The 143,283-nt window shown below is 43.3% G+C and overlaps 9 protein-coding genes and 1 pseudogene across 14 annotated transcripts; 5 read left to right on the top strand and 5 right to left on the bottom strand.

The window, feature by feature from the left end:
• Positions 1-11,841: 11,841 nt before the first annotated feature.
• LOC133915766 (myosin-binding protein 7-like) lies at positions 11,842-15,225 on the top strand. Its single transcript, XM_062359060.1, has 3 exons — positions 11,842-13,403; positions 14,670-14,716; positions 14,794-15,225. The coding sequence occupies exons 1-3, from the start codon at positions 12,072-12,074 to the stop codon at positions 14,885-14,887; spliced, it is 1,473 nt and encodes a 490-aa protein (XP_062215044.1). The 5' UTR covers positions 11,842-12,071; the 3' UTR covers positions 14,888-15,225.
• Positions 15,226-18,084: 2,859 nt separating this feature from the next.
• LOC133914222 (probable E3 ubiquitin-protein ligase BAH1-like 1) lies at positions 18,085-29,107 on the bottom strand. 2 transcript variants are annotated; one of them, XM_062357355.1, is made up of 7 exons: positions 28,968-29,107; positions 28,068-28,283; positions 27,216-27,460; positions 26,878-27,141; positions 18,815-18,952; positions 18,505-18,563; positions 18,085-18,409 (listed from the first exon to the last, which is right to left on the bottom strand). In XM_062357355.1, the coding sequence occupies exons 2-7, from the start codon at positions 28,276-28,278 to the stop codon at positions 18,304-18,306; spliced, it is 1,023 nt and encodes a 340-aa protein (XP_062213339.1). In that variant the 5' UTR covers positions 28,279-28,283; positions 28,968-29,107; the 3' UTR covers positions 18,085-18,303. The 2 variants fall into 2 exon arrangements, with proteins under 2 accessions (XP_062213339.1, XP_062213340.1); XM_062357356.1 differs by having other exon boundaries at positions 28,113-28,283.
• Positions 29,108-58,609: 29,502 nt separating this feature from the next.
• Positions 58,610-62,458, top strand: LOC133915764 (uncharacterized). Its single transcript, XM_062359059.1, has 7 exons — positions 58,610-59,034; positions 59,132-59,208; positions 59,376-59,510; positions 60,731-60,785; positions 60,963-61,050; positions 61,608-61,706; positions 61,868-62,458. The coding sequence occupies exons 1-7, from the start codon at positions 58,772-58,774 to the stop codon at positions 61,994-61,996; spliced, it is 846 nt and encodes a 281-aa protein (XP_062215043.1). The 5' UTR covers positions 58,610-58,771; the 3' UTR covers positions 61,997-62,458.
• Positions 62,459-64,496: 2,038 nt separating this feature from the next.
• LOC133915762 (TATA-box-binding protein 2) lies at positions 64,497-69,109 on the top strand. Of its 2 annotated transcripts, none has more exons than XM_062359056.1 (9): positions 64,497-64,812; positions 65,496-65,583; positions 66,185-66,256; positions 67,087-67,137; positions 67,225-67,269; positions 67,358-67,450; positions 67,552-67,653; positions 67,739-67,812; positions 68,396-69,109. In XM_062359056.1, coding segments are annotated over exons 1-9 (603 nt in total). In that variant the 5' UTR covers positions 64,497-64,735; the 3' UTR covers positions 68,397-69,109. The 2 variants fall into 2 exon arrangements, with proteins under 2 accessions (XP_062215040.1, XP_062215041.1); XM_062359057.1 differs by having other exon boundaries at positions 66,151-66,256.
• A 379-nt stretch (positions 69,110-69,488) lies between these two features.
• On the bottom strand, positions 69,489-71,505 carry LOC133915763 (WRKY transcription factor 71-like). Its single transcript, XM_062359058.1, has 3 exons — positions 71,379-71,505; positions 70,712-70,840; positions 69,489-69,995 (listed from the first exon to the last, which is right to left on the bottom strand). Exons 1-3 carry the CDS (start codon positions 71,405-71,407, stop codon positions 69,785-69,787), a joined length of 369 nt encoding a protein of 122 aa, XP_062215042.1. The 5' UTR covers positions 71,408-71,505; the 3' UTR covers positions 69,489-69,784.
• Positions 71,506-76,799: 5,294 nt separating this feature from the next.
• Positions 76,800-78,773, bottom strand: LOC133914615 (cytochrome P450 87A3-like; annotated as a pseudogene).
• Positions 78,774-84,114: 5,341 nt separating this feature from the next.
• LOC133914614 (ferredoxin C 1, chloroplastic-like) lies at positions 84,115-89,280 on the top strand. The gene is made up of 2 exons (XM_062357687.1): positions 84,115-84,252; positions 88,840-89,280. The coding sequence occupies exons 1-2, from the start codon at positions 84,115-84,117 to the stop codon at positions 89,278-89,280; spliced, it is 579 nt and encodes a 192-aa protein (XP_062213671.1).
• Positions 89,281-90,207: 927 nt separating this feature from the next.
• Positions 90,208-92,813, bottom strand: LOC133915761 (uncharacterized). 4 transcript variants are annotated; one of them, XM_062359054.1, is made up of 3 exons: positions 92,332-92,809; positions 90,605-90,691; positions 90,208-90,493 (listed from the first exon to the last, which is right to left on the bottom strand). In XM_062359054.1, the coding sequence occupies exons 1-2, from the start codon at positions 92,711-92,713 to the stop codon at positions 90,648-90,650; spliced, it is 426 nt and encodes a 141-aa protein (XP_062215038.1). In that variant the 5' UTR covers positions 92,714-92,809; the 3' UTR covers positions 90,208-90,493; positions 90,605-90,647. The 4 variants fall into 4 exon arrangements, with proteins under 4 accessions (XP_062215038.1, XP_062215039.1, XP_062215037.1 ...); XM_062359055.1 differs by lacking the exon at positions 90,605-90,691 and having other exon boundaries at positions 92,332-92,812; XM_062359053.1 differs by having other exon boundaries at positions 90,208-90,691; positions 92,332-92,808.
• A 238-nt stretch (positions 92,814-93,051) lies between these two features.
• LOC133915760 (E3 ubiquitin ligase PQT3-like) lies at positions 93,052-98,352 on the bottom strand. Its single transcript, XM_062359050.1, has 7 exons — positions 97,732-98,352; positions 96,546-96,639; positions 95,967-96,107; positions 95,817-95,878; positions 94,952-95,341; positions 93,928-94,756; positions 93,052-93,721 (listed from the first exon to the last, which is right to left on the bottom strand). Exons 1-7 carry the CDS (start codon positions 97,916-97,918, stop codon positions 93,325-93,327), a joined length of 2,100 nt encoding a protein of 699 aa, XP_062215034.1. The 5' UTR covers positions 97,919-98,352; the 3' UTR covers positions 93,052-93,324.
• Positions 98,353-108,062: 9,710 nt separating this feature from the next.
• LOC133915759 (pre-rRNA-processing protein TSR2-like) lies at positions 108,063-112,442 on the top strand. The gene is made up of 4 exons (XM_062359049.1): positions 108,063-108,365; positions 110,241-110,332; positions 110,939-111,052; positions 112,036-112,442. Exons 1-4 carry the CDS (start codon positions 108,167-108,169, stop codon positions 112,216-112,218), a joined length of 588 nt encoding a protein of 195 aa, XP_062215033.1. The 5' UTR covers positions 108,063-108,166; the 3' UTR covers positions 112,219-112,442.
• Positions 112,443-143,283: the final 30,841 nt, after the last annotated feature.

Genomic DNA, 143,283 nt, shown 5'->3' with positions numbered 1-143,283 from the left:
GCATCTCCCTGCTTCATAATAGCTAAGTACTTAGTTTGAGCTCCCAATCTATGGAGAAGTTCCCCTTTTAATGTTAAATGTGCACTCGATGCTCATTTATCTCAGTATTCAATAAACTGCACATATATATTGCTGTACATCTCTATTGGCATCTCATGGTTTTTACTAGCACATCGGATTTTTTTTTTTAAAAAGGATAAAAGCAACTGGCTTTTTTGCATCATGAGATGCATACAGCTAACAATTAATTATTACAATATTCTAGCTATGTAGCTAACACCACACGGGAAGAAAACATGATAAAATAGAATAAAAATATCACAAAGCTTGTAATCTATAACTATATAGTCACTCGTGTTTGACGAAGACCTCCATTACCACCATCTCTAATGTATGATATGCTTTTAGAAAGTCTTTCATTTGGTCTTCACTGTGTAGTAGTTTACAGAATCTTAACCAGTAAGTACATCTGAAAAGTGCATGCGTGAATAATATATTTGTTTTTTTTATGAAACACAATAAATTACATCGGAAGTCATAATCAGTGAAGTCTTATATATTGATTTTCTGGAAGATAATTCAGTTGCATATATCATATGTGATCTTTATCTGTTCTAGTAGGCTATAATGATCTTAGTACTTTATAATTTGGCATTTCAGGACATTATGTGAAAGCAGCAATGGTTGTTTTCCTCTCCTGCTTGTTGATGATTGAGATCTTTTTGCAACGTTCGAAAATTCATTTGGGACCCAAAAACCGCCCCTAGCGATTTTCCGATATTCGTAAAAATCAGAAAATTCGGTCAAAATTCGGCGAGAATTCGAACAAATTCACTGGGTCAAATTTATAAATCAGAAGCAAAATTTGAGCGAACCAACCATTTGATAACCGCTCAAATTCCATCAAAACCCATTCAAATTCCATCAAAAACCGTTCGGTTTTGCCAAATTTCAGTAAAATTAAAAAAACCAAAAAATAGCTTAACTTTGTAAAATCGATAACTATTTCATTTGAGCTTCAAATCGAGTGAAACAAATTTCGTTAGTTTCCTTGTAATATGATCTACATGATAAAGTATTTATAATCATGACAAAGTTGTACAATTTCTTGACAAAATATATTTGCTAAACCTATTTAAATGCATAGTTAATTCTTTGCTAATCCAAAAATCATAAAATCAATTTTTAGTCTTCTTACATGATCTTATATCTTTTAAAAATACATGAACTTATGAAATAGTTATTATAACATGCAGGATTATGTAAATATCTTGCAACTATATTAATTCATAACTAATTCATTGCACCTCCAAAATTAGTGAAACTACTTTTATTAGTTTACTTATACTATGATTTATGTAGAAAATATAATGGTAGATATGAAAAAGTTAATTATAGTGCTATTACTTAACATGTTCACTTTATACTTGTGAACTTTGTATAAATTATGGAGAAATTAATAAAACTCTAAATGAAGTGTAACAAATTTTAAAGATTCTCTTAAGATATGCCCTACACAAAAGGTATGTGTTTGCATGTTAAGCTTTTTCTTAACGTGATGGGCCAAATCATCATATCTATATGGCCTATTTTAGTATTTTTCTTTTTTTAAACTTCCTCCATATAAAATATGTTGCAAACGATATTATCTTTTATTTTTTCACAGAAAGTGTTAGAATTGTCTCTAGTAGTTTTAGATTTTTTTTTGTGATTTTGTTAAATTTTTATTATTTTTTGAATTTAAATTTGAAAATCGGTCGAATTTAGAATTCGGTGTGGACCGACTTGACCAGTTTCGCGAATATCAATTGGTTTTTGATGATTTTTCAAACCCTGCCGAGGTGATCTTGAATACACAATAAAGAAAGGACTAAACGATCCGCTGAGGATAGATGATGGATGGCGAATGTATTCGACCTTTGAAGCTTCTGATTATAGCAATGTTACGTTTTCTGGTTATGTCCAGGCATTAAAAGCCAAATTTGTCATGAACTTGGAAGCTGAAACTGTACTGCTGGATTCGTAGGATGGTCAAAATTTGTCATGAACTTGGAGGCCGAAGCTGAAACTCGTGGACGATCGGGCAGAGGCTCCGGTGCCAAGGACGTGCCACTAATTTCAGCTTTACATCTGTAAATAACTGGGACATTTCTTACCTGTTGTCAAGGGCTTCGTTTCTAAGTCATGCCGAGGCGCCGCATGTGAGGCCAAAAGAAAAGAGAAGGGAAAAAAAGACCTGGAACATGGATGGAACGCAATGGCCGGAACGACGGCAATACGGGGGCAGGAATGCAAACCCAACAAAAAGGAACCAAAATAAGCAGTGAGGTTTTGAACCCAGCATGGCAGGGAATGAGATCTCCTAATTTTAAATTAATGTGAATCATTGGATTTGAGATAGTCGTATCAGATTTGAGATACACGGATGCTACAGTATTTCGAACTACAGTATCATATTACATTATATTTTACTATAATTTATCTTTTCATATTTCACTATTTATCTATAATTTCACCATACTAAAATCAGAGGATTTCGATCCGTATGGCAGTAGGGTCAGGAATGAATACGCCCAACAGTTTTGAATCCAATTGCTTTCGACGCACGCAGTGGTGCGTTTGGTTGATCTGGCGCCTTCTCACTCCAGCTGCAGCATCTTTTTCTTATTCAGGCTGCACGTGACACGTTGGATCGCAGACCAACAATGGAACGTGCAGTCTTTGCCATCATCCTTTTCTGTCCCAATACCGAAAGAGTTTGGTACCGATCTGTACCTTAAAAAGAAAAAAAAGAAAAAAAGTTTTCAATGTGGATATTGCTGGATTGATAGCTACTCCACTCCTTTTCTTTATCCTTGGCTACGATCTCCTACTTTATTTAGTTAAATTTCTAGGTCCGTGTCTCTGTCGATTTTAATAGTTTTTGGTTGGAGAACGAAATGTGATGTAATGATTCTATTTATATATTTGAGAATATGATAATTCTATTTATATATAGATGATTGTTTGGTGTGTGGGATGAAACGAATCTATTTTATTATCTCGGATCCACCTCAATGTCACGTTTGAAGTGGAACGGCTGCATTCTACCTTTTTCAAATGGCTCTATCTCAAATCTTTGAAGAATATTTTCCGATTTTAAGTAATTTCATACCGCTGCTCTCCATCTAAACAGCTCAAAAACAGAATGAATCTGCTCCATCTAATCTCATCTCATGAACCAAACACTATCTTAGAAAAACGATAATCATCACTAGTCAAGGCGCCCAGACCCGGAGATAGGTGTGGTTGGCTAGATGGTAGGTGGATGAGATATGACATACATACATACATACATACATACATACATATACATACATACATACATACATACATACATACATACATATTAAGGTGTTTGGTTGAGAGATAGTTGGACAAAGTCCTTGCTTTCAAAAATATTCCTCACATAAGTTAGATGAGTGAGCCATTTATTTTGCTGGAGAAAACCATCCACCTTATCTAATCTTGATATTAGTAAAATAATTAGTGATAAATTAGCATATTGTATAACTAATTAGTATTTATTAATATGACATTATGATTGATAAGTGTTAGTGTGTTGATTAGTATATAATTGATGTGTCTATTAGAGTACAATAGTGATAAATAGCATAGTTTGTTGTTAATTAGTAATTACATCGACAAGATTAGCATCGATAAATGTAATTGTGCGTCGATTAGTGCATAATTAACTATTATTATTTAAAATTAGGAGATATAATTTAGTTAATTATTCTCATCTCATCCATCCATATCCCTTCAATCAAATACAAAATACTCATCACATCTACCTAACCAAACATACAACTTGAATAGTCTTATCCTTAAAAACATGTATGTTCATAACCCATCTAATCTTATCCCAACCACCAAATGCACCCTAAAATCGGAAACGGAGCATCATCAACTAGGACCCCAAAGGAGAAATGTTATGCGGTCTGACGTACGCACGGCCTTGAAAAGAATTAGACTTCAACACAGACGTACAAAGCTATCATCAGCCAGCAGTGTTTTCGTTTTTAATTGTAGCAAGCAGCCAAGCACGCATCACCTTGTCACCATGTACTGAAAGATCCATGCATGGCTGAGAGTTGTTGCAACGAATGCGCGTTGGTGCTTCACGAAAGGAAGCAACCGTTTCTGAGCGACTGAGCCGCCTGCGTTGCTAGTTTTAGTTTGACTGAGAAGATAAACCTCTCAGATATTGAATCAAAAACATATGGTGTGGATCAAGATCTCGTATAGTTTTTTTTACTAGGATCTATAGAATTTATTTCCCATGTGATTAGTATGTAGCCCTCAGCGATAGGAGAAGTCCACGATGGGATTGGCGAGCATGCTGCATTTGAAGACGCCACAACCGGTCTGAGACTTCTTTATTCAGAGTATCGTCACGACCCCGAATACCATCAAACTTTTGAAACTAGGAAGCGAACCGCGTGTAGTTGTGGATGTGACAAGGATTTTCTCATGTTACTGCATATCGTACTCCAAAATTATTTGAGTACTTTTATATCTACGCGGTTGATATTTGTTTTTCAACTAGTAGGTAATAACTCTCTAGTGGTTAAACTAATTAAGTGTATTGTAGCATAGTGTCATTGTTCGGCCAGAGGATATGACTCAATGCTAAGTGTGGCATCAGATCAGAAATCCTTCCCACTTGATTGACAGTTAATAATCAAGACTAGCATGTCTTATATCGGATGACCGGTGATTTGATAATTAATAATTAAAGATATGCTTGAAATACGGTATATCTTAAAGGACGGGATATATATTGTACATATATCCTTAATTAGATATGGTAGGTTTCATTATGATCATAAGATAAATAAGACATACGTAAATATTACAGACAATTCATCATGTTCTACATGGAAACTATGCCCGGGATAAGGAAGGAGTCTTCCAAATATTTTGAGGATATGCAATCTGGAAAGGTTATGCTCAAAGACTCAAGTATGATATTTCTTTCTGACTCGACTATATAAGGAGGGGAGATGATACATCGAGGAGGAGGCGAGGCAAGACAAGCAAAACTGAGCCGGACAAGTCGAATAGGAGCAGAAATTGAAAGAGTGAGAGAGAGAGAGAGAGGGAGAGGAGAGGAGAGGAGAAGGGCAATGCCACATATAGGGATGGCAATTATACTCAATTACCCGTTTACCCATGGGTAAATACCCTAATAGGGTCGGATATGTTCCATATTTGGTACCCGCGGGTACGTTTGCAGGCAAAAACACCATCCGATGGGTATACGGGCATGGGTATGGGTAAGACCTACCCGTGCCCATGGCACCTGTTTACTCGTCTAATACTCCCTGATAGGTGGGTCCTCCAAAGATCCAAGACTCCAAGTCCCAGTCCCTGTCATCACTCCGTCGCCCTCACCCCTAGCCCTCCTCCAGTCCTCTCGATCCCCTTCTTCCCGCGCCCCCTCCTGATCCCCTAGCCCCAACTTAGCTCCTCATCGCCTTGCTCCCTACCACCCGCCCCCAACCTTGACTCACTATCGTCGCCCCCCCAACCCTAGCTAACGACGTGCACGACAACAGAGCTACGGTGGAGGGAGGCGGCCTTGGTTGCGTAGCTAGCGATGGCATGGCATGGCTGGTGGAGGCGCCAGCAGAACAGGAGCTAGCACGGGGAGGATCTATGGCGAGCAGTGCCAGGCACCGACTTGGGGAGGAGGTGCATGACCAAATCCATAAGATCTGCACCTCCATGAAGGATGTGAGCAGGATCACGACCCTCTATCGCTGTTGTCACCATCAATTACCCCTCTTCATTGATCAAATGTTGATAATTACTGAGTGATCGTGATACCTTGCAAGTAGTAAGATGAAATCTGTTTGTTCAGATATAACTGAATTAGTGTGTTTTGTATGTTTGTTCAGAAGAACTAGTATTTTTGTATGTTTTTGCTGAATTAATGTGTGTGTTAACAATAGATCTACTTCTTAGTAAGATGGAATTTGTTTGTTCAGAGATAATTGAATTATTGTGTCATACAATTATGGTTGTAGGCACTGTTATAAATTATTGTTGTTTATTTTTTGGGATTATCATATGAAATCAGTGAAGAATGGATTCCACCTATCCAGCCTTGTCAAATGAAGTGGATAAATGATCTAGTTAGTAATCAATCTTGATCTGCTCGCATGAAGTGGATAAATGATCCTAAAATGCATGCCATGCATGTTCAATCCCATGCAATTTGCTTGTTGTGTTTGTTTGATTATTTAGATTGTTCATGCATATGGTCGGCGGAAAAGCGGGTATACCCATGGGCGACGGGTATGGTACCTGCTCTTCACCCACGGGCGTTCGTGGGTATATCTATAGGCGGTTAAAAATTGATAGGTACTGATATGGGTGAGCACTAATCGTGCCTGTCATATCCAATTGCCATCCCTAGTCGCACACAACAAAAGTCTACAGGGTTGTATATATTTATACTCATAAAAGAGGGATTACAGGGGCTATAATGATCCATTAAGGATCACAATTATAGATGTACAAATCTACAATGAATACAATAAATGGTTGTATAAATCTTCAATGAAAGCAGTAAATAGAGAATAATAATTCTGCAACAAGTGCGAACTAATATAATAGATTGAAATCTTTAATACCCCTAGCAGTCGTAGCGGGAGGTTCTCGGATGCTAAGGATGGATCAAAAATCAAGGAAGAGCTTGATCGACAACCCATTTATCATGATGTCGGTGAACTGCATGCTGGATGGGACATGAAGGATACGGACGTGGCCGAGAGAGACCTTTTCCCTAATGAAATGGATGTCAATCTCAATGTGCTTCGTTCATCGATGTCGAATAGGGTTGGCTGCCATGTAGATTGCACTAACATTGTTGCAGTATACAACTGTGGCAGATCTGCAATGGAAAGAGAAGTTCTTGAAGAAGTTGATGTATCCAGCAACACTCGGTAATGACATGAGCAAAAACTCGATACTCAACCTTAGCGCTGGAGCGGGAGACAGTCAGTTGTTGCTTGGAGGACCAAGGGAGCACCGGGTGTTAGGGTAGCCAGCCCAATCCACATCAGAGTAAGTGGTGAGGGCCGTGGTGTAGGAAGCATGGAGGTGCAAACCATTGTCTAGTGTGCCCTTGACGTACCTCAAGATATGTTTGATGAGCGCTAGATGAGGCTACGAGGATCATGCATATGAAGACAAGCCTACTGAACGACGTATGATATATCTGGCTTTATGAGATCAGGTATTGTAGGACACCTACGATACTCATGTACTCAGTGGCATCTATAATTGGGGTGCCAACAGAGGAAGAAAACTTGGACTGAGTGTCAATAGGGGTAGTTGTAGAATGGTAGAATGGTAATCACTCATGTCAGCCTATTGGAGAAGACTAGCCGCATATTGTCTTTGAGACAGAAAAATCCCGGAAGAAAATCATGCCATGGAGATGCCAAGTAGTGTATGTCTCCAAGATCCATCATGGCGAACTCCTTATGCAGGCAATTGGTGAGCCGGCTTAGGAGCTCAGTAGCAGTTGTCATGATGATGATGTCGTCAACATATAGTAACAGAAATGCTGCATCCTTCTCAGCATGAAGAACAAACAGAGATGTGTCAGAGACGGAAGCGATGAATCCCAATGATGTAATGTGAGAGACAAAGCGCTGGTACCAGGCGTGAGGTACTTGTTTGAGACCATAAAGGGATTTGAGGAGGCGACAGACATGGTGTGGATGTCCTAGATCCACAAATCTTGATGTGAAGGGCAAGATCCAAGGATGCCGGGGCCACCGTAAGGACGAGGAGGATCGCCTTGAGGGGCCCCACAGTAGGGCAGTAGCCACTTGCCCTGGCCAAGGTTGACGCAAAACCAGGAGCTAGTTGGCGGGGAAAAGCGAGGGGCTGAGCCACTGCCTTGGCAACCATCGTAGCCCCCTCCGCCTTCTTCTTGCCCTTGTGCTTCTTGTTGGAGGAGCCACCACTGGAAGAAGCATCGTTGTAGGCGCCACCATTGCAAGTTGACTTGCTGGCAGTGGAGAGGCGGGCTGATGCGGCCTCAACTTTGGTGGTGTTGGCAAGGCGCATCTCCTCCATGAGAAACTTGTTGCAGACGGTGGGGAAGTTGGGGAGAGGCGAGGACTTGGCGATCATTGTGATGGCACCAAACATGGCTTTATTGAGGTCGTGGAGGACGTTGAGGACGAGGGTGTGATTGGTGACAGGAGAATCAGTGTCGTGGAGAGCATCGATGAGACGCTTTCGCTCCTTGCAATAGGTGGTGATTGAAAAGTTGCCTTGTTGGAGACCGTTGAACTCATTCATCATAACGATGGCATAGCTCTCCTTATTGTCACAGAAGAGAGCCTCGCCGTGACTTAGAGATCACACGTGGTTTGGTCCTACCTGAGGATGATGTCAAGGACGTCGCCAGCGATGGACCAGTACATGACGGATTGCACGGAGTAGTCATTCTACAACCATGTGGCATCGTCGGGCTTTGCTGGAGAGGAGCTATTGACGTGGTGGAGCAGATCATGGCATTTGAGTAGAGCTTGGAAGAAAATGCTCCACCTGGAGAAGTTTGCGATGTCAAGTTCCAGTATTACAGGAACTTGCGCATGCGATGAACCAACCAAGGAGGTGGCAGCATGCAGGCTGGAGGTGTTAGGGGGAGGTATGGGTGGCATCTTGACATCGAGAGATGTTCTGTGGGTGGAGTTTTCAGTGGACATGGCAATGAAAGCAGCTCGGGATCGAGAGATCAAACTAATACCATGAGAGAGAGAGAGAGAGAGAGAGAGAGAGAGAGAGAGAGAGAGAGAGAGAGAGAGAGAGAGAGAGAGAGAGGACAAAGGCAATGCTACACATAGCAAAAGGTTGTAGGGATGCAAATATTTCTACTCATAAAAGAGGGATTACAGGGGCAATGCTACTCGAAGAAATCACAATTATAGCTGTACAAATCTACAATGAATGCAGTAAATGGATGTACAAATATGCAATGAAAGTAGTAAATAGAGAATAATAATTCTACAATAAGTGCGGAGTAATATCAGATATTGAAATATCTAATAGAAATAACCTATTGAGATCTATAACATATTCAAGACACGATTAGATTTATCTAACAAGAGTTTCAAGATGTAGAACACGAGAATTCATCGAGATTAGACACACCTCTATTGTAATTATCTTATTCTGAGATTAATCATATGACGTATGACTATTATCCAAATGGAGGCCTGAACCCATATAAAATCTCGTGCCCTTCTCTTCGATATGCGTAGTTGGTGATCAGATACCCTTACTTCAAATAATGCATGATCGACTTTAACAATCGTCAACAGCTGACATTTTAAACAATATTGATCCAAAGATACTAATTTGCCAATAGTCTAACTTATTGAAATGCTTCATTTGCACTCGATATGTTTGAAGCTATAAAGACTTGCAGTATAAAAATTACATCACTAGAGTCTTCTTTAGAAACACTTTCATAATAAATATATTTTTAGTCATATATATAGTGATGTAAAAACTATAATAAGTACCGATAAAAAGTTACATCATAAAAACCGTAAAAAGCCAACAATGTTAAGTAACAAAGAATAGAGGATCAATGCATATATCTAAATACTTTAAAAAGATTGAAGAACACCTAAAATATGATATTGTGATCATTTTACCACAGAAGTACTCTTGGAATTTTGCAAGGACCAAATGGTAAGAATGTTCTCGAGTGGGACTTGAGTGCCAACAGAAGTACAGAACATGTTTGTTTGCGTGATTGGGATTAAATCAGCCAAGCTAGTGTTGAAGGCAGTAAGGGCAACTCCAAAGTATAGAATTCATCTTGGTTCTAAGGTGAGGGTTTATTTTTCTTGTATAGAACCTACTTTGATTCTAAATTGGATCTCGCATCTCGATTAAAAGATAAAAACATATCTCTATTGTTGCCGTATTGTGAGAGGGGAAGAGAGAGAAGAGAGAGTATGCTATTTTTTATTCCCTGGAACCGAGTCTTGTGTATAGGTGTTGGTTCTATATGAAATTAACTTCCGCAGTGCATAGGATCTGATCCTAAAGCTAAATTAAATACTTAGAACAGGTTTTTCTGTACAATGGAATGCCCTTTAACCGTCCTGACTCCAGAGGATGTCGTCCAGGATTAGATTAAAGACGAGGATGATCCATGTGATTCCCCGTTCCGTGGACCTAAACAGAGTACGTACTGTACTGCACTATACTGATCCACAAAGTTTGGAACTTGGGAGAAGATGAGCATAAAAAAAGGGAGATGAAAGGACACGGTCCATGCGGTGATCTCCTATCCCATCACCATAATAGTAACTAGACAGATTGGTATGTCTACGTTGCACCTATTTTTTTTACATAGCATAATAAAATAAGACTAAAATAATTAGATTCACTATCTTTAGATATCTTAATATTTATTTGTGAATTTATCAATATTTAACATATTTATTTAATTATAAAAAATAGTGATACTTTCATGTATGTACGTAATTTTAACATGTAGATGATAATAATACAAATCTAAAGAAATTTGTTTCATATTTTTTTTGGGTTTCAGATATTTTTCTATACATTTTAGATTATTTTAACTTATTTATTAATATAACTATTATTCCTTTCGCTATATTTCTAAAATTTGGAAATAAAATTATATGTATATATAAAGATATAAATGCACATATATATATATACATACATATATATCTATACATATATAGACATAATGGAACCAACATCGACCATAGCTACCATAACTTAACCTTTAGAGTTACTCTAATTCTGGACCCTATAATATATATCTAATAGACTAGGCAACGTGCAAGACTCAACGGTTTGAGAAAAAAATATAGAAGCTGACAGCTTTTTCCAAGAGGAGATTCGGTCGAACAATTTTTTATCACTACAGTTAAGTAGCCATTTGATTCGGGATTGATGTTGAAACGGTAATCTTTATGTGAGCGACTATTTCGCAAAGAGAATAACATGTGTATTTTGATCCGTGTGAAGCACGGAAATTTTGCAGAGACTGCTGAGTAGCTCCATCGCAATTGGTACAAACAAAATCACGAGTTGTTAGTTAGAGATAAAAACGAAAAGAATCACTCCTAGTTGCTGAAACCATCTGTGTTTGTTTCCTTTAAACCTGTTGCTGAAACTCTTCCCGATCGTTTCTATCTCTTTGCGAGGAACAATCAAATCCTTTGTCCACAGTTGGCACGGCCGTTTTCCTGACTCGTTCCGACTGCCGAGAACAAGTCCACGTCTTGCGAGTTGCGACGATCCAAAATATCTCAAGAACATCACGATATGTACAGGGAATCTACCCCGTCCAAATACCATCCACTCGATTCACCGTACCGTGGAAAGTACTCCCCTCATAAATATACGTTATTTTGAAAAATATTCGGTCAAATTTTTTAAAATTTAATTAGAAATAAATTTAAAATATTTAGTTTGTAATTTTAAAAATAGTATGTGTAAATTTATCTTGAACATAATTTAATAATATTGTAAATTCAATGATTTTTTATAAACATATTTGAATAGAAAATAGTGGTTAAAATAATGTATTAGAGACCGTATTATATCTAAAACAATATATATTTATGATGGGATGTAGTAATAGTAGAGTGTATTGTTTCACATGAATTATTTAGAATTTAATTAACCGAACGCAGTTTAAGATTGGGTGAAAAGAAATTAGTAGAAATGAAAAAAAGCAAGCGGGCGCAATTTGTAATCCAACTAATTTCGCATCCGGCGGGGCAGCCTCCCCGACCGACCCCACCTCGAGCTCGATCGAGCTCGAGTCTCGAGAAGGGAAAAAAGAGAGGACGAAGCGCCCAACACATCATCACCAAACTCAATCGTCGCACCACGCGCCGAGTCCAATTCCCCCCAAATCCAAACGAAGCTCTGCGCCGCGCTGCCCTGCCCTGCGCTTTGATTGCCCCAAAGCCAAACCCTCGCTTCCCGCCGCCGCCGTCCCGGTCATGGAAGAAAACCACGACCAGGACACCGACCCCCCGCCGGCCGCCGGGGGGTGGTGCCGGTGCTGCTCCGCGCCGTCTGGGGCGGCGGTGTGGCGGCGGTCCGTGAAGCGGAAGCTGGACGCGGAGAAGGGGGTAGAGGGAGAGGAGGGGGCAGCGGGGGGTCTGGCGCGGGTGGAGGCGGAGGAGGAGTGCGCGGCGCTGCGCGAGGCGGTGGCGGCGGCACAGGACGTGGCGGCGTTGCTGCGGGCTGACGTGGAAGAGGAGCGCCTCGCCGCGGCCAGCGCCGCCAGCGAGGCCATGGCCATGATGCTCCGCCTGCAGCGCGAGAAGGCCGAGGTCCAGATGGAGCTCCGCCAGTTCCGCCGCTTCGCCGACGAGAAGATGGCGCTCGATGCCGGCGAGATCGAGCACCTCCGCGCGCTCCTCGCCGGGCGCGCGCGGTGCCTCGTGCGGCTCCGCGCCAGGCTCCGCGAGTACCGGCTCCAGTGCCTCCACCTCGGCATCCCGCTCCCCGAGGGCGAAGACCTCGTCGCTCAAAACGGCGAGGAGGAAGAGGACTTATTCCTGCTCGAGGGCGAGGACGGCAACGAGGGCTACTACCCCGAGCTCCGCTGCCACGATGGGGAGTACTACTACGAGGATGTGCAGGAGGAGGATGCAGTGGTCGTCGATCTGGAGCGCCGGATCTGCCACCTCGAACACGATCAGGAAACGCACCTGCTTGAGCAGCCTCTGGAAGAGGAGGATGTCGCCCACCTTTACACAGATGAGGTGTTGCCAGAGTCATCCGGGCCGGGACGGGGCGGCCATTATGCCAACGGGATGTTACCCAAGGTGGCTATGGAAGAAAGGAGCAACCTCTATGATGATGATGAGGAGCTGCCAGAGTCTCCGGCTGCTGGATGTGTTGGTGAGGAGGAAGCAAGTGAGACTGATGGTGTTGGCAGTGCAAGTGGCAGCGGGAGCGATAGGGTATACATGATTGACAAGGTGCATCAAGGTGTGTCTGCACCTATAGCCAGGGTCCCAGAGAAGTACCAGGATGAGGCGGTGGAGCCAGACATTAAGAAGCTTTACATGAGGCTGGAGGCACTGGAGGCTGACCGGGAGTCGATGCGGCAGGCCCTTGTGGCAATGCGCACTGAGAAGGTGCAGCTTGGGCTTCTTCGCGAGATTGCACAACAGCTTGCCAAGGATGCGGCTCCATCTGGGGTGGTGCCAGGACTACACCATTCACCTGGAAAACACATTGTGGGGGTTGTAGAAAGGAGGTTCACCGAGGACAAGAAGGTGGCACTCATCAAGACATTCTCCATGGTTGCATTGTTCAAGGTATGATGCTTATTTTTGTTGATAGGATACTGATTGGTTGGTGGTAAATTGCATGTGTCAATTGATATCTTACATGCTGGACCTTGCCCTCATCTAGTAGATTATATGTAGTTATAGTTTACTAAGACTTAAGTTATGGTGGTTTTGTGCTGATTTGATATGTAAATCATTTGTAGATTCATTCATTTGATCCAGTAGGTTGCAGCTATGTAATATCTATGAACATTTTCGTGCTGAGGTTCCAAGCATATTTGTTGTAGAGTGTTTCTGCTGCAGTACATAGTGATTCCTTTTAGTGGTCTGGCCAAGTCTTAGTTCTAAATGATTTTCCTAGTCAGTTCCTAAAGATAGTAATGTTTCTGTTTTGGTAACCAATTAACCATGTTTAATATGATTATCTATGTACAACTATATTCCATGTTTTGAGTTATTAGGAGCCAAAATAGGATAGAACTGTTATTCACTGTGCTTAATTTTCATCAATTAGATTTGAATTGTAGGAAACTTACAAAATTGAAGTTTTGGTGGTTTTGTGCTATATTTAACGTAGAACATCTGTGCAGATTCAATCATTAGTAGATCAAGCAAGTGGCAAATTCGGAATATCCATCTACATTTTTCCTGCTGACTGGCTGGCTTGATTGAAAGTGTTGTTGATTGCAGCAACATAATTTATTTCTAGATATGTTTGTTAAATAAGCCCAATGAATATCACATCCAGAGTTTGGCCTTAATTAATCGATTCAATTCTGCTTGCTTTTGAACATCTGTTAGAAAAGTATTCAACACTTCAAGTTTTGGGAGGCCAAAACACAAGAGAAACTTTGTGTGCACGCCTGTAGGGTTCCTTGGTGTTCTTGATATATATGGTTGGGGCACTAGGTGGCAGTGGCTAGCTGCCTAGCTACCTGTGTACTTTCCCCTGTTCTGATTGCTTTCAACTTTAACTAAGGGGCTGTCTATTTATAGGACAACTTAATTCTTTTTTGTTAAGCATAAGTCACACTTCTTAACCATATGAAAATAACACATCAATCTCTTTACAAATCCAATGGCCATAAAAGTTAAACATTTTAAAAAGATCTGGCTACTTGTAAGTAGCAATGTAGCAAAAGCACTTAATTAAACTGCTATTTTGCACCTCATGAATGTTTTTGTGATCCTTGTGACATTCCCTTGTGCCTAGTGCCTACACTGCTTTTACTGCTCATAGAACAACAAAGTAGTTTGTTCCCAAACTTAAGTATTTGTTGTCATCATTTGCAGTGGTTCCTGACTTTATTTGGCAAGAAAAAGAAGCCATTGCAAAGCAGGTAGGAGAAACATGCTATATACTTCCTTTTATCTGTAAAGCATGGTGATATTGATTGCTTTCCTACTTGATTGATAGGTATACATTTGGCTTATCAAGTAACAATGTTGGTTTGCTCTTACTCTTGGATAAGTGCCCACGAATTCAGAAAACTCTCAGAAGAACAACGTAAAACCTGCTGGAAGAAGCAGCTGCTGTTCGATGTAAATAAATAGCTGCCAGTTGGGAAGTTGGCATCGCGTCACATTCTTTAGTGAAGGTTGGGTGGATCCGATGTTGCTTTGATTCTTTAGTGGTTGATTTTGCTTTTTTCCCCACAGGTGATGAGGATGGTTATCCGTTGATCTTGCAATTGTTCATGTCATGGAAACGTTTTTGCTTATTTCTCACCAGCAAAAGCTATATGCATGTATAGTGGGCTTGTAATACACGATGGTGGTTGGTTATTTCACTTGCTTGCAGATTGATGAGTGAATATTGACCGTTTAGCTTATGAACTTTTACTCGAAATGCTGCTCCTGCTCATACCAAGTCTGTACATGCTTATATGCTTGTATATACAGATTTGCTGCTATTGTCATGGACTGACAAATTTGATTTTTACAAAATTCCTGATCCAAACGGATGCCCTTTTTTTGGTGGAACATGGAGCCCTACTAAAAAGAGTGGCATACGAAAATCTACTGAAATGCTACGTGGAAATTAATACAGGTAAGGAGCTACCGTAGTACTCATGTTCACACTTCTGACGGGAACCCTAAATTCTAGGATAGCTGAAAGAGAAAAGGCTGTTAACGTGAAATGTTTTGTACTTGCCGGTGTTTTTAGGATTCAGAAAAATAGTTAAAAACAGGTAAAATGGATTTCGCTCTACATATTAAAATGCATCACATTCCAACACTTGACTTTAACTTTTACAAACAAGGAACACATCAATAAAATCAATAGCTAGGTAAATACAACGGCTTACATCATTCCAAACTACAATGGAAGGAACGAAGGAATTGGTTAAGGGTATGTTTGGCTCATAGTTATCTTTACTACTTAAAAAACACATAGTATTTTCTTCTCGTGATCTGTCTCTTCACTTCCTGCTCACATGCTGACAGGTGGCCCTCCCAATCTCCTACCCCACGATCCTGCTCCCGAGACCCCCTCGGGTTTCGATCTGCCCTCGTATTGCGCCGTCGCCTCCTCCTCCCCTCTCAACCCAGCGTCGCCTCTTCCTCCCCTCCCCTCCCAACGCCGCCGCCTCCTCTCCTCCGTACCATTGCGTCGTCGCCTCCTCCTCCCCTCCCAACCCAGCGCTGTCGCCTCCTCCTCCTCCCCTCCCATCCTAGCGCAGCCGCCTCCTCACCTCACCTCTTGGTGCCGCCTCGTGCCCTGTTCTCCCCCCTCCCCTCCCCTCCCTAGTGAAGCCATCGCTCTCGCGTGCGCCTCTCCTCCTCGCAGGCGGCGCCGGTGTCGCCTCTGCTCGCGTCCAGCTCTGACCCTGATGGCGGCTACTACTTCGCCACGCAGGTGAGATTTCTCTCGCGAATTCACCGCTCCGAGGAAGTAGATCGCGATCAGTGATGGAGAGCCCCACGAAGGAGGAGGCTGGCGGGGAGCTGGTGATGGAGATCGAGTCATCGGTCACGGCAGAGGACTAGCGCCGCGCGCTCTCCTATGTCGTGCCTTCTGTCGTCGTCGTCGTCCGCACCACCGCGTTGCGCGCCTTCAATACCGAGGTCGCAGGCGCCAGCTACGCCACGGGATTCATCATCGATAAGTCTTGCATCATCATCCTCACCAACAGCCACATCGACAAGCCTGGTAGGAGCAGCCTCCTTCCCACTTACCTCGACGTCCCCTCGTCATGTATTCGTATGATTTGTGAATGATTCATGTGCTGTTGTCGCTGTGGTGGTCGCGGAAGAGATCCCTGTGTATCCTTTGTACAGAGATCCTGTGAGTGTATATTCTACTTGATTCCATTTTATTCTATTTGATTTTGTTTTTCCCACGCTAATGGCACAATGTTAACCCAAAATTTCCCCCTCTTCTCTCAAAACAGGTACACGATTTTGGTTTTTTTAGCTATGATCCAGGTGCCATCAAGTTCCTCGAGTACGATGAGATTCCGCTAGCACCTGAAGCAGCATCTGTCGGGTTAGAAATCCGGTCATCGGCAATGACAGCGGCGAAAAGGTATCCCTGAATGCTAGCTTACTCTCTTTCTGTTGTGAACTCTCCCGTGTAAGTATAATGCATTGCAAGGCTCATGTTAGCCACGACAGCCCACAACAATTCTGTATTGGTTTAAGGGAACAAGGCATTTTAAATTGCTCTCGACCAAGACTTACTGCTTTAGCCTTTCTTTTTTTTGTGCCCTGTGAAACAAATCTTTTGGGCTTGCAAAATTTAAACCTTATGTTTTATGAAGCAAAGATCCAATGTATCCTACAGTCCATGAAAACCTCTTTGGTCAAATCTTAAATTCTTGATTGCTACATTTTGACATCTGAAAGAATGATCCCATCTTTAAGATAAAGAGAAACCTTTGGCAAACATTGTGACTGATGAGCTTGCGAGAGTTCGGCATTTGAGGAAAAGGACAGTGCATGCACCAACCTCTTACATGCTGTGAGCACAGTACATTCACACATTTTCTCTGCCTAGAATGACATGTGAATATTTAGACGTCAGTTAGATGAACGGTATGTGAAAGTATAATTGCTTTGATTTCAATCTTTTTTCATCCTGAGACCAGGCCTTTCCATCACAAAGAAGTAGTTTTACTTGTTAGCATTTGGTTGGTCCAGAAGAAGCCTATTTAACAAGCTGGCATGTAAACAGAATATAGGTGCGAGCCAAATAACTATTCATATCAAAACATTTGGCATGCCAAGCTAAAAGAAGTAACTTGGAACAAGTTTTATTTCATACTAAATTGTCAATTATTGAGCTGTGAGGTTGATTTCTATTCAAGGTTGATTCATAATTGTTTATGAATATTCTACATCTAAATTTCCAATCGTTGCTGTGCTAATTAAGCTGATGGCGACACATGTTGCAGTGTTAAAATATTGAGTTCTCGTTGCAACGCATGGACACAATACTAGTAGATGGCTACATTTTGTCACATCTAAAGTTAGTCAAGTTTAACCATCTTAGACAACAGTTTGGTTTGCAGCTACAGTTGTGGCATAGATTTTTTTCCTGTTGCTGAGGCCCCACATGTGAGAGACTCAGAAAAGTGTGTCAAGATTTTGTTAGACAGCTTAAGGCGTGATGATGATTTTTTTTTTTTTTTTTTTTGCCACAAGTGTGGTAGCTTAGACAAAAATATTTAGCAAGCTTAGATATTCTCAGACTATGAAACAAACATGCTCTAAATCTAGTCGTTCTTCCAAATCTGAACCAGGTCGAGAACAACAGAATGCAATGGATTTGGCTTGCTTCTTCCAGGGCTCAAATAAAGTGACCTCGGCTATGTCAATCTGTAATCAGCTAGAGAAGTATCCATGCTTGAGCTTTGACGGCCATCTGCATCTTGATGATTATTGACAAATTTAGCGTTATAAATGAATTGGTATGATTGTAACTTCAGATCCCCATTGATAGCATCGCCTGTGAGTCCCAGTATTCTTTGGATTGCTTCACCATCTCGGTTCGTTCTTCGCGCAGTCTCTGCCTCCAGCTATCTTTGTCCCTGGTTAAACAAGATATGCAAAATTAGATCTAGAAAATATATGCGATCTTTCCATAATTCCTGTTAAACAAGAAAAGTAGGTTAAATCCCAGTACCTTGTTTTGAGGAGCAATTCAAGTTCAGTCATATGCACGGCATGGCCAAACACACCAACCTGAAGGCCATCAAAGCCAAATCATTACCATGGAAGTTGAAGCAGCGTACGGAATACAGCTTTCATTATTTAGCACTAGCAGTAGTTCTAGTATGAAAAACAAGTTGGTTAGCATGAAAGGTAAGATAACTTATAGGTGATGTAGCAAAGGCGATCCAAAAGAAAACATATCAGAAATGGAAGATAAGTTCCACTGGAACAAGGAGATTGATCAACAATAATGTTGACGGCAAGCAGGATTGCTCACATACCGCTCGGCAAACAGGGCACTTGGCCTCCGGGGGTGCAGACTTAACACCTTGGAAGATGTAGACCGAAGCAGCACGACATGCACAAGCTTTGCAGAAGAGATGCCCACAGCCAAGAGCATACGGGTTGAACAAAGTGTCCTGTACAAATGGTATATTGTAAGTCAAAAATCAGCATAGATGTATGGTGTATTCTACTACATCTATTCTCTTTTAAATGTCATTTTAATCTTTGACACACAGAACAAAATTGCACTAAATTCTTTCATATATGATATGTTTAGCCCTCTTGATTTCTTCAACATTCAATTAATAACACATAAACCATCAATCCACTACACTTATTGAATTAAAACTCAACTTTTCGATAGTCTTTAATATGAGCTCTCCAGTAAAATATCACCTTAAAAAACTAAAATGACATCTATTTAAGAATAAAATTAAATTATTAAAACAACATCTATTTGAGAACAGAGGTAGTAACAAAATTAAGAAAAATTGCCATACAATGACAACATCTAAAGTTTCCCATTAGAGGGTTACTTTTCATCCTCTGCAAGCTTTCCTACCAAAAATTTCTTTTTTCTCGAACGCGCAAGAGAGTTGTATGTCATTATATTAAAATTTGAGAAACTTCAAGAATAGTGCCGTACCAATGGCCGGGTTAGGTTTTACAAGAGCCTTCGCGCTACAAACTATTTGTACAACCCCGGCCTAACAACTCAACCCAACAAAGTACGCAACTATAGCTCCTCCGAGGCACCAAAGCCGCCCTTCCTCGATGATCTCCCGAAGCAGACTGCTGACAGAGGGGCGAGCGCCATCAAAGACGCATCGGTTGCGCAGCTTCCAAATCGACCAAGCCACAAGGATCACCTAGGAGTTCAGGCCCTTTCGGATTTCCTTTGAAGCCATGTGCTGCGCACGGCTCCACCACCATTGAAAGGCGCCGTCATCAGCTCCCAGGGTCAACTCTTGCAAACCAATCCGCTGAAGTGCATGGAACCAAACCTCTCTAGAGAACACATAATTTGTAAGGAGATGCGGCACTGTTTCTGCTGTTTGATCACATAGAGGGCAACTCTGCGGGTGTTGCAAGCCTCGACGCCCGAGACGGTCCACTGTCCAACATCTATTCAACGTGGCTAGCCAAATGAAGAACTTGGCCCTTAGCGGTGCCCATGTCTTGTAAGGCTCAAAACTGATAGCACCTGTGAAGAACTGGCGATATGCCGAGCGTGTCGAGAACATTCTTGAGGTCGATGGTGACCACAAATGTTGATCAGGGCACCCGAGTTGCAGGATAGTCCCCTTCACCACATCCCACACTTGGAGATACTCGAACAACGCCGGTGTGGTCAAGCTACCACTGATATCTCAAATCCAAGCCCGGTTCTGTGAGGCATCGAACACCGTACGCTTAACAATGGCCCACTTCGCTACAAAAGGAAGCAAGGATGGCACCATATCCTTCAAGGAGCGACCAAGGAGCCATCTATCCGACCAAAGCAAAGTCGACCGACCATCTCCCACCGTGGACAACAAAGATAGCGCAAACATCGCCTGGGCATTTGCATGAATAGCAGTTCCAAAGGATGCCCATGGGCGATCTGGCTGTGTTTTCAGTAGCCATAGGCATCGCATTCGAAGGGACCAACTTAGGAGCTCAAGGTTATGTATGCCAAGGCTTCCGAGGTCCAAAGGCCGACACACTTGACTCCAGGCAACAACAAAAGTCCATCGTGAACTTGCTTTCTACCTTTCCAGAGGAAAGCCCTCTATCTCTTATCAAGGGCCTTGAGCACCCACCTCGGCACCTCCAGGGCAAGGAGCGTATAGATGGGGATTGCCATGAGGACGACACGAACCAAGATAGATCTCCCAGCGGTATTGAGCAAGCCCGCTTTCCATCCCAGTAGCAAGTCATCAAACTTGTCGATGAGCGGCTGCAAATCAGCTCTGCACAGCTTGCAAGTCGACAAAGGTAAGCCCAAATATTTGCAAGGAAAACTGGCAACCGTGCATGGCATTTTCGCTCTGACGAGCTCAAGATTAGAATCTCGGCATTGAATTGGAATGATGGAGGTCTTGAGCATGTTGGTTTGCAATCTAGACGCCTCGCTGATGGAGCAAAGATGGCTTTGGTCAATTAGATGTCGTTGGTCGTCGGATGAATAAATAACACGATGTCATCCGCATACATAGAGAGCAGGTGGCCAATGTTCCTCTTGGCCAATGGGTGCAGCAGACCCTCCATCGACGCCTTGAAGAATAAAGAGTTCAACACATCCATTACTAGGATGAAAAGCATCGGTGACAGCGGATCACCTTGACGGAGGCCACGACGGTGTTCAATAAACTCCCCCGAGCAACCATTGAGCAGAACACGCGTTGAGGAGGATGCCAACAATACACACATCATGTTCCTCCAACGATGACCGAACCCCAGGTGGTCCAGCACTTCCAATAGAAACGGCCAGGAGAACGAGTCGATGACCTTTGTAATGCCGAGTTTGAGAAGTATCCGAGGCAACCTTTGGTTGTGAAGAAACTTTGCCATTTGCTGGAGTAGAAGAAAGTTGTCATGAATACAATGCCCTTTGATGAATGCACTTTGATTGACTGAAACCATTGATGGGTGCTTCGGCGCAAGACGGTTCACGAGAATCTTAGCGACCAACTTCGCAAAGCTATGAACCAAGGCGACCGGTTTGAAGTCTCGCACATGTTCAGCGTCCGACACTTTGGGGATGAGAACCAGGAAGGCCGAGTTCACAAGGTGTCGCTTTCTGGCATCACCGTCGTGCAAAGCATGCAGTGCCTCAAGGACATCTTCTTTGATTATGAGCCAACATTCTTTGCAGAAACAACCCGTGAATCCGTCCAGACCTGGTGCCTTGTCCGATGGCAATTACTTTATAGTTTCCCACGCTTTAGAATCTTCAAATGGCTAGGGCAACTAGATCATAACCTGCCTAGTGAAACACTTGAAGGCGAAGAATAGAGTGTCTTTGGTGCGGGGTGCCAAATAAATCGTTGTAGTAATCCCACACGGCCTGTGCATTATCATTATGGGAGGTCAACACTTGCTCATCAACCTTGAGCCTAGCCATGAAATTCTTTCGTTTTCGATAGTGGGCATGTAGATGAAAGAAGTGTTGGTGTCCCCATCTTGTAGCCAAGAAATCCGTGACCGGGAGTGCGCTATTTTGCGCTTGAGGTAGGCCAGAGCCAAGCAGTGCTTCTTGAGATGACAGGCAGCCAAATCTCCAGGCTGGACAAGGGGCGCCTGTCCTATGCAATGTCTAGCCAAGTGGAGTTGGGAGTTCACGTTACCGAGCTTCTGCTGGCTCCAAGCCTGAAAGTCCTGGGCAAGGCCACCAAGTTTCAGGGCTAATCGATGAACTGGGCAAATGGTCTCCACCGGAGATGACCAGGCACGCAGCACCACGTCATGGAACCCCTCGAGAGCGGGCCAGAAGCTCTCAAAAAGGAAGCGTGCTTTTCCCTTGATATTGTCTCTCGGTCCGAAGATGAGAGGGTAGTGATCAGGGACACCACCCGTGGAGCTCTGCAAGAGGCAATCCAGAAAGAGGTCCTCCCACTCGACAGTGCAGAACACGCGGTCCAGGTGCACCAGGGTCCGTGAGGAACGCTCGTTCGGCCAAGTGTACCTTCTACCCAGGAGCTCGAGCTCAAGGTCATCCAAGAGGTGGCGAAAATGTCCCATCATAGCACGATTGACATTGTTGTTGTTCTTGTCCGCCGACCTATATATTAGATTGAAATCACCGGCCACAACCCACGATCTCGGGCAGACCGAGCGGGCATCACGAAGCTCCTGATGGAATTGTATCTTCTCTGCATCTAGCTGTGAACTATACACACATGTGAACCACCAAAGGCGATTGTCCACATTCATGAACTGAACCAATATGGAGAAGGAATCAACCTAGGAGGAGATGGCGGTGCACACACTTCCTCGCCAAGCCATCAAGATACCTCTGGGCGACCCATTAGTCGGCAACACCACATGGTGTTCTAATTCAGAGCCAAGGGTGGAGAGTAGGATTGAAGTAGACATGGCTGCTATCTTCGTCTCTTGGAAACAAACGATGTTCGGCCTTGTAGCTCCTACAACCTCACACACCAAGTCACGGAGCGATAGCTTGTTTAGGCCACAAACGTTCCAAACCATGATACTTGCGACATCCATTAGGAAAACAATAGAAAACGCAACCAGTCTCACAATACAAACAACCAGAACAATCAGCACATAACCTCAAGAAAGTCAGTGGAGTGGACTTCCTTGATATTCGGCATGACCTAACCAAACAGCGTGGCTAGAGCAACCAAGTGAGCGCAGGAGAGAGGTCTGTCGAAAAGGCTCGCATACTTGTCATGTGCCTCCTGTTTGATGGACTCCCACTCAGCGATGATCCCTAGTTTCTTCATGAGGACAAACTGCACTTGACAGACCGCATTGTCCTTAGGTGCACAACCATAGCCCGCCAACTAAGAACTTTTCCTGGAGAGGACCGTAACTGTTGCCGACGTCTTTGCTCGGCGTTTGGGCATGTGCTGCGTATGGAGCACCGCGGTTGTTGGTGAGGACAATCAAGTACACTCAAAGTACGGGTTGCACTCGCTTTTCGATCAACCAACAGCGGAAGTAGTGTGCAGTCATTTTGACCGGAAGACATCGACTCGGATTTCTGTCTGATCATTGAATTATCCGAGCAAGTAAATCACCCTTCGCTTCATTTGAAGGCGAGAAAGGCGAGGGCGGTAGAGACACCACCAACAACGTTGGTAAGATAGTCGGCGCTGGCCCCGGCAGTGCAGGCACAGAAGTCGTGCATGATCGGCGCCTTCGATACACCAGATGACAGGACCTAGAAGGGTAAACACAGAGAGAGTGGGCCAAAGGCAGGATCGGCTCATGATCATCGACATTGATGCAATGGCTAGAGGCCATGACCTCGGATGCTAGAAGGGCCGTTGGAGGCGTGTCCAAGGCCAACTCGACCATGAGGGTAAAAGGCCCAGACAAGCCCACGCCAGGGGATAGGGCAAGGGGGGTTTCAACGAAGACCACGATCCTGCCAAGACCGCCTGACGCTATCCGCGCAGGCTTGCCACCCGAGTTCACCAGAGGTAGTGGAAGGGGGTTGCATGTGATTCCCTAAGGATTTGAACTCAGGCCGAAACCGAAGTCAGTCACCAGCAGACCTCCCATAGCGGCGTTTCTAGGGGTGGCAGTGCAGTGGCTTTGCAAGATTCCTGTTGGCCCTGGCGCATGAACCGGCAAAGACCTCTCCTCCACCATTGGATCCCAGGCCAACAACTGAGGGGCGACGCAATGGATGACCAAAGGCTCTGGCTCCAGCGAGGCCATGTGACGCCAAGGCCTAGTACTGAGTGAGCTTCTGCGACCATAGGATCAAGGAAAATCGAGGGCAGCAACTAATGCATCACGAAGTCAAGGTCTTGCAGAAGCTTTTCAGGTGCCCTGCTGCGCCCATGAATCGTTGCACGCGACCCAATGATTGAACGTCTAAAATGGAGTGGCCCTACTGGGACCAGGTTCGCTCCAGCATGCAAGAGCGGCCAGGATGATCCATCCGTGTCAACGGCGAGGAAGGGGTACATATTGCGCGCCAGTGGTGGAGGACAACGATGCCCCACCCATAGCACCTGGGCAATCGGCACTCGCACTTGCGGTGTCACCTCTCGCTGGTGGGTCTTCAAATCTTGTGCGTTTCGACCATGGATTGGACCGGCCGCGCTGCTTGAAACAGGGGTAGTCGTCGCCGTCGCTATCCCAATTGTCTGGTGGAGTACCACCATTAGAGGAATCCGATGGCGAGCACCAATCTTGGATCTCTCTAATGTGGATCACCACCCTATAGCGGAGAAAGGGCTTCTTGGAGTGGATTATGTCCTCTGTGCGTAGAAAAAGACCTCGCTCCACGTATTCTTCCATCGGCTCAAGCACGACCAGGGTGACCTCTGCTGGAATGAGATTCAGATCAATACACCATGCAACCACACAAAAGGTACCCATGTCTTCCATGGCAACGGTGGCTGGAGTCGGCTGAAGGACGATGCAGGAGGAGCTTAAAATGTTCTCAACCATGGAGAGACGCCAAGCATGAGGTGGTATCCCACGGAGCTAGACTAGAACATGGAACCGCATCATCCCCACGATCACCGCGGACTGATGCATCCATGGCCTGAAACGCAGTTGGAACGGCGATCCAGCATGCATGGAGGAGAGGAGGACGAGATTGCGGGTCCTCCTATCACAGAAGAGGATGAGAATGTCTTTAAGGTGACCACGCCGGACCGAGAACTCACCAACCTCAATAGAGAAGGAGGACATGAGGAGCGACGTAACCTAGTTTGAAGTCGCCAGCGGCCTAGTGCCCACCACCAACGCCCACCAGCGCAAGGGAAAGCTCAGCCTCATCTTGAACAAGGTCCGCGGAGCGGGGGACGAGGCAACACTAATTGCGTGGCCGTTGCTCGGGGGGTCGAAGAACTGACCCGGTAGGTGATGGAGTAGAGCCAACGAATGGCGGTGTCGAGGACGGGGACACGACCACACATATAGGAGGAGGAGAAAAAATGCGACTTGTAGACTGGGAAGCGGTCGACGGCGTGAGAGATGCCTCCAACGATGGCCTCTGGGATACTAGAGCAGACGTCCCAGCCACAGATGGGGGCACCGGAAGTGGAGGGGGAGTGCGACGAGGCACCCAGGATCGCCGTCCAGGTGCGGTAGGTGGGGGGATGAGCGACCTTGAGACAGATCTAGGAACGACACGAGGACGCCTACAAGAATGCGCCTGGGGTCCTTCCTGCCTGCATCGCATGTAGCGCGATGTGTTCCGGCAAGCAGTCGCCACATGGTCCGTGGCGAGGCAGTTGAATCATCTTCCCACCAGGTCTGCGGGCACCAGACATGAAATCGATGATGGCTGAGTGTGCGGGGCCCGATTCCCGCGCCTCCGCCTCTTTACAACCTGCTACCAACCATCTTCAACATCCACCATGCGATGCGAGGGCTGGCAAGACGAAGGAGGTTGGGAGCTCGACAGGGGAGGGGGCACCTGAGGCAGAGGACGCAGGTTCTCTGCCCATTGGGCTACATCAAGGAACCCCATGAAAGGAGACAGCTGACCTTGATGAACCGTCGGTAGGGTGGAAACACATGTCGCGACCAGGTTAGACGAAGGCCTACTTGACGACGGCCCGCCGGAGAAAGTAGTTAAGGCGGACAAAGGCTGAACAACATCCATTTTGGCAAGTCACCCCCAGGGAGCGAGGGCTCGGCCATCGAAGAAAACGGAGTAGCAAGGGGATTGAGAGAGGGCGGCGAGGACCCACGTGGGGAGGGTGGAGATGGAAGGGCTGGGATCGCCGGGCGAGAAGGGCTCTCTCTCACTCACTCTCTCATCTCACATGTAATACCAAAAATTTCTTGAGAGACCATCTTCTTCTTTCATTTGGGTGCAGTTTGTTTACTAAGCTAACCTCACTTTGGATTTACTAAAACAATAATGCATCAAAAGGTTGAAGACACTTTATTAAGAAGATGGAAAACAACGTGCTATACATATGCACAGAGCAGAAAATGTATACTTATGCAACAACATTGCTTGCTTATGTCAACTCACTATCAGTGTTACCTGGACACTTGTGTCCAAATTTTTTGCCAAATCAGACACCCTGAATCTGAGTTGGATTCCAACACTTGTGTTGAATTCTGAGTTGTATTTCGCGGGTCTAAATTTTCTTTGCCGAATCAGACACCCAAATCCAAGTCGGATTCCAACACCCGTGCCCGTGTCCAAGCAACACTGCTTGCTATATAGTAACATGAGGTTGCTAGTGCATTTTAGAATGCAGTGGTAAAAGGCACACATGACAGAAATTGCGCGACTGCAAAAATAAAATGGTTAAATCTAGCTACTTGTATACTTAGGTACAACCAGGCCACTCTTTTAGCTCTAAGATATTTATGATGCAACGAAAATGGAGGTTAAAGAAAAATATCTCACCAAGCAAACCGGACAAGTTAGGGTGTACTCATACTTCAGAGTTTCAGATATAGCCATTGTCAGTAGTGGCTGTGCTCCTGTCGGGTCACAGGAAAAATTATTGAAGAATCCACTCTTGAAGAACCCTCCAGGTTCATCAGCATCTGAATCATCACAGTTGAGTTGGAAAGCACCCAGCTCTATCAGCCAAGGTGACTGCAACAGTTCGATATGCTCAGTTTGCATCTTGCTCTTGAAATCTCTACCACTCACAGAGCCATGTATCTGCAAGATTAACCATATAAATAAGCTCAAAGACCTTGAACATGTATTATGACGATCAGGAGATCAACACATACCTTGTCATATTTCTTGAGAATTTTGCGAATAGCAATAGCATTCATTGTCACATAATTGAGAAGCATTCTGCCTTCTTGAACCATGATTTGTTGATCATCTGTAAAACACTGCCTAACACGCCATACGTAGCGTTGTAATCCTGAATGGAGATGAAGATGGAGGAGGCGTTTTACTCTAGAGCTGAAACAGCCTGCTATTTCAGATGCCTCCTTGATGAGTTCTGTAAAGAACATCTGATCGCACACTGAACAAGAAAGATATTAAAAGTCAGAATCACAGTAGCGCAGGTTGTAAGACAAGTTGAACAAAATCAAGAGAATTAGCAAAGTCTAATGTTAATGACCTCAAGGAAAGTAAATTATTCTAGTAACACTATGTAGTTCCAGGCTTCCAGCTATGAAATTAAATCATCGGGAGTATATGCTTCACAGTTACGTCAAAAAGACAACTAAAATTGCCTCCCGTATAAAATTATTAATCTTTTAGAAGCAGAGAACCCAGCTGTACAAAAAGAAATATGACTATCTTATTCTTTCACTGAAGGAAATATTGACTATTGGCATCTTTTGTGGTTCTTATAATTTGCATGTCATAACTAGTAAGCTAACATATTCATACATACAGAGTGCAGTGACCCTAAATCTCGTTATATCTAGTCGGTGTCAAAATCGATTCGTTTTTTCTTGTAAAAACACGATTATTTGGTTAGATTTTTTTAGTTGTAAATAAAATCACATGTTGGATCGGAGTATCAACTAATATGCAAATGCAAAAGGGATGATTGTCAACTATGAAAGAAAGATGAAGGAATTATGCATTGTCTGCCTTGTTGGACTAAAGGTTGGGCATACATCCGCATGAGTTGCATTCGCAGACATCTGAAGATTCATCGTTACCCTCCTGCTGCTCATCACCATTTGTGCCATCTGCTTGCAGTGAGCGACCAACTCGACATCTCTTCAAGACCTTCTTGAGGCGTTTGTATTCTACATGGGAACATTTCCCTAGGTACTTGTCCTGCTCCGCCCGGAGATACTCCTCAAATGTCGCACCAAATTTCATCTTGTCTGCAGAAAAATCCTGATCATTTAGCTATAGCCATGCAATCTTGAGGAGATTAGGCACTCCATTATGAGATGCTAACAACAAAATAAATACAGCAGAGTAATTAACCGCATTATGCCATATAATGAACATGAAAAAAAATGTTTCAGTTGTATTTAATACCAATGCAATAACCATTCGATTTATTTCAACTCCAAAATAAGAATAATTTTTAACAAGGAAAATGCATTCTCTTCCAGAATACTTAAATGTGATCAAAATAAGCCTTGCATGCGTGATTTAACTGATACAGATAATTGTGATATACAAAAGAATACATTTTATAGAATCCAAATTGCAATGGATTAAAACAAGAAAAAATGGTAACGCGTAGATCATAAAAGTGTAAAAATTCCGGTACTAGAAAATGTAACAGAAAATTCCGCAAGAATCGAATCGACGAGGTAGAAGAGAATGCGTGGTTTCAAATTTTTCATTGCCGGCTTTTCACGTGGGGATTTGGATTCGGGAAGGGAAGGCCTGGAGCTAGGGCGAACGACTTTGGAATCTTTGATCGCTCACGCGGCGCGCTAGCGCAACAGCAACATCCTAAACCGGGACCAGATCCCGGCGACCGCGACGACCAGAATAGACGCCATTACTTTCCCCACGGAACGATCGAGTTGAGCGGCGGCGCGTGGGATTACCTGCATGGATCAGAAGAGCGCGCAGGGCAGGAATCAGGAGTCAAGACTGCCGCAGTGCAGAGGCGGCGCGCGGCGGCCGCAGCGTCGCGTCGGCGGGTGGAGGCGCTCGTGCGCCGCTCTTGCTTGCGCTCGAATCAAACCCCCCCCCCCCCCCCTTCTCTCTCTCTCCAGCTGCCAGGCCAGGCCAGGCCACCTCCGGCTCCGCGGAGAGCGCCCGGGCTCTGGGGCTTTTCCCACCTAGAGGAGACAGAAGGTCGGCGGCAGGGCCCACCTACCCGGGAGGCGGCCTTTTCCTCCCCTTCCTTAGTGCGTAGGTTGAATCATTTGCTTCCCAATTCGGACGGCTGCTATGTGAATCGAATGGAATGGTATGGAACGCGTAGGCGTTGGTGACGCTTTTAGGCATAGTACGAAAAGTCAAGTGTCGGACCGTGAACAGTGGTTGAACCGGGGTCTAATAATATTAACATTTCTAGGGAAAATAATAAGAAATCTAGTATTTATATGTAATTTATAAGTAATCACTAGGCGATTGCTCTCACTTGTTACATCACCTTTATTGTTATGGGAGAGTTGGGACGGCAACACCCAAGTTTTTACCCTCATGGCCTCGTAAAAAGGACCAACACGGCATGTTTGTCTTTCGTCTTCTTGAGCACATCATCGTCGATGGGCTCACACTGTTAAGTCGATGTGTCATTGTGTGTGCGTGCGCCCAGTGAAGTCTTGGTGCGTGTCTACGACTCTACGCACTACGCGGTGAGGCTGCCCAATGGAGTAGCAGAAGCGAGCACACTACAGCAAAAGGGAGAGGCATTTCGGTCGATTGGTAAGCCCGTGACATCACCAAGTCGTGTTGGCTCCGTCAGTTTTGCATCCAGGGTGCAACCCCGCAACAAGTGCTCCATGGACCAATGCATCTTTTTTTGGTTTCTCCTGTACCATCACCATTACAGCAGAACACCTCATCAGTGCCGGTTCTAAAATCTCATCAGTGCCGATTTTGGAATCGGCACTCCACAAGTGGTACTGATAGTCGGAGACTATCAGTGCCTGTTATGCACCCGGCACTGATTTCTAGAGAATAAAAAAAAGAGAATTGGTGGCGGCGGGAGCGGCATCCGAGTCGGCTCCCGTCGCCGCTGCCTGATTCAACATCACACAATGAATCGATTCAATCACACAAACCGACTCAACATCACAAAAAATGATCCAACATCACACAAACTGATTCAACATCAGCCCAATGAATTGATTCAATCACACAACTCCGCCCTGGATCCCTCCGCCATCCTTGTTGACGCAGTTGAACATGACCGCCGCCAGTGATGCGAAGATCCCTGCAAAACCCCACGCCCAACGAAATCACACCCATCAACTCCGGAGAGAGAGGCGCTCGAGAGCACAGGTTGCGCATGGAGGAGAGCCGGAACTTGAGCAGATCGAGATGATCAACTAACCTGGGAAATAATCTGGTCGATTGTGTTGGCAAGGGGCCAGATCGAGAGCATCTGCGCTCGAGGCCGCCCAACAAGGTGCACTGCGAGGGGACGAAGCCGATGAGTGGGATGCCGATGACGGTGACGCGGCACGCACTGGCGTGGATGAGGCCCTGGATCTAGATCCCGTCGGACGCGGCACCAGGAGGCGGGCGTAGGAGGTGTGGCCCAAGGACTAGATCTCTGAGGCCCAGCTCTAGATCCCACCGGACTCGGGGGATTTGGATCGGGAGGGTGGTCGGAGAGAAGAGGGAGAGATGGGGTAGAGACTAAGTGCTTGAGGGGAGAAACTGAATGCGTGCGCTTGAGGATAAGGTCGAGACCGAGCAGAGCGGACGCGAGAGGGGTGAGCCAAAATCGTATTCCATTGAAATTTCAGGTCCAAGCTGGGCATCAGTGCCAGTTTGTATTAAAAACCAGCACTGATAGTCCGTATCAGCGGTTCTAAGCAATTTTATCATGATTCGAGTGCGGGAGATTAAGAACCGACAGTGCTGACACGCTACTTATAGCTGGTTCTGTAGTAGTGCACCCCTATCTCTTCTCGCTCAAATTAAAGTGTAGTGTAGCCTTGCTTTCGATTGCTAGCCTCGTCGTCCTATACTATCACTCAAAGATTATTAGAATTGTAAAAATAATAATTCATTCGCCATAATTATTTAGCATGCATCATGACAGCACCACACACTTACTTGAGTTTTGGTATGCAACTCTATTATGTCCTATGCTATTAAAAATATTGGTGTCTCACATACACCTGATACACAATCTCTCTGAGTTTTAATATGCATGCATGTAACTTAGATGTTGTTCCATCAGCAACTCAGAGCAAACTCACTTGAGTTATACTATGCATGGTTACATAAATAATCAAAAGTTGCTTCCCAAAAATAAGTGATGTTAGTGGGTCTATGTGGGATTATAATGGTAGTAGTTCTTGCTTAGGTATGTCCTAAGCCAAAGCACACAATGTTCATCAATCACCTGCACAAAGCAAAGTCCCTCAGCCTTATTCTTGAGAAGATAACCGAGTGCAACCATGAGAGCCTCCTCAGTGAAACCGGGAGTAAACATAACATAACCATAAAGGTCAAGGTAGACTTCATCATTGCAAAGTACCATTAAATCTCAGCATTACATACACTCCCAAATCATTGTGCAAACTTAGCAGTACAACACCATTAGGTTAAGCTAAATGACTTAGATGAGTGAGATACACGACTCAAGTAGTTCAAATTACACACGAGTTATGCCACATTTGGTCAGGTGTCCCTTTGTTGTGCCCAAGTATTATTGTCTTGAACTACATCATTTGTGGCTACCTCATCACTCTGGTTTGGTGACCAATTCTCCTCAGGAGGAAAATGTGCATCTTGTCCAAGTCTCAGTATCCAATTGTGAATGATACAACATTCTAACACTAGCTTCACTTGAGGATGAAATGGATTGTTGTATAGGATCTTGAACCTATTCTTCAGTGCACCAAATGCTCTCTAAACTACCACCCTAAGAGAAGAGCGCCTAAGGTTAAAGAGCTCCCTTTGGTCCTTTGGGTGTTTCCCTCCATAACACTCTCGTAAGTTGTATCTTGTTACATGGTATGGTTCAAAGAATCCTGGTCAGATAGCATATCTAGCATCCACAAGGAAGAATTATATTAAATTCATCAAATAACCCCAAAGTCTAAATTAGTGCACATCAAGGTCAATGTGTTGGTGATATGCCTTAGAGGCAATCATATAGATAATTGTATCACGTCTATGTTTATATACTTTTGAATAATATATTAGTTGGTTCCTTGGATAATTACCATTTATATTGATTAGCAAGTATATGACTTATTTTTGAAGTTCTTTGTTTTATTGTGATGTTATTCTAAATAATCTCTAGTGTTATATCGTTATGTGGGACAATAATGATATACATACAAGCATATGTATTGATTGATGATCATGGTTTATAGATCATAGATATAGAGATATCAAATCAATAATATGGATACATGTTAGAGAATATGGTGTTGGATAGACCCACCTTGATACTGCTGTGATGGTTACATGATGTGCCATCAGCTGTAATCTCAAATGGTGTACCTACATGATCCTTAGACATAAGATCGGCATTGATTCTCAAAATATTTAGCACTTTAGAGTGCCAAACGCTACTCCGTAACTGGATAGTCATAAAGGTGCATATTTGCTACAATATATGCCATAGGGTGTGAGCGACTAAGATAGAATTTGCCCCTCCTATATAACAGGAGAGATATCTCTGGGCCCCTCAATGTGGTTGGATTAAAAAGTACATGATCATGCCAATGTGATTAAAGAATTAATCATGAGTTGAATAATCCACTACAAGATTGAGTGAATGGTCGAGCTATCACAAGGATGAAATGTGTCTCATCTTGAGCTTGACTAGTATCATGAGGCAAAGGGATTTCTGCATGCGTATATCAAGGTCCAGCCGATATAATCTTTATGTATACTCAGGAATCAAAATACCCTATTAGGGACCGCTGTTGATTTCGGTTCAGAAAGCGATTTTCGAGTCATAGCTATTTGTACATAAACCTAATGGGTCACACACCTCAGGACACAAGGATTTGATTCGTAAAAGGGTTTGATTGGATTGTGATTTGTGAGCGACTAAAGTCTTGATGGGATACCAACGCGGGAGCTCATAGTAGGATCTATATAAGGGGAGGCATGGGGATGGGCACTTAAGGTTGAGCCACTCCGAAACCCTAGCCACGCTCTCTCCACCTGACCTCTCAAAACCCTAATCATACGTGCGGTGCTAGCACCGTTCGACATTCCACCTCATGACGTGTGGATACCAGAGATGCGTTGGGGCTATTGTGACGTTGATCGGCTGGATGGCAAGAACTCAAAGCTGCTGCTGATTTGAATCCTATTCGATTTCGGTTCGAAGATTGGAATGATCTAGATTAGGAAGTCGCTCCCAACACGGCGATCCTGACTAGATAGTTGGAACGACCCCGATGAGGAAGTCAAACCTAGAAGTCGATCATCTATGACAACCCTGCTAAGTTTGACTTCTTTTCTATGTATTGACATGAACGACATTAAACCGGTCTGCTCCAACTCTTTTTCCACTTTACTACTCGTCAAATGGTAATGATCCATGATCCACTACTCGTATGGTTTCTTGGTCGAACGTGTGGTAGAAATTTTTGTTTTGTGCTTGTGTAGCCTACCCATTCCCCAACATAATGATGAAGCAAATATAGGGCTCGAAATATAGCTCGAGGCTCATGAGCCAGCTTGGGCTTGAAGCGGCTCGGCTTGGCTCAGTGGCCAAACGAGTCGAGCCTGAGCCGCCTCCCCAGCTCAGCCTCAAATCGAGCCAAGCATGAGCTAGCTCGCGAGCAACTCGGTGGATGCTTGCCCCAACCAACCAGCCGCCTAGTAGCCCACACTGTCAAGTTTAGGGTTCCACTTCCACCACTTGAGTCATCAGTCATCCACTCCACTAGAGGCCAGCCGCCAGCCTCCACTCGCCCACTCCATCATGTCTATTACTGTGTCTCCTGATTCAGTGATTCCCGCCGCGTCACAGTGATTCCCGTTGTGTCGTTGGCACTTGCCCACTCTGCATGACCTGGTGACCACGTCTGTGACTCTTCATCTCCCGATTTAGCGATTTCCATCATGTCACCGCTAGCCCGCCACTCCATGGCTCCACTAGAGATGCACCGCTGCCGCCACTCACCCACTTTGATTCGGCGATTCCCGTCGTGCCACCGCCACTCCACCATAGATGCGCCGTCGGCCCGTCACCCACCTAGCTGGCTCTAGCCTCGGCGTCTCTTCGCAACTCTGCATCGCACGCCGCCTCTCCACAGCTTGCACTTGCACGCTGCCTCTTCGTCTTTGACTGTGCCTCCACAGTCCATTAACAAAGCAACATTGTTAGCGCAACCCATGGGGGGGGGTAGAGGAGAAGATATATCCATGCTCGGGCTCTGTTGCCGCCACCCATGGCATGGATTGGGGAGTGGGCTGGCCCTGCTACCATTGCCACTTGAGTGTGCCACTGCTACCATGTCATGGCCCCTGACCCTGCGTCGGTGCATTTGTTGTTGTCGCCATCTTGTACGAGGTATGTTACTCTCCGCGCTCTTTGATTTGTGCCCGATCTTCACCGTCGTGCTACCATGTGAATGCTATCCCCAGCCATTGCTAATTTCTCTGTGTTGGTCTCCGACCAGCGTGCCGTTGAAGTGTTGGGCTCCAGCTTTCGTGCCGTCGAAGTGTTGGGCTCCAGCTTTCGTGCCGTCGAAGCAATGTGCCCCGACCATGTTGACTGTGGAAGCGTGTGTCTCTGGTGTTTCTATTGTCGAGCCATGTGCTTGTCTCCTGCTGCATGTGTTGTGTGTGTACCATGTACCGTCGAGTTGTTCCACCGAGTGTGTACATGGTTTTTTGTCGTGCCGCCGTTTGATTCTACATGTCTTTTCCCCTTTGTCGTGTCGGCGTTTAGCCTAACTCTGTATGTGTCTCCGACTGTGTTGATGAGTCTGCCATCATGCTAGCATGGTCATGCTGCTGTGTGGGCTGGCATGGCCATGCTACTATGTGTGTGTGTGCCCTGCTTGTCTCCGGCTGTGCCATTGAGCCTGACTTCATGTGTGTATCTAGCCGTGTTAAGGAGTTCACCGATGATGTTGCTTTGTTAACTTAGACATTTTTAAACTCCTCGCCCGCAAGCCAATCAAGTTGGCTCATGGCTCAATCGGGCCCAAGCCAAGTCGGATATTCAGCTCAGGAAACTGAGTGAGCCAAGCCTACCTCATCTCGCTCACAGCCGAGCTTGTTTGAGCCGAGTCGAGTTAGGCTTGGCTCGGCTCATTTCCAGCCCTAAGCAACTGGTGTGTGTTTTAGTGCATCTACTTGGTGGCACCCTTATGCCACCATCTATTTCAAGAGCATCAGCAAAATTAGTGTATCATGGGCTGATCACTCCCAACCAGCAAAGACATATATAGATCAGAGATCAAAGTCCACAACAGCTAGTACATTTTGTGTGGTAGCGTGCTTTCTACCCATAAAGGCAACCTGCATCTTGCTAGGTACTCTATCAATGACATGTGTTCCATCAATAGCCCTTATGCAATCCTAACTTAGAAGCGCCAACTTATCAAGATAAGAAATACTAAGACAACTATAACATTTATCACAATAGGTATCCTAACCATGAAGTGTGGGTACCATCTCCGGCTATTGAGGATTTTAGGATGGAAGGAGGTGGCAAAGGGAAATATCATTTCATTGCACAGCTCACCAACCACATACAAGACTTATTGGAAATATCAACTTAATGACCCTAAACCTTTAGTTGTATCCAACCACATGCAAAAAAATTGCAGCATGCTCCTCTATAGAATTGTGAATGTTATCCCTAAGCAATACTCTAGACCAAAACAAGTCATATAGTTGAAAGTGAAGTCGTTCTCATCCTAAGTAGCTCCACACATTGGATATCATCCAGTTCAGATGAATCAGAGATTAGCCTGTCTATCAATGTCTCTCTGAAGCATAGGACCATAGGTAACCTTAGGGGAGCAAGAAGTTGACACCTAAACTAGGAAAACACATAATAATCAATAGCAACTACGAGTGTTGTAGCCCTCATTCTGGACCGGTGACACCTAGCATCAACATGTCTATAGGCACATAAATTAATTCAAGTTAATTGATGGTTATTGTACTGCATTGTATGCAATTTTATATATTTTGCATCAACCTAAACAAGCCATGACTGCCACATCCATAGGATGCTCCTCTAGTGGATTGACAGCATCATTGATCATGGTACAATGCTAAAAAAAATAAACATACCAATAGGTGCATAGTACATGAGTACATTGCAACATCACCAAAAACAAAACATAGAGCAGAAAAATAGCACATAATCGAACCACATGTATCAAAATCACAATCACAAAATAGATCCATATGGAGGAGAAAAACACACAAAATATAGCAGCAAAATAGATTTGGGGAAGAAGTGAGAGGGCAAGAAGGAAGGGGGTGCCCAGTTCTACCTTCGCAGGTGAAGTCGATGGCATAGTCAATGCCTGCGTCAGCGAGAAACCACTAGCTCACCATCGAGAGAGGACTGGAGAGGGAGGAGAGCTGAGAAAGCAAGGAGTGCTGCGAGAGCAGGGTGTGTGTGCCCTAAATGATTAGGGAGGGAGCAGTAACCCTAACAGGCACCGAGGTGCAGTCGAGTAGTGTTGACTGCATCTAACCATCCACCCGCGGGAGAGCTCATTGCATTGATGTGGCATGGCTCGAGAGTGAAACCCGAATCCTGTGTTCCCATCAAACCTGGCCCCAGGAGGAATCTTACACGCTCGAAGCCTGAGTGTGGGTCAACTCAGCCAACTAAACACAACAAGCCTGCACTGTTTGGACCTGGCTAGGGAGCCACCCAAACGAACACATCCTTGATCTCTCGTGCATGCATTAGCAGCTGTGTACTCCCATGTACGCATGTGCATCTATCCCAAACTGAATGTTGCCTTCTTCTCCAAGACTCGCAAGGACTATTGATTTTGAGCTCTTGGATTGGAAGCGCCTGCCTTCCAAGAGTAAGGAATTTTTGCCTCTTTTGAGTCCCTATCTTTTAGGACGCTACTGATTACTAGTGGTTTTGGTTTTATTTGATAACAAAGTCATATTTGTGTCAATATCAAGATGATGTAGTGTGGACTTACTATTTTTAGGATGTTAGTTGGTAGTTGCATTAGACTTGCATAACACGGTGTCACTGTGCACAAGCTACAAATTGGCAGTTATGGCAGACGGGAACGGAGGTGATGGTAGTGGTGCTGCAGATGCACGTGTGGGAGCACAACATGAATGGCCATCATTTGTATTTAATGTGGATCTCAAAGCGGTTGTGAGATTCACTCAACGCTAATTATATATATCAAGTAATAAGCATGAATGATAATTTTCTATTTGAATGAGATCCACCACTTTGAGATTCACGTTAAGGATAAGTGAAAACTATCCATGTGACGTTGTACGAGGATACATCTACAGCACCGTTGTATAGAATTTATTTCCCCAGTGGTTGCACGGTGCCCCCCGCTTAATGTGGGAGATGGAACCACAGCAGGCGGCTGGGGAGTCTCATTGTTCCTTGCTTGGAGCCAATTCAGCGGTTCTGATTCTACTATGCTTCTTTTCGAAGAGGAGATCGATTTGTACACATCTCATATTCTCCTTGTTGCACCAGGGACCAGGGATTTCAATTTTGCTTTACAATTTATTCGTTCACCAGTGAAAAGACCAAAATTTGCAAAATTTTGTGGATGTTTCGTCCTCTACTCTGTGGACCCCATGTATCAGTGAATTTTTTTCTTCCAAAATTAGATATTTGGTTCCATTCAAATTTCTCAAAATTAAAAAAATCACCAAAATTTCGGTAAAATTTTAATCCATGTCTTGGACTGCCGAGGCACTCTAAGAAACTCTTCAATATGGGCCACAGACCCGGTCCATGGGCAAAACCAGTGTTCCCGTTATTTCCTCCAATTGGGCCGTTAAACATGGTCTTGGGTCTTGCTCGAACCTTACAATATAGCTTACACGAATTTTTAATATATTTTTTGTTTAATATTTTCAAGAATACATACCCGTTTGAAAAAATTTCATGTGTAGGCTACCATTGACCGTTCAACGAGCGAGAACTTGTGGGCCCCGGGCTCGATGCATTGATTAACTGAAGAGAGGAACATCTCGCCCGTTGAGTGGGTGAGAACTTAGTCTTGCCCATGAACGGGCAAGACTTTTGTCTCGCTCGGTGAATGGACAATATATTTATTAATATACAACAGAAAAGGCATATGTATAATTCTTTTTCTAATATAACTTTTGTATATAGCAATTTGAAAAATATTGCACATTCATTCGGCGAAAAATATAAATTGTGCAAATAGTTGTTCAAACGACATTACGGAGTGGTTCATTCTATCCTTAATTTTGGTTCGATGTCATTTTGTTGACATTTATTTATATAGTTGATGTAAAAGCGGTGAGTTAATTTTTTTAGTGAGTAACCATGGGAGGGTTTAAAATATAATTTTTCAAATAATAATAGTTATAAAGCATAATTATTGTAAAACCTAGATGGAGGTTACATACGCTGATGAACATTACATGGGAAGTAGGGTTTTCCTTCATAGCGCGAATGGATCCTAATCATATAGAGATGGTGACAACAAACGTTGACATGTACAGTACGTCGAAAGACTAACTTAATAGCGTGCCACTGCTAAATCTAAAATGCCTTAGTGAATGAAAATATGCTAGATTACAATAGATACTCTCTACTGAGTGCACCTAGGATATTTGCCCTTTCGCGGGGCATCGGGGCCCTATGCCTTAGCACGATAGGACATCTCCTGCTTCCTTTCCCTCTTTGTTCCCCGTGCCTTAGCCACGGCGTGCTCCTTCGATGCCTTTCTCATACGCTCCTCCTCCTGACGCCTGAGCCTTAGTTCCTCTTGTTGTTGCTCGTACTTCGAGTGTTCGTAAGCTTGCCTTCTCCACTGCATGCTCATGTTGACCCACTGTTTATGATCCTTAGTTTTCTCCATGTCCAGCCATCCCATGAAGTTACATATAGGTGAAGGAGACTGGATAAATGAAATATGAGTTATCTATGTCGCTATACCGGTGGGTACTCGTATGGTCTATGTCGAGACGGGTCGTACTGGTAGTTGACACACATGAAGAACTGTTTGCCATAGGTATAGGAGATATCCTGGGACTCGCAAAGACTACAAGGGTCACCACAGAAGCACATTGGAGCTTCGATCCCCTAGGGGATGAAAATTCCCCAATATTTCTTGGGTGTGCTTGGTGGTGCTGAGGAAGATATTGCAGTTGAGAGAGCTGAGGAAGAAGTGGTCTATCCATGCTTGAGGGTGGGGTCATTTATGGTGGCTGGGGCTGGCGTATGGATTGAGTGTATAGGCATGGCTAAGAGCTGGAGCATGGGATTCCATGTGAAAGCTAGAAAAGTTATGGTATTAATGTTTGGCAGAGATTTTCTGTGAAAGTTGTTGCTTGGTGTGGTCATTTCATTATGCAAAAGTAGAGGAAGGAGTTATTGTTGCCTCTCGCGAGAAGGGTGGTTCAACTGGTGCAGAACATTAAGTTTGTTACTGCCAATGCATTCCACATAAGGCATTCTTATGCCGTATGCTACGTGTATCGTACTATCGTTGTTGCAGTTTATGAGGGTGTTGTCAATTTAGTATGACTAGAAACGATGTATCCCGAATGTAGTAGTGGTAGTGTTCGTAATGCAAATGATTTTTATGTGGAAAGTTACAAGCCAATGATTAATTGTCTGACAGGACGACACCCCTACCTTGGCCCCTGCCTCTATAGTGCTTTCACCTACATGTTGACGTTGGTTTTCACCTTAATATAGAGTAGATTTCAAAAACTATACAGTTGTCAGTGGTACCTCTAATAGGTCGGTGCAGTCTAGCGAATAGACTTTTCAGTGCTACTCCTAATAAGTCGGTGCAGTCCAGGCAATAGGCTCCCACCCTCACCTGGTTAGCTGAGTACGTTAGGAGGTTTGGTGGAACTATCAACCGCTCAGGCCTTCTAGCTGGCGGTGGAGTGGCATACTCGTCCTGGAAGGGTTGTGTCCCTGGGAGTGGCATGCCAGGTAGCTACGATACATCGAGCTCGTCGTTCTGTCTGAAGATGAAGTCGTACATAGAGACCTGAGTAACGTCCCTTCTAAGTAGCTCCATGTAGCTACCCTACACCTCTACGTCCCGGAGATCGTCAATTTCTGCACATGGAACAATGAAGAAAACATTTTAGCATTGATAAACAATGACATACGTAACAATTTGTTATACATGAAGCAAGTGTCGTACCTAAGCTGGGGACCCAAGAACTCAAAGGACCTAGGCCCACGGAGGAAGGGTGCGTTGTCCCGCTAGTGGTAGAGAAGCGGTCACTGCCACTGGTGAAGGGTGGCCTAGACGTTCTGACGCTGTAGCAGGTGTCACCGGCGCTGGAGAATGGAAGCCAATGCAACATGCCAATGTACTAGGGGTGTCCAGCCCTAGTGAAGGATTGCCTCACTGTAGTAGGGGTCGAAGACATCCTCGACGGCTCGGCGTCGAAGGTCGAGCGTACCGGTGGGTGCGGCGGTGAAAGTACTTGATGTCGACTAGAAAGGGGATGAATAGTCATTTCTGAAAAATAGAACTTTGCAGCGGATTAGACAGTGTCCGAAATCTCCAGCTCAATCCGGATACTCTGGGTTCCGGAGTATCCGAGTTCTCCCGGATTATCTGGACTATACAGGAACTCAAAATCAAAGTAAATCTAAGCAAGTCTAATTTGGTCTACGAGTTACCACAGGCTCTATAAGATATATATGCTCCTTTTCAACAACAACCTGCACTCAAATACTCACAAGCAACAATATTGGGGCAAATCCCCAAATATCAATTTGAATGAGTAATGTGCAAGAAAATAAATGGAGACAAGATTTGTTTCTGAAGTTCGGCCACCTCACAAAGAAGTGCCTACCTCTCCATTGAGGAGCTCATAAAGAGCCGGGTCTTTTTCAACCCTATCCTCACCCAAGTGGCTATAAAGATTGAGCTAGGGTTCTTACTCAAATCACGGGTAATACAAACTTTCCGTGGTACTCCACAAAGACTAGGTGCTCTACGGGTGACTCCTTGCCATCTAGAAGCACGAAGCTTCAAGAGTAAAGAATGCAAATCACAGCTTGACAAGAACTCAAATGCTCAAAGATTTGCTTTTTGCTCTCTTGCTTTAGATTTCACTCCCCAAACCCTAACTCTCAAATCTTGCAAAGATCAAAGCACCAGAGGGGTTTGGGAGGGCTATTGAATGCTCTTAAGAAGGTTTGTTTGCAGGTAGCTCAGCAACATTGAATGGAGGGGTGAAGATGTATTTATACCCTTCCCCCCAAAACTAGCCGTTACAGTGCTTTTCAAATAGACCCGGAGTATCCGGGTTCACCCGGAGACTCCGGGTAGCATAGAAACACACACACAAACCCTGTCAGAAACTAGCTGTTACAGGACTTTACACTGACCCGGAGACTCCGAGTAACACTTGTGAAACGGCCAAGAACTCAGTCCGGAGGATGCCCGGAGGGTCCGGAAGCATCAGGACCCAGAGACTCCGGACCAACTCGAAGACTCCGGCTTTAGCACCTTCGACAGACAGAGACTCTTTCTCGGAGTCTCACTCGGAGACTCTGGCTTTAGCACCTTTGACAGACAAAGACTCTTTCTCGGAGTCTCACTCGGAGACTCCGGGATACTGACAGCATCCAGAGTATCCGGGCTAACCCGGAAACTCCGGGCTCAGGCTTTTAAGCAAGATAGAGACCCTCTCTCGGAGTCTCACTCGGAAACTTAGGGACACTAACAAAGTCCGAAGTCTCCGGGCTAGACTTTAAGCCAGACAGAGACCTTCTCTCGGAGTCTTACTCGGAGACTCCGGAACATTAACAGAATCCAGAGTATCCAGGCTAACCTAGAGACTCCGGGCTCAGACAACTCTACCTTTTTCCTGGTGTCCGTTAGTAATTGTGTCTCTCAATTTTTGGTTTTAAAAAGATACTTTGAGCACTGATCAACAAGACTATCAAAATGCATCCCTCTTAATAGTACAACATTCCTAAACTCAAATTCAAAAGTAAAATTAATTAAACCCTATTGAGTTTCTTCATGCCGCTTCTCTATTCTTTTTTAGGGACATCAACTTCTTTTAATCTTTTCAATGGGACTAAAACCTGTTCATAAACTCGATAAACTCATTAGTCTCTTAATCGTTTGTCATCAATTAGCCAAAACCCAGAAATGGGCCTAGATGCACTTTCAATCTCCCCCTTTTTGGTGATTGATGACAACACGATTAAAGCTTTACAAAAGATAATTGAATTTAAAGATTTTGAATTTTAAGATATACGGTGAGCTCCCCCTAAATGTGTGCATTGACTTGAAATATGAATTTGAGATCAAATGCATATATTCAAAGAGATTTTATGAGAGCTCCCCCTATATCTTAGAGTCCGTGGGGTGCAAAGGTGAGTGAACATGAATATCTGTGATGCATATAACAAGATATATGACAAAACATAAGAAAGAGAGAAACAAACATTACATCAAGTAACTCGTGGCATCACACTAGCATAAATATAGTCTTACAAATTTAAAAGTTCAACTACAAGCACACCACACATAATTCATCACAATTATTACAAATGTCTTAAATGTCCAGTGGAAATGATGAAGAGTTTAATAAAGAAGCGAGACATGACACAAGGATTTCTCTCCCCCTTCGGCATCAAGCACCAAAAAGGAAAGAGAAGTAAAATGAAGATCTAGTCGCTATCCACTTCAAAGTCGTCATCTCCATCATCATCGGATCCGTTTCCATCATCATTGTTGTTGTCCGAAGAGCTCACTTCGGCTTCTCTCAACTCCTCCTCCTCTTCGGTCTCCTCATCTTCAACATCTTGGGCATGAGAAGTACCCTCAACAACTGTCTGGGCCTCATCATACCAAGCCCTTGGATTTTCAAATTTTGGCTTGCTAGCTTCTTCTTCGGAAATGATGGGAGAGCAAGGGGGCTGAATTCCCAAATGAGTATGGATTTTCTTTTGCCTTGCCTCTATCTTCCTCATCCTCACTTTTGTCTCTCTGATTTGGGTGGCATTATGAGTGCAAACTCAGAAGATGGCCTTGAGTGCACTCTTTATGAATGATTGAGATCCACGTGAGGGAGGTGCACGCTTTGGAGCCGTCCTTTGAGCACTAGGAGCTGCGGGTGGAGGTGAAGGAGGAGGGGATGACCTTGTGCTCACAATTCTCATCCGATATGGTTCATGCTTAACTTCCTTGAAGAAGTTCTTCTTGGTGACCCTCTCTATCATATGCATGATGTACGGAGCATAGGCACAACTTTTGTTGGGAGTGTAAGATGTAATATGAATTTCCTCCCAAACAGAGACCTCACTGTCGGAGTCTCACTCGGAGACTCTGGGACACTAACAAAGTCCGGAGTCTCTGGGCTAACCTGGAGACTCTGGGCTCAGACTTTAAGCCAGACAGAGACCTTCTCTCGAAGTCTTACTCGGAGACTCCGGAACATTAACAGAATCCGGAGTATCCAGGCTAACCCAGAGACTCCGGGCTCAGACAACTCTGCCTTTTTCCCGGTGTCCGTGAGTAATTGTGTCTCTCAATTTTTGGTTTTAAAAAGATACTTTGAGCACTGATCAACAAGACTATCAAAATGCATCCCTCTTAATAGTACGATATTCCTAAACTCAAATTCAAAAGTAAAATTAATTAAACCTTATTGAGTTTCTTCATGCCGCTTCTCTTTTCTTTTTGAGGGACATCAACTTCTTTTAATCTTTTCAATGGGACTAAAACCTGTTCATAAACTCGATAAACTCATTAGTCTCTTAATCGTTTGTCATCAATTAGCCAAAACCCACAAAGGGGCCTAGATGAACTTTCTGGCGGCTCGACGAACGTGGCAGACGGGCGTGCCGAAAGATGAGACGATGCTTATTGTCCCATTGTAACGTCTGGGGATGAACTGTATCTCATCGATAGAAAGACCTTCACCACATTCTAGATAATCTGACCAAACGCCGCGCTCATCTCTCCCCTAGGGACCTCGAGGCCACTATCGATCCGCAGCTTCGTCGCATGTGCCTCGGCATCAATCTGGTGTAGTATGTCCCTCAGCAACGAAAAGTTTCATTTTATTACACAATTTTTTAGAAACAATTCTAGTAAATGAGTTCTCGTGTATTTTTATTCGTACCTCAAGAGAACGTGGCTGGTCCCTGTGCATCATGTATGTGTCATGCACGTCCGCTACATGCCGTGGAAGCTTGGTCGGTGTGTACGTGACTTGTATCTACGTCCAAGGCACGAACCACGAGAGTACTCCACATACGCCTCCTCATAGTGTGGTTGATCCTCGTCCACGATGTGTCGACAGCTTGGTCCCACCGCTACACACGTGACGCAAACGCGCTCGTGGAATGAGCCCCCTCTGCGTCAACCTACAAAAACATATATACATGAAAACCGGTGTAGACATGGGTCGTATGAAAATGTAATTACAATGTTACGACATGTGTATGTTGATAGGCACTGACCTAGTCACCTGTAGCGAGAACGTCTGGAACTTCCTGAACTATCGCATCACATGATGTGGTGAGTACTCCTTGACGTAGATGTCAAAGACGAATGCACAAGTCATGAGTCAGTACTCCTGATCACATAAGTAGAGCACCAAAAGTCCTAGCGGAGCACGTTGATGTACCTTGGCCTCCGTGTATGGCCTCCAGTGGACACAATCCACCGTCAGCTCTTCGAACTGGTGAACAAAGTTCAAGTACACATGACGTGTTTGCATGCTAGACCAACTCAGTTGTGAAACCAAACTAAGTTAGATAAACAAAAAAAAGGAAGTAATGAATATATATGTACATAAGTAGCGTAGCACTTACCCTACGTCTACACCACAAGGACCTAATGGTCGGGCCATCGACGTTGTCTGCAGTGAACTGGAACGTGCTATGGTCGACAATGGGCCTGTCAATGGCAACGCTCGTACAACCACATCTGAATTAGCAGGGGACACCCGGTGAGGATTGCGTTGATGTCAGTCTTTGTGCATTTGTTGCACAGGTCACAGTATGTCATAGCTAGCACAGTTGAAGCCCAACTATACTACGGGACCTCCCCTGGGTTGGTGTCTGCAACCTCTCTGGCGTAGGGGATCATGCTCCTCGAGACCGTGTTGTCGTGAGTCTCAGTGAACATAACCAACCCGAACAACCACAGGAGGTACGCCTCCAGGTGGCGGGAGACGTCCTCGTCGCTAGCCTGTGGGTGGATGTTGTCTGTCTATAAAAAAGGAACAAGTACCAATATCTTCATCCATTAGTAACGTAAATGAGATGAGAATACATTACAAGACATATGTACAACAAACTGAATGAGAAATGCATTCGTCGGGCAGTTCTCCTCGGTCCCTGGAAAAGGTTTTAACGGGGCTACATCATCCCTCCGTTCAACGATGGAGAAGTGGCCCAGCATCTCATGGTGCCAGCCCACGCTCACATCACTAGCCCCAACAACGGTACCCATGCAAGGCAGGCCCATCAAGAGCGAAACATCCTTGAGCGTGGGCGCCATCTTGCAGCACGGGAGGTGGAACGTGTGCGTCTCAGGACGCCACCTATCGATGACGGCCACGAGGAGGGCCTTATCGTAGTTGAACCGTGTCGCCGGCTTTGAGGTCCCCGCCAACGCGTCCACCTTCACCAACAGACACAGTAGAAGTAGGCCAGCAGCATGCAACCTGCAAACATTATACAATTAGAGACGAATAACAAGAAAAATCGGTATGAAACATTAAATTCAAAATAGGCAAACCAAGGGATCCAACGCTCATCAATCCTCATGAGCTCATCTAGCACACGAGGTTGTAGTACCAGGAGCTCCTTAGCCTGCACCGCGGTGCTGTACGAATGGTGGCTAACGTCGAGTTCAGAGTCAAGCAGCTCTAGGTGCGCCATACCTATGTGTTCACAAGTTATTTACATTTGTATATGCAAATCAAACACAGAGTAAGAAGTGTCGATCACTCTAGACCTAGTCTAAACTGGTTTTTATTTATGGAAACTGAACAAGTAAAAATCCAACATATAACATGACAAAATAGATTGTTCAAATCGTACATAAATATGTGAGCAAATCACAACCTAACATGTTACAACCTCGCACATAGTGACAGTCTCAGTACTAAAATAGTAAAATACAATGTTGTGCACATAAATATCCATCACACCATGAATTACAACATTAATCGATATCAATGAACTGACAGAGCCGACGACCGATGACCCCGAGGACATCTCCCTTTTGCACTAGAATCGTAAGGACCTACTTCTGCGGGGTTCACACTTGGGACACCAACAATGCATTTCTTATAGGTGTGTTATGTTCCATAACACTTGCTGCATAATTTCACACGACGCCAAACTTTTGCTTCATCCATGTCATTACAGAGCCTCATAGTCTTGGGACGTCCCTTCTTCTGCTTCATATTATTGGGATTTGGGATGGATACACAATCGGAGCCAAGTTCCTTTGTGAAAGAACCATGAATACCGAAACCGTAGACCTCATGGTTTCAAGTGTCGAATAGAGCTTCTTTCTTAAAGTATTTAGAGACGTACCTCCAAGTCCTCATATCTATCACAGCACACACGGCGATCACATGGGACCCTAGCTTCTGCAGTAGCATTAGCTTGTGGCAGGTGCAAACGCACCTATCATCGAAGATGGTGCACTCGTGGATAACTCTCTCACGCTTACCCCCTCTCCTTCATTTATCCCTCCATATAATTTCGTATCTGTATTGTGCAGTTCTCATGATCTTCACCCAGTGTATCTTTGCCTTCTCTGCCTTATCTTCCATGTACTTAGTCATCTTCATCCCATAAATCAGACGAGCAACATTCAACGTCGTGTGCGCTACCGCATAGCGGTCCCTGAAATACTTGCAGGTCACTTGAAGTATGAACTCTGCAATTCCCACCGGCAGCAACCCCCTCACACCTTTCATCACCTAGTTGTAAACGTCGGCTAAACTTCTAGTCATAATGCCATACAATGTCTTGTTTGTGTTGTAGAGAAGAACGCACTTCTGTTTCAGCTCATTCTCAATCCATTCGCTAAATGACATGGTAGATGACCTGATCGTCCATGTGATGCGAACATCAGTGTCCATTGGTAGGGACTCAAGAGGTACTTGTTCATCCTCTGGTCCGCTCACGGGCCACCCTGCACGCTCATGTGTTTGCTTCTTCATCAGCTCATCCAGTGTCTTCCATAGAGCATCAAACTTCTATTGCTAGTTTTGACCATACAACGTCTTGAACATGTTCATGAGGTTCTTATTCTTGAATTAGCAGATGAAATTTGTACCCAAATACCTCATGCACCACCTACTCTGTAGATCTAGCCACACGGGTCCAATCAAGCCATCGTATGTTCCATTTTGCAGATCCTTAATTGCCTCGAGCATCCTAACATGCTGGTCATGTATAAGGCACACATTCGATCTTGCACCAATAATTATTATCCTCGCATAGTGCAGAAACCAATACCAATTTTTGTTGTTCTCACTCTCCACAAATGCAAAGGCCAATGATAGAACTTGGTTATTCCTATCAACCCCAATAGTAGTCAGGATATGTCTCGTGTACTTGCTAGTAAGAAAAGTACCATTGATGCATAGGATAGACTAATAATTCTTGAAAGCTTCGATACATGCTCCTAATGCGAAGAAAGATAGCATCAGGACATACTTGCTAGGTTTCGACAACAATGAGTACTTATAAATGTCGTAATACGTCCCCCGGTTTCTTCGAGCAATGATCTGTAACAAATATGGCAGATTGTCATATGACGCCTCATAGGTCCTGAACCTCATCTCAATTGCCTTCCTTTTCGCCCTCCATAACTTGTTGTAGCTGATAGTATACTTGTACTTCTCAATTTTCCTAATTATGGACCCTGGTTCGTAGTTTAGGTTGTTCACAATCTGGACGTACATCACATTGACGACAAAGGCTGAGGTTATGTTATTGTGGCTGGGCTCAAGTTCGTCTATCATGCAAGTGTAGTTGACCACAATCGACACCTCCCAATAGTCAACCCACTGCCCCTTGAAGTCGTGCACACACCACAATATAAAACAGTGGCCCTCCCCTAAGCTTGAGCATAGCACCATCCCCGGTGACCTTCGTCGCCCTCATGGACGCATCACTGCTTCTGAGCCCTCTCCGTCCAATTCCATTGCTCGGTGAGTTTCACAATACCATACCTAATCTTTTGCACACGCTAGTTCGATCATAGCCCGTCGTCAGCCCAGTGCTCTACCGGCCGCCACTGCAAGCTCGCCCACCTCACCGACGAACTTCGGGCCGTGAGCTACCTCTGCCCGAGTCGAATGCACGATGAGCTTCACCGCGGTCCAGGGAACCTCGCCGCTCCCTTCCCTTCCACTCTCTCCCTCTGCAGCATGCCACCACCGTCGGCCTAGCTCCGCAGCCCGTCATGGTCGCCGCCGGTCGTGCTTGCCACCATACATGCCGCCGCTGACCCCTCAAACGAGTTCACCACAGTGTGTTGAGAATTTTGGTACCCCTCCCTGGTCAAACTCCGCCGCCGTTCGCCGCTGGAAACCTGTCAAAGTCAGAAAATCTAGAAAATACCGAAAGGAATATTAGTTGTATTCATAAATTGGCTGAAATAATCTATAATTTGTAGAAAAATATCTAAAGCTCGGAAAAATTTGAAACCAAGTTTGTTAGTTTTGTTTTGTCATGATTTACATTATAAAAATACATGCATGCATGAAATGTCCACTGAAATACCTCTATTTTATTAAATATGTTGTAACTTGTTAATCTTATTTTGTCATGCTTTGTATTGGAAAAATATATTTCAAGCATGAAATGCTGGTAATTCTTTGTTAATCTTGATTAAGCCCTTTAAAATTGATTAATTTCTACAGAAATTAATAAAAATCATTAATTGTGGAACTAATTTTTTAGGTCTTCTCTATATATACTTTACACAGTAAACATATCTTTCGCCATGTTGAGTATTTTCCTCATGTGAGTTTGTTTGAACTACTTCATATAATTTTGGATTTAAAAACTGCAAGCATGTAATTTGGTTAATTAAGTGGGCAAATGAACTCAAATTCATGTGATTCTTTCTCTACTGCATTCATAACCTCTTGCACTACATCTCTACCATATTTCATGTCGTTTGGATCACATCTCATGACATTTCATTCATTCTCATTTCGATGCACTTTATCGCTCTTTAGAGAACGACGTCACGGAGTGTCATGAGGTTGATCCCGAGGATAAATGTGCTGTTTCATTTTGATAAGTTATCGCTATATGTATATCATGTATGTAAGGGTTGAATAATAAAGAATTTTTTTAGGGATGACACTAGCAAAAACTCATCGGACCCGGCTAACAAGGAGCGCCATGTGGTTCTTTAAGGAAAAAGAAGGATTGTCGAAGTGGAGAATGGCATTGACGAGGAAGATTATAATCAATTCGACGTGCTACATCCTTTCGGAGAGGATGTCGACCTAGGTCCCATCGAAGACACCGATGAACCTCCATATGTACGCCATGATCATAATGAAGGGCGAATCATTAAGACAAAGTAGCTAAATTGTATTAATTACAATGTATGAATTTGTTTTGGATGCAATTATACCTCACTTATGTTATGGAACCTTCAATTTGTAGTTTATGGTGGAAGTTGCCTTTATTATTGAGCATATTAATTTTTGATTTTTAATGAAATAGCAATAGCACAAGCATTATTGCTATGTTTTACTATTTTTTATTTTTAAAGAATTAGCAATAGCACTAGCATATTGCTATTCGCATATTACATGATTTACAATAGCAATAGTTATGAGCGGATTCATTTTCAATTTTTAATGATTTAAAATATTTATTGATGAAATAAGATATATAGCAAGCCCCAATATAGAAACTTAGGTATGAACAAATTTATTTTAATTTTTTTATTGAATTAGGAAATTGAATAAATTTTTTGCATTAGGATTTTCGGTCAACGAAATATTAATAAACATAGATAGTACAAATTAATTTGAAAACACTTGAGTAGCGCAGCGGTTTAATTGTTCGATCTTACTTTAGGCTGGTCATGAGTTTGAGTCTCGATGGGCATGCGCACGCAGCTAAAACAAATTTTTTGCACCCCGTATCTACAGTGAAAGGGGTTTCACCGCCGGTGAATATATTCGACCGGCAATGAAAGTTATTTCTCCGCCGGTGGAATTCTTGGGCTGACAGTGAAATATGTTTCACTGCCGGTTGTCCTATTGAGCCGGCAGTAAAGATCCCCTTTCACTACCGGTCTTTATCTTGAGTCGGCAGTGAAAGCCCTCCCCTATAAAAGTGCTTGACGTCTGCGCCCTCTGACACTTAGAAATCTTTTTCCCTTCCTAGCATGTGCCCTCTACCGAATCGCATCCCGACACTGAGGAGCCCACGCTGTCGTGCCCTGCACCATCGTCCACCACCATCGTCGCCGAGGACCACCACCCCGATGTCAAGGAGCTCAGCGCCTCCTCCCCGACGTTGAGGAGCCCGTGCTGCCATGCACTGCACCCATGTCCACCGCTGCAATCACCTAGGACCACCACCCTGACGTCGAGGAGACCGCCATCTTCACCATGATGAGCACCCCAACACCGATGTGACAGCCCAAAATCCTTAAACCTGTCATTAAGCATTAATGAGCATAATTAGCATCATGTTTAATTGCTTTGAGCAAATTTTGGCATATAATTTCAATGGAACCTAAATTGTTAAAGTTAATATTAAGTGGTACTTTGTAAAGAAACTCACAAATTTATTATGAAACATAGGGTTGGAAATAATTTTAGAAATTAGTTCGTGGCAAGTGAAGAATATTAGTAAAATTTTCCAAACTTTTGGGAATTAAATTTGAGCCTTAAAAATATGTGCAAGTTGTAAAAGGTTGCATCTTTGAAGAATTTTAATTCAAATTTGGCTCAAGATTTTTGGATCAAACTAGTTAAAATGGATTTCATCTGAATTATAGTTTCAAACAATAATTATCCCATAATTTTTGGGCCACAGGAAGACATGTTTTTGAATCAGAGAAGTGGAGGGGATCTATTTCTTTTAGTCAGTCATTGTTCATATCGGCTCCACTCGTCATCCCCTCCCTCCTCTTACTCAGTCGAGAGGCTTTGAGAGGGCTACCGCCGTTGTGGACTTTTGAGGCCGGCCAACGCCACATCATCGGCCACCGAGGCTTCCAGGGGGTTCGGCCACCACCATACCTCTCTCTCTCTCTCTCTCTCTCTCTCTCTCTCTCTCTCTCTTGCCCTTATCTCCCTCCCTCCCACTCACGTCTCTCTCTACCTCACGCTCGCTCTCAGCCGAATAGAGAGCACAGCACAACACCACACCATTGTACTCCAATCCACCATGCCCGAGCTCCGACTAGCCTCAGCCCGACCGTGTGAAGCCTCGGGGTGGATCACTCAACGCCCTATGCCGCTTTCCCCGGCTTTCCCGTGCAAATCGAGCTCAGAAACGTCACCTTCCTCTTCTCCAGCGGATCCCCTCCACCCCTCACTGATGACACATCGCTGTGAAGCTTCTCCAGCCCAACCAAGAGCTTGGTGAGCTTCCCTGTGCTCCCCTCTACCTTTCGCGCACTTCAATTTGGGCTTAGCGCGTGGCCGGTGCGCTTTCCTCGTACGACCGTTCACCACCATCCGACTGTGCACATCACCGACCGAGCTGCAACCGGGATTATCGGCCAATAGGCGTGCCGTTGGATCCGCATCCTCGTGTAGATGCCATAGGTGCCTTCGGTCATGCCGATTGGGCCACCGTTCGCCGTCGGTGCGTCAGACTGCCACCGCCATTGGCCGCTCTCCTGCCATCGTTGTCATCCACCTGTGCCCTAGATGGGTTCCTCATGTCGCGATTGTTCCGTTGGTGTCCTCGGCCGGCCAAAACCCACCGTCATTCGCCGGTGAGGTGCCGGCCATGGCCCGAAGGTCAATTTTGACCCGGGTCAAACCCGCCGGACCAACGGTCAGCCTATATGGCTAGGTGGCCGCCAATACAAAAAGGATTAGGGTCATTTAATAATCTGGTTATTTAGAAAATGGCAAAATTGATTTACTGTCACACTAGTAATTCGGCTAAAACTTGTAAAATGCGTAGAAAATTAAATATAGCTTTAAAAATTATGAGACCAATTTTGTTAGCTATGTATTATCATTATGTACATATTAAAAATACTAGGAGGCATGAAATATATGCTGACATTTCTTTAATTAAGTAAATGTGCTTAAGCTTTATTAATTCATATTTAATTATTGGTAACTCCAAAATTGATGAAACCAATTTTGCTAATCTTCGTGTTTCATGTCCTGTTCAATAAAAATATTTACCCTCATGCTAAGCATAATTAACTTTCTAATTAGGTTTAAGCTTTGTTTAAGCTTAATTAATTCAGGAAATTAGTAAATGATTAACACTAATCTCACTTAAGGAATCATTAATGCTTTAACACTCATGCCATGAAGCATTGCATCTCCACTTTGGTCATACACTATGGTGCATCTCGAGTTTGAACACAAAGGTGAACCAGTGGAGTTCATGGGTGAACAACAGGCAGCACAAGACAAGCATCTATCATATCTCTTCTATATTTTGGTGAATAGTTGGTCAATACGTTAGATTTTGCTATATGTCATAGATGCATGTGATAAGGAGTCGATGTCGGGAATCTGGTAGATCCTTTTTGTTGCATCATACCTACCTTGATAAAGTTGTTAATCATGATCCTTGTAGCTTGGGTATAACATATCATGATCCAACTTAAAAGTGATGCGGTAATTGCTTAGCCTTGCATAGGTCATCGGTAAAAGTCAAGTGATGGATGTCACCGTTGTTCACGAGCTGCAGGAATTTCAACTACAGTTACAAAGAAATGATATGTTGGGATGATGAGTTGGTAAGATTGAAAAAGAGAGCAGGGCGGTGCTAGGGGCAATTCAGGAGAGGAACCCGGATGCCATAGCCCGTTTGTGAGTTGGAAAAGTTGAGACGATATATGAGCAGTGCTAGGGGTGTTTTCTACCCCGAAGTGGAGTTCCCCAGGGTAGGTCAGGAGAGGAGCCCGGACGCTATAGACCGCTCGCATCGTTTAAGCACCGTCTGTTAGTGCCATTGGCTTAAGCACTTTTCATACATCCACATGTCGATCTAATGGTAAGATAAGCCAATTATCGTATGTCGTGCTGACACTTACATTGCGTCCCTATGACACGTAGAAAAAGTACGAGAAGATGCAAGGTGGCAGGGAGCCAATCATCCTTCCTTACATGCTTTGCTTGACCTCCATGTACACAGCTAGGATCACCCTTGACTCCGTCTGGCCTCCTTGATCATCCAGCACCAAACTCCCTGCTTGGCCCTAATCATCTCGCCGTCGACCGTCAAGTTGTATCTATCATCGTTATAACATTAGACAAGCAAACACGTTTCTCCAAACCTCCAAAAATATCTCCAATTAGCCCAACATCAAAATCCTTGTAGAAGAACCAAATCCATAAAAAAATTCTGAAAACTGGATGTTCCGGTGTGTACCCGTCTCTGAACACCGGATCATCCGGTGTGTGCACTGATTTCTCTGCTAAAAACCTTCTCGAAAACCCTCTAGTGAAACCTCCGGTGTGTACCAAGCCTATCATCAGATTATCCAGTAAGTACATCTGCATCAGACCCCATTTTGCAACCTCTCTGATAAATGGTCCGGTGTACTCTATGGTGTTCACTCTTCTCATCACCAGATTATCCGATGTGCATCTTCTCTCTAGCACCAAAAACAGATTTCTCTGAAAAATTGTCCGGTGTGTACTGAGCTCCATCCCCGAACCATCCGGTGGGTCGACCTTCACCTGGCACCAAAAACATATCTCTCTAGAAAATGCTCTGGTGTTCACATCCCCTGAACACCGGACCATCCGATGCACGGTCCAAGTTTTGCCTCTGTAAAAAAAACTCTGGTGTGCATTATCTCTGATCACCGGACTATCCGATGTGTATAATTTCTTACACATCAGACCATCCGGTAACTACAATTTTCCTGGACTCAGGACAAAAATATAAACTCCATTCCCTGTTCACCTTTGGTCAGACATGATTATATTTGCAACATATAGACATGCTTATGCAACCCAAAACTCATCAAACCAAGACTACAATCTTATCAAGCACTCATCACAAATAAACAAAGACATATTTCCACTTGGTTTCTCACTACTCATGTACAATGGCAAGTTTGGAAACAACTGTTTAACCCCTCTTGTGATTAGAATACACTTGATTCATAACATAAGCTAATGCATGGTACTTGGATACACTGATCACTGAAGCTAATACATGGTACTTGGATACATTGATCACTGAAGCTAATACATGCATACTAACTACTTGACTAATGTCTACTTCTCTGCAGGGAATAGCTGCATTTGCATATACTATAGCACACTCTCATGGCGTTGTTTTTGTGCATCATTGTACCCTGTAGTATCCACAGCCATCAGGTTCAGGTACTTATTCAGCAGCTCAAGCTTTGCTTTCTCTTTTGTGGCGTCTGCTGCTTTTTCCATTGCTTCTGCTCTCCTCTTTGTTGCTTCATGATAAAGTTTCATCTTCTTAGCTTTAAGGCTTTCCAAGCTCAGTTCTAATGTGAGCTTTTTCTCTTTCCCTTTCAGTCTTGCTTTTGCCTTCTTCTGACTTTCAGGTCGAGGCCGTTCACTGGGTTCTGGTTCGAAGATGTGTAAGCCCCTGATTTATTGTGCTTCAATCTCTTGTTTGTAAGAATTTCTTAGTTCTCACTTCTTTTTGCCCATTTTGGTTGGTCCTTCACTGCTTTCCACCAGTACTCCAGCGTGAATGGTCTCCCCTTGTGTTTTTGTTTTGTAAATTGCATGGGCTTTTGCCATAATTTTGTCATCATATTCTCCACTACCATGTGCACGTTGCATTCTAATCCAACAACCATTGAAATGCACTACGAGCTTGTTCACCTTGGTGTAGTGTGTTTTGCATTGTGCAACTATTCTTCTTCTTTCTGGTCTGATGTTGCTATTGAATTCTGCCACAATTTTCTTCCAAAAGTTTTCACCCCTATGCAAATTCCCATTCATTGAATCAACAGAATGATGCAACCATGCACTAACTAGTTTCTGATCCTCTTCTTCCCTCCAATTCATCCGCCCTCCTTTCTTTTCTTCACCATCACTATTATCACTCCACTCTTTGTTGCTGACATCTTCATTGATTTGTGGTGCAGGGGATATTGGTGAAGCTGGACCTGAGCCGGCACCACCATGGCTATAAGCCATGGACTCAACCGGTGATGAATACCGAACACCTTCAATTGCAGCTCCTCTTCCAAATACTCCAACAGGAGGAAAGCTGAAGTTGGCTTCATATGGAATGCCGGGATGAAAACCTCCATATGGGTGGTAGTTTGGAGGCATGCCATAAGGATTGAGGTTTCGAGGAAACTGAGATTGGAATTGTAGGTTGAATTGAGATGAAATTGGTTGCAAACTGTGATGGTAGGTACCCTGGAATGGATCAGTTGCTGGTGTTTTCTTGCTCTTAAGGAGAGGAGTTTGAAGGGTTGAAAGGGTTTGAATCATCCATGGGATTTTCTTGGATGTAGTGTTTTTTTTGTATGACCGGTTCCTAGTGATCAATGTGTATTGATATGTACAGCCATGTGCCAATTTGTAGGAGCGAACCTTGCCAATTTGCAATGACTAGTTGCAACAGGCATGGCCAACGGCCAACTGAAATGATAGCCATGGAAAATATTATTTTATTTCTAGCACCAGGTGTAAAACCAAGCACCTCAGCTAAGTTGTTGCTTCTTAACATCCAATACTCCAGTGTGAAACACTCTAATAATCTTTCTCTATCTCCTCAAAGCACTCAGAAAAATCAACGCTGGAACTGCTCTTACCCTGCCGTGTGTAAAGGTGCACAGGCATGGTCCAGCATGGCAGGCATAGTCACACCACTGCATGTGGCATGACGGTTATTTTGCTATGTTGGACACTAGGCTTGACAAAAGAGGCTAAGGCCGTGTTTATTTGAGCTTCTGCTTTTGAGCTTCTCTGAAAAGCAGTGCTTTTGGTTTTTCTGAAAAGCTGCTTTTGGAAATAGGTTGTTGGTTTCTGCAATAAATTTTTGGCTTCTCAGCACATAGCTTCTCAGAGAAGCACATCTCAGCGAGCTTCTCAGCTTTAGTTCATTTTCCTCAGAAACAGGCTTCTGGCTTCTCCAGAAGCCACTTCTCCAGAACCTCGTTTGTTCTGGCTTCTGGCTTCTGGCTTCTGCCAGTAGGAGAAGCAGTTTCAGAAGCAGAAACAAACACAGCCTAATTCTTGGCAATTTAGTTATGGGGTCTATTATTAAAATATTAATTAAAAAAGCTAAAAATTTGATATACCACTACAAAGGTTCTAAATAGCTTGCTACAGTTGCATGAACCACAAACATGACACGATCTCCTGTTTTATCGCATTTAATGTCTGACGGATGCAGAGCAGCTGGAGCAGTAACCCGAGGAGATCAACGCATCTCGCCACCATGCTCGTGTATTTTCCCACTGTAATCATGAACTTCTTCCAGGTAAAAGATTCTCACCACTACTTGAAACCTCCGTGCGACGGTCTAACTTTCAAACCCGATCAGTGACAAATCTTCTCCTTCCTGTCCTCCCGTGGGGATGAGATGATATTTTCAGACTGATCAGAAAACTTATTCAGATGGAACACCTTCTCAAGGACCCACTTGAGAATTTGGAGGCGTTCAGAACTCCGAATAGATTATATGAAAACCCAGTTAGACATATCATCCTAATTGGGAACCTAAGTTTTATTCGATGACACGATCGAACAAAATGCTTATCTTTGTTGATCAAATATTTGATCCATCGTAGCCTCATTTCACGTACTAGTGGGGGCTTGACGAAGACTACTAGATAATTACCGTATTTGGACACCCTAGAGTTTTTCACAATTCTCGAGATATATCTCTATCTCCAGGAAAGAAATCTCTAGATGAGATAAAATTGCACCCAAGATATCCTGTAAATAATGAAGTTTATCTTCATGAACGGGAAGGAAGACTCTAGAGGATATATGACGCCCCGTATATATACAGAGTCTGAGGCCTCTATAGAGAACAAGTCTTTATATGTCATTAGAAGTCTTTACAAGCCATTACAAATCACACAAGCTGTAGGATATCACAAGCCGAGTAAGAAAGTCGGTAACCAGGATAGATTTATCTAGGTTAATCACACACCACCCTTCTAACAGGCTCAGATCAATACAAGATAAATATGACGTAAAGTTATTATTATAAGAGAGATTCGAACCTATATAAAAACTCCTATATTTGATCATTAGATTTGTTTGCTTAAAACATCTCTTATATATATTACAAATTTGTAAGATTGACAGTTCACTCATGGTTAACGTATACAGATTCTAATATGGCCACATTTTTGGACACGGGAGCGCATCCCTTCCATGATATGCCGTATTTGCGTGCAACCTCTGATTTACTCGCTGTTTGTATAATAAAACAGGTGGCAGGGTGATCACTAATCAGCTCTCCGTGACCATGGGGGCACGACAGCGATCGGCCGGCGCACAATGGACTTGGAGCCACAGGCCACCGGCCTTGTGTGTCGCCGTGCGTGGGCGCCCTTCCGTTCTGCCAGCTTCTTCCCCGTCAACGTCGTCTCGTCACGCTCCCATCCCCAGGCTCCAAGCGGCGCTGCCACGCGCCCATGCATGCATGCTTTACATGTAGTGATGTAGATGCCTTGTCACGAGTCTCAACTCGCCACGGCGGCCCGTGCAGGCTAAAATGTCGCTGAAATCCCCCACCACACGCGCTTTTTTAGCCCAAATATCTGCCTTGCAAGAGCTCTGTCCGTTTTTTCTAATATATTTATCTTTTATTGATATTTAAAAATTAGGCCACCGTTTGTAAATTTTAAATAAATAGGCCCCCTTCGCCCAACTATAGGCCGACAAGGGAAAATTCGCTTTTCTTGTTAGGCGATTTTAAAAAAAATCAGAAAAATATTGCGTTCATTTGCTCAGACATTCAAAACACCATCTAAACGGTCACAATTTTTTGAAACAAATTGGTATTGTAGAGTACGACGGGTATATTTCTGTAAAATCTTCAGCAATATTAATAAAAAAATATATTTCAGAGAAAAAAATCCGTCAGGGGAGACCCACTCGAGGCGCGGCCCAGATGCCGGTGACGAGCCGAGGAGCAAAACTGGAGGCCCGCACCTCGAACAACAGCCCAGAATAAAGCGAGGCCTGTGCAGGCGCTGCGCTCGGCTCCCGTCTGCCGGGCGCGTTTCCCGGCCAGCAACCACCTTATCCCCTCCTTCCTTGCTCCATTTCGAGCTCGCTCCAGTGCTCCACCTCGCCGCGTCGTCCTCTCCTCTCATCACTCCGCCGGCGGCAACCCCCGCACGCGCCAGGCGAAATGGAGGCTGCAGCTGCCATCCGCACTTTCTTCTCCTCCTCCTCAGTAGCGGCAAAACCCCGCCGTCTCCTCGCGGGCCTGGACTCGCGGCGCGCCCTGGCGCTCGAGGCTCCACTACCGCCCCGTGCCATCGCCTCCTCCCGCGCGCCGCTGGTAGTCTCCAGCCCGCCCCCTCCCGCGTCTGCGGTGCCCGCGCCCGCGCACGCCAAGGTCGACCGCTCCGGCCGCTTCTGCAGCCCCCGCGCCGCCCGCGAGCTCGCGCTGTGAGTCCCATCCCCCAAGTCCACTCGTTTCTTTCGTTCCGTGTGCCCTTGGCTGGGGTTCTGTGTCGAGCTGAATCTCTGCCTTTCCCGGTCTCAGGATGATCTCCTACGCGGCGTGCCTGGAGGGCGCCGACGTCGTCCGGCTCTTCGACCGCAGGGTCAGCGCAAGACGAGGTGAGGATTTCTTCGAATGCTTCTTCGTCGTGCATTGTTTGAAGAATCGGCTTTTCGAATTGCTCGGCTGGACACCCCGTTGCATGATTGCAAATTTGTAGCGTTCTCTACATGGGTTTTACTTGCTGTTCGTTCTCTCATTTCGTTTTTTCCCCTGGTTTGTTCAGAGCCTGGGTTTGTTTTCGACAAGGCATGCTTGCTGAGCTACAACCATATGAGCTTCGGCGGGGGACCCCTCGAGGTTGGGACGGAAGAAGAGGCTGAGAAGCTGACCAATCAGAACGAGAAGGATTCAGCCAATGGTAACAACTATCAGCATGCAACTTCCGGTTCATTTCTAGATGTTAATGTCATTACTGTTGGAACCATAACTTCTTGTTCGTAAATTTGGGGCATCTCAGACTTCCAATTTAATCATAACTATAAGATGAGACCCAGGGAGCTCCCAAAGAGCAAAAATTCAGTTGGCTACCTCAATTCCATCATAGCAATCTTTTACTGTTGTGCTTCGGACAATTTCCATCATAACCCACCAGAAAATTTGGTTGATTCCTCGTTGAACATATTTTATAGTGAGTTTCAGTTGTAAATATTAAGTTTTGAAATGTTTTTCATATTATTATTCATTTATACATATGATTGTGGTTTCCTGAAGTAAAGAGAGCAATGGAGCATTATATGTTTGATAAATAGATTAATGAACTTAGGCTATGTTTTTATTGTGGGCTCGTGCCTATGACCATACAGATCATGCATATGAAAACTGAAGGGCGTGATAGAACAATTTCAACTTGTTGTTGTTAATTTCAGGCCTTCAAACTAGTTTAATGCAGTGTTCTGAAAGTGCAAGCTGCTCCTAAGCAGGGTTAGTTGATGACTAGGCGCTAGGTTGGAGGGTGGCACCTAGCTCCTAAATGCCACCTAGGTAGGCCTGGTGGCCACCTTTTAGAACAGTAGGCTAATGAGTTGGACCTTAAGATCTAAAGGGTGTTGTATCTGAATTTTTTTGTTTGTGGACAGTTTTAAGAGTGACATGCCATAATCCATCACTCTAAGCTCCGGTTCATCTTGATCTACTCTATTCTCAAGCTATGTTTTGATTATACTTTTAGTCGACAATAAGTTGAAAATTGTTTGCCTTCGTTAGTCTGCATGTTTTCCATCAGCTCAATGGCGTTTATACTGTTCAACACCATAAACATATCCTGATCATGCATGTTACTTTGCTCATAGTAACCCTATAGACATTTCTTGTGTTAGTCTATTGTGAAATGAACTGAGTAATTATGGATATTCTCATAGAAAGTACCCAAAATGTTTTTTAATGTATGGAGCAGGCGTATGAGTTGATATCTTCAAGAGTCAAATCCTTTTCTTGCCCACCCAGCCATAAAAAGAAAAAAAATCACACCCATTGGATCCTTCCTGATATGATTGGGTGATTTGCACGTTCCCTTAAGAACAAATAGTAAGTCGGTTATCCTCGTGCAAAGAATTTGACATGCTGTTGTCTTGTGATCAGAAGCAGAAGTTCTTTCAGCTCCTCCAAAGCTTGTTTACAACAACATTGTTTTACGGTATGCTTTCCTTCTTTTCCCTTTCTCTTAAAGGCATATATCGAGTATTTTACACACTGTGTTCTGCATTCTGATATAGTTTTGATATATGTGATTGTGATTTATTTAATGCCTATTTTAGTTTTTAGCTCTGCTGCTCTTGTACTTGCCTTTCTGATTAGATGTTTTCTAGTGCAGATTGTCCAGGGAACTTTTAGTGGCTGTTGCCAGTGGATGGGATAAACATGTTGATATCATCAACAAAGTAATTCCCCAGACTTGGAAGGTTGGATACTTTTACCTAACCTTTTTTTCACTGCACTGGACAATCACTTTGGTGCATGCCAGAAGCTGTATGGCCATCTAGGATTTTCCTGCTTTCTTTTTTTGGCATTGCTTAGCCACTTGTTCAGTATGATGCAGTGACTTTTGAGGTCAGTAGGTCACCCGTAATCTCATTGTGGCATGATCCATATAATTTTGTACTTTTACCTCATCATGATACTTGATTTGCCTGCAAAGTTATTTCTGATAGGCACCCCAAGGCTGAGGGAAGTGATTCAATACATAATCTGAAGAACAAGAATGAGCACTTCCTTAATCTTAATTATTTTATCTCAGTATTTGTTGTTGCCACCAGAACTCGGATATTTTTTTCTGAAATAAAATTTCAAAATATGAAAGATAATGGATTTCTTGTTGAATCCTTGTTCGTTCAGTTTATAATCTGCTTAATGTTTACCAAACTAGTATCCAGGTAGTGCCTGTTTGTTTTTTATTATCACTCACCAGTTTGAATTACAGCAAAACCTGCTGCTGATACACTGAAAATTTCATGGTCAGGATGAGCCTGTGGCAAGGATTCTTGAGCTCTGCATTCTTCATATTGCTATGGCAGAGATGACATCAAAAGCAACACCACACAAAGTTGTCATTAACGAGGTTCTTATTTTCTCCCCATCTGCTTTTGCATATTTCAACTTTACGCATCTATAAGTTGCATGGAAAAGGTAGAATGGATGGTTTTCTTTTATAACTATTATTGTCATTATTATTACTAGAACTACTATAATGAATGGCTCTTGATGCCCCTTGTCTTCCAGGCAGTAGATTTGGCAAAGCGGTTTTGTGACGGCGGTGCTCCTCGGGTAATCAATGGATGCCTTCGAACATTTGTAAAAGATCATGTCGATGTTGCAGGCACTAGTCAGCCAGCTGAATCAAAACCGTGAAGTTTTTGCAAATACCATGAATCGTACATCAGAAAGGTGTCTAAAGTAACAGAAGTATGGGAAAAACCTTGCTCTCTTCGGTCAAAACTCCTTCAGTCATAGAAGATTGAATGTTGAACCGAGAGGAGGCAAACATGGGGGGACTCGTCGAGAGCCAGTGACAACTTCAGTCTTTAGTGGGTGATTGGGTTAAATATACTGAGCTACAAGCTGATGATGCACATTCAGATCCATCTGAAGCTACTGAAGGGTACTGCTTCTGATAGTCTTTAGTCCTGCTGACCATTGTGGTCCACCCAAAACATATCCTGTAAAAACTTGATGACAATGTAATGTTATGCTTCCAGAATCCATATGATCGTGTTTTGGTATATTTCAATTTAGCTATAGGAGGATTCTGAAATTCTGATGTGGCATGGTGTATGTATACACTTGCATGAGTATTGTGTTGTGCTAACTTTATACTGTTTGTACTTCCTACCGCTCAGTACGGAGTTCGAACAAAAGCTTTGGATTAAGTATGTAGGTCCTATCCGATTTGATGGCCACAAGAGCCAAAGCTTGGCTTACCAAGTTTGTATGCAGATTTGACCACTATTTGGTTCAATACCTCAAATTTGATAAGCCAACCACCTTATTTTGATAATGTAATTCATGTTTGGGAGCCGAAGCTGTCCAAAAATTATGCAACCAAATTGATGGCCTTGATTTAACATGCAAAATTTTAGCTTATCCTTTTCTTTGAACGATTTTTCTAGCTTAGTCTTTCATGTGCTCCATTTAGAGAGAAATCAAATTGATCCTAACTACATTCCTCAGATGCATTGCGCCTGTGCCCTGCAAAATGCAAATGCTTCATTTGCAAAATTAAGAAGACCAAAGGACTGAGCGAGCGAGGCTTGGTTGAGTAGCATCGCCAGGTGCGCGAGCGGTCCACCGGGTTTGATCCTAGGACCAGCTCCTTGTGCCTCGGAGGGTTTTCTCCGGGAGAACTTTGTACCTAGTTGGAGAACCAAAGGCTCGTTTGGTTGCCTTCAAGCGTTCCGCCCATCTATAAGCTCGAACTCAGCTACTCGTCTCTTGTTCAATATAAAGGTTAGATCTTTTAATATAATTTGTAAACAAATTTAGGGCATGTTTGGTCTAAGAATTTTTGAAGCTGGTCGTCTCTAACTTAGAAATTATTAGAGCGAAAGCTATGAGCAAATTGAGGATTTTTTATTTAGACATCTAGTTATTATTTTATAAAAAATATTTAAACTACTTTATTTTATTTTACATACTCCAAATAATATATATTATCTTAAATAGGGTCTTAGGGCCTGTTTTATTTGTGCCCGTCGAGCCACGCCAATGCGCGTGGCGTAGGATTTCGTCGCCCTCGTCTCTCCCGCGTGCGGGAAAAAAATGAACTAGCGATCGCGTTTCGTGGGCGTAGACATACGGGCGCGCCAACGCGTGGGCGTCGAACCAAACACCAGGCAAAAACACATGAGCACGCCGGCGATTGACGGGTGGAGCATCGGCTCCAAATCAAGTACGACCTTAGTAGACCAGGAGTCGAGGCCATGAGTGACAAAATGCAAATGTGATAGTAGAAGAATCCTCACGGACCCATCCTACAAATTCTCACACCAATCTGCCCATTCGACCCAGTGGCCGACAATAGGGCCCCGCTGAAGTCCACAGCCCATAGGGGTGGAAATGGATGGCAGGAAATCCGAATTATCCGATTCCGTATCTGTTAAAATGCGAATATGGATATCCGTATCCGTATTTGTTTCTGAAATGGATACTAAAATAGATATATCCGAATTCGTTTTCGAGATTCGGATTCAAATGTGGATATCCGAATTCGAGATATATCCGATTCGTATCCGTATCCGCCAACCAGGGAACCAAATTTTGCTAAAGTTTTAGAAATTTTAGATATGAACGAAATTCCAACCCAATCAAATTGGAACAATTTCAATCAAATTTCAGTTAAATTTGATCAAAAATTTAAATTTCCAACATGAATTTTGAACAAAATTTGTAAAATTCCGGCCCAATCAAAGTAGAACAAATTTCATTCGAATTTTATCAAATTTCAGTCAAATTTTTTCAAAAATTTAAATTTCCAACCTAAATTTCGAAGATCGAGTAGATATCCGAATGCGGATTCGTATTTGAACTATCCGATTCGTATTCGTATTCGAAGATATCCGGATCCGTATTCGTATTTAGATTAAAATATGATAAATCATACTATCCGAATTCGATTCCATGCGTATCCGATCCGTTTCCATCCCTAATAGCACACGTATCAAAAACCACCACGTACAAACGAACCTCCGCAAAACACACCCTGTCCTGACCGGCCACAGCCGGTCAAACAGCTCCTCCTATAAAGCACACCCCGCTCCCGTCCACCGCCTGCTCCCCGTCCACCGACCAACCCAACACCCGCACGCATCCACCAGCAGCAGCAGCAGCAGCAGCCGCAGACCACTCCCCCCCCCCCCCCTCTCTGTCTCACACGCCGCCTCGCTCTCGCTAGATAGATAACCCTAGCTCCCTTCCCCTCCTCTCCAACGCCTCTCACGATCTCTATAAAAGACCCCGAATTCGAACTCCTCCCTCGAACTCGCGACCCGCGCGCTCCTTCCCGCCCATTTCGGCCTCGATTTGGCCCGGATCGGCGCGGATTTCGGGCAAGGAGCCGTTGGGGCTGGGTGCGGATTTGGAGGAGGGATTCGGATGGCGGAGGCGGGGCTGGAGGGCAGCCAGCCGGTGGATCTGTCCAAGCACCCCTCCGGCATCGTCCCCACGCTCCAGTAAGTCCCGGATCTGTGGCGTCTCGCCTGGATGAGAGATCCCGTTTGTCTTGGGTCGCGGGGCGGATGGGTTATTGGGATTTCGAGTGTCTGGAGACGGCCTTGGGTTCGGTCTAGGTGCTGTCTGTGGGACTGGGAGTGGTTGGTTTGTGCGTTGGGAGCTGCGAAATGAGCTAGATCTGGTTAAGATATTGCTGTTCTAGTGGTTGTTTAGTGAGTTTTCATCCATCCAGGAGGGTTAATTTCAGTTATAAGATCTGTGAGTAGAGAGAGTCAAACCGCCGTGCACACACAAGCATGACGAAGAATGTTATAACGTCGTGAATGACCATTGATTTATGTGTAACATTTGTAATCCAGCTATGTTAAGTATGTTATCCTGATTAAATGTATGACTTTTCGTACGAGCTGTACTTGACTGCTTGTACAGAACGTCATGCATGTTTTCATCATCCCAATCCGTGAAAAGCATCTTATAATTTGCTGACAATTGTACCAGCCTGATCCATGTATAGAGTATGATACTTAGCTCGATCCATGATTATATTGTTAGACTTGATGGTATGCATTGATTGTAGGCCAATCCTGTGTTGTTGCATTGTTTACAAAATGAATACATGTTTATGTTGCAGTGCTTCGTTCATGGCTTGTTTGACGTGTGTGGCCATTTGTTTTGATGACAGGAATATCGTATCGACAGTTAATTTGGATTGTAAGCTAGACCTCAAAGCAATTGCTTTGCAAGCACGCAATGCAGAATATAACCCAAAGGTATAATGATGACCTCAAAGCCATAGATTTGCAAGGGCATTTGGTTTGCTCTGGACACTGTATTTCCTAGTGGTTTTATCTATCATATGTGATATTGTGTGGAAATATGAACGTTCAATGGTATGATAATGTTGCTTATGTTGATCCTTGGTAACAATGCGCTACCCTTGTCCATGGGTGCAAATAATTTTGTGCTAGTGACTAATGGGTGACCTGGAATAGAGTTGAGTACTGTCTTATCTATGTCGTTTGGGTAACTGGCATTCAAGGAGTTGTGCGTAGTTAATTTAGGACAAGATGCATACTCGTATCCAGCTTGTCCCGTGAATAACCACAATATTCCTTGTCAAAGAAGTTCTAAACTTTTAGCTTATATAACTTCCTTGCACTTTGGTCTTATCCCTTGAATGGTAAAATTTACTTCAATAAAGCACGTGTACTAAATGAAACAAATGTTTAGAGATACAATGTGTCTTCGCTTGTAACAGTACAATTTAGCAACCTGATTACTATGCTTTTTCTCAGTGATATGTATAATGTAACACTGTAACCTTTTCTCTGTTACAGTATATGGTATGCTGACTTCTCTCATTGTAAACAGCGTTTTGCTGCAGTTATCATGAGAATAAGAGAACCCAAAACCACAGCACTGATATTTGCATCGGGTAAAATGGTATGGTTCCAACTTCCTATACTATGAAATTTTCAAGGATGTACATGTTTTTTTATTGTTAAAATGCTTTTGGTGGTATAATCTGCCCTCACATTAACATCAGAATTCTAGCTGCACTTAGCACCTACATGAAGTTTGATCTGATTTTTGACATGTTTTGTTGTGGTAGGGCTGTGTAATCCAAAAATAGAAAGAGTAGTCATCTTTCTGTTGATTGTTTTTTCCTAGTTTACTTCTCTCAATCATCAAGCATCAGAAACTAATGTTGTTACCCTCTCTAACCTATGTTTAATAAAATCTATATTTTTCCAAATGATATATTGCGATGGGTGTTTACTGAGATTTTATTTGGATTAATGTCTTCATTAAAGTAGACTTTCTTGGTCGTCATCATGGACATTAAATGAAATGCAGTGGTGCATCAATATTTTTTCAAAGGAAGGAAGTTTCCTTTAGCATGTGCTCCCTCTGTTTCTTTTTATAGAGTGTATTAGGATTTGAAAAGGTCAAACTTTGTGGGTTTTGACCAACAATTAGTCAAATTATGTGCATGCTTAGTGTACAAAAGTTGTATCAGTAGATTCTTATTTCACAGATCTTTTAATATGATATTGATTTTGTAGCAATTGATAGGATATTGTAAGAGAAATTAATGATCAAAGTATACTTTTGAAGACTTTCAAATCCTTATACGCCTTTTAAAAAGAAACAAAGGGTGTATTTATTAAATTTTGAATTGCATTTCTTTCATATAGAACTACAATATTGCATCCATCCATTGTACTTGTGTATAATGCTGAAGCAAGCAACATTTAATTTTGTATCACCAGGTCTGTACTGGAGCGAAGAGCGAACAACAATCTAAGCTTGCAGCGAGAAAGGTGCCATACGGCTTGCTACCATTTTTTATAAGTTGGATCTAGTTTGCTGAAAGAATTCTGAATTCTAACACTAGTCTTTATTTCCAGTATGCTCGTATTATTCAGAAACTTGGCTTTCCTGCTAAATTTAAGGTAATTATTTTCACATTTGTCTAAATTCACCAGTGCTTTGAGCAATTTCATTTTGTGAGACAGTTACTGAGTTGTCATGCTATGTCAGGACTTTAAGATTCAGAATATCGTTGGTTCTTGTGATGTCAAGTTTCCAATCAGGCTTGAGGGCCTTGCATATTCGCATGGTGCTTTCTCGAGTGTACGTGGAATGATTCTTTGTTTCTTTTAGCATCATAGTAAATTTTTGCCCCGTTCCGCGTACCATTCCTTAGTAATTATATTTTGCACTTTATTTTACAGTATGAACCAGAACTCTTTCCTGGCCTTATCTATCGGATGAAACAACCAAAGATTGTTCTTTTGATTTTTGTTTCAGGCAAGATTGTTTTGACTGGAGCAAAGGTTAGCTGTACATTTCTTGTGTATGCTTTATATACCACCATTTTCTCTTGGTTGTTCATTTCATTTCATACTTCTTTGTTTCCAGGTGAGAGAGGAGACGTACACTGCCTTTGAAAACATCTATCCTGTACTGACAGAGTTCAGAAAAGTTCAGCAATGGTATGTAGTTTTTTATTATGTTTTAAATTTACAGTGTGTGCTAGAAGGCAGGAAACAAGATTTCTCTTGTTCTGTTGATCAAGTGGGTGTAATAAGGTGGATAACTGTAATCGATCTATGTCATGTTAGGAACATGTGGGAGTGGGCACTGGGCACCGTTTGTGTGTTATTATTGTTAGATAGACTTGGTAGTAATATTGTAATGCTTAGTTGCTGTGTTGGAAACATGTCCTTTACTGTGTGATGCAAACAAACTTGTTGTCATGTTGTTGTGTCCTTTACTGTGTGAAGGTTAGTGAGAAGCTGAGGGTACATCAATATAGTTGGGTGATTTGAAATATTTAACTGCCTTCATGTTTGATGTACGATTACGAGATGGCTGAAGTGTTATGCTGTTTGATATCATTCACCGAAGGATGCATGTCGATAGTATGCCATTATATCTGTTCCACTTAAATAGCTGCTTGAAGGGATCTTTCCCTTCTCTTTTATTTTGTCATACTGTGTGAACAATGCATGCAATAATGGAATTTATATTAAAAGACTAATTTCCCCCTTGATACATCATGTATGCTGTATGCAGATGACTTGTGGAGGCCAGATGCTCCTAACAAGCTTCCTTGAGGTTTTTCTGTTGCGTGACCGTAAAATTTAACTGTACATAAATGTCTGGTGGAGCTTATAGCATCTTGTAATTTATGTGACCTTCGATGTGTGTGTTTGTGGTTGGGTGGGTTTGTTGTGGTGGAGACATAGTTGGTCCATTTGGTCTTGGTGATCGGATACACCTCATTGGGCGTCTATTTGAGTAGTTAGTGTGGACTGCAGGGTACATGCATGTCACATGAGGTTGCAGTGTTCACTGAAATACTAACAAAGAGTTGAGAAATTTTGCCCTAGTTCGTCTTTGAGACATGAGTCTTAGTCTTTTCTGAGTATCTTCCAGTGCACTGTGCAATGACGAAAAGGCTGGCACTGTGTGTAACAGGGCAATCGCTATGTACTGTTGTTACGTTGTGACCGGTTGTCAGTTATCAGTTGTATTTGAGATGTTTTAACGTTTAGGACAGTGGGGGATTAATCCTCGGTGGAACCAGTCAGTCAGCCAGCTGGCCATTGGTCCGGTTTTGTACTGCTGTGGTCGCTGACTGACATGTAGTTTCTTGTATTTCTGCTTTCAAATTTCACTGCGTTTACGATTATGAAGTTGTATGCTAAGTGAAGGATTGAATTCTATTGTGTAATAACATATGGCATGAGATTGTATTTCATGGTACTCTTGTATCATTCGTGTTAATCATGGTGCTGCCATGCCTGCCTCATTTGAAAAAAATGGGTCAAGGGAAGTTATGATGCCGACTTCTGTTAGTTTTATCTTGTTTTAATGCTTAGAAATTTGCAAATTTTGATATGGCATTGAACATGATTCGGTAAAGCTACCATCCAAACATCACTCTTTTGTCCATGTTTTGGTAACGCCCGCGTTTTGGCGTTACCAAATTTTTGTAAGGGTCGTATGTGCAGCAAGCTAGACAGCCCCTATATCCTAGCATCTATATCCGAAGGCGTAAGTAGCTGAAGGCCCCACGAGGGATGGGGAAGAAACAAGATTCGATTGGTGTATAATAAGCAATGCACTATCATTAGCAGGCAGGCAACGCGAGGTGCAGCGCTAATTAATCGTCTCATGCGTATATCACCCATTAGTTGTCGTATGACGGCACTACAGATTTAAGTAATCAGCGGCTTATTCATGCTTCTACTGCAGATTTGACCCGAAGTAACTAGGCCCCCAACCAAACATCACGCTGCACCGGCGCAAGGCGTCAACCGGCACTACCGCCACAGGGCCTCGCCGCCACCTGATGGCCACCGGCGGCACGGGCAGCACCAGCCACCTGCCGGCCGGTGTCGGCCAGTGATGGACCAGACGAGCGACGTCTTCCTTATCCCAAACGGCGGAACCGGGGGGTCACTGCGTGCGGGCCCCGCCGAAGTACTGCGCGCTCAGCTCGTACTGGTTGGGCCCCCCGCCGCCGCCGCTCCCAGCAGTCGCCGACGGAGGGGAACCGTGCCGGTGCGCGCCCTCGTAGACGACGCGGAGGTCGCTGCTGGGGTCGCGCGGCTGCCACTCCACCTTCTTCTTCGCGCCGCAACGCTTGTCCCGGCACCGGAAGTAGGTCCTGCACCGTTGAGCTCGCGCATCAAATATCGATTCGCGCACACGTACCGACTCGTGTGCAATTTGCGCACGCTTTGACCGTAGCAGGTGACGATTTCTGAGGCGATTGTTCGTGATGATAAGATTCGGCAGCAAGCTGGTATTGTATTGTATGGTGTTAGTTTGGTTTTTGGCTCAAACAGGTGTTAAATTAAGCTAAAAATTGGTTAGATGCTAAATTAAGGTAGTACAAATTTTGATCCGTAAAATGATATTTGGTTTGAGATTAAGTTAAAATTTAACCGGTTAAAAATTTTAGCGGACGATTTAATCTTTCGAGATTTATGTAGAAATACTATAAAATTTTTTAACCCATCAAATTTTTTCGAGACATAACTAAATTTTGATATCAAACCAAATAGAAACTAAATTTTTAAGATACTACTAAAATTTGACTTGACTCTTTTTTTTCCCTAACCAAACAGCCCCTATGCACGAGGTAATTCGACCAGTGGCCGTCACATCGGCTTAAATTAGAAATACTTGATGCACGGGGAGTTAGGTCAAAGCTGGTCGACGGATCGGAGAGCAATTTACTGAGCCCATGTACGCGTGTGGCGGACATGTACCAAGAAATCAAAATGCTACCTGATTTTATAATACGATGAAGATACGTTTTAAAGACCGCGTCAAAGTCGAAATGTGATTTATGAGCGATGCCGATTGGAAGAAATATACCTGATTTTCTGGATGTTCTTGATGAACTTCTGGCCGTACTTGTTCCACTCGTACCCGTCCTCGGGCAGCACTAGCTGGCTGCCATTGCCGGCGGCCGCCGCCTCCTCTTCCTTCTCTTCTCCTTTGCCTCTGCATCATAGATGCAGTTCTTGGGTTAAGGAACGAACGTAAAATAAATGCCTCTCTTTCGCTTGATTGAAGTTCAATAAGATTATACCTATATACACATAATCCTTAATCTTGTGGTTTAGTAACTGGCAACTAGGTTACATGACCAATCGACAAGAAGTTGTACTATCAGATGACGCACAACTATTTTGTGCAAACAAGCTGGAACGGTGTCCTGCTGTTCTTGAGATTGGCACTTCTGTTAGAGTTGTGGGCGATGCTGATCCTTGCATATACACATCTAGCTAATCATCTAGGCGTTTAAGTCTATGCTAGTCCTTCTATGGAAACAACGGGAGATCTATGAGATTAAACACATTTAATTACGTATGGGATATTTTCCAGCCTTATTTATCTACTTCATCTCCTATATCACTTCCATCTAAATCCCCACCGAGGAGTATAAGCGTTTACCAGATTCATGAACCCATTCAAACTGAGAGTCATTTGAAACTAATGAAGAAAACAGGACAGAGAGAGAGAGAGAGAGAGAGCATACATTGTGGCTAGCTGTGAGGTTGATGCCATGGCCGCCGGTCACCGTACGTCGTGCTCCACTGCCCCCATGTTATCAAAAGCTTAACGAACGGGGCATTGAGACGCTGGTGAAGTAGCAGCAGAGAGCAAGAGAGAGAACTTATGAAGCTCTTTGGGTGGTATATTTATCAAGGTTTAGTCAAGTGGAAGCTTCTCAGATGCAACGTCATCAAGACGAAGCAAGGGGCAAATCTTTGAGTTCACATTCGATGCTGCGTCACTACTATAAAAACTATATTTAAAAGTGGATAGTAATATATTTTTATAGGCGTTTAGCGTACCCGTCTGTGGTCAAAAGCCTGTGAAAATAGACGATTTTTACAGACGCAAAAGAGATCGCTGCAGAAACCTATTACCACATATGATTCATTTAAGAAGCCACCTATGAAAATAGGTTTTCATAGTCAGTTTGCTAAAACGGACCGTCTGTGATAATCGGCCCTCCGAATTGATATTTTTTTATTCGAAAAAAGTGAATTTTTTTTTGGACCGATCAAGAACCCTCGCAGCCGCGACGTCGCAAGTCACAAGTTTTTTCGCACGAAATATATGTGCATGCGATTCTTGACACTCAAACTCGAAACCTCTCAGTTCGTGCGAACTCTCCTCATCATCCCACCACAGAACTACTACTAATCATAATAGCATATGCATTCGTTTTGATATCTTCTATCTGAAACTTCAAACGATTATTTGGATATCTAAATGAAATCAATTGAAAAAAAATCCGACTACAAAATTGTAGATCTCGTCAAGGCCTACAATTTTCATATAAACTTTATTGTCATCCAACTTCGTGTGAAAAAATTATAATTTTTTTAAGATAAACTGTTATCTAATACCAGATGCGGTTCATATAAGGAATCGCATGTAGAAATATAGGATCATTTTCAGAGGCGGTTCACAAAGAAATACCGTCTCTGAAAATAGATGACAGTTTATCTTAAAAAATTCATAACTTCATCATACGAACTCGGACAGAACAAACTTTATATGAAAATTTTAGCCTCGATAAGATCTACAATTTTGTAGTTGATTTTTTTTCATTTGAAATCATTTAGATATCGAAATAATCATTGGATTAGCAACAATCAAATAAATATTACATTCTATTGCTCTCAAAATTCAAAACACTATCGAAATAGTCATAAAAAATTCTAAAATAAATTGGTAGTATTTTAAAATTTGAGAGCATTAGAATGTTGTATTGCACCTACCATTCTTGTTGCCACGCACGACATGTCTCCTGCCTTTGTCGTTCTTCCTTCATCCCAATCTCGTACTTTTGTTTGATTTTAGCCTCTCTGATCCATCCTATATTGAACGGTGGCCTCACCACACTGATCCATTCCTTACGATAAGGATGTTTAACAATTAAAGGTGGAGTTATTAGTGTGGTTTGCAATATGGAATTAGCAGGTGTGAAAAGAGTGGAAAAGAAGAACACACGATAAAATCGGGGTTAATCCTGAGACACATGAAGAACCTACTACCAAAGGTCTCCACATTGAGGAACGTCAACATCGGGCTTAGTTACCATAGAAGCACAAAGGACGCTCATGCCAGTGTGGCACTCCGAAGAGGTGGTTTATGTAGGAATCCATGACACCCTAGTAAGATATAGCATCGTAATTTTAAAATTAGTAAACAATTAAATATAACAGAAACTTATAATAAGTCAATAACAAGTTTACATCATAACAGAAACTTACAATAACACAATCTTACAATACCAACATAGTTCGTTACATCTTAAGTCGTTATAACATAGTTCAACAACAAGAATTTCACATAGCAAGGTTCATTACAACATGACAACAAAATATCACACAACTCCATAATGCATGGATGAAGGAGATGAACGATGAGGTCGTGGACATCTCCCATCAGAACATGAGCCAGAAAGACCTACTTCGTTGTCATTTCCACCTGATGGACCTTTGGTGCACCTTTTGAATGTGTGTCCGATATCATAACACTTGTTGCACCATTGCACATGACACCCGACTTTGGATTTGTTCATGTCATTATAAATGCGTGTGGTCTTGCAAACCCATATATCATGAACCCATATAGCTCGTGGTTCCATGTCTCTAAGAGAGTTTCCTTCATAAAGTACTTAGAGATATACCTTCGAGGCCTCAAGTCAATCTCAACACAAGCATCAATAACATGGGAGCACGACTTGTGCAGTAGTCTTGGCTTGTAGCAACTACAACATCATCTTTCACTAGTGAGCACACACTCCTTAATAACTCTTTCACGATTTCCCCCTCTCACATTTGTCCCTATATAAAATTTCAAATCGATGATGCATGGTCTCCATTGGCTTCACCCGGTGCATCTATGCCTTCTTCATCTTATCTGCCATGTATCGAGTCAACTTGGACCCATATATCAAGCAACTTTCATTCATTGCCACTGACGCTACTACAAATCGGTCCATGACGTATTTGTAGGTCCCTTGTAAAATGAATTCCATAATTTTGACTAGTGATAGTCCCCTCACACCATAATTAAATGACCCAATTGTAGACCTCAGCTAAGTTTGTCATTATAATTCCGTACCTTATCCCGTTGGTGTCATACAACAAAGCTCACTTCTTCTTTGACTCATTCTCAATCCACTCGGAGTGTCTTAACAGAAGACCATGTCCTCCTCCTCAATTGTGGAGGATCCAGTGGGAAGCTACATAGAGCAATGAGGATGTCCTCATGTCCACTCACTGACCTCCATGCATGCTCTTTTGTTTGCTTCATGGTCAGCTAATCTAGTCTTTTCCGCAGGGCTTTGAACTTTCATTGTTGATTCTGACTACACAACCTCTTAAAAAGGTTCATCATGTTCTTGTTCTTGAACTGCCTATAGAAGTTAGTATCGGAATATCTCATGCACCACTGGCTCTTCAAATCTTGCTAGATGGGTTTGACTTGGTGCTTTACTGAACCATTCTGTTGGTCAAGGATTGCCTGCAGAATACTTACATGCTGATCATGTGTAAGACAAACATATGGACAATCTGTCACAAGAAAATGCCTGACGTGCTGTAGGAACTAATATTAGTTGTCTGTGTTCACACTCTCAACAAAGTCGAACGCCACTGGTAATACTTGATTGTTTTCATCAACTCTATTTGTAGTGAGTATCTGGCCCTTGTATTTGCCGATAAAAAAAGGTACCGTTGATGCAAAGTATAGGGTGACAATGCTGGAAAGCTCCAATACATGTTCCGAAGGCAAATAATATGTGCTGCAAGACCAACATACCATGTTCCTTCATCGATAGGTAGTGCACGTGTCAAAGTAAGTTCTAGGGTTCCTATGAGCAATGGTGCAAAGCAACCGTGGGAGTTTATCGTATGTCTTCCTCACTCATTGGTTCCATAGGATTGGCTGAGGCCTACTCATACATTCTCCTCCACATTACATACATCATACAACTCCCTCTTTGTACCATCATTGTGCAAGCAACATAGGTGGCCAACCCCTCTTAGTTGCCCGCTCTAGGTACCTCCTCTAAACCTAGGTATCAATTAACTGGAAGACATCCAAGTGAACACATTCACTTCCATGGTCCACTACAATGCTAACGGTCAACTCTTGTTGCTCGAAATCTATTCTGAAACCCTGCATTAACTAGCCGTACAATGTCACAAAAGCCTTTTTTCATTGGTCTAGATATACCCTTGTCCATTTAGTCAAATCCCAACGGATCTTGAAATGCCACTTATCCGACATACTTACCTACAATCAATAAAAAACTATACTATTATTTCGGCTTATAATAACTATATGTGCTAAATCTACACTATCATAATAAAATAAACAGCTAACGTTCTATTAAAATCCACATATAAATTTTGACAGGACTTCGCTGCTTTCCCCTCCCTCTTCTCTCTCCCTTCTCCTCTCCTCTCACTCTCACTCAGTTTGCTGGAGGCACAAATGAGCACCGTGCTTGATGGGAGGGTCGACATGCCCCTTAAATAGGAAAAGTTATCGTCTTTCCTCACGTGGTGCCACGACCCTTGTCGCTCGTTGGAAGGGTACTTGTTGCCCTTCCAACGGGTGACCGATAGGTGGCGTCCGACATGGGTGTCACTATGGCCTCATCGCCAAGGTCGAGCCCTCACAGATCTTCTATCGCTCGTTGAAAAGACGATATGTAGGTAGCATCAGCAAGGCGATATGAGTATAGATTTGCAAAAATCCAAAATGAACGTATATATTTACAATTTTTGGATTTAAAAATAAAAAAATAAAAATTATATCTCAGGGGACGCCATCGACGTCACATATGCTACGTCAGCTATCTTTCGTTGCTTGTTGGGCTGCCGTTAGGTTTTTTTTTTAAAAAAAATGAAAGGAGAAGGCTTGCATTGCACCTACCATTTGATGAAATCACCGATGTGTCGTAGGTACATGGATTAATCTCTTGGATGCATTTGATGTGAACACTCTCTTCATTAAAAAAAGAAGGAAGGATGGTACAGTTACAATGTTTTTGACGATGCTCTGCTATACCAGTGCGTCATTGGTGGGAGATGCATGACAAGATCGAGAAGCATCAATTATATTCATCCCAGGCCGGTGCCAATCCATCCGTGGTCGTGCGTAGTTTTCATAAGATCGACGTGACCGGAGAGTATTTTATGGCTACATGCCGTCGTCTTGGTCTCCAGCCAAACATTCAAAGGCAGCTGAGGCCGATCGATCGATGAGGGAGCTGCGGCCAACCAGCACGCACGCACGTGCTCGCTGACTCCCCGTGGAAGCAGCGTCGCCGGCCGTTCGCTTTCGCGTGATGAATATTATATATGGTAGTAGCAGATGAGCGAGGGAAGAAAGGAACTGGAGAAGGCGAGTGAGCGAATGGATACTAAGATTCTGTTCACGGGCCGTCAGACTAACAGCTGTAGAAGACTAGTAGTCGCGTTTGCGATCGCTTTCGTTTCTTCCAGGCTGAGGCAGTCATCATCGTCGTGGACGTGCCCGACCCTGCTGCGCGCTGCTTCCTCGATGCTGACAGAGAAACCACCGAGAAATCTCGTGTGATTGGAGCGGCTGCTGCAGGAGTGGCAGGAATGCGATGGAGGTTCCCTCTCGATCGAGCCGGAGCTGGTAAACCGGTGAAGTCGTCGGCTAAAGGGCGCCGGCTTTTTGTTCATTTCCGCCAGAGATTCAGCCCTAGGCTTCCAGTTCCAGGGGCCGGCATGCAGTCAGCTTGCAAGTCGTCGTCTCACAAGTGTTGCTGTCCTGCCGACATGTCCCAGCCAGGGCAAATATCTGTCCGGTGCAGTTGTCGGAAATGAGCTATTTTGAGCTGCTCAGAGGAGGCTGTTGCCTGCAAGTCTTGCTTTGGTCTGCTGTTCTCGGTCAGGTTTCAGATAATACTTTCTTCACCTGTGTACTTGGTGACCAAGCAGTGCAGGAGGATGGTCATTTGCATCTTGGCAAAGTCGGCACCAACAAATTACAATTAACCGCAAACCACCTCCAAAGGCCACGCCATGAAATCCTTGGAGCCGCCGACTGGTTCAGGAGTATCCTGTACAGCGTACACATATATGTGATCAACACGAGACACTGCACTGAACGTACCGTTGAGGGCGGCATGATCTTTTCTCTTTTTAATTCTATAAGCCAAGATTTAGGTGCCGCTATGGATTTCACAGAGATTCCATCTCCATGGATTAAAGAAAGAGGTTCTCGTAAACATTGGGGTGCAGGTGAGCAGCAGATCATGATCTTTGATCCTTCTGATAGAGTAACCTGCACGTATAATTTGAAATTAAGCACACCATAATAATGGATATAATGTATCATTGATGCATTTTCATGTATATCGTAGTACAAAAATGTAGATGAAAGCTTTTTACTTCCACGGGCACGGTGGGAAGCAGATAGCACACCCTGCATGTGCACATCCTGCTCTGCTGTTCTGAACACTACTGGAGCGATGTTTGCCAGACTAAGCGATTCGTGTATAACCTGTGAAACGTACAAAGCAGATCAATCTACCAAGAGCCGGTTATATTTGACTGTTTTTTCAGTTAAAAAAAATGACATATGTACCACATACATGAGATGTGAATTTCATAGACTTGTACTCCTCGCTGATTTCAGAGTTTGGATGGACACTTCTTCCCTAGATAGATTCATGCTCCTCCTGAAAACATCGATCACATCAATCAAAAATCTGATTGCAACTTTGATGTTCTGGTAACTTGCCAGAGAAGTGGACATAGATGTGTTAAGGGCGAGAAAAGCACAAAAATATTTGAGAACCTTTACAGTACACCATGATACTAGATGATGGAGAGTATCATTGTTGTGATCCAACCGTCCATTTTAGTAGGTATTATTGTAATTATCTTATACCCTTAGGGGTAATTACGTCATTGACTGACCGGACTTCGGACTTTCGTCACCCATCATCGACCGACCGACGGAGGGTGGAAACTCTAATAAATGAAATGAACAAAATAAGTGAAAGCTTATCCGAAGAATAAACTAACATTTTGATCTTCCCTAATTAAACATATAATTTACAAGTTTATCATAGTTTTTTTTCCAATCCTACCATTATGATACCTATGATACTCTTTAATGATACCCATGATACTGATGAGCGATAGAGTATCATTGGTCAATCTAAACCACCAGATAAAAAAAATGAACTGTATACACTCATTTAGGTATACTATAAAAGTCCTCAAATATTTTCCTGCTGTCAGTTCCTGCAAGGCTTTCGGGTTGTCCGTCAGAAACTTGAGAATTGCTGTCAGTCCAATTGACGTGGTCTCGTGGCAAGCAAACAGCAGCAAGAACAGTAGATCCATCGTAATGATCTTTTTCATTTCAGAGTTTGGCTTGTCCAGCTCATCGATCACAAGATCAATCGAAGAAATCCACGGTCTCGTGCACCGCTTCGTTTCTCTCGTCCAGCTGCTGCTTCAGCGTCTTCATAACATTCTTGCGTCCCTGCGTGCGTAGATGACTTGAAAATTGTCACTGATTGAAGGCCAGGCAGATATATTTGTTGATGCTTACATTACATGTTTCGATGTTATCTGACTGCATTTATAAAACGCTGTGCCGGGAACGCAGAGCGCGAACGCCAGCAGCCCCCTGGTGCACGCGTCGAAGCATTTCCACAGGCTTTCCTTCCGGTGCCGCCTCATCGCTGGAGCCACGACCGCAGCTTGACGGCCTTTACATAGAATAGTACTGTCACTGCTTGAGGTTCACAAATTTGTAAACCATATCGACACTGTGAGCAGAAGACTTGTGCGCTCCACTTCACGTCGTAGAGGTGGAGCAGGACCAGGCGGAGGCTCTCAGGGCCCCTACTCATGTTCTCTGGAAAAGTACTACGTGGCTATCTATCTATTATTTTAGTAATTAGTCTAGCGCTGGAGCTGGAAGCGTTGGAGGAGACACGCGACAAGGCCGTCGCTGCGCAGGGAAAGGCCAGCCGCATGGAGCGGCTCGCGACCGAGCGCGACCAGGCGTCCCAAAGGCGGGCCGCAGAGCTGCTTGCTCGGGAGCGGCAGCTGCTGTCTCGGGAGGAGGTGGTCGGCAAAAGGGAGGAGGTCATGCGGTCTGCTCAGGCGGACTTGGCCCGCCAGAACGACGAGCTCGAGCGTGGCCGTGCCGAAGTCCTCCGCCGGGAGGAGGAGGTCGCGGTACGCGAGACCGACGTCGAAATAACGGCGATGGCCCTTGATACCCGGGAGGAGCAGATCGCGCGGCATGAGGCGGATGCCGCCTCGGCATCGTCATCTCTCACCATCCGAGAGGAGCTGGTCACCAAGCGGGAGGCCGACCTGGCCACCCGAGAGCAGGCCGTCGAGGCCCGGGCCGAGTAGCTGCAGCGAGCTCAAACCGAGATCCTGTCCGCGAGGGGCGTCCCTGCCAGCGCCGCCGACGGCTCCAGTCTCGAGGACATTCTCAAGAACGCCTAGGACGAGCTTGAGACCGTCATCGCCAAGCGGACTAACGTGAAGCTGATGATACGGGACATCCTCCAGCAAGCACGGAACTCCATGAAGGCGGCCGGGCTCGTGCACGTGGGCGAGCAGTCGCTGGACAAGGAGACGACTGGCCACATCGCCCTTGGCTTTGCGGAGATCGCTCGGCGCCTCGAGGCCCTTCCAAGCATTGTGCAGGAACTGGCGTCCCGGGAGGGGCGTGCTCTGGCCCAAGCGGTGGCCAAGCATGTTCTCGCCTGCTATCGCAGCCGAGACCCCGCCTTCCCGCTGGAGCCAGATCGGCAGGGCGTGGTCGAGGCCGACGAAGCTGTCGCCCGGGAAGCTGTCCGCGACATCGCCGCCAAGGTGGCGGCGTCTTTTATGCGGGAGCTGGAGCCGGAACCGAGCAGCGACGGCAGCAACGACGTGTCTTCGCCTCCGCCGGAGCTTGCAGATAATTTGGTTTTTTGTTTTTGGAATGTTGTAAATATGGGAGTGATCCCTTCCAGAACGGTTCCTTTGAATATAATAGAAGCCTTTCTTTGGGATCGAAACTTCATTGTGTTTGTCTTTATATTGTTTGCTTTTTGCTTGATGTCCCGAGAGGTACTGGCCGGACCGAGCCCGCCCTCTTCCCCCGAGAGTTGGGTTGCCCCGACAACTTCATCGTACGAGTAGTGGGACCACCTGAGCGTCCAGCCCCCGAGCCCTCGCGAGTCCGCAGCTGCTAAGTTAGAGACACAGACACGAACTTCCTTGCTCGGGAGATAAGTCCATCCAGCACGGTGCACGCCGCGACCAGTGAACACTTTCCACCTTGCGACCTCCCAAACAAGTAGACCGGAGACACGTGCGGGCAGAAACACGACCAAGAGTCCCCACGGTTTGGTGGTGTCTGGGACTGACAGCCCGCCCCTGGGGCCTAGGCGGTCCCGACCACTCTTTGCTCAAGCAGAAGGATTACCCGAGAACCCCAGAGGCTCGGTAGTGCTCGGGGTACTGCCAAGCCGGCCGAACACCACGGCCACCATAAAGGACCTCGGTCAGCCATCGCCGCCTGTACGATACATCTACCACTGTCTATTTTTGTCGTTCTGGAGAAGCGAGCATGTGGGCGGGGTTTTACACGCGAGAAGACCATCTCGCCGAACAGATTAGCATGCGAGGGTCCTGAGGATAACTTAGGAACTATAATTTATTGCGTATGTATGAAAGGAAATTCATATAAGTTTAGTTACTCACCGGACAGCTGTCAGCCTTCCGGCCGACCGATCTAGGAGGGGGTAGATGCCTCGAGCTTGGGGCGCCCGGGAACGTTGGTTCCCTCGCACGGAGCGCCCGAGCACTAGAAAGCAGGTGAGAGGAACAGGGGCTAGGCGGTCCTGACCACTCATGTTCGAGCGGTAGGATTACCCGAGGACCCCGTAAGTTCGAGCAGCGCACTGGGCGCTGAGGCCCTTACGGTCGGGCTGCTTTATTTTTGATCATTGATCTGTAAACTTAAGAAAATAGGAAAAGACTCTTTGCCTGGTGCGCTCTGTTAGTACGGTACTCATTATAGACTGCTCTCGTTTTTGACCCGAGACCTCTCGAATACCCAGACCGACGAAGTGTACAGACAGAGGCATAACCAAGAGGTCCAATGGTACGGTGGTGCCCAGGGCAGGACTGACCAGGGCGAGCACAGACAGCCCGCCCCTGGGGTCTAGGCGGTCCCGACCACTCTTTGCTCAAGCGGTAGGATTACCCGAGAACCCCAGAGGCTCGGTAGTGCTCAGGGCACTGCCATGTAGCCTGACACCACATCCTACCACAACAGACTTAAGTCAGTTGCTACTGCCTACACGCATACCAATCGGGATCCATTTTTATCAACGGGAAAAAAAATGAGAGAGCGTGTTTTCTCACACAAATCGAGCATCTCACCAAACAGATTAAACATATGGATTCCAGAGAGAAAACTCGGAATAAGAGTGTATATTGACAATTTGTACAGAAGTGGTAACTTACATGGTTGGTGGCAGCCCCCGGCTAACTTGGGCAAGGGGGACCCCTGGCTTGGTTGGCCCGAGCACGAATATGTCCACCTAGGGATAAAATTTGCGCAGATGCTCGATGTTCCACGCGTTTGGGAGCGGCTGCCCGTCCTCTGTGGCCAACCGAAATGAGCCTTGTCGCGGGACACCGGTCACAATGAAGGGGCCTTCCCACATAAGGGACAGTTTATTCTTTCCTTCACGCGTTTGAGCACGTCGGAGAACTAGATCCCCAACCTCGAGTGACCGGGCCCGGATGTGACGCTGATGATAACACCGCAGGCTCTGCTGGTATCTGGCTGCTCAGACGGCGGCTCGTCACCAGCGCTCCTCCAGGTGGTCGACGTCGTCGCGTCTTCGCTGTTCCTATTCACCTTCTGAATAGGCATTCACCCGAGGGGAGCCGAGAGTGAGCTCAGAGGGGAGGACCGCCTCAGTGCCGTATACGAGGAAGATCGGAGTCTCCCCGGTGGCGTGGCTCGGCGTGGTCCGGTTGGCCCATTGTCGATCCACCCTTTCCCGTGCTTTGCGAGCACGTCGTAGGTCCGGGTTTTGAGCCCGTTCAGTATCTCGGTATTTGCACGCTTGACTTGCCCATTGCTCCGAGGATGAGCGACAGAGGCAAAGCAGAGCTTGATGCCGAGGTCCTCGCAATAGTCTCCGAACAGGGCACTTGTGAACTGGGTGCCATTGTCAGTGATGATCCTGTTCGGAACGCTGAAGCGACTTGTGATACTGCGGATGAATTGAAGTGCCGTGTTCTTGGTAACTTTGATAACTGGGACCACCTCCGGCCACTTGGTGAACTTATCGATGGCGACGTAGAGGTACTCATAGCCCCTGATTGCTCAGGGGAATGGACCCAGGATGTCCAGCCCCCAGACCGCGAAGGCCATGACAAGGGGATTGTATGGAGATCTTGAGCTGGCTGGTGAATCTGCCTTGCGTGGAACTGGCACGCCCTGCAGCGCCGAACCAACTCGGAAGCGTCCTGGAGGGCTGTAGGCCAGTAGAAGCCTTGCCGAAAGGCTTTTCCGACCAGCGTGCAAAACGATGCATGGCCACCGCACTCGCCCTCGTGGATCTCAGTGAGGAGCTCACTGCCTTCTGCCCTGGTGATGCATTTCAGGAGGACACCGTCTGTGCCGCGCCGGTAGAGATCCACATCTACTATGGCATAGCGTTTGGACTGCCATGCAATCCTATCCGCAAAGGCATCATCCCTGGGAAGGATGTTTTCTTTCAAGTACCCTCGGATCTCATCGATCCACGAGGCATCTTGAGAACCACCGGCAATCGCTGCGCACTCACCGGGCGGCGGCACCCTGACGGGACCTCCCACTGAGGGTGCTGCCTAGGTCCCCTCAACTAGGCTCGAGGGTTCCCCTTTGTCCTGGTCGGCAGGCAGGACGGATGGCCATGTGAGCCTTTCTTCAAAGGCTCCAGTTGGGACGAGCGCCCAGGCAGAGGCCAGGCAGGAGAGGTCATCGGCCAGAGCATTGTCGCGGCGAGGTATGTGCCGCAGCTCCAGGCCGTCAAAATGCCTCTCCAGCCTCCTGACTTTCGCCACGTACGTCGTCATCTGAGGATCCGTGCATTGGTATTCCTTGGATACTTAGTTGACCACCAGCTGGGAGTCTCCCTTTACCAGCAGGCGCCAGATCCCGAGACCCACTGCGGCTCGGAAGCCAGAGATGAGGCCCTCATATTCTGCCATGTTGTTGGTTGCTCGGAAATGCAGCTACACAACATACTGGAGTACTTCACCTGTTGGGGAGGTGAGAACCACTGCAGCCCCCACGCCCTTCAGCGTGAGGGAGCCGTCAAAGTGCATGACCCAGTACCCGGGCCCGTCTTGCCAGGGGCACATGGAGTTCTCTTCGTTGTCGATCTCGGGGACCGACGTCCACTCCGCCACGAAGTTGGACAGAGCCTGGCTCTTGACTGCCTGGCAGCTGACGAAGTGCAGATCGAATTCTACAAGCTCGACCGCCCACTTGACGATACGCCCAGTGCCTTGTTGATTCCGGAGGATCGGCCCCAATGGGTATGTGGTTACCACAGAGACCTTGTGCGCCTGGAAGTAGTGGCGCAGCTTCCTGGAAGTAACGAGTATGTCATAGAGCATCTTCTGGGCTTGAGGGTATCTTTTCTTGGCGTCTCAGAGGACTTCACTGACGAAGTACACCGGTCGCTGTGCACGGCGGGCCCAGACAGCAGTCTCGCCTGAGGACTTGTCACAGCCCCCAAGCTCGGCGCAGTGGTTGGGGCCAGCCGGGCTCTCGAGCTCAACTCCCTGGTCGGGAGGAGCTGGGGTCTCGGTCTCGACTCCCTGGTCAGGAGGAGCCCTGAGACCTGAAGGCTGCGCGGGGGCGGCCGGAAGTTCGGACCCAGCACTATGCCCCGAGCTCTCGTCACGCTCCACCACCAGTACCATGCTCACGACCTGAGGAGTGGCTGAGACGTAGAGCAATAAAGGCTTGCCCTCGGAGGGGGCCACCGGTACGGGTGGTGAGGTGAGATACTTCTTTAAGTCCTGGAAGGCCTGCTCGGCCTCCGGTGTCCAGTCGAAATGACCGGTCTTCTTCAGCAGTTTGAATAGGGGGATCCCTCACTCCACGAGCTTGTTGGTGAATGCGCGGCAGCCGGTGCCGTATCCCGCTGCACGAGCAGCGCCCTTGGGAGGTGAATGCCGGCGCGCCGGGGAGCCCCAGCGGTCACAGGCCGGCATAGAGGAAGCCTGGTCCTCTGCCTCGGCCTCGAGCTGGGACTCCCGGTGGTGCTCGAGGGTGACACGGGCATCATCGACGGCCCTCCGCTCATTGAGGTGTAAGCGAAGGTCCTAAGCTTCTATTGTAGCTAGGGGCGGCACTCCGCCTGGAGGACCCCCGGCCGGTTCTGCCGCCATCTGAGGATGGACAAGCTTTGGTTGCGCCGCGGTGGGAGGTGGCATGGGAGCTTTCGGGAGATTCAGGGATGCAACCCCCCTACCTGGCGCACCAGCTGTCGAAGGATAAACTCCACAAGCGGGGATCCGGAGGGACCCCCTTTGAGATTCGGCCGGGGGGATGATTCTCAATCTACCTCATACGTGAAATAAATGAGAGTAAATGGGATGCAGGGGGGATGGATGATTGGATGCTAGTGGAAATAAATTCTCAAGGGATTTTAGACAAGTTTGGGCCGCATGGAGCATAATACCCTACTCCTGTGTGTATGCTATAAATGCTCTGGAAATACCTCTCTGAGGATCTCTTGTATTACAAGGATTTCTGTCTAAGTCTAGAGCTTCGCGTGCCTTGTTCTTCATTAGCTTGCCTCTGTATTCTTCAACTCGTGAGACTTGGTCGACTCCCAGAACTTGTCCGGCCTGTAAGTCTTCCGAAACACTTCTCAGACCCCTTCTTCTCCGGGGAGCCCGCCCCTTCTTATACCCTGTCGGGGCTCAGAAAGGAGTGCACGAGTTTCAAAGCACCATAAATGGAAAGCAACCATCATGGGCTGCAGCTTGATATTACGGGGGGTTGAAAACGCGTCCCTTTCTGGTCCTGTCGTCATCATCCCGCTTTTCAGCGGGTGGAGCAGGGAGGGCCCACCGGGCAGCCACCGAGCAACCCCGCGTGCCCGCCCGGTCAGAGCCAGCCTGACACAGCAAGGCGGCAGGCGATATGCCTCGAGCCCTGCGTCGATATCCTGAGGCGCACCGGACGACGCACGATGGGACCCGCCGCATTAAATGTCCCCACGCCTCCCTGTCAGGCAGTGGCAGGGACTGACAACAGGCGTGGGGGAAGTGGTTGGAAGTGACAGGCCACGCTTCCTCTTAAATGCAGCATCGGGTCTTTCACCAATTGACACCTCACCGCTGTGCCCTTGTGGGGTCCACCGGCAAGGGGCTTCTCAAGTCCTCAGGGAACTCTAGGTGCTCGGCGACTACTGTTCATAGCCCCAAACACTCTCTCCTGGATATGCCATTTCTCGGTCCTCGGGGAACTCAGGCACTCGGGGACCACTGTTTATGGCCCCGAACGCCCTCTCCCGGAACTGTGTCTGCTCGGGTCATTGGGGGACTTGGGTGCTCGGGGACTACTGTTCATGGCCCCGAGTGCCCTCTCCCAGAACTTGTACTTCTCGAGTCCTCGGGGAACTCGGGTACTCGGGGACCACTATTCATGGCCCCGAGCATCCTCTCCTGGAACTTGGTCTTTTCGGACTTCGGGGGAAAAGTCCCCGAGGGAAGGCGCCACATGGCACTCTGCTGTCCTGGCCTCGGGACTCGGGGACCCCTAGTTCCCATGTCACCGACAGCGCCAAACTTCTTCTTTTCACAAAATACTCCGGTGTGCATCTCCTCTAGTCACCGGACCATCCGGTGTGCAGAACTTCTTCTTTTTTGGATTTTCCACACCTTCTATTAAATACTCTAGTAAAGCCTCAGGTGTGCACTGTCTTCATCACCGGAACTTCTGGTGTGTAGAACTTCTTGTTTTCTGAGTTTTCCACACACTCTATTAAATACTTCGGTGAAGCCTCTGGTGTATACTGTCTTGATCGCCGGACCTTCCTGTGAGTACAATCTACTCAGACCCCTTCTGACAGAATTACTCCAGCGTGTATATTCTTTATCACCGGATCATCCGGTGAGGCAAACTGCATCTGGACATAATGCTCCGGTGAATGCAATTCTTCCAGTGACGGACCTTTCGGTGAGAATAATTTCTCTGGGACTTTTTCCAATTCAATCAAACTTTATCCCGGCTGCGGTGGCTTCTTCATGTATTGTATCTATGAGACCTACTAACATATATTCTTGACAAACATGTTAGTCCCAATGACTATATTATCATTAATCACCAAAATCACATTCATTGCCTAATAAGCCCATTTTCGCTACACGAGCTTTATGGTAGATGTCTTTCCGTAGCCTTCAGTTGTCAGATTTATGGGGTTTTGGGGTGTAGAAGAATGTGCCTTCTTTTGTTTCGCTATTGCGGAGTCTTGGTGCTAATTCGGTGTTTGTTCAGGTGGTGCCACTCTAAGTCACAACTAGTGCTCGCCTTCATTGCCCGTGAAGGCAAGTAAATGTAGTGGATGACTATGTTTTAACCTATTATTTGGTTGCCTCTATTATTTTAATTGCAATGCATACATCTAGCCTGATAAACTGATTATGAGCTTGTTACCTTGTTGTTTACCTTTCAAAAGTTTACACGATTCTTGATTTATGAAGTGCAGTAAGTGTGATATGTCACTTGCGGTTGTTTATTACTACATTATGTAATTCTTGAAGTCTTAAGCACATCCTGGAAGTTATGTTGTTGGTTATGTATGAAGTATGTCATATATATGAATCTCATGCATTGGAAATTTTGTCGCTGTCTTCTGGCTGCAATTGTACCAGTGCAGTACCATATGTTACCCGAGAAGGGGTACGGTGCACACCTTTACGTTACCCGAGGAGGAGTATGAATGAGAAGGAGCATGTCATGTGCATACATATGCATTCATATGAAGTTCTTTAATTTAATCGCATCAATGTCTTACTTTGCAAGGAGGTCTTTTATTTTTTCTTATATATGATGCGGCTATGAAGAACCAAGCTAGAGGATGTTATGATGGTTGAGGTTGATGTTGTTCTTGCGTAGCCACATTTTCTAGATGTTGCTAGTATGTTATGGTTCTAGTTTTGATTAAAGATGATTGCTTAATTAATTATGGCTAAATAGCTCTTTAAAACAAATTCGCTTGCTGAGATTTTTGAATCTTACCATTGCTTTCCTTCCATGTACTTTTTGAGGTGATGGTGCGCATGTGGGATGTCTAGTTGTATGTCGATACGCCGCTTGCACATTCATCTTTCTCTTTTGGTTATACTTGTTGTGTTGTTAGATAGCATCACTTTTCCGTGTGATGTCATGATGTGGCCCGTGGTGGCTTAGATGTGATCGAGGCTTGTTCCTCCGTTGTTAGGATGTATATATTGCTAATGTGATATTCTATAAACTTTTATCTATCTCTGTGTATGTTTGTTGTCAGTTATACCTCCAGTTTCAGAGGAGATGCTACCAAAATTTACTTTAAGTTTCGGCAGCCCTGTAAGTTAGTCTGAGTGACATTCCGGACTTGCGGCCCCCGTGGTGTTACACATATCTTCGCATGCCATTGATTCTTCTCCATAACTTTCCACCAAGGCTGAGATACACAGATAACTAGGTCAAAATTTGTTGGGACATGAGCGTGATTCAAGGGTTCTGTTACTACTTTGGAAGGAAATACCCCTAAAAATTAGGAAACACTACCTATTTATTTAAAATGAAAGTCCAACATACTCCTCCAAATTGACGGTCAGATCTAATTTATACTCTTAATTCTTGCTAGAGTAAAAGATACTGTAAAAGTTCTAGACTCGTAGAAGGGGTGAATTTTTGCCCAAGAAAACGAGGCAAAACTTTTCTTTTTCCTTCCTTTTCTTAGGTGCAAAGGTGATCTTTCTCATCAGTCTCATTGACGATGTTTCTCTTCCGCATGACGTATAGTTTCCAGTGATCAAATTAAGTACCTATCGCCAAGCTTGGCCATCCTGCAATTATCTTCGAGCTCCGCCACTGATCACAAGATGCCTATGCATTTTCACTCTTTCCGTTTTTTTTCTTTTTTCTTTGATGTCGTTCACAAATTAACATAACCCTACACTAAATCATGTCGTCTCATTTTTCTGTCCATAACATCACCTGATCGCCCATACCTCCGGTTCTTGCATTTACGATTTTTTTTCATCATTAAACAAATCCCAAATTGAACTCTGTTAGCTCAGTTTTTCTAAGAATTTCTTGGTTGCATCATGGAGAAGTTTATCTCGAATCCGCGAGTATGCATGTTTGTCGGTTTGGGCCTTGTGGCGCAGAATTCAGTGTTAAACGTTTTTTTTCCTTTTTTTTCTCTCGATTTCGTTAAATCATGTAACTGCATCTTCAGTTATTATCGTGTGGTTAAAAAAAAAGGATAAGTACACTTATATGTGTGTTTCTAGAGCATGTTTATTGATAACAGGTATTTTTGTTGAATTGTTCTTATACTAAATTGTTCAACCCATAACGAAGGAAGGGATAGCTGATGGCAGCGTCTCTTATCCTCCGGCACACACCTCCCGCTCCCTCCTTTTGGGATGAATAGTTTATCGGTATGCGCACACCATGACAACTACTTCGCTGCTCCACCTCGGATCAAAATCCTTTGATTTTAGCATAGCAAAGTCATGGATGAACACTAAAATATATGATGAATAATACCATAACTCTAAATATAGTATCAAATGTACTGTAGCACTGTACTATGACAAAAATACTATAATATCAGTACTAACATCAGATCTCAGACTCAAATCCAATGGTTGAAGTCCATTTAAAATTACCAGTCGGTGAAGTCTGATGATCCTATTCACTCCACCTCGCTACCCCGATCTCTCCCCGCACCTCAACCCCCGGCACTCGACCGGCCTGCTGCTCCGCCGGACGCAGGGGGGGGGGGGGGGGCGGCGCCGCGGGCGTACAAGGTGACAATCGAGCACGGCGGCGGGTCGCGGGTGGTGGAGGTGGACGAGGACGAGACCATCCTGTCCCGCGCGCTGGACGAGGGTCTGGACGTGCCGCACGACTGCAAGCTCGGCGTGTGCATGACGTGCCCCGCGAGGCTGGTCTCCGGCGAGGTGGACCAGAGCGACGGCATGCTCAGCGACGACGTCGTGGCGCAGGGGTACGCGCTGCTCTGCGCCGCGTACCCGCGCTCCGACTGCACCATCCGCGTCATCCCCGAGGACGAGCTGCTCCAGGTCCAGCTCGCCACCGCCGACGACTGACAGACGGACCAGGCATCGCCCTCCGGCAGTGTGCGGTTCACTAGTCCACGTGTCCTGGAACTTGTACAACTTTGTTGATTAATACTAGTGACGCGAGTTTTTTCGAGAATAGTTACCATGATACATTTCTTTCGAGAATTGTTCTCAATGCTTCAGTAGTTCAGTTTAAGGTTACAAGAACGTGGTTGAACCTTTGAGACGACATTGACAATGAAAGGAGCAAAGCAAAGACATTTGAATAAATTGGTTGTATGCCGTCAGTAACCACCTCAATTCACCATTTGTTATCAATAATTTCGTTTTCACTATGTACCACTAACAATTCAAAACTTTTACTCTATACCATTGCCGTGATATTATCATGATTTAGTACAGCATACATTTTAAAAATGACCATATGGCTCTTAGACCAAATTAAAAGAATTTTTTAAATAATATTATTTTATATGGATATTTAAAAATAATACGTAGTTTGACAAAATTAAAAATAATACCTTAATCATACTACGGTACAATGAAATATAATTTTTTTTGCGGCACCAAGGTGCGAAAAATAATATTTTTCATGCACTGAAGCATTGAAATGTATTTTTCTTGAGGTACTGTAGCGTGACCATTATAATGATGCGTCACTGTAGCAGCATCGGCGTGAAACTTATAATTTTGTGGTGATGTAGCACGAGAATTAAGTTGACTTACATATATATGATTATCATTTTCTGTTGTGCTCGACTTTAAAAATAAAATAGGACCAGCATTGACATTAATAGGTTGAGGAAAGGCGCCACAAAAATTATACCTAATTGCGCTACGGACGCGGGTTATCACTTTCTGTAGCTTAGCAGCAAGCCATTTTATGCTACAGTACAATTGACTTTTCATATAGCCAAACGGAGCAAAAATGAACATCACACAATGGCGATAGTATGAAGGGAAGAATTTAGCATTTCAATAGTATAAATTGAAATTGAACTTTATGGATAGTAAATAATAAAACTAAGACAATCTCAATGACGTACGGTCAATTACCCCTAGAAATTTCATTTTTTCATAAGGTACAATCCAGTCGCATATAGAGCCATGTTACAACATAGGGTATTATGTATACACATCTTTGTTAAGCTTCCGATTTATTTATGGGAAGCAAGCTTGATTCGGCGATTTCCATTGCTTTTAGCCTCCCGTGTTTTACCATCTCAAGGGCACTCACTGCCTGCAACCAATCCACAGCGATGAGACGCACAAGATCGTCAATTTAGTAGCCATGACACATAAGCACTAATTCACTAAAAAGAGCATCAACCACAGATATGCCACAACTGACTTATAAGCTAAAGCGGAAGTAGAAAGCAAATCATGCCCCCCGATTATTTATCCTCTGTGCTCGAGCTTGTAACTTCTAGGCCATTGCCTGCAACAGAACCAAATCAGAGAGTGCTGTATGTGCGTAACAGCAAAAGATAAGTTAATGTCTAATTAATTAAAGCTCAAAACTCGAAAGTGTTACAAGAAGTACAGGTGACTGACTACTGGCTTATGATCAGTAATCTTCTGGATGCAAAAATCAAATGAGTACTAACTATGGAAAATGCATCATATGTGTTTTCAGTTAGGGGATAATGCATGACGCACAGACCAGTAGCAAGTAGTAAACTTGTAATGGAAGAAAAGGTTAGCAGAATGGAATAATATGAAAACCAATGGATAAAAGCAGTTCATCCATTCTGTGAGGAACCTCTATTTACTAGCCAGTTGAAAGTTGTATCTAATAATTAGTTTTATCATCCGGAAAAACAGTTGTCTTTTTCAAAGAAGTACTTGCCGGATGCTTCAGGGCATGGATCTAGGCAGCTCAGTACCAAGTCCTGGTTATGGAATGTTTTTTATTCACTGCTTTTGTACTGTTCTTGTGAGAAAACAAAAAAAAATCACTATTCTTAAAAATCAATGAAGCATTTCAATACTCTTACAAAGGGCATATTTCACCAGATAACAGTCAAAATAAGCCTATTTCTGGCTCAGATCTGTCCTCCACACTGGCTATTTTGCTATCTGTTGGTAATTAGGTTTCATCTGGTAGTTGCTTGGAACTGATACCAGGTAACAAAGCAAGAACCAGTCGTCAGAAATTAGAACAACGTTTCCAAAAAAATGTGCTACTTTTAGAGTTACGTAGTTAGGACTGATGAAAGCACTTTAAGCACATATCCAATTGAACTAGTAAACTTAAAATATACTGGTAAAACAAATACACAAGACAAGCAGCAATTGAGCACTAACTTAATACAAGAATTTGATATAATCAGGCTTGCAATGCACAGATCAGACAAGGGCAATCTCTAGTGCTCAATGGTAGAGGCCCTATAACTATGGATATGTTGCCAAAAAAAACTGCATATCTTCACTAGAGAATTCCAAAAACAGTAACATTACAGCTGAAAAGGCAGAGTTGCATCACTGAACAATTCTGTAAGGAGGCCATAAATCATGCATAGAGCATAGTCCCAATAATTCTGCAATTTTCCAGAAGAACATCATAAAATGCAAGCTGCACAAATAGCACAACTCAGGGACTGAGATCCAAGCAAGCCATAGGCAATAGGGGCCGCATGGGAACTATGCTCCCACTTGAGGCAAGGCCTAAAATTTCAGCATGCTCTATTCTACTTTAGACACTCAAAGATCCTCCCTTTTAATACGAATCGCAAGTTCAGTTTTCAAACTTATTAGTTCAACAATCGACAGTGGATCACTCGGAGAACTCCAGTTGAATTTTTTTTAGCTTGCAATCTTTGGAGAACTCATGAACCAGTGTACTCCTGCTAAGTGAAAACTAACATCAGAAGTCTTGATCCTGAAGACTTCATATGTTACTGAACTGTGAACGAACAGCGGCCAGTCAGGATATGAACTTTAGATACTCGAGGCCTGTTTGGATGGGGGTGGGGGGGGGGGGGGATTGATACAAACTGTGCGACCTCTGCAACCTCGCTGAGCAACGTATAAGAACAGAAGTTGCGGTACAAATACAATGACTAGGACATCTCTTACCGTCGGGGTCGAAGAAGAAGACCTGGCGCGTGTGCCCGTCGGGCTGCGTCTTCTCGAACACCTCGGTGCCGCGCGCCTTGGGTCCCGCGAGGAACCCGTCGTAATCGGCGATGGAGAAGGCGAGGTGATGGCGCCGGGGAAGCTGAGCGGGCGGCACGCCCAAGGCGCCGGGCGTCACTGCGGCGGGGGACGCGGCGGGGTCCCGCTCGATGAGGTGGAGCGCGACGTCTGGGGTGCCCGGGAGGCGGAACCAGGCGACCTGGAAGCCGGAGTAGGCGTGCGAAGGGACGCGCTCGAAGCCCAGCACGGCCTCGTAGAAGGCGGCAAGGCGGGCCACGTCGGAGGTCTCCCGCGCGATGTGGTTGAGCTGCAGCGTCGCCATCGGAGGACGCGAGAAGCGTGCGGGGTGCGGAGTGGAGGCGAAGGAGTAGTACGTTGTCGTCTGGCGAGGCCAGCGCGCTGCACACGTGTGGAGCTAGGCGACATTCGTGGTGGGAAGATTCGAGTGCCTTTTTTTTGTTTGTTTATATATGTTGGGGAATGGAAAAAAAATCAATTTGAAGACGTTTGATCCATATCACAATTTTGTGCTATGTTAACTCAGAGATTGAACATTTTCTCAATATTTGACGCAGTGACTAAAATTTGTTATTAGAGAATCGCAGAATATCGCAGATGAGTCAGCAAAACAGATACGGAAGGGTTGAAATAGACCAAATGTGCAAAATAACTCAAAAACCAGAGAAACTCCATTCGTATTTGGTGAGATGTCATTACAGAGACGACGAGAGCTGGCAATGCTTTCATCGGTACAGTTTGGTATGTCAACTGTTGATTACATTTTGCCTGGGGAAATTGCAAGTTTTCCTCTGTTTTCTGAGAAGCTCTCCTCCTCTTTCAGAGGCATACATACAATTACAAGTAGAAGAAATCTTTTGGCGAGCATAGGGGATCAGCAATGCTGCACTTGGTCCTCCCAAGTCCTATCTTCACTCAGCGCCTTGTATCCACGGCGACAGATGATCTGTGCCCCCATGTCCTCTTGAAGTTCCGCTCATCGTCGCCGGAATCCTCACAAGTCAGACTCTTCGAACTGTGTCTCGACCTCCGGCTGCTCTGTTTGTCACCTTCGATTCGAGAAGAAACGTGCATCCTCTTCCTACTAGAGTGATCCTCATGGCAGTCATCAAAAGCTCCATCAGAACGCCCATGGTCCCTCCTCTCCAAGCTTGACCTTCTGTTCCTCGACCCAGAACCATGAGAAGAGCCCCGCTGTCGATCGCGCTCTGATAATTGGGGCTGAAGACCAGTGTCCTTGGGTCTCTCAGTCTGCCTTGAACGCCTTGCGCCAGCTTCAGTGTCCCGATGAAGTGTGGGCTGAGTTTCATGCCTAAAGAAATCAACAGTATGAACAATTAGCGTTGCAATGGAAAGAGGAGCTCAGTTCTGGATAACTGGCAGCTGAAAGTATACTTCAGGAAGAAAAAAATGAGACCAATCTAAAGAAGTAGCTGAGGTCGACCAAGTTCTATTAGCTTGTTTTATGTCTATGTTCATTCTCTGTTAGTATAACAAGGTTGCTAGGACTATACATACCTGTGATAGTTTGCTGGATAGCCTTGCATTACAAGAGCCTGTGGTGGGTTTGCTGGATAGCCTTGCATTGCAAGAGCCTGTGGTGGGTTTGCTGGATAGCCTTGCATTGCAAGAGCCTGCGGTGGCATGCTGTTGATGGAATTAACACCATTTGGGCCCATTGGATAAACACCGTAAGGCATACCCATTGAGCCATACATATATGGTTCATTTACCCAAGGATATCCACTGACGAAAGGGTTGTAATATGCAGGGTCAAATGGAACGTTATAACCATAGTCAACATTGTTAGGATGAACAATCTTAGTTGAGCCTGCCTTCTTCCGCTTCTTCTTCGGTTGATCTGTCCTAGTGGCATTATGTTCTAGGGCACCTGAAACAGTGATGACCTTCGAAGTTGATCCACTTCCATCTTTTGGTTTGAGGATTTCAGCACTTGCTACAGCCTTCTCTACTGACAGCTCTACGGAACTGCCTTCATCTTTGCTCAGGGGATCAACATTGGCTGCCAATTTCTCTAGAGGCTGGTTGACTAGCTCACCTTCTGCAGCAACCTGGAGTCCATCGTCAGGTGCAGATGCTGCTGATAGGTGCTGGTCCGTAGATTGCTTCATCTCCCTTTCTGAGGCAGCAGAAGGGGTGTGGTTCTGTAATTTGGGATCAGGGTTGCTGCCTGAAGAACTTCTGTGCTTGGTTGTACCACTGCTAGCCTTTGTGGCCAACATATTGCTGATTGTGCTCCGAAGTGTTTGATTGGGAATGAGGTCATCTGCAAGCGCCACGACTCCACAAATGCACTTCGATTGCGTAATAATGTAATCCCGAATGCCTGACAAAACAAACATAAAGTTGTTCCTCATCCAGTTTGAAGCATAATTACTTGACGCAGAAAGCGCTACGCTACTGCTATTAAAACAAATTTGGAGTGTAACACATCTTGAATACTTGTGAATAATGCATTGATTGACCCTCAAAGCCAAGGGTTTAAAGATACATACATATGGAGTATATAAAAACCACTTACATTTATCACAGAAACTGTCAAAACAGCACTTGCTTGTCAATACTGCATCTATCATCACTTTTTTACACAGTCGGCAGTGGAGCTCTGCTGGCAAGTCATCAACAGCATTCACCGATGCAGCTGGGACAAGTGCTTCTAGAATGCCATCAACAGGACATACATTTACTACTGGCGCAAGAGACCGACTCCTTTTATTCTTGTCGAAGTCAGGATCACCAATGTTTGGGCAGTGGTGAATAAAATGCCCTGGGATTCGGCATCTGTAGCAGATATATCCTGGTGGAGGTGTCTTGCTTTCCTGTGGGCAGTGTTGAATGAAATGGCCTGGAACTCCGCAAGTGCGGCAGACATAGCCTAGTGGAGGTGTCTCCCCTTCCAATGGTCCATGACCTTCAATTATCAAATAGAGCACATGTCAAAAGATGTTCAAAGACATATACAATGCAATGAGTGCATATTTGCATAATGATGCAAATCAAATTGGGACTAAAGACTTTGTCGTTGTAACGCAAATCAATTTAGAGATCCAACTATCCAAGTCTGACAAAACAGTCAAATATATCAGGATCAACTTTTTAGTTCATAAAAATATCAGTTAAGTGGAATCTTATCTGAGTAAACTTGAACATCTACATAAACCTTTTCCATTAACTTGACAAAAAAAAAACTAGTGTCAGGGACATATATGCAGTATATCATAACAGCAGTTTTCCTATTAAAAATAATTAATTTTTGTCAGGATACCTACTTGGAATGCAAGCACACAATCTTAAGTTCTTAACACAGTCAGCAGAACATTCGAAAAAAAAAAAACCCTTGAATATGAAGTAACCCAAAAGCTACTATAATTTATTTTTGACATTACCATAACAACGCCCTGATAAAAACCTTCCACTGGCTTGTCCTCTTTTACCTGGCTGCTCTTCCCTACATGGACCATGGAATGAGTATCATTAGTGAAGGTCACGCAAAAGCTACTACTATCCTGTGAGAAAAGGGAATGTGACATGCTTACAATTTGAGTTCAGCCGCATCAATCACTGCTTTGATTGCAGCATCTTCATCTTGCACTTCTGCGGAGGAACCCGATTTACAGCTTGAGTCAGTAACCACTGACTTGCTTGAAGGTACAGAACATCCTTCTGTGACTTTTCGCCTACAATTAGTTCCATAATATTAGTATGAATGAATAATATATCTCCTTAGCCATCATTTTCTGCCATGCAAGGTCTCAGTTGACACAGAATTAATTGATGCTTGAGCTATAGACCTTGCAATGTGACAGTACAGTTAAAATCTGTTTGGACAGAGAGGTTTTCGTTTATTCAGAGGACCTGTGAAGGGGGAAAGTAGAGATAAAATTCCTTTGTTGGTTTCGTAGGGAAATCAAATTATTCAGGCTGAAGACACAAGTTGTCTAAGAAGAACAGAAGATAACATCCAAAAAGGAATTTAAAACGTAGTGAATTCCAGATGAACCTAGGTTCCACACGAATTATTCTATGGTTTAAAATGTTTCTCTCCCAGCCTTTCTGTCCAAACAGCGCAACAGTGACTTAAAATGTGAAGTAAAAGATTGAAGAGGAGACATTACGAGGAGGTCAAGGTGATTTTCTCCGACAGTTGTCCAGAAGTTCTGTGAACCAGCACAGTTGTGTTCTGCGGTACCATGGCACTTTCACCATATTCTGAATTCAAGAACAAGCACAGAAAACAGAAATGTCAAGCATTCTACTACAACAATATATTCTTTCAAGTGAAGAGAACATTTCCCATGTGCACCAAACAAATGCTTTTGAACAATAAAAATGGCATGTTTAAATTGAAATCGACAATGATCTTTAAATAACAGATTAACTTAAGTTCACAATTGGGAATTCTCTGAGACCACGATTGATTGCATTCACAAATGTAAGCTTTCCATGTGGATTACAGGGTTCAATCTGCAGGAGAATATCCAGTTACATATAGAACATCTTTCATCCAGGATAGAGCTCTGTGGAACACCCTCAGGGGAACATCCCATGGACATACAAGAAGACAGGAGACCATACACAATTACATTGTACACATTACAGCTCTCATCTTTTCTGAACAATAGTAATGGAATACATAATTAATTGCACTAACAGAATATTTTGTGATCTACATAACATCCAAAAAACAGCAAAATCTCATAAAACTGTAACATTTGGGAGAACCATCAATGTTCTGCTACACAGAAAGCATAACTGAACAAGGAATCCCAATTGAAAGGACACACGTACAACATCACTGGATTGCATGCAAGCATTAAGAGCTCACTGGACTGAAAGCATGAAGAAAGATAAAACTATCTGCTCATTGCTTTGCTCAAGGCTATAATTACACACTTAGCGGCGAATAACTCCAAAACAGTACCCACCAACAGGGATCCTTGAATAGACGCGGTATCTTGATCTCACATGTTCTTGATGGTAAATATAACTCTCTCTAACATACAAAGCTCAAACTAGTCCTATAAGCTGCAACAAGAATTTGAGCCTATAATGGATGTGCTCCCGTTCCTAAGTGAGAACAAATGAGCTGTATACAAAGCCCTCCCTAGTCCTAAAGGCATGAATCCACAGGTAAAGATCCAAACTCCCAAAATTTTGATCATTCAAAGATGGGTTGCATATTATTTTTTTTTAAATTGCACGTCATTTTATTAGGTTGCACAATTTGTTGAGATGCATCACTGTTATGCGAAAATTTCACAGAACCATAGTACAATAAAACTACTTGGCGTTAAAACGAACCTTCGCCAGTCTGGGCGTTGGAGATGGCAATATCCTCCCTAGGGCCGTGGCCGCGGGTGCGCCCACGGCCGTGCCGATCGCTCATCAAGATATGCTGCTTGAGTTCAGAGACGGAGATAAAAGCATGCGGCACAGGCATAGAATAGATTTCCTTTGCACTCTTATATTTGTAATACACAACACCCATGATGGATCGCGATTCTCTCTTTTTTGCCCTAAAAGGCCTCTCTTTCTTACAATTTTTAAGAGATGGCCTGGATTTTTTTTTTCCTCAGATGAAATACACAAAATCGCAACGAGAGAGAGATACAGATCAAATTCGATCTACGAGGAGGCGATCGGCGACGGGCGATCAGCGGATCCCTTCGAATACAGGCGGACGGAGTCGAAGCCTGGAGACGGCGCAAATCCTTGAGACGCCGACGAGGGAAGAGCGCAAACGGAGAACTCGGGTACAGGAAGCCGGGGATCGGAGGCGCCGGAGCGCGGCTCCCAGGGAAGGAGCGGCCGATTTCGCCGCAGGAGGCCGCCGGATTTGGAGGCGTCGCCGGAGCTAGGGCTCGAAGGCGCGTGCGGAGGTAGGCGAGGCGATTGGGGATTTTGCGGCTGCGGGTGTGGGGCAGCGATTTTATAGGTGAGGGGAGAGACAGAGCTCTGGTTTGGAATGGTTTTTTCTGACTTTTTTTTAAGCTAGAACTTATTCAAGAAGCTGGCTTTCATTCCGATTTTTAATAGTTTATTAATAATTAAAATTTAACAGCTATAACTACTTCTTCAATTAGCTAAAAGCTTTAAAACCATATTTTATCCAAATGGGACTGTAGAGGAATCACTGCTACCAGGTGTAGTCCAATGATTTTTTAAGAAAATAATCACACAAATGAGACACGATATAAAGAAAAAGCTTTCTCTTTTTTATTCATCCGTGTTTACGATGAGAGTTTCTGTCTAATATATATATATATATAGTGTCAAAAATTTCAAAGAAATATAATCGGATCTTTTAAAAGATCGAGATGCACCAACATTCGGTTGTAAAACTCTGGGTTTCAACACTTCCCATTAGGCACTTCTCATGAAATACATACATCTCATCAAAACTCCTTAAAAATCTAATGATAAAAATTATGAGAAAGAGTATATAGTTTACGACATAGTCACACGGATTGTCTCATTAAAAACCTTATTATAAGAAACTTTAGAAAAACTCATTTAAGGAAAAAAAGAGTATGATCCACCCAAATATTTCACATAATCTATATGATTAATTTTAGTTACTTAATCTTCTTAAGTAAGGTTTAATTCTTCATATTGGTATTATGTGAAATTTCTTCCACTAAAATATGCAACTCTCTAAACCTTATTATCCCAATGCCCTGGTAATATCTTTTAAAACTAGATAGGAAGAGACTTAATGAATAAATCTATAAGATTTTTTCATGATTTAGTATGTATTATCTTTATTTCATTTATTTTGTGCAATTTATGAGCATAAAATAATTTGAGTTTAATATGCTTCATTAAGTTGTTTTTCATATATCTCGATTGCACTTATACAACACATATAACATTATCTTCAGAGATAAAGATAGGGCGTTAGTAGAGTTCAAACCACGTGACTGTTAGATATTACTGATCACTCTTCTAAGCTATGCTCATTCTCGTGCGGTTTTATATAAAACTATTATTTTTTAGTCGTTCGTCAAAGTGGATACAAGACTTTGCTTTGACAATTTTCAGGATATTGTATTTCCACCGCATAAGAAAATATAGTCAGTATGTGATTTCATTATATGCAGGTCTAACAGATACACAGTATTTGCATATCCAACCAGACTTATATTATGATTCTTTTTGTAGAACAGACCAAGATCTTTAACGCAGAATATCCTTCATGTTCTTACAATACCTTTTAGTGTGCTCTGCACTATGTCGTGCAAGTAGGTTTTCTACAAATACTATATCTGATCGAGTGCAATTAGCTAGATACATCAGCGTACCTATTGTATTTAAGTATGAGAATTCCGATCCCAACACTTCCTCCCTTCTTCTCTAGGTCTATAGGGATATTGATCTGCTTGCAATGAACTTCCGACCATAGGGGTTTTTCAGGAAAATGATTTTTCAAAACTAAAATACTTTAACACCTTCTGAGTATAGTTTGATTGATGTACGAAAATTTCATATATCACATGCTCTAGCTACAGGCCTAAGCAAAACTTTGTTTTACCCAAATCTTTCATTTCAAATTCAGACTTCAAGTATGAACTTGCTTCCTTCAATTTCTTTTTCTGTACTAATAATATTCAAATCATCTTCATATGCAAAAATCCATTCTGGGACATGATATTTCAACCCGTATAGCGATTTCTTCAATTATACGCTATAAAGATGCTTATTTCTTCTATCCTGATTCATCAATGGTATTCTTTCAAGTATCTTCGTATAAATGTCTGAATCAAAGTTTCCATAAAGATATGCGATCATAGCATCCATCAGTTTCATTTTCAACTCCAGATTGACAGTCATTGAGATTAAATATCTAAAGGTAATGCCACCCATCACCAGTAAATAAGTTTTTTTTAATAATCAACACCTGGTTGTTGAGTGAAATCTTGTGCAACTAGTTTGGCTTTTATCTCGCAATTTCATTCCTTTTATTCCTCTTTTTAATAAAAAAAATCTACTTGTATCCTACTAGTTTGATATAGGGAAGTGTGTGGCATACTGGCAAAAAAACCTCTCTTTTGTTTAGGGACAATAGTTTAGCTATTATTGTCTTATGTCAGTCTTTCCAATCTGATCTCATTCTACATTCAATGAACGATGCAGGCTCAGGGTCATGATCTATAAATGTGAGAATTTTATTTGCAAAGTATATGTCGATTATTGTGATTGCTCTATTCTAGGATTTACCTAAATTCACATAGTTTATTACTATTTCATCATGAGTTGCACTTTCAAGTGCTTCTTCATCTCGCTCTTCATTCTTTCTTTCAAGAGCACTTTCAGGTGCTTCTTCATTATTTCTTACTATGGGAGCAAGGTACTTTAGTTTACCAGCGTCGATTTCAGTGCACGTATTATTGCTGGTTTCTTCTTGTGTGAGATTCAAATCTGGTATGTCTATTTCCTTAGGTTTCATACCATCGCTAGGTCTCAACTAGCTCCCCTTCTTCTTCATTTGGGGTATTTTTATGGTCGGTTGTGATAAGATCTCATTTTTCACTTTCGCCAGATGTCTCTAACTACTTGAGACTCGAGGAACTGAATTTCTTGTCCTTTTATTATTTTTCGGAGCTTTTAGGACAAAATAAGGGATACCTTCCTTTGGTACTTCGACCCTCTCCGGTGCATTGCATGTAGGCACATGTGACTTAGCTAAGCTCTTCAAATCCTCATAATTCAGGAAATTCTATACATTTATGCTATGACCTTGTGAGTTAGTAATTATGTTCTCATCATTCTAAGACCAAAGTACCAAATCTATCATTCTGGAGAATAATTATGTACTACAAAACACAATCTTCAAAGTAATGAACACTTCATGTGCTTTAATACGAGTGTAGTATAAGCCACTGGTCATGGAGGAAAGTTTTTCTAGTATTCTCAATTTACTATCATGCTTAGTGATGAGCAGGTGCTCCTTACCATCTTCTTTGCCAGTTTCTACATAGAAACTATAGCGCGAATATCTTTAAAACTTAAGAGATTTCTTATAGATTTAGGGTACAATAATGCTTCTTCGATGTGCAAAATAGTTCCTATAGGTAGTATGAGTATGACTCTTTTAGAATCTACTATGCAATTATCACTACCAGTGACAGTCATCATATTTCCATAGCTATTTTTAATAGACTGAAAATATATATTTTCTCTTAAGATAGTGTTTGTGGTTCCACCATTCACAATACACACTTCCTCCATAAGAGCACCACACATATTCTATAAATACTGAAAATATTATTTGCAGCTAAATTTGCTCTTCTAGTGCTTTCATTTATTCATTCAATAATTCTAAATTCAGCAACTAAATGGATGACTAATTACTCTAATCCTAGATAGAGTCAGCAAAATATTCAACCACTTCTTCTTCAAAAGCTTTTTTCCCGTTTCATCCTTTATGGTATCTTCTATGGCAGTGGAGAAGGGCAAAGTAGAGGCCTCTGTATTCTTTATTGGAGGTCATTTACTGCCAGTGTGGGAGTATCGTCAACTTTCATGTGATATTCTACCCTTTCAACTGTGGCTACTTTGTTCACCTCCATTTCCACTGCAATGGTGAGCTGTGCTTCTGGCTACTCATTCTACTTCTCCTGATATGCTTCCATAACATATTTTGGTGCTTTGCAGATTCTGGCTCTACACACTATGAGGATCCGTCCAAACAGTATTCAAATTAATCATCAGGCGGATCATTATTCATAATCCAACCTCGACGATTAACCCGAATACCATTTCAGCAGTTCCGGCACGTGTTTTGTGCCCAAGGATCGGAACACATGCCTCCAACATAGTGCATCACAACACAGCTTAATAAAGAGCAAGTAATAAACATTTATATTATAAATATTAAGCATGCAACTGATTTCAACAATTTACAACAAAAGCGAGCTAGGAGGAGACAAAACCCCTCAACTCCTAACCAACAAAAGATCTACGTAGCGGAAGAAAATAAACTATACAACAAAAGGATATGGAGCCACATGCCCTTAGGCTCCATAACAAGAACACCGAGTTCGGAGTAGAATGTGCTACTCTTACCTGCCACCCTGATCGGCAGGCACAAAGTAGCCAAACACGGCCTCTTCCTCGCCAACCTGTGAACCTGCATCAACTTAAGGGCAGCACCCTGAGTACGAAGGTACTCGCAAGTCTTACACAATATGGGTATATATATTTTCGACTCCAAGGATCATGCATTAAACTGGTAGCAAGAACTAACATGGTTAAGTTAATTAAGCGGTAAGCAACCTGAACGTATGTGTGAGCAACTAGCTTAACCAACATATATGAAACTACCCTGCCATAACCAACAACTGAGCATATATAAAAGTAACAACAAGTATATTAATGTGAACAAGTGCCAGCTCGAACCACCAACCACCATACCCAAACCCGAACCACAAATCCACAACGAACCCCTACGACCGGTGCAGATGAAACAATAGCATGCTCATGACCGAGAGCGCAGCATTTCAAAATGTTTATACACCCTGCAGGGGGATACTCCTGGACCCACACGACACGAGGAACATTCGGCTTGTGCCACCGGCCAAAGTGCACACAAGGGGGTACTCGTGACAACCTTTCCCAACCAGCCCCAACCGTGTGAGGGCATGCAACGCTCGGCGCGGCGGTACTAGAATTACTCCCTGAGCAAATTAGTACCGCTTACAAGCCCGCCCGCTCACACCGTTGTTGTTCACGCTCACAAAGCCACAGCTGCGAAGGTATTCGGCTCGCCTTACCATTAGATCGGCATGTGGTGAGTAAGGTAAGTGCTAAAGCCAACAACCCCGACGATCGGTGCTTAACCGGTGCAAACGGTCTACGGTGTCCGGTTTTCCTCTACCGTCCTACCCAGGGGAACTCCACATCCGGGCAAGCTAAACACCCTCCTAGCACCGCTCACACCTCACCTCATACTCACCACTCACCAACCATACCATCACCATCAACATGTAATTGTAAACCGTAGTAGATCCTATCCTCGCGAACAACGGAGAACACCGTCGTTCGACTTCTACCGAAATACCTAAGCATTGATAAGCATAGCGAAGACCTTTAGACATCGACATCATCTCTAGGCTTCAAGGAACATACATGAACTCGTGACCAAGGTAGAAGAATACAACGGCATAGGTTCTACCCAAAGGTGCCCGACACATGCATACACACATAAGCATAGATAACACTTTAGACTTTCAAGTTAACACAGTGCAATATGATAGATTCTTGCCTTGATGCACTGGTTCACAAAGGTGCGGCGCGTCGGGATCGACGGATCGACGTTCTCTAAAAAGGATCAACGCGTGCAATGCAATGAGTATGAATGAAGTGCAAATACATGCCACAATATTCATATAATGGATGAAAACATTTTTCCTAGATATAACAAGTCATAAGGAAACTAGTAAAATTGAATTCATCAATTTTGGACTTATGATGAATTAATGGTGAATTAATAAAGCTTTAACCTAATTAATTAATCTCAGAAATTTAATTCATTATTTCATGGCTGGAGATATTTTTAATAGGTATAGTAGGTTATTATGAAACCAACAAAATTTGTTTCATAATTTTTGGAGATATAGAGAATTTATTATGAATTTTACAAGTTTCAGCAAGCAGTAAATGTGCTGTCTGGGTGTACAGCGGTCAGACCGAGGGTCACTAGCGGTCAGACCGCCAAGACTCACGGTTAGACCACCGGGAACGCGGTCAGACCGCCCCAGTACAGAGAGTTTTGGCCCCTGGCGGTCTGACCGGCCTGGGGTGGCGGTCAGACCGCTAGGAGTCGCCGGGGGCACTTGGGGAACTCACCGGTGACAATTCCGACGACATTTGGAGTGGGGACTTGGACCTAGAGCATCACATTGACTCCCTCTACCGCATAGGACAATATGCATACGCCAAAATCTACAAAAAACTCGGCTATTGCTTCTAATTCATCAAGAACTCATGAACTTCACAATCCTAGCTCAAAATGCAAAATTCAACCATCCAAAAGGCGGATTCTTGCCATGGGAGTTTAGGGGACTCACCCAAAGTCCTTTACCAAGGTTGTGAACCGTCGATTGAAGGAGGAAACGGAGGGAAAAACTCGGGAGGCGAAGAAATCCGGTGTTCTTCACATTTCAACCCTAACACCAAAAGACACCAAATCCGGCTCAAATCCTTCAGGAATGAGCAAATAAATTGGAGGAATGTAATGCTTGTGAGCTTGTGATCGCAATGGTACCACAAACTCACCTCAAATCCCTCTCTTGAGCTCGGATTTTGGAACAAAAGAGAGAGGGAGTTAGAGGGAGAGTGAGAGGGAAGGGGAGCACAGGTGGGGAATGTGAGGGAGAGTGAGGAGGAGAGAGAGTGAGCTGCCACACTAGAGGGAGAGAGAGTGGGGTGGTTGGCCCACTCCGGTGGGGCCCACGTGTTACAGAAAGAGTCTGTTTTAACTGCTAATTCAATTCTTTTCTCTCCCGAATTTCTTTCTCTCATCCAAATGATCTCAAACGAATTGCATTAGTAATCTGAATTATAATTACGCAAATTTAAACATAATGCTTAAAAGTATGATTATGTTTAATTGCGTGATTAAGAATTTGGGACGTGACAAACCTCCCCCCTTAAAAAGAATCTCGCCCCGAGATTCGGTACGAGTCAGGGAAGAGCACGATGAGTCTAGGAACCACGCTGTGAGAGACAGAATCCAATGCATATTTTCATTCACATGGCGATAACTTGAACACGTGAGAGATTCCAAATATGCTATATTACATCCATATTTACAAGTTCTCAAAGAAATCTGGATACTCGGAGCGGAGCTTATCTTCCCGCTCCCATGTCGCTTCGGCTTCCATGTGATTGCTCCATTGAACTTTCAAGAACTTGATTGAACTTCGTCGTGTCTTGCGCTCTGCTTCATCCAAGATTCGGATTGGCCGCTCACAATATGTCAAGTCCGTTGCAACTCTTAGGGTGCAACGTCAACGACTTCCGTCGGGACTCAGAGACATTTCTTCAATTGTGACACATGGAACACATTGTGCACGGCGGAGAGAGACGGCGGCAAGTCCAATTGATATGCTACTTCTCCACGCCGAGCAAGAATCTGGAATGGCCCCACATATCGAGGCGCTAACTTGCCTCGAACTTAGAATCGACGAACACCCTTGAGAGGCGACACCTTGAGGTATACATGGTCTCCGACTTCAAATGCGAGCTCTCGGCGGCGGCAATCTGCATAGCTCTTTTGCCGTGACTGTGCCGTGAGAAGGCTCTTGCGGATATTTAGGACATGATCTTTCGCCTCCTTGACTAGATCTGGACCCAGAAAAGCCCGTTCGCCAGATTCGGACCAATTTAGCAGCCGGCATCTCCAGCCATAAAGAGCCTCAAACGGTGCCATCTCAATACTAGCCTGGAAGCTATTGTTGTAAGAGAATTCCGTGAATGGCAGGCATATGTCCCACTTCCTCCCATAAGTGAGAAGAAGTTCCCTTACGATTGGGACAAGAAGTTCTTGCTTATGACTTCGTTATGAACTTCTCTGCAACACATTAATCAATTCAGAATACTTCTTGTATTTTGATTGACAATGATTGCGTGTGGATTCTGTCACATTAGGGTGGAAAATGGAGAGAAGCTTCTCAATTTTCTCCTCTTTTATGATCTCTTTCCCACATAGACACAGAAGTATGCAAATACGGTGCAGCGCGGAGTTGCACTCTCTAACATACTTGTAGTCACAGAACAAAGCTGGACACATTCTTGCTCTACAAGAGGCTTGATGGTGTATTTAAAGAGCTCAAAACGCTCCTGCAGTGCGTCCTATAATGCTTAGCGCTGGTCATTGCTATGTATTCATCCTTCAAAGTGGAGGAGCAATGGTGGTTGAGAAAATGAAATAACTGATCATTCTCATTGTCCGTGGGAACCATTGCATTACTTATTCCAAGGCCAATAGCAGCGCGAAGCCATTTTGCCCCAAATACAATCCGAACATCTGATACCCAAGTGAGATAGTTGCAGCCATCTGCACTTTGCTCAGCAAACTCATTGTTTGTGATGCCAGCCATCTTCAAATTTAAATGATGCAAGCATTACTACCAGGAAAGTTGCATCGTGTTACTAAATAGGGTTGCTGCAAATTTTATGATATTTTCTGTGCTATTATATGATAATTACTGAATTTAAACGCATAACAAATAATTTTAACAGTAACAATAGCATAAAAATAAATACTGTATAATTGCTAAAATAAATGCAAAATTCAAATTCTGAGGTACTTTTATGCAAAATTAGAGCATCTAGATAATTTTCAAAACAACCAGAGACCTAAATGCAAAAAAATACAGAGGCTATGCTCAATTAATAGAAAATCCAAGGGGTTAAAAGTAAATAGCCAGCCAGCTAAAATTTGGACCGGCCCAACCCATCCAGCCCACGTGTGTCTCCTATTAATTAGGGGTGGCTAGGGTTTTTAAACCCTAGCTGCCACTCAGACTGGCGGCCGCTCACTGCTACAGCTCCGCTGCGGTTACCATCGGCGATGGTAGCGGTTACCATCGGCGATGGTAGCGGTCATCGGGCAGTCAGGCGATACGGCGTGCCGACCAGCCAGCGTGACGGCGATCAACTGTGCAGGATGAGCACAAGGCTGACGATAGCTCGACTATTGCAACCGGGTGGCGGCGTACGGCAGCACCGCTTCGAGAGGCGTAGAGGCTGTGGCAGTGGGTGGCCAGCTTCGAGCGATGGCACGTTGCGGCGGCCAGGACGGGCACGTCCTTTCGGTGTGCTGCAGGCGTACAGCTTGGTGGCAGTGCCCCTTCGGGCTGCGCAGAGGTGCAGTCGGGCGCGTGGCCAGCAGTGGCGCCACTTTGGGCGGCGCGGATGCAAGAAGATCGCCGACTTATCTTTTTTTTTCTTTTCAATTTGTGCAGGAGGACGATCGTCGACGTTTGGCTGGCGGTGTGGTGGTGGCTACGGGCCCCACCAGAACTGTTCCGACAATGCTATGCCGTGTTCATTGCGATTCAAAAGATATGATGCTACTGTTCATTGCTATTCGTAAATCTATTTTAACGCAAAAACAATAACAGCAAGAAAAACATACCACACCGATCAAGTACCTTTCAATTCTTACAAGCAAATTTGTGTCACGTAGGGTATATAGGCTAGACCATGACTTGCTTGTTTAACGACAATGTCGATGTAGTTTAGATTTTTTTTTACTAACTTGGTCTCTGACAAAGTTTTATACTGATAACTTGTTAATAAATCATTGCTACCGAGTGTAGTACAACGATCCCTTAAGAAAACAATCATACAAAGAAGACACAATATAGAAGAAAATTTCTCTTATTTATTCATCTATATTAACGATGAGAGATTCTGTTTTATATATAGTAACAAAAATTTAAAAAATATAATTAAATTTTGAAGAGATCAAGATGGACTCATGTTCAACTTTAAAACTCCAAATTTGTTAAGAGGGACCACATGCCTCCTCCGTGATTCTTGGTGGTTTCCGTGGCCACGAAGCTTTCCGTCGTACCGACTCGACCCTTCACCTATCCTTGGGCCGGCCTGATAAAGCCCGACCTGCAAGCTGAGCCGGCACCACAGGTGTTCCTGCCCTCTCCCCTCCCGCCGCAAAGGACAAAACCCTAGCCCTCTCCGCTCCCGCCGCAAACCCTCTCGATACAACATGGCCGCATCCAACAGCGGGGACGACGTCCCGCTCTCCGCCGAGGCGGCGGCGGCGCTTGGCGAGGGCATGTGGCTCGTGTTCGGGCGGTGGACGGCGCTGCAGATGGCGGTGGAGAATCAATGGGGCGGCCGCGACTCGCTGGCCAAAGCCGACCAGCTTGGCGACGAAATCCTCTCCTGGTTCTGCGATTCCAAGGGTACTTACTGCTCCTTTCCGTCAAAATCCTCCGAGGGTTGTGATCGATTGTAGGAAGGCGTTACCTTTGACATGTAACTGTGGCTCTAATCGAGCGAGGATCCGCCCACTGAAAATCGATGCTCGGCCTAGTAAGGTTATCTAATTATTCATTCGAGCGAGGTTGCTCTTTCGGGTTCTTGTGATTCAAACAGTGGAAAAGATGGTTATTTATGCTCAAATAGACAACCAATTTTACTTCGCTCAAGGGTGAAGCCAGTATTTAGGGATGTGGGGGGGGGGGGGGGGACCAAATAAGTATTAAATAAGTATTGCTGTTGACAGGGGAAAATATAGTATAGTATTACAACAAAGTAAATTCTTCAAAATAGAAAGGGTTACAATGCAAAATTTTGCTGCGTGATGGGGCTTGTGCTAATTGCAATGACGGATTTGAATTGCTAGCTTGTATATCCTACTATAGTGGACATCGATTTACTCTAGATATTCGAAGCTGAATACAGTGTGAGGTTGAGCAATAAGGGTATCAATCAGCTGTTATTGCAGATTAGGCTACACTGCATGTGGGATCAACCTCTGAGTCTCTCACTATGGTCAATTTCTTTGTTTTTTTGTGTGTTCTTCTTGTACTTTTATGCAATTTTCTACAGAAAAAGGATATATTACACAAAAAAACGAAAGAAAAAAGTGACCCGGATAACATGCCACCACTGATTTACATGTTGGAAAATCAGCTTCTGGTACCTACCGAAAAATTTCACATACTCATAAATATGGACTGATGAGAAAAACACGGACCTACTGGACCCAGAGTCCAATACCTTTCTATCATTCTATTAGATGACAGGCAGATGCCTTCTATAGCCAGCAAGGAAATGCTTGGGTGCACCGTTCATGGAGGTAAATGCAGCGTACAAGCAACACTGGGTGAGATATAAAGGGCACTTGTGAGATTCTAAATAGTGGGAGTCTAAGCTCGACCATGAAAGCCATATTTGCTGCTTTGATCTTAGCCCTTTGCCACCTATAAACTCTTAACTGGTTAGCTTTGCACCTTTGCAACTCAGTGGTACTTAGAGAATTGGAATCCCTCTAGATCTGTTACAGAAGCATGCCATCGGTTCCTAGGTCAAGAGAGTTCAAGGATTGATACTGATCTTGTCCAAAAACATGTCAATTAATATTCTTTAAGCATATTAGATCTGGTCAGGTTATTATGCTGCATCGGTGCAAGTTTCTGGGATTTGCTCTCCATCTGTTTCTATCCTAGCATTTTTACATATTTGAATAAACAAGAAAGAATTTAAATTTCCGACGCGGATGCAAGTTAGGTCTCTAAAAAGCACACAGAGATTACCTTGATACTAGGAAGTAGGAACTACCAGCAGGTTGCCACTGGGATTCCAAATCCTGGTAAAATTCAAATGTATACACAATCACATGAGTATTTTCAATCTTTTTTGGTGGTATGCTTTATTTAAACTAGAGGAATTTACAAATGTCTACCGTGCCAACATTTTGTAAGGATTTGTGTTTTCAGCTTACAGCTTTGAGCCATCTTTGTTCAGTTTTCTTTTACTTTAGTGATTTATATTAAATTTTGAGTGCTCAAGTACACACTTTTAGACTGAATGGATAATTCCATTTATTCACCTTTTACTTAAGAATGCAATTTAGCTCAGAAAAAATGGAATTCCTTCATTTCTTTTCACAACCTCAGTTTATTTTAGGAAATCAAGTTATTTACATCTCTTTCGTAGTTTATGTTGTGAGACGATATTTTGGCATGACTTGCGTGTTTGTCCTGTATGGTTGTCGGCTCAATTGTATCAGCTTGAACCCTTCTGAGTTTTATTGATTAGTTTTCTTTTTCCAGGCCCTCATTATTACGAAGACTTGGTGGATATGATGTACAAGTCAATATCTGAATCTTTCAATGCTGTTTTTGAGGATGGTAGTATTGAGGAGGTAATTATTTCCCTTTCGCTTTATGTTTAGCATTAGCCTAACTTTTAACTCGATAAAGAACTGTCCTAAACATGATTCTGGTTATTACTCCATAGTTTTTTTGTATAACTATTTTGCAGCGTGGACCTGTATGCATATTGCTTTCTTTACTAAGATGGATTGTGGTGCTTGATTTAGCATTGATGGAATATATCAAAGTTTAATTCAGATGTGTGGGCACCTCTTTTACTGTGTTTAAACAGCATTACAGTTTGTTGTATCTGACTGCTTTTTACAAGTTGATCATGTTGCCTGTTCTGCAGCATAAGACCTCACTCTTCTCAACATGACCAAGGTCAATATTAAATATCCATTCCAATGGTTCAGTTGAAAGATGTGTAAAACACATGTCATGCTTGTACATAATAATACATTATTAAATCATGACACTTGAGAAGACTTTGGAAGTTACATTATTCCACAGAAGCTAATATTTTTTCAGATTTTTTTTACAATAATTTAGGGTGAAATGTATTATGTCTGTTGGTTGCTGTAAAAGTGTGTTCATTATGCTCATACAAAGCAAGGTATATGCTCATTAATTTTAGCGATTTTTGTTGCAAACAGGTCGCTGAACAATTTTTAATTATGCATGAAGAATGCCTGCAAAGCAACTATTCATTGATAGAGAAGCTAAGGAATGCACCTGTTCAACAGAATGCTGTTTCCCAAAGTAAACAGGTATTACTGTTGTTGCATTCTAGCGAGTCATCACACACTCCTTTTTCCTGCATATGTAATTTCGTGCTGCATGTGTTCTCACTTCTCAGCTCATTCTGCTGCAATTTAGTATCAAAATGTTATCATTCTTCAAATCCAAATGCTTTTTAATAGGTGGATATACAAATTCCCGATTCTTACAAATGTGGTCATTCTGATATAAATGCCTTTAGCTTTATTCTAATGTAATTGAAGAATGCTAGCTTCAGTGGGTGGGTTGTGTTGTCCCTCTCTGTAAGAAGATTGGGAGCTTAGCATCATTTCCTAATTAGATCTGGGAGCATGGGGCAATGTGAGGTGAATTTGAACGTTGCCAATGATTTTTTGAATATCACGTGAACTACTTTTTACTTAGGTTTTCTCCCAAAAAAGTACATTGTTTGTCAGGAACAGCCTAAAACTCCCCAATAAAGTGTCTACTGCGAGGAATGGCTAAAAATTAAAATATCTGTTAATCTAACACCCTACAAATACTTTTTTAGATGATGCGTATATGCTATATTGACTATGGAGGTTAAGGCAGCTAAGGGTGAAGAGGTTGATAAGTTGCACTTCATGGTTATCTTACAATTTTTGTGGATTATTGGCGTGCATCATATGAGAGCTAATCTTGTAATTGGATAGTGAGAACTTGCAATTTTACCTATTGTTGTATAACTGCTCTATTGCTTCTAAAATGTTAAGATGAACCATTGAAAGATAAACATGTTTCTTAAAAGACTGCTTGAATATTCAGTTTTTCATCTTTGCCTTCCACCTTCCAGTAGCACTGGACAGTCCGCCTTAATCTAATAGTTGATCTAGCAGCCATGTTTCCATGTTTCCTATTTTAAGATGGGCTCATTCCTGATATTTTTATGTTAACCTGTTATTGCATCTTCGGCAATTCTGCTGTAATTTTGCTAGATGTGTTTGCTGTTAATTGATTTCCTTCTCACGAGCAGGTAGCAGCTTATGACAACGACGATAGCGATAGCTCAGATGATGAGACAGATACACAAATGGTGGATGATGAAGCAGCTGCACCGGAGGAGATGGTGGTGGACAAGCCAAAACCCTCCAAGCCTGTCCCTGATGCTGATGGGTGGACCGTTGTACCACCTAGACGTGGCCGGGGCAAGAATTAGGCACAGGAGGAAACCTTGTGCAAGACTTGCCGCTAGCAGCCGTTTTTGTTACTGAAGAGTTTCAGTAGGGATTTTCCCAGGAATGTTAAGAGTGTGTAGCGTGTTTTCCTGGACACTAGCTTTCTGTTAGGCATAGTATCTATATATACATGTTTTGAGGTCTGAAACTTTGTTGCTGAGTTAATCGAAGTCATTCTGAGCAATACACTTACCTACAATTGTGTAATGCCGTTTTGAATCCAGGCTTATTGCCAGCTTGATCTCCCCAAACAAATTATCAGCCATATAGGTTCTGGTAATGGCACCAAAAAAAGTTGGTGACAGGAGTCAAAACGAGAGAGAGGCAGAGCAGCTATACTGGTGATTGGGTCTACTCCATATGCAAACTAGGGAAACAAATTTGGGCTCCACTGGAGACGACCCAACTCTTCTTGCTCTCCTACGATGGCTACAAACCAAGTTAGAGCGCTGCTAGTGACATGACGTCCCATCTGGGCGCTAGGGTCTGACAGTTTGCCAGCCATCTGATGAGTGGAATACTTAGAGAATCTTCAATCTACTTTCTAAAGCTCTTTCCCTATATTTTTATATAGAGTTTTTATAAAAAATATTTTTTTATTTCTCTACATGCTCTAACCAACTCTTTAAATCCCGTTCTCTAAATTTCACTCACATATATTTCAAAAGATCAACATGCGGGCCGCGATTCCACTGACTGTGGTCAACTCGGCCTGACCCGAGCCTGACCCACCAGCACGAGCGCATGACAGCGCGATGTCGCCGCCGGCAAACGACGGTGCTGCTCGGTCGATCGGGTGCACCTGAAGCAATAGCACGTGCGGGTGAGCTCAACCGAGTAGAGCTTGGGCGATGGGCCCGACCGGAGTCAGGCTGACAGCGAGCAGCGTAGAGCGGCGGCGCTAGGCTGCGGGTGAGGGATACACTGGCTTTGTGCTGCGAGGAAACCGACGTGCGCAAAGGAATGGAGGTGATGCCGTGAAGCTCACCATGTGCTCAAATGATGCGAAGACGAGCTGCAGTGGAGGGTCGATGATGGGGTGGCAGAGAGTTGGCCAGACTTAGGGAAGAAAGGCGCAGAAGCTCGAATCTGCGAGGGAAACGACGAAATCCACGTAGGATCTGGCGGGAGGATCTCCTGGTGACCTCCCTTCACACGAATTTGGGCTCGGTTGGTGGGATTTGGAGCTCGGTTGCTCGGATTTTGGTTGGCGGCAGGGTGGAGTCTGGCGGCGGCTTGGTGCTCTGCTCGTGCTGTATGGAGAAGGAAAGAGGAAGGAGGAGAGGAGAATGCACCTGCTGGCGGGAACGGTCCTCTCTGTGGCAACGGTTGATCGATAGCGAGGCTCTCCCGCTCGCTCGATGTGGTGAGCGACAGAGACGAGATAGCGAGCGCCCGAAAATAGCGAGTCGGATGGCGAGCCAGTTGGAGTCTTTTTTTCTTCCTGCTCGGTAGATGTGGCGATAGCGAGCGGTTTGGCGAGTTCATTGGAGTTGCTCTAAGCATGCTTCCTTCCGATTCTAGAAGAAAAAAAAAATCCCACCTCAACATATTGCTTTGTTTTCTGCAACAATTTCAATTTGTTTGTTCTCGAGCGTCGAACGCTCTAACAGATAGCAATTAACTCCCTGCAACATGATAATTTCCTCGTGAAATAGAAAAGCCACACCATGCAACAAAAATGTTGAGAACTCGATTGAACACAGTAGAGACAAGATAGAAAATGAGTTCTTGTTCTTCATTAATTGATGTTCATACACATTTATACAGGATGAAGAGGTGCCTGTTTGGGAGACAACCCTCCCCAACAGGTAGCAAGACAGCAACCGCCATTGGCGGCTCGACTGTGAATAGATCAACTGCAACACTCCCCCTTAATCGATTCATCATTTGTATTGATCAATGAAGAACTCCTCTAAAAACCCTGTGAGAAAAATATAAGGAGAAAAATATTGATTGCAATATGCCATTAAAAAACTCCTTGAAAACTCAGTGGGAAAAAACTTAGGAGAAAATGATATGATATATATGCTTGCATTGATATTGCCTCATTAAAATCCTTATATGAGAAAACTAGAGAGTAAAACTCATAAAGAGAAAAAGAGTGCAATATATATATGATCTGATGATTATAAACATGTTATAAACTAAGGACTGACTCCCCCTGAACTCTACAATTCTCGAAATCTTCGTATGCTAATTCCACGAGTACATTTCTAGAATATTGAAGTGGGAATGATTTAGTGAATAAATATGTTAGATTTTCACATGACTTCATTTGCAAGATATCTTGTGATAATATGCTTTGTGATATTGCACTTTATATGACATATATGTATTTGAGCAATACAAGCAGTATTATCTTGATAGATAATTGTGGGATATTCTAATGAATCTATACCACATGATTCTAGAATATGATTAATTATTCTGCAAAGCAATACAATCATGTGATTTTGCATATAATGTAATTATTTCAGAATGATCAGTGGAACTAGCAACTAGAGTTTGCTTTTGACGACTTTCATTACAAGACTGTACTACCATATAGGAAAATGGAACCAGTCGGGCAATAAGCCAACATCGATATATCCTATCATGACCATGTCTTGATAATCTAATAGAATAAATCAATATCCTTTGTACATTGGAGATATCTGAGGATATTCCTTAAGCCAATCATATGTCTTTTTGTTGGAGCTATGCTGTGTCTAGCTAATAACTCGGTTGCAAATGTAAAGTTGGGTATGAGGCAATTTGCAAGATATCCGAGTGCTCCAATCATACCAGGATATGGAACTTTAGGTTTTGATATTACCTCATCATCACCTTTAGGTCTGAATGGATGTTTATCCACACCAAGGGATCAAATGACCATATATGTTTTAGGTGGGATTCCTTATGGAATGTGCTCAAGTTATAGACTTAAGTAAATACTTGGCTTTATCCAAATCTTTCATCTCAAACTCTGTCTTTAAATGATTGTTTGCCTCTTCTATATCTTGTGTAGTGAGATGATACAAAATCTAGTGAGGGATTTTCTTAATGAACACACATCGGCAATCATCATATGAGTAACCTTTCAGTAGAAGGAACTCATTCAGTCAATTATACCATATCTTGTCTGAGTGATTTAAGTCATAGAGTGACTTTTTTTGTTTTACACAATATATGTTACAATTTGCTCTTAGATTTAGAATTTTAAGTCATTCAGATGCATATAGATATCCGAATTTAGTGACACATACGAGTATGCAGTCACTATATAAACTGCATGGATAAATCTATTTGTATTGCCAAAATATTAGATATCAGAACTTAATTCCACACATAACTAGAGAGTATGTTATCATCGAAAATCGATGTCGGGTCTCTGCACGAACACTTGTGTTACATACCTCGTTTTGTATCTCGCCACCTCATTCTTTCGAATGAATAGACCCATTTTGCTTCCACTGGGAAGTCTTAATGAAGAGTAATATTACAGAGGTAAGTGCCTGTCTTTTATTAAGCGAGTGCAATTCTACCTCAATTGTTTCCTTCTATTTGGTCCGATCTGAGTGCTAGAGGCACTCTGCCATGGCTATGAACTTTGGGCTGAATCCAGTTGAAGGTCTTTGGCAATTTTTGAGGAGAAATATAATGTCGATAAATTGTAGTCTTTCTATTGTATGATTTAGAGGAATCAATATAGTTTGTAGATATATATAGTTAACCCTTCTAACTCCTCGTGATTTCCCACAACAATGGAGTGAGGGTGTTCCGATGTCCCAGTATATATGTTTGTGCGCACATTTGTGCTGGGTACTGGATGCACATCATCCATTAGGTGTTTTTCAACAAGAGGTTGAACTTCATCTACTGATTTAGAAGATATCTTCATTTTCTTCTACGGCAGCTTAAGAAGCATTATTTGTGCCCAGATTTCTCCCCCTCTTATTTTTATTTGGGAGATGAATGATTTTATAAGGTACCTCCACTTTTTCTATTACATTGACCGCAGGGATTAGAGACACCCTTATAATTAGTAAATACAATTGGCAAAGTATTTGCAAAGTGTTGCAAATTTATAACTCTTTTTAACTTTTTGTTCAGATTCTTTAGTACATGAATCTAAGGAGTGAAGGCATTCTTTGTGGTACATATCTCCCCCTAATACCAAAATAATTATCCTTATCAAAATATAATCAGCATTCCAGGATGTATCTAAATCTCCTGTTAAGAATTCAAGGTATTTTATCATTGACAGAGATTTATACCTCACTTAGATCCTCAATTTTCCATGGGGGCCCATAGATGTATACTGCGGTGGTAATATCAGAATGTAGAGAATGTAACCCAATTTTTGCAAATGGAAAATTCTTAGTTGATTTCCACGTACTGACTACAATGGGGAAATTGCATATTGTATGATCGATTACACTCTAATAAGACAATCAGACGGGGGGGGGGGGGGTGAATGATTGCAGAAATAAAATTCAAAGATTAACTCACCCAAATCGAAAAATGATTTAAACTCGGTATTCCACTCGAAACAGATTGTACACGCTCTAGTAAAAAAGATATAAAGTAAGATCTGTAAGTCTGATTTCCCTCAAATTTGGTCAGTAGAAACTATATTCAAATACGAAACTAATCCAACAAGAATCAGGTCAATCGGTTATATAGATTAATAATTGTGCCTAGCTGAAGTAGACTGTATCAACCAGAATCGAGTAGGTTGAAACATAGTCGCGTTGACAAAAAAGGTACTCGAGATCAAACCAAAGCCACTCAAAATTTTCTCAGGTAAAACATTAGATATTCTAGCAAGATTTTGGATGGATTAAACCAAGATGAAACTCGATAAAACACAAAATTAATCAAAAACTGAAACCAAGCACGCAAAATATAGAACACAGAGAAAATATTAAATCAACAACTCATCAACTTACAAAACTCTATTCTTCATTGCACTAAAGTTTACAAGATGCCTCTCCAAAGCATCCAATAAGGATTTTCATAAAATTCCAAAACAACCCTCTCTAGGGTTTCTCTATTTCTCTCTCTACTGCATTATCTACCCAATACAACAAACCTATCTATTTATTGGATAGCCACACGCACAAACGTGACCGAATCGAACTACAACTCCAAGTTGTATTCAACCTAGTCTCTATCCTTCTCTAATCACAAGAGGACAAACAACTTCTGCTAATTAAGCTAATTAGCCAACAACTCTCATGTAATCATGCATGCAACATCTAACATGCATACATGCATGTACGTAACTCACTCGGAGTCCGTCTCTGACACTAAGTCTTGTCTCAAGCCTAGCCACCACACAACTTCCTTGTGCCTGCTTTGACTCGAATACGAATTAGTTTTCACGTCCTCTCACGATCAGATCACCTCCTGCATCCATCGCGAAACCTTGTCTCCATATGCATTGTTCTCTCAGCTCGAATGTCCCGCATGACATCCTCGATCACCACAACCTCAATACCTCATAAACCTAATCGTCAAACCTCAGTTCCTCCCTGAACTTAGTTCACCGATCTGTCATCGACCATATTCGCCTTCAAGCAATACCTACACATGAATCAAACAACAAACGAGTACGAGCACAAGTCCTTCCCGACTTGACTCAAGATCAGTTCACGCAACACTACTCACATGAGTATATTGTATCATCTCTATGCTAACACTAGCGTACATCTTAGCAACTCATGAGCATTATCCTAATGTCATTATGCTAAATCACTTTGCTCTACCAATTTCATCATTCAAACCAATTTTTCATCACATGACCTCACAATCTCTCCCTTGATGAAAACATTGGCAACCCTCATGTGAACATTGGCAACCTCTTAACAGACATGATTTGATTTTAAAATCAAATGCAAAGTGAAATAAAAAGATCAACAAAAAACTAAAAATTTCCGACACGGAAAATCTCTCCCCCTTTGAGAAAAAAAAACTCCCCCCTGAAGGAAACACAACAAATTCTCCCTCTGCTGAGGAGCAACAATGATTTTTTCAAGAATTCAAAAGAGAACTAAATCTTTTTGTTGTTTTTATTGTAATGAGCATAATATATTAGCCATATATATAACAGATATTTGACCAAGCCACACTATCAAAAATATAGGCACCAACCCATCTACACATGTAAATATAGTGTGAGCATAACTTATCAAATATAATTAATGATTTATTTGCAAAGCATGATCTCACAATCTCAACTACTCGAATCCTCAATTTATATGCTATCAAAAACTTGGATACTAAAAATATGCCATTGTTTTGAAAATCACATGTAACAAGATGCCAATTGTGCTGTCAAGAACATATCATATTCTTTTGTAAGGAATTATATGCACCAACGGTCTTATTCTATCCAACCATGCCAAGCCTATGTCAAAAAGACAATCAAAAACTTAAGACAATGGTTACAGTCAGACATGACTTCTTCCAAGTTCATATCATGTTACAATGATAAGCAGTCTCGTAAAGAAGAAGTGTGATAGTGCATATTTTCTTGATCTTTTAGCTATCATCTATTATTCAAAACCTTTTCATTTCTTTGAGTCTTTCACATATGGCATTTTTATCAAAGATCAAAGCAATCAAGAGAGTTTAATCATGACAAGATTTCATTCAAGTTGTGATTCAATTTAGAAAGTTATGACAAAAACTACATCCTACATATACAGATATGAAAGTGCAAAAACTCCCATGTAGCATAAGTATTGGATTCAAAAGTTACATATGTATCAGATATGGTGCTCATCATATTTCATTGTTTTCTCATTTTTAAACTCCGACAAGCTTCAAGATATAAGAACTCTCCCTCAAAATAGTGCCATATGATGAATAACACGAAGTTCTCCCCGAAGAAAAGCAAAACGAGAAGAATCCAAAGGTTTTGTGAAAATGTCTGCCAATTGGTGTCCAGTATCCACACGGAGAAGTTCAATGCTCCCTTTTTCAACATTGTCTCTAAGAAAATGAAATCTGATATCAATATGTTTAGTTCGAGAATGTTGCACTGGGTATTTAGCAATACTTATAGCACTAGTGTTATCACAGAAAACTGGAACAATATCTAAATTGACCCCATAATCTTTAAGTGTAGCAACTATCAAAAGAGTTTGTGAACAATAACTAGTAGCATTTACATATTCAGATTTAGCAGTAGATTGTGCAACAGAGGACTATTTCCTAGATGACTATGCAACAAGAGAATTACCCAAGAAATAACATGTACCAGATGTACTTTTTCTATCAGATCTACAACCTCCAAAATCAGCATCAAAAAAGCTTTTAAGCTAATAGATGAAGAAGCAGAAAGTCAAATGCCAAAATCTTGAGTGCCATGAAAATACATGAGAATCCGTTTGACAGCTTATCGATGTCAAGCACGTGGGGAAGCTTGAAATCATGCACACACACACGTATACAACAAATTGTATGTCTGACCTTGAAGCGGTGAGATAAAAAATGATCCAATCATGCTTCTATATTCTTTTTGATCAACTGGCTCCCCATCTTCATCAGGATCAAGCGTCATTGTTGCTCTAATAGATGTCATGATCGGCTTGCTATTTTCCATCTCAAAACGTAGTAACAGGTCTCGTGTATACTTACTTTGATGAACAAAAGTACCTTCTTTGGTTTGTTTGACTTGAAAACCCAAAAAGTACATTAGTTCACTCATCATACTCATCTCAAATTCCCTGTTCATCATTTTTGAAAGCTGGGACACCAAAGCACGAGAAAAACAACCAAAGATGATATCATCTACATAAATATGAACAAATATTTAATCATTACCATGCTTGAGCACAAACAACGTCTTGTCCACTTTTCCCATTACAATACATTTTTCAAGTTAGAAAGTTTTTAACCTATCATACCACACTCTAGGAGCTTGTTTTAAACCATACAAAGCTTTAGACAGCTTGCATACATGATATAAATATTTAGGATTTTCAAAACCAGGTGGTTGCTTAACATAAATCTCTTCATTGGAGAGTTGTCTATATTATCATTTCTGTTGAAACAATCTTTGCATGTTGGAAAACCTTCACTTTCCCTTTGGTTTTCAATTGTTCTGTTTATGGCCACGAAATTTGTATCCTGAGTGTTATCATGTACTTCAGAGATTTGTTCCGTTTATGGCAATGAAATTTGATGATGATATTGCTGTTGCAATATCTAGAACAATGGATGGAAAGTGCATAAATTTTTCAAAATCATCCGAAATTATGTAATCACGGAATCTCAACGTAGAGCAGATGTTGTGAACTTGAGAGTTGTAATTTGCAATGGAATGAAAGTCCAGAAAGTGAAGGAAAGACCATTCGCGTTGAGCTTTGGGTAGGATAACAAATTGTTGCTCATAACGCTCCTAGAGGGAGGTCAAAAGAGCGAGTGAGATCTGGATGGAGGTGATGCCACAAAAATGCAAAGTTGCATATTTGGAGTGTTTGGGAATAAGATCTGCATTATCTGGTGGTGGAGTTGTTGTGGCAATATACTTCCGGGTAGTCAAAGTGAGTTTCAAAAAATTGTTGCCATGGAAAGGTCAAGTAATTGGTGCCACCCAATGTGAGTTTCGAAAAATTCCGTTAAGGAAAATATCATCCATGTCCCACATGAAATGGTATGGATTAATTTACTAAAAGAGTAAATTAATAGCAAATGTTGTAATTGCATGTATAAAATGCTAATCATAAAATATCAAAAATGGCAAGTGATGTAGACTTTGATATAGTACAGACGATGAATCGTTGCCATAATGTTAGACAATATTCCTGATAGAATATGTGACAGTAGTTACTGCCAACATATAGACTCTTTAGTCAAATGTGGAATACACACGATGAAAGTAGTCACCAATATGGTGTACACCTCGCAGTATTGGGCGAGATAACTCTCTACTATTGACATGGACTCCATCCAATTAAGACGGACAATGCTCCAGTCGCAACCAATGTCAAGGTCTACAATACCTTATGCTATGCCAACATTATGTAAGGTAATCATCAATTTAATAGCATTTTTAATAATTTCTACAAATTATTTAAGCAAAGGCTCAAATAAAGAATAACAAAAAATATTATTGCAATTAAAAATGTGCAATAAAGATTGCAGGGAATAATGTGTAAAAAGGTACAATATATTCAATGGTGGAATATTACTGAGGTAATACATTTAAAATGTAGTTATACACATTAGTTCTGCAATTCCTAAAGACTGGAAAATCTGGATAGCATATTTACAAGAGGTAAATATAACATAATTTATGTCAGAGCCGAGGGCTTAAAAATAATTATTACAAGTGTGTAATATTTTCATTTGTCATGTTTTGCAATTTTTAAGTGCAAGAACATCAATACAATGCCTAGGGGTTTGATGCGGTACAACACATATGCAGTTCCTTATGACCCGAGGTCCAGAATGCAGATTTACAGGCGGCAAATCCAATATAATGTAATATAACAAAAACCTGAGGGTTCAGTTGTAAAAATACACTACACATTATATTTGTTGTCATGATTAAATAGAAAAATAGAGAGGTTTCTGTTAAAATGCGATGATTTGACAGCCGTCCGAATGGTGCATAATATTGTGCTAGTCCCAATAACTGGAGGGATTAGAATATATGTTTACATGAGGTAAATATACTGCAATTTGTTTAAAAGCCAAGGGGTTACATAGAAACTTTACATGATTGTAAATATAATATAATGCATTGCATTTAATACCAGAGGGTTTAAATGTTAAAAGACAATGCGCAATATATGATGCAATTTCATAAAAATGCAGGGTCTTTTCTGTAAAAAGGCTATTGACCTATGGACCAAGGCAACCTGGGATGAGGCCCATTCGGCCTAGTGGGGGGGGGGGGGTTGCATATAAAATGGTGGTGGGGGGTAGGGTTACCGCCCCCACACCGCCCTTTGTTGCAGCACCGCCACTATGGCAGGTGGGGCCGAACTGCCACCATTGCCAGCCGTAAGCCGTAGCCCGTGGAGGGCAGCCATTGTCGCGCCTATATGGCAGGCCAGACTGTTGCCGGATTTAGTCGGTCAAGCGTCACCATCGGCCTAGGGCCAGGCGGCCGACACGGGTGTGGTTAGACTGCCTTCGCCGGGCAGAGGTCGGGATGGGCATGTCACGCCGCCGCTGGGCATGGCAGGTTCAGGCGTGGCCAGGAGAGCATCGTCAGGGGGTGTGCGTTGAGGAGGAGCGCAGCCGGGTAGGAGCCAAAGAAGATCGTCGCTGCCAAATCCTGGCTGACCGCCGCCAGCCGTTGCGCCGCGCCATTGCCTGCCCGGTAGGATGCCACGGCTTGGCAGGACGATGTCGTGCCGTGCCATCATTCGGCTGGGTGCATTTGAGGGTCACTGCCGAGCAGGCCAGGCTGTAGTTGCCTGGCCTTGTCCGCCACCATCGGGCATTCCATTGCCGTCACTGGTGGATCTGCAGGGGCTGGCTCGGGCGGAATCAAAACTACCGCCGTCGGCATTGGACAGGGGCCGGCACAGGCCGAGGCAGTTGGTGTTGTGTGCCCTGAAGAGGTGCTGCAGTTGTGGGAAGGAAGTTGCCGCCGGTCGAGGTCGCTCGGACCATTGCCGCCCGAAGGACGACCGACCAAAGACTGCTGGCGGCTTCTACATCGTGCATGCGAGCAACATGGAGGCGCCACTGTCGTGGTGGGAGAAGCAACTCCAGCGCAGAGGTGTGATGCGACAAAGAAGACGATTATCTCAAGGATGGTGATGACATTGATGATGTTGCAGTAGATCTTTTGTGGTGCGAAGGTGTTTTGCTCCATCATTGGTTTCGTCTTTCTGTTTGTCTACCCCTCTGTGGTTTGTTCTTCTGTTTTCTGCAAGAAACATCAGAGATCAGTGTGTGGGATGGCCGATTAGCAAAATCGAGCAAAGTGCCGATAACGTGTTGAGAACTTGATTCAGCACAGTAGAGACAAGATAGAAAATGAGTCCGTTGTTCTTCATTCCTTGATGTTCATACATATTTATATAGGATGGAGAGATGTCTGTTGGGGAGACAACCCTCCCCAATGGGTGACAAGACAGCAACCGCGACAAATGACACTGCTTGCTTGACCTGCAACATCGAAGACCGTCTAGCGAAATATTTTGGTTTTGATATGTGCAACACCAGTTGTAACATATAAAAAAATCAGAGAAAAATCCAATTCAATATTTTACTACTGCAACATTTAAGAAAGCAACAAATCAATTTCTCTATTACAACAGTTAGGTTGAATGCCCACAACAGTTTGAATAAACATTTGCAACATGCAAGATCTGCAAGAAATAAAAACACCATTTGCAGTATTTCGAGCAAATGCTTGCAACATATCCAAAGAATGTCTGTGACACAAACAGATATAGAGGGGGGCACTCAAATTTGCAAACAGAAGGGGAAAGCATGATAGAAGAGGAGTGAAATTGCACTGCCAGCCGTCGTCCTCCCATCCAGGGAAACAAATTTCGGTCCAAAAAAATCCAGTAAATTTGGTTTATCGGTGGGTCCTGCTAAAATACTAAATTGGTCAAAATATTTCAGCTAAATTTGAATTTAGGAATGTACAAAATAAACCAATCAGGAAAAGAAGAAGATCGAAGAATCCTTGTGGTGCAAATGGTACATCTTTTTTCATAGGCTAAGGTCTGTTATTCGAGTCTTGCTAGGTATATATATTTTTTAGAGGATTTGCATCTTGATGTGAGTCCTCCGGTTAAACGGTAGAAAATCATAGAGATGAATTTCGAATTCGAGATTGCATATTTTGAATACAACTAGGTTAACTGACATCTTATGTCTCTATAGTGTTTGTTTGTTTTATATCAATGTTTAAATTTAATTATTTTGTGTTCAATTTTTTTTAATTTTTTGCATTTATTTAAAATTAATTCGATATATCTGATATAATAGGTTTACTGGTGATTCCGATAAATTTTATTTAGCGTAAAGAAAACCCAACTCCCATCATGCCCGAGGTTCCCGACGCCATCCCGCTGGAGTAGACCTCATTGTTGGTGCTTCCGAGCAAGCCACAGGTGACACCACCTTGAGATCCAGCACCATATCAAATCCGGAGCTTGCTGGAGTTGATTCGGAGCTAAGCGCGGCATGCGGATCAGGGCGAGGTTGGAGGAGCTACAGGAAGGAGGAGGCCATGAGGTGATGGATCATGGTGGAAGAGAAAAGAATTGGCTAGCTGTGGTGTTCTCGTTGGAGACTGGACAGGTGGAGTGCAAATCGGGGTGGGTGATGAGTACGAGGGGTGTTGATGGGCGTAAGCGTTATTGATTGTTGTTTGGGAGCAAGTTCGGATCTGGGCTTGGATAAAGATGCATGCCGGTGCCGTCGATTCTGTGAACGACGGTAGATGTCGTGTCCGGTTTGTTTGATATGACGCGTAAGAGCGTTACCGATCAAGGTAGCAAGGCCAGGGAAAAATTTATGGCCATACGATTCTGATATTTTTGATATTTTCGTTTTATTGGTTGGTCTCAGTAAATTTCTTTATCTCTCAATTTTTTTAATTTCTCTCTAGTTGCATATTAGTACATAATTATCGTCGTTTGAATCAACGATACTCTCTTATTTCTATATTATTATATGTAGTTTTTTATGTTAAATAGTTTAGAGACGATCGGTGTTATTTTCTAGAGAAATTAAGCTATTTTTTCTTCTGAATTTTGATCGAAAAATTTGTCTATCGCTGATAGAATTTCAATAAATTCGAAAATCCTATTTATCGGTGACTTCGATAAATTTCTACTACCGGTAAATAAAATCTTGAGTAAGGTACAGCTAAGCATCCTACCTAAGAACATATTGCATATCAATATAGCTACAAATAAATATGTATACTTACGAACGTAGTGTGAACGACAGATGCCAGCGTGGAAGACCATTGCCCATCAAAATGTCATTGCTCATCCTACTTGACATGTCAAGATAGTTACAAATAAATATATATACGTTCTTATATATACTTATGAACTTAGTGTGAGCGTGGAAGACCAACGCCCATCAAAACGTCGCTGCTCATCGTAGTTAATAACATATCAAGATACTACAAACAAATATGTATACTTATGCACGCAGTGTGAACGTTAGATACCCGCGTGGAAGACCAGCGCCCATCAAAACATCGCTGCTGAATGGGACCAAAGATGGCTTTGGGTCTTTCTACTGCATAAAGTACTATCGTCCAACTGCCATTGATGCGTACATTCGCTAAAATAAACCCTACAGCTAGCTGTTGGTAACTTAAGGTTTATTTTAGCGAGTTTAGAAAGCAAATCCATAAGTCGCTTATTCTAAACCTTTGAATAAAAAAAATTCGACAGTCGAGATCAACCCTCACTCCTATCCCTCTCCTAAACCTAACCCTTCTCTAGGTTTTGCAAGAACTAAGTCAGCTTTGAAACAACACACGTCTTAAGGTAAAGCATGTTTGCAGAATACATAATTTGCTAAAGCGTGTGCACATTATGCACTGGAACTGAGTACTTGAAACGAGAAGTGCACAAAAGTGTATGTGGATATTTTATTCCAAGATGGCCATAGAGAGAATGAAAACATATATACACACGCTTTATTTTGGAAATCAAACTGGCAGGACAGCCTGCTTAGCTGCTTAGCAGAACATAACTCACGTTCAACTCAAACGAAAACAAAAGAGATAACGGCTCACTACATGAAAGTGTGAAACTCCCTGGATCCTTTTCCCCACGGACACTCGGGGAGTTTCCCGTGTGCTAGCACTTACACACGGGAAGGTCCAGAAGCGCTTTAATAACTAGCTAGCACAAGTCACTGCTAGAGAAATCCAATGGCGATTATCTATCGGTGCCGGTTTGGCTAACACCAGCAGTGATAAGATATCACTATCAATTCGTAACTATCAACGGTCAAAAAAACTGGCAGCGCTAAATCACTGTCTACTCATGGCATCAACTGGCAATGAGTGTATCACTGCCATGGCATCATCCGGCATTTAGCGTATCACTACCGGCTGATTACACCGAAGCACCTGTAAGGCCGCTGTCTAGAATGAGGTAAGAATGGAGGGAATGAGGTACGAATGGAAGGCACCCATCCCCTTAACCAACAGTGATATGAGATATGCTCTAGAAAGGACGTGTTGGCCAAACTTAGAAGTTCAAAATTTAGATTAATTAAGCTTGGAAATGTAAGATCTTGTTTTTATATATAAGGTAGGTACAAAAGAAGTCTCGGATTACACACAAAAACCAACATCCAGATTGCACTGAAAGAAGTTCTCCCGGTCATAGTCATACAGGGAAAAGGACCGCTCGTTGTCGGAGGAGGGGAAGGAGCGGCCATCGGAGGAGGCCATCATTGGCTACTCCTCCTCCTCCTCCGATGAGTATGGCGATGGGGAAGTAGGAGAGGCTAGAGGTGATGGTGGTGGAGGATTTCTAGCACCCATGACTGGATCGAGAGGACGAACGAACTAATTAATTTGCATGTAGTGGATCAAAGGAGGAGTAGCGATGTCACAGATGGAATGAGGAGGGATGGGTAGGGCGAGGATTATAATGACCATTCAAGGAACATGAAGTGGCACTAGGCATGCAACTTTAATGGCATGAAAGAATGAAAGGGCACTGCACATGCAATTTTAAGAGGGTAGTTACGATCGGTATCACCGTTGGCACAATTACCAACTAGCAGTGATGGGACATCATTGCCAGTTGGTAAATACAACTGACAATGATATGGGGCACATGAATCAATATGTCAGTCTATCACTGCTAGTTGGTAACTTCAACTAGTATAATTACTGAAATGATGAATGGCTCAAGAGGAGTGGGTGAATTGGGCAATTAAAAACTTCTATCAAAATCTAGAATAAATAACAACCTTAGCCTAGAAGAAAGTAAATGTGACTACACGAACAAGCTAAGAGAAGGCAACAAAAACAAGCAAGCAAATACACTAAGAAAAAACGGAAAGGAAAGTTTGCAAGAAAGTAAATGCTAAAATTAAATCACGGAATAGTAAAGAGATGGACAAGAGAACACTGGCTTTTTTTCCCTAGGTATCAAGGAGTTGGCACTCCCCCCAGTCCTCGTTGGAGCATCCACAAAGGATATCACTCCCATTGAGTCAAGAAGTCTCAAGTACTCACTCATGATTGTCACTTCTCCATCTACGGATTGACGAGCAGCAAACCAAGCACATAGCTCTTCCTAGGACTCCCACAAGAACTCCAAGAACTCACCGAGACACCTCCAATCACCAAAAATTGGCTAGGTGTTGCTAACCACCAAGAGTAACAAGCCAATAGCTTCACTTGACCAAGATCAAGCCTAGACTACAGCTAGATGCACACTTGCTACTCTCCAAGCATTAAAGATGTCCTTAGCTTTCAATTAAGAACTTTGGAATTCATTCAAGTGCACTCTCTTGCTTCTTGATGACACATACAATATATGAGCTCTTCTGGGGTCGCAGGAGAGCCAACTGAAACCAAGTGAGGAGGGTATTTATAGGCTAGAGATCTAAATTTTACCGTTATCTAACAACCTACTTTTTCTGTTGGCACCAGATGATCCGGTGAATATCTCCTCACAATCATCGGACAATCTGGTGAGTACAAACTTCAGAGCCCCACTGTGCCAGCTGTCATTAGCCATTACTACTGAGGATAGTCTGGTGTATGCATCTGGTGAGCATACCTTTAGCACCGGGCCATCCGGTTAGTTAACCTTTATTTTTCAAACAACTGCAACCTTCACTGCAAAAATTAGGCCAATGATTCCTCTTGACATCATCGGACCATCCAGTGAGTATAGCTTCTTCTGGAACCAACAAACCTTCTCTGCAAGAAATGCTCCAGTGTAAGAGTCCGGTGTACACACCATGTTCTCCAGACCATCCGGTGAACTGAGCTTCATACTTCATCACTTGGAATGGCCTCTGGAATAAATAGTCTGGTGCTTTCATCACTGCATCACCGGATAATTTGTTGAGTTGAACTTCATTTTTCCTGGACAATTCCACTTCTGCTGAAATTAGTCCAGTGCTCTTGACAAACTAATACCGGACTATCTGGTGAAACACTTCTAATATTTTTGGGCACGTGTCAACAAGAAAAGCATCCGGTGATTCCATCACCTTAATCATCGGAACATTCGGTGAACTCACATTCTTTCTGTCTTGATAAATAAAGCATGCTCCAGTGAGAACAAGCTTCACAAGACCGGACCATCCGATGAAGCTAAATTCGCTGAGCTCGTCCAATTCAACCTTTTCTTGAGGTCTAACTTCACGACATCTCAACCATGGGCTTCTATGAGCTACCTAGCGCTAGAGATTCACAAGTGTGCATCAAACCAAGTCTAGACTCAACTAGATCAAGCTATTATTCTTAGCTCCTCTTTATAGTACGGTCAAAAAGACTAAGAAAGAAGACCTATACTACTCTAAGTGTCCTTCATCTCCTTTGTGACACTTAGAACTAGAAGATCCTTAATCTTCTTGCACATGTCATTTGATCGTCCATATAATCAACTTAGGGACCAAGAATACCCAAACATCATTGTGAACTAGTTTTTTTATTCCCTTCAAAACAAATTATTAGTCACAATGATACTGTTATTATTAATCACCGAAACACTTAGCGCTTACCTAGGGACTAGATGCTACAATTACGACCTCTATTTAATCCTCCCCCCTGTGTCATTTTCTATACGACATAAGTGAAAATTTACTCTGACACTAGTGAGAGCATAGTTCTTTGTTCTTCCCTACTCTTTCTTACTTTGATTGTGAGAGGTTTGTGAAGAAACATGGTTTTCTTTTCTTCATCATCTAGTGCCTTGTTCTTTTTTACTTGGATCTATGTTCTTCTTGTCTAATGTTTTGAAGATTTTCTTCTTCTATCATTGTGATGGCTCATTTTAATCTTCGGAGGGTTAGGGTTAGCCATCTTTGTCGCTTTTCACCTGGGTCTCATTCTAGACCCCTAGGAACATTTGACTTTCATTTGGGGATGCCAAGTTCATGAACCCGAAGCCTGTGGATAATAGTTACTACTGTTCTCCAGTACACCCTGGGACTGAACAATGCTACGTTATCCCTTATTGACTTCGATCCCCATAACAACTATTGCTATGTTCTTCACCCGTTACTTGGAAATGTTCTGTTTCTGCATGGTCATCAGTACAATATTGATAACGACAATGTCGTCTTCACCAGAGTGAGCCACGTCATGTTGGTGGAGCAGCACATGATCTGCCAACCAGGTTAAACATCAAGAGAGTTTTTTATACTGGTTTCATGCATTATGTATTATGTATTATGTAATGAACTAGTAGTTTCTATTAACTTATCACATTGAATATACATGTCACTCTTGTCCTGCAACCTATTTGCATCAACCTATTTGTATCACTGCTCACCGCAACCTGCTATACTTAAACTAGTAGTGATCGGTATCGTTGTGGCCAATATTCACTCTATTTCACCAACCTATTTGCATCACTGCTCGCCGCAACCTGCTATACTTTTACTATCCTTTAGTACCACATTGCCTATCGAGGAATAACATAAACACTTCATAATCCTTAGCTCTGATTTGTAGAATCGAAGGGCTGTGTTAGGCTTACAGTGCTTTGGAATGTACAAGTGGCTTTCCTGTCCCTACAGCTTAAGCACCCTTTATTTAATTTATTTTGATAGTATCACTACTAGGGATGAAAATGGACGGGATAAACATTCCGATCCATTGTATTCATCTTTTCCAACCATTTTTTGATTTTCGAGACTTACGCAGAAACAGGACGAAAACAATTTTGTTGTTTTCCCGACCGTATTGTCGGTATCCCATTTTTAGTCGGTAATTTCCCATCGGGATTCCCATTTTTTCAATTGTAGGAGAAGGAGAATGAGAATGAGAATGAGGAGAAAGAAGTAACATGAAATGATCCAGACATGAATCGTAATGAATGATGCTGACGAGCTATAAGATGAGTGGAAGATTGTTTGTCTTAGTGTTTCGCTTTCGTATTAGGCTATTATTGTAAGATGCGTGACTATGTGTCGGTGTGTGACCGTGTCTATTTGTGAATCAGTTACTTTGTATGACTGTGTGTTGTGTTGAGTACTCGAGTTACGATATGGTGACTATTTTTCAGTTGAGATTTATGTCATTACATGATTTATCTGTGTATCGTATGAATTACTTTTGTTGGTGTGAATTAATTATGTATCGTGTCGATGCTTGAAGTCATGGTTCTTCAGGTGGGTGTTCCTAGTTTGAATTGTTTGGATTGGTTCATTTTCGATATCCTGACATTCCCGAGTTCGTACCCATTTCCAGTTTTCACGTTTTTGATTCTATTTCAAGAGGAAATGTGAAAATAAAAATGAGGGCTTTTCCCGACCGTTCTATCCGTTTTCATCCCTAATCACTACTAGTTCTAGTTAGCAACTGATAGTGATGGTTTATCATTGGCGCCTCAGTTCCCGAGCCCAACACATTCATATTATCACTGCCTGTTTTAGTTGTGAACCGGCAATGATAGACTATCATTGACACCTCAATTCCCGCACATTCAAACTATATACACTACTGGATCTAGTCTGTTATTGCCAGTTGGTTACTTGATCCGGCAATGATAGTATCATGGAACTATATAATTGTCCTTATCTGCCCTTCTTAAACACTTAGCCGCTCCAGAGTCACCACACCAATGCCTTAGTCTCCACCGCGTGATGTCCTTCACATCTCAAAGCTGACGTTGCATCCTCATCCATCCTGACAATGACCACCTCCACACTGACACATCGGCTCCCTCCTCCACCGTGTTCCTCCTCCACATCTCGGAGGCTCAGCGGATGCATGGGTGAAGTGTAGGGGGATTCTTCTCTTCTTCTTCTTCGTCCTCCTCCTCCTCTCCCTCTTCTTCTTTCCTCCTCCTCCACCTCTTTGTTTCAATGGTGTTCTAGCCAGTAGGGGGCTTGAGCCCACTAAGCCCCCCTGTGGATCTGCCATGCCCTCAGAGCTAACGCTAAGTCCTGATCATCCACCCTGACGTTGGCCTCCTTCACACCGATGCCTCGGCTCCCTCCACATCTTCATCGCCAAGTAATCCCCAACTGTTACATAGTCCTCCCCACTAGTCTAAGAACTTAATTGAATGTGTGTTGCTCCAAATGGTCACATGGATGGAAGGTTATTGAGCAAAAATGGATGATTAAACCCAAAAAAAATCATGCATCAATCTGTGCCAATGATGATTTCGTGTCAAATTCAATTTCTTTAGATAATGGAAGTATAATTTCTGGCCTCTACACCAACAAGACATAATTGTCCAACAGGACTACAACTTGGGTGGTCTAGGCGTGGACATCCACACCCTCAACCAATAAATGCTGGAAGTTGTACTTCAATCATCTAAAAAAATCACATTCAAATTTTGAAAACACAACTGACAAATGAATAATTTTTATTGTCATTCCTTGGTGCAATATAGTCGTAAAAAAACCGATTCCTAATATAGCGCTATATTTTGGTGGACTAGTTTTCTTAGAGAGTGATGATATTGATAGCTAGATGCAGTTTGCCAATGATGATTTCATATATTACGTAGCTTTTATCTAATTCAGGGTTTCACTAATGATGTTTTGAAGTTGATTTGACAACCATCATTAAGACATCATATCAGGACAGATTACACCTGGGCAGAGGGAGAGGAAGGTGCATTAAGTTTGGTGCTACCTTCCTTCTCCCTCTGCATTGGTGAAATTTCCTCTGCTAGGATTACACACCAAATTTGGAGATATCATAGGTGGACATATTTCACAAGGACAGGGGTGGAAAGTGCATTAGGTTTTCTAGGTGCTCCTCCTAAGACTATTGGAGCCACCCTCCTCCCCCTCTACCTCGGTAAAATTTCCTCAGCCAAACATAGGATTAGCCACCAAAATATTTTAGAGAGGGATCAACCTAAACTCACGCAATCTGCGATGATGATGATATGTGATAATTTAGGAAGACTCCATCTATGTCATCGTAGAAAAGTAGGTATTAATATATTTGGCCTCGGAAATTTCATTGAGGCAGAGGGGGTGGCTCCAATATTCCTAGGATGAGCACCCTAGAAAACCTAATGCATCTTCCACCCCTACCTTGTGCTGGAAAATGTCCTGCTACGATCTTTCAAAGTTTCGTGGCTATTCCTAGCAGAGATAAGGCAGAGGGAGAAGGAAAGTTGCACCAAACCTAATGCACCTTCCTCTCGCCTGCCTATGTGTAATCTGCTATGATATGATCTCTCAACGGTGGTTATCAAATCAATATCAAAACATCATTAGTGAAACCCTGCATCAGATAAAAACAACATAAGATACAACACGTTCATGTTCCACACATCATAGAAACATAAAAGGGTCTTATCTCAGGGGCACAAGTTATAAAATTAGCAACATATGGACTGCCACAATTACACACCTTTGTTTTCTACCTCATAGAATATGAGAGAGATTGAATAAGAAAATTTGTAATTGTGATAGTCAATCTACTGACCCTTAACTACATAATCATCATAGGCCCATGCAAGCTATTGTGTACTTTAGTCATACAAAATGAGAGCAAGCTATTGCTTCAAGGAATGACAACAAAAAGTATTCAATTATGCCTCAGTTGTGTGTCCCAAAATTTGAATGTGATGTCATGGGTACAAGGGTGTAGGTAATTTGTCTGACCTAAACCCTAATAGCACATAACAACATATTCAAACTTGATTCGACACAATATCATTATTGGCAAACTACATATAGGTATCCAACATCGTCATTAATTTTTCAATATGTGGCCTCATATCATTGGCTTATTTCATCTTAACATAGCTAAAATTCCAATATTTTTCTATAAAATTAATCTATAATTGACCTAAATTATTTACTTTGCACCTAAAATCCTCTAAAATTCAACTAAAATCACCTCATTGTGGAGGAGGGAAGCTGTCATTGGGGTGGAGCAAGTCAGGGCCAGGGTGGCGGCAGCGGGGTGGAAGTCTCCGAGGAGGGCGCTGCGACGTCGGTGTCATGGAGTCTATCTGCAACTCGGGGTAGGAGGACAGGGAGGCGCAGTGGCGTTGGTGTCATGGAGGCTAAGGACGGCACGAGGTAGGAGGCTAGGGAGGCACAATGGCATCAGTGTTGTGGAGGCCAACAATGGTGCGGGGCGGTGGGAGTCAAGGTGTCAGTATGGAGGAGGCCAGCGAGGGAGCAGTGGAGTGAGTGTCGTGGAGGCCCATGGCAGCGTGGAGCGGAATGCAAACTTCAGGACGTAGAAGGCTGGGGAGCGAGCAGCAGAGTTGGTGTCATGGAAGAAGGGCGGAGAAGCTAAGTATTGAAGATGGGCGGAAAATGATAGTTATATAGGGCAGCGATACTATTACTGCCGGATCAAGTAACCAACCACCAGTGGTAGACAATCACGGTTGGTTCAAACTACAACTAGCAATGATTGTATCATTGTCAGGGGTGCAGTAATTGAGGCGTCGGTGAAAGATTATCAGTGTTGTTTAGTAACTATAACCGGAATTGGTACTGCCAACATAAAAGAGAACTAAAAAATGTGAATTGTTAGCCAGAATGAAGAAGAAGCAATCTAAAAATTGCGAAGTAACTTAATTTTAAAAATTATGAATAGAAGTAACTAATGCAGGTAAATTATATATATATATATATAATTTATTACAAAGTAGTTTAAGGATGATCCAGAACAACCCTCCGGATGTAAAAACTGCGCACATGATCATCTGCCTCATCGTGCAGCCCCATGTGGATCACTCGGCAGAAGATGACACTCTCTTCATCAACAATGTACACACAACAATGCAAATACCCTTCCTCTTCATGTCTTGAGCAGAGAACGTAGCACTAGTTGTTGAGAGGGTCAAAGGCAATGCGGAAAGTGTTGTTGGGTCCTACGATGAACCAGGCAGCATCAGCAACGGTCATCCACTAGCTTCGGGTTGCATGAAGCTAGTGTCCCATGATGAGGAGCAATCATTCCTGAGGGCTTGGAATGAGATCTAGGTAACGAGCCACCATTTGTCTAACCTTAACCCTCCTTCTAGAATAGGCGATTAAAATGACACGTAAGAGTAGATCTACAAAAAATAACACAAACATAAAACAAAGAACTATAACTTAAGACAAGAAGAATAAATATTTATATAAAGCAAGGAAGAATGAAGCACTAGATGATGATGAAAAGAAAACCCCATTTATTCAAACACCTCTCACAAGTAATGTAAGGAAGAAAAAAGATCTAAGTTAGTAGAGCAATGAAGAACAAAGTTCTCTACTCTCACTTGTGTCAGAGTGAATTCTCTCTTGTGGAACAAAAAAAAAAATGATAGAGATGGGAGGATTAAATAGAGGTTGTAGTTATGCCAGATTTTGTTCCCAACCAGTAGTGATATACGGATGCATCGATATAGGTGCCCCCATGAAATGATATCACTGCTAGTTGTAGTTCCCAACCGGCATTGATAGAAAGGTGTGTCGATTTATGAGCCTCCTATCATTGTCAGTTGGAGTTAACAACCAGCACTGATGTATATCACTGCTCCAATCGACACTGATAAATTCCTTGCCCCCTTCATGTCCCCCGTGCCCCTTCGTGTCTTTCACACCAATAAAACTATGTGGCACCCCTTCGCCTCCGCAAATGGCTATTATAACTGCCCACCCTCCTTGACCTCCTCATTCCATTCACTAACCATCGCTCCTCCCCCTTCACCTTGCAAAGTTCCTAGCTAGCTACACCATCATCGTCATGGTCTCTTCACCTCCACTGCCACCACTCGTACGTCGTCCACCACCACCGCCGGCCTCTCCTCGGTCACCACTGCCATCTTCTTTTGAGGACGATGCAATTGCGACCTCCTCCTATGACGACCACTCCTTCTCCTCCCATGATCTCTCCTCCTCCTCATGAGATGAGAACTAGGAACACTTCATGGAGGGAACTCCGCCCCAGCACTGCCTAACAATGAGCTTGGAGGAGGACGAGGCCGGCATGGAGGAGGATGCATCTTCCCAGGAGGAGGAGGACATGGCCGGTTCTGAGGAGAAGGAGGAGGCCACCATTGAGGAGGAGAAGGACAAGGAGGATAGAGCTAACTCCAAGGAGAAGGAGGAGGCTACCGCTGCGGAGGAAGAGGACAAGGAGGAGGCTAGTGAAAAGGAGGAGGAGGATGAGGAGCCACAGTCGTCATCATCAAACGCCGATAAGGAGGAGGAGGAGATGCAGTTATCGCCATCATTGTCATCAAACTCCGATGAGGAGGAGGAGCCACCATCGTCATCACCATCGCCGCCGAAGAAGCCAAAGCTTGCATATGAGTAATCTAGATATAACACAGGCTTAGTGATCTTTTGCAATTTGGATGTTGGTTTTTGTGTAATCCGGACTTCTTTTGTAATCAGAAGACCTTATATATTTTGTAATCGATCAAGACCTTATTTCTTAGTGTAATCATATATTTCCTAGCGTAAGCATATTTCTTAGTGCAATCAAGAACTTATTTTGTAGTTACTTTCTTAGTCTAATATTTTCAACCTCCAAACTTAGTGTCTTATTTTGCACTACCGACTCGTGGCATCAACCAACAATGATAAAGTGTATATCCCTGCTGGTTTTAGCCATGAGCCAGCAATGATGTACAACTTCCAATTCATGTTATGAATCAACAGTGATAGGTGATATCACTACCGGTTCTAACAGAATCATCAATTTTTTGGCCCTAGATGGTTATGAACTGGCAAGGATAACTTATCACTACCGATGCTAGCAAGACTGGTACTAATAGGCGGTTGTCAATTGAATTTTATGTGGTAGTGTTAGTTGATGATGATCGATCTTTTTGTATCCCCACGGTCGGCAGTAGCCGTCGATGATTTTAGCCGCACACATAACTGCTAGCTAACACATAATGTCAGCTCAAATGAATAAGTTGCATCACACAAAATGGGGAACACACACAATAAACAAAATCTAAGTCTAAAATTGGTAGCAGCAAACTACACGAGCGGAGTGGTCAATGGGGCAGCCAGGGGGGATGTGGTGGCTTGGACCCCTTGAATTGCAAGTCTAGTGGCCCAATAAAAGGTCATGCAACACCTCACAGAAACAATAAAAATTTGTCGAGATTATTTTAAAGACTTCCTGAATGAATTTTATGGTCGTACTGGCCCAGTTTGGTTCAATTGTTTCCTAAGGAGCTTTTATGATAAGCTGGCTTTTTTGAGAAGTAGCTATTTGGAGAATCTGCTGGCTAGAGAAGTTGGCCATTTAGGTACCCTGCTTTTTCTTTGGAGAGATTTCTACCCTAAGTGTATAATGACCAATATGCCCCTGAATACTATGATGACTATGTCTGTTTACTGATTAATGTTGATATCATTGTTTCATTTATTTATTTCCATTTAAAGATGAAAAAAGTCTAGTATTAGTGATTTCAAGTCAAGGTAAAGTTCATTCACTCCCTCCATATCACTAAGAAGTTGTTTGGTTGGGCCATTTTGGGCTGTAAATGGTTCACAGGGGTATCACATAACGTTATTTTTTTGTTTGGTTGGGCTGTCCTATAATCGGTTCACAGAGGGATCCGAAACCGGGCTGTGGAAAGGTGATACTACCCACATCCCAGTGTGAAGGGATTACATTACCGGCCCACGATCTCTCCACTACATCAGAACAACACATTAGTGACGGGTGATAACCGTAATTAGTGACGGGTCCCATATCCATCACTCCGAACGTGTCACTAATGGTGGTTACCAGTGATGGGTCACAACTGAGACCTGTCACTAACATGTATCTCCTATGGCCTGAGCAGGCCTATGACCCGTCACTGGGGACCATCATTAGTGACAAGCACCTTTCCTCCCATCACTAATGACTGAGTCGGGTAGCTTTCCACCTCGTCACTGGGACTCGGTAATTAGTGACAGGTGGTAACCGCACCGCGTCACTAGGACTCTATCATTAGTGACGGGTGGTAACCACAACCCGTCACTGATGACACTCTTTCATGATGCATGACATTTTCACCTATCACTAATGCCCTGATCCCCTGAAGGGCTTTATCTGTTTCCTGGCTACATTCTAGAATAATGTCAGGATTTGGCAGCTATCTTCTCCTGCAAATAAGATAGTATATATCCAGATATCCACATTGAGATCACTCATAACATTGATGCCATAATCACCATGCATTTCAAGATATCCACATTATAGGGACCAAAGTCACGAGATATCCACATATCCATAATCAAAATGTACAACGACGCAAGTCCACATCAAGATAGTACAAATACCTAAGTCTAAAATGGAACCACAAATTATGAAAGATCCAGAATGTTTGGTCCCTAAAATGGAACTCTCCTTTCGAAGAGACGACTTTGGTCATTATGAACGAGGCGATCCATCCTCGAATAATGAAGAGTGCAGACTCCTCGATGTTGCTGTCCGATAAGCTGAATTCCTGCTGAATGAAAATAGTAATGGAAAAAGTATGCAATTAGCACGAGCAAAATCATTTTATCATCAGATATTAGCAATGGATGAAAGCAGTTATGAAAATACTATGCAATTATCTTACATCTAGGGATTTCATATCAATTGTGTAATGGTTAACAGCATGTGACGCGCAACATAGAAGTCATAGGCGTTGCCCGGTGATTGTTGGTGGCACTGGAGAGGAAAAAGCTGTCAGTTTGAAAGAAAAAAATAGTAATAGTAGAGTATATGTAATGTCTCTTCTAGCATTTACCACGAATGCCGTCTTATGTGTTAGTGTGCGGGGCACCTTCGGATCGTACTTTGGATTAGAGCGATTACACAGGTTAAAAGCCCTAGATGCAAAGAGGGATTAATTAGTCAACATTTGGAAAAAGTTTGAAAAGTTCAATATGTAACCTAAGTCATGAAGAACTTACTTATCGAAGATTCCTTTGACCAAAGCATAGTCACGTTTTCTCCATTCATCGTCAAGTCCTACTAGTGGTCTTCTTGAATCGAGGTACCAGACCAAGTTTCACTTGCTGGCAATGACTAGTAAGATCCAATGGCCACTCATGTTGTGGGCAGCCATCAGGTAGTCTTTCTTCCAAAAGTAGCTCATTGCCCTAGCCATATATCCCACAAAAAATTCCCTATCTTGTTGCATCATTGAGACCATCATCGTTTGGGGGTCAAGAAATCCGAAGGGCTCCTTCTTCCTCGATTTTTGCACCATGTGTCTACAGATAAGAAGTAAGTTAGATTGGATAATTAGTAATAATAATTAATGAACTTCTAGTTTAAAGGACTTACAATGTCCAACATCATAATAACCCCACATCCATGCCATCGAGGTTGAAGAGGTCGCATAAGTCATTGAAGCCGATGAGGAAGTGGCGTCCCTATTCAAGAAGTGATGATTTTGGTACTGAAGGACAACATAACTCTTACTTGCTCTACAACCTTGCAGGTAGTAATTATGCAACTCGACACAAGGTTGTCCCACCCTCCAAAGTGGATCTGCCATCAGCAAGGGCTTCCCAAGCTGGAATTTTGGGTTAGCCTTAGTCCAAGCTACCCCTATGTCACGCTTCTCGACGATTGAGTCCTTACCAGAGGGCTTGGACTTCTTCGGTAGCTACTTCTTGAACTCTGCCTTAGACTTCTTCTTCTTCTTCTCTGGGCTGCCCTCAGATTTCCTAGCTAGAGATGGTGGAGTGGGAAATGGTGACACAGTTGGCTCATCTCGAGGTTGAGGTTGGAGTACGAAACTCGGTGCACTCGAACGTCTAGACTGATTGATCCTAGATGGTTCTAGGTGCACCAAGATGCCACTTCTTACATTGGATCCTTTGAAGAAAAGCTTGACCCAGTTTTTGGATCTCATCATTGGGGGGGGGGGGTGAGAAAAGCTGTGTCCACGGCATTGGCATGTACAAAATCCACGAAGACCACAACATAACCGAGACGTATCGGGACCGTATGTAACACCTGGACCTCTGGATGCACTAGGCCTTTTGCAACCACAATTTGGTATCCACCAGGTCTTATGACCAGCGAGCATAGCATGGGCCCATCGAGAAGGTCTATAGTATCTGGTTCTATGGATGGAGAGAAGACAGGTTGTTCAACCTTTCTAGAGGCTTAACTACTCTTGAGTCCAGCAATGGGGCTATCATTGCAGGACGTCTTGATAAATGCACTCTATGATTGACTGGGTCAATGCTTTCACATCGATTGCACCTGACCTATTCCTCTTCTTATGCATCCTGATGTGTTCGGGGAAGCCTAACTTCCAGCCCTGGGAACTAGACACGCCTCAAACATGACCTGGGTGCTCAGGGTTTCCTAACACAATGGAGAGCTCGTCATGTTCACTAACGCCGGTAAATGAACCTTTAGAGGATTAGGTGGCTATTTTTTTTCACCTTTTTAGCGACTGCCTGAATTTCGCTAGATTTGAAGATGATTTCTCCACTATCTAACATCTTACCCCTCGCTTGCAAATATGATTGCGATCATCCTAGGAATTGCAACCAAGGATCCACACAGCCTTCGTTGGCTAACTTTTTATCCTCCGCCTGCCATTTCTCCCTTTTCCCATGTACCCGGTTGTGCCCAGATTGTGGTTCTGCTTGCTCTTTGCGCGGAGCTGCCTCTTTGTTGAACTCTCATTTTGGAACGCCTCTAAGCTCTTCAACGCCGCAAAAGCTTCCTAATCCTCCCTTTTCATATATGGGTACTTGATGAAGGGCTCCAACCGTTTTGACATATACACATTCACAAGCTTGCTCTTGTGGCTTCTCCAAAGTTTGACAATCATTTTCATAGCAGCCCTGAAACCCTTCACCATCATGTTCTCCGGGAACTTCAGAAACGTATTGATGCCATCGTTCAACAAGACATTCTTTTGAGCTTCAGTGAGGTCATCGAACTTCAGAAGGGTCACTGGCACCCTCTCCCCAGCATTAAGGCCGACGAGCTTCCGTAATCTCTGCAGGGTCTTCTTCTCCATAGGCATGCCGTCATCATCAATTTCCGTGATGGTAATCTTGTCCGTTAGCCACTTTGTTTGTGTCCTTGTCCTTTGTACTGTTGCTCCACTGGGACTTGGTTGCGTAGACGTATGACTGGGAGCTTGTCCTTTGTCAGAGGATCCCGATGAAGACTCGTTAGCAGACATCTAATAGAAACGATAGAGGTTATTTATGATACATGTTATCTATGGCGAAGGATCCTAATTTCTACATAGGAAAAGATAGGTTCTAATCCCATTCGAGAATATGTGGTCCAAGTAGGTTTCTATGCTCTTGTATAGTTCTAGAATTTTTTTTTTGCAACATCTCCCTGATATTCTCCTAATACACGTCTCGATAACGAGCCAAGGAGGTGTGTATCCAGAGAACAACAGGGATATGCCACCAAAATTATCTCTAGAACCATACAAGAGCACAGACACCTACTACTCAGGCCACATATCTTCGAACTGTCCAAAGTTCGTGGACATTCGAGAGCATCTTCTTATAAATATGACGAGTTGCCAAGTCATATTTATAATCAAACACTTCTGAACGGGAGACGTACGTGACGCAAACTAAATTCACTTTTAGGATTTCCTTACAAATTTAGTTTCCAGAAATATTATGAGCAAACACTCTCGAACGGGAATAATAGCATGTGTATTGAAGCAAAAGCATTCTATTAATATGAGCTTGCAGAGCTGAAATTAACTGGTAAAGAGCGGCATAACAAAATCTAAAATAACATGATCTTGCAAGTATGAAATAGCACCATGTCATTTAGAACATTGATCAAAAAATTAAACCAGATCTGTGCAGTGGATTTTACGTTGGTCATGGCTCTCATATTACTGCAAATAGTTGGCCCCAAGGTAAAGAAACACCTTGCCTCCTAACTAATCTATCTAACACATCATTAACTGGGCACAAAGCAAAATTTCCAAGCCAATATAGGTTATGACCGAATTTAGACTTAAATAATTCAGACAAGTGCTACAGCCGACCGACCACAAAAGGTTCAGGTCATACTGAATAACAGAAGCAAATTCTAGTGAGCTGCACTACTCAAATAATCTAGATTTAGTAGTACAAATTCATAACACCGACAGACAGCCGGTCAGCATAAAATGTCAGTTTCTTCACAATTGAACAACAGCAAATCAACCGAGCCTATTTCAATATAGTTACTTAGACTAAATCAAATAATAGAGCCTACAGAAATTTCACAAATACATGCCCAGTTTCAGTGTGTACACATCATCATCGAGCATCTATTAAACATATCCAACAGAGCTGCACAGATCGAAAGAGAGAGGAACAACAGTGCACTCACATTGAGAGCTCTCATAATCTTATGTGCAATCGGCGAGGAGGGGGCGGAGGGTGGTGTCGAGGTCGTCAATTGTGTGGATGATGGCGGCGCAAAGCACAACAGGCGCGTGGGCAAGGAGGAGGGCGGCAAGTGTTGGGACTTAGGTAAAATCGGGGTCTAGGGTTCTGAGGCCCATTATATATACACAAATAATTAGTGATGGGTTATAGTTATTACCTGTCACTAATGACTTTCACATTAGTGACGAGTCATAGTTTTAACCTGTCACTAATGACTTTTAGAGGGATTTTGTCATATTTTTTTAAAAAAATAGAATTTCTTTTTTCCTTTTTGATTTAATTATTTCCTTTATTATTATTTTTATAATTGCAAAATTACGATTATGCACTATTTAATTACAAAATTCATCTAAATTCAACAAAATTCATGAAAATTCATCTAAATCAAAATTCAGCAAAATTTGTGAAAAATCATCAAAATTCTACAAAATTCATCAAAATTCAAAACAATTCTAAAAAATCATTAAAATTCATGAAAATTCGTCACAAGTAATCTAAATTCATCACAACATGATAACAAGATACTGACAGGTGTCATAGACTCAAACTTCGGGTTTCATTCCTCATGAAATTTAGACTTAAATGAATATTACAAATATTACAAATTTGAGGTTATATTGATTCATACATCATTTGGCATGTACTCGCCATTTTCGTGCTTTATTGATGTAGATCACTTAGCTTTGGTCAGAATGTAGGTATGGAGTCTTCTTCTTCTGTGCAACCTGTGGCATGATTGCAGTAGCAAAAGGGGGGATTTCATCAAATTGATTGTACTCGTCCTCATCAACCATGTTTTCAACTCCAACGATCCATCTTTTCCCGACGAGAATCACATGGAGTTTCTTATTTGCCGTGTCAGTCAAATAAAACACATGGGCAACCTATTTAGCGAGTACGAAAGATTCGTCCTTATATCCGACATGTTTGAGATTAATGCTAGTGAATCCGTACTTGTCTTTCGCAATGCCCTTTGTCCCGAGTACCCAATGGCACCGAAGCAGGGGTAACTTGAATTCCATGTAATCTAGTTCCCAGATCTCTTCTATCTGACCATAGTATGTGCTCATGTGCATGTTGTTATCATAACCATCTATACATACACTGTTGTTCTAGTATGCGCTTTTCTGATCTTAGGCACCTGTGTAAAATATGTAACCGTTTGTATTATACCCTTGATATGTTGTAATTGTGTACATAGGGCCCGCTGCTAGTTTTCTGATCAAATAACTTATAGGAGTACTCGATTTATTGATTCGATCTCGAAATCAAGTGTCGAACTTTTGCATATGTTGCTTCACAAGCCAAGCTTCGGTCTACCCTGGATTCTCTTTAAGAAGCAACTGCTTGTGCTCATCGATAGATGGGGACACTTCGCTCATTTGTTGCAACACTTGGAAATGAGCTTGGTCATATGCCTTTGGCTCAGGAATAATTGCATGTTTCTCCAGAATGCCTTGACCTGTAAGCCTGCCCTCGTGGCAAGAATGAGGTACACCAATTGGGTTATATGGGTCTGTGTAATTAACGCACCACTCCACTACCTC

The sequence above is a fragment of the Phragmites australis genome, chromosome 4 (assembly GCF_958298935.1).
Source record: "Phragmites australis chromosome 4, lpPhrAust1.1, whole genome shotgun sequence".
Classification (NCBI taxonomy): Eukaryota; Viridiplantae; Streptophyta; class Magnoliopsida; order Poales; family Poaceae; genus Phragmites; species Phragmites australis.
This window is presented reverse-complemented; position numbering and strand designations above follow the sequence as displayed.

Excerpts from the sequence above, each read along its gene's own strand:
- LOC133915766 (XM_062359060.1), top strand. The coding sequence starts at position 12,072 with ATGGAAGAAAACCACGACCAGGACACCGACCCCCCGCCGGCCGCCGGG. Across the intron at positions 13,404-14,669 it reads CCATGGTTGCATTGTTCAAG|TGGTTCCTGACTTTATTTGG; the intron begins GTATGATGCTTA and ends CATCATTTGCAG. Across the intron at positions 14,717-14,793 it reads AAGAAGCCATTGCAAAGCAG|GTATACATTTGGCTTATCAA; the intron begins GTAGGAGAAACA and ends CTTGATTGATAG.
- LOC133914222 (XM_062357355.1), bottom strand. The coding sequence starts at position 28,278 with ATGAAATTTGGTGCGACATTTGAGGAGTATCTCCGGGCGGAGCAGGAC. Across the intron at positions 18,564-18,814 it reads AGTGCCCTGTTTGCCGAGCG|GTTGGTGTGTTTGGCCATGC; the intron begins GTATGTGAGCAA and ends GATGGCCTTCAG. Across the intron at positions 18,410-18,504 it reads GAATTGCTCCTCAAAACAAG|GGACAAAGATAGCTGGAGGC; the intron begins GTACTGGGATTT and ends TTGTTTAACCAG.
- LOC133915764 (XM_062359059.1), top strand. The coding sequence starts at position 58,772 with ATGGAGGCTGCAGCTGCCATCCGCACTTTCTTCTCCTCCTCCTCAGTA. Across the intron at positions 60,786-60,962 it reads TACAACAACATTGTTTTACG|ATTGTCCAGGGAACTTTTAG; the intron begins GTATGCTTTCCT and ends TTTCTAGTGCAG. Across the intron at positions 61,707-61,867 it reads ACAAAGTTGTCATTAACGAG|GCAGTAGATTTGGCAAAGCG; the intron begins GTTCTTATTTTC and ends CTTGTCTTCCAG.
- LOC133915762 (XM_062359056.1), top strand. The coding sequence starts at position 64,736 with ATGGCGGAGGCGGGGCTGGAGGGCAGCCAGCCGGTGGATCTGTCCAAG. Across the intron at positions 67,138-67,224 it reads CTAAGCTTGCAGCGAGAAAG|TATGCTCGTATTATTCAGAA; the intron begins GTGCCATACGGC and ends CTTTATTTCCAG. Across the intron at positions 67,451-67,551 it reads CGCATGGTGCTTTCTCGAGT|TATGAACCAGAACTCTTTCC; the intron begins GTACGTGGAATG and ends TTTATTTTACAG.
- LOC133915763 (XM_062359058.1), bottom strand. The coding sequence starts at position 71,407 with ATGGCATCAACCTCACAGCTAGCCACAAT. Across the intron at positions 70,841-71,378 it reads ACCTCACAGCTAGCCACAAT|AGGCAAAGGAGAAGAGAAGG; the intron begins GTATGCTCTCTC and ends TCTATGATGCAG. Across the intron at positions 69,996-70,711 it reads AAGAACATCCAGAAAATCAG|GACCTACTTCCGGTGCCGGG; the intron begins GTATATTTCTTC and ends TCAACGGTGCAG.
- LOC133914614 (XM_062357687.1), top strand. The coding sequence starts at position 84,115 with ATGCCGGCGCGCCGGGGAGCCCCAGCGGTCACAGGCCGGCATAGAGGA. Across the intron at positions 84,253-88,839 it reads ACGGCCCTCCGCTCATTGAG|TCGGTGAAGTCTGATGATCC; the intron begins GTGTAAGCGAAG and ends TAAAATTACCAG.
- LOC133915761 (XM_062359052.1), bottom strand. The coding sequence starts at position 92,713 with ATGGCGACGCTGCAGCTCAACCACATCGCGCGGGAGACCTCCGACGTG. Across the intron at positions 91,371-92,331 it reads CTTCTTCTTCGACCCCGACG|TTCCAAGCAACTACCAGATG; the intron begins GTAAGAGATGTC and ends ACCTGGTATCAG.
- LOC133915760 (XM_062359050.1), bottom strand. The coding sequence starts at position 97,918 with ATGGGTGTTGTGTATTACAAATATAAGAGTGCAAAGGAAATCTATTCT. Across the intron at positions 96,640-97,731 it reads CAACGCCCAGACTGGCGAAG|AATATGGTGAAAGTGCCATG; the intron begins GTTCGTTTTAAC and ends TCTTGAATTCAG. Across the intron at positions 95,879-95,966 it reads GATGCGGCTGAACTCAAATT|GGAAGAGCAGCCAGGTAAAA; the intron begins GTAAGCATGTCA and ends TGGTCCATGTAG.
- LOC133915759 (XM_062359049.1), top strand. The coding sequence starts at position 108,167 with ATGGCCGCATCCAACAGCGGGGACGACGTCCCGCTCTCCGCCGAGGCG. Across the intron at positions 110,333-110,938 it reads AGGATGGTAGTATTGAGGAG|GTCGCTGAACAATTTTTAAT; the intron begins GTAATTATTTCC and ends TGTTGCAAACAG. Across the intron at positions 111,053-112,035 it reads CTGTTTCCCAAAGTAAACAG|GTAGCAGCTTATGACAACGA; the intron begins GTATTACTGTTG and ends TCTCACGAGCAG.